The sequence below is a fragment of the Ambystoma mexicanum genome, chromosome 9 (assembly GCF_040938575.1).
Source record: "Ambystoma mexicanum isolate Mex_15411 chromosome 9, UKY_AmexF1_1, whole genome shotgun sequence".
Classification (NCBI taxonomy): Eukaryota; Metazoa; Chordata; class Amphibia; order Caudata; family Ambystomatidae; genus Ambystoma; species Ambystoma mexicanum.
This window is the reverse complement of record NC_090931.1, coordinates 1,505,994,019-1,506,138,197: the sequence shown is the minus strand read 5'-3', so window position 1 is coordinate 1,506,138,197 and position 144,179 is coordinate 1,505,994,019. Positions and strand designations below refer to the sequence as shown.

Here is a 144,179-nt window from a genome sequence, read left to right as displayed (position 1 = left end):
AGCCTAATCAAAATGAATCCCAAATGTTTAATTCACAAATCTGAAATTACACAGAATTACAAGGCTGGTTAATTGCCCAAATATTGCTTATTAATCACTATCAATAATGTATTCTAAAGCACTATTGATGTGATATTAGCAGATTCCTGTGTAGATTAACATCATGTCATTATTATGAACTTCAGACCAATATACAGGGTAATTCATAGAATTTCGCACAAAAGTGGCGCACGCGGCTGGCTCACAGTGTGCACGTGTGAATGTTTGCGCCAGCCACGTGCGCTAAAATCAATATCTGCGCACAGCGTATTCATGGATTTTAGCCTTCAAAACCAGCCGTGGCGCAGCAACCCTGCAGCAGCGCCGGTTACGCCACCAAGAACGCCCTCGCGCAAGGAAAAGCCATCAAAATTCCCAATTCAGCGCAAAGGGCTGCGCTAACCCTGGACCAGTATACAGGGCTGCCAAACAGCAAACACTGAGCGGGGAACATGTATTACTGGGGTGCGCGGGAAGTTCCACACGCGATTTCAGCAGGGTACGTGTATTACTAGGGGTGCGCGTGAAGTTCTACACGCGATTTCAGCAGGGTACGTGTATTTCTGGGGTGCGGGGAAGTTCCACACGCGATTTCAGCAGGGTACGTGTATTACTGGGGTGCGCGGGAAGTTCCACACGCGATTTCAGCAGGGTACGTGTATTACTGGGGTGCGCGAGAAGTTCCACACGCGATTTCAGCAGGGTACGTGCATTTCTGGGGTGTGGGGAAGTTTAACACGCGATTTAAGCAGGGTACGTGTATTACTGGGGTGCACGGGAAGTTCCACACGCGATTTCAGCAGGGTACGTGTATTTCTGGGATGCGGGGAAGTTTAACACGCAATTTCAGCAGGGTACATGTATTACTGGGGTGCGCGGGAAGTTCCACACGCGATTTCAGCAGGGTACGTGTATTTCTGGGGTGCGCTGGAAGTTTCACACGCGATTTCAGCAGGGTATGTGTATTTCTGGGATGCGGGGAAGTTTAACACGCGATTTCAGCAGGGTACATGTATTACTGGGGTGCGCGGGGAAGTTTAACACGCAATTTCAGCAGGGTACGTGTATTACTGGGGTGCGCGGGAAGTTTCACACGCGATTTCAGCAGGGTACGGGTATTTCTGGGGTGCGGGGAAGTTTAACACACGATTTCAGCAGGGCACGTGTATTACTGGGGTGCGCGGGAAGTTCCACACGCGATTTCAGCAGGGTACGTGTATTTCTGGGGTGCGCGGGAAGTTCCACACGCGATTTCGGCAGGGTACGTGTATTACTGGGGTGCACGGGAAGTTCCACATGCGATTTCAGCAGGGTACGTGTATTTCTGGGGAGCGGGGAAGTTCCACACGCGATTTCAGCAGGGTACGTGTATTACTGGGGTGCGCGTGAAGTTTCACATGCGATAGGCCCTGTGCGAGTGGGGTACGTGTATTTCGGGGGTGCAGGGGAGTCCTACACGTGAATGGCCAGTGTGGGTCCTCCCAGGTGTTCCCTCTACACCCTCCACGGACCCTGCAGGCAGTCACCACCACAGGGGACTACCCTGCACCCCTGGTCATGTCCCGCAGGCAGCCCATCCACCATGGGCATGCACCCCCAGCCAAGCCACATGTCACCTTGCAATAGTGATCACCAACGCATTACCCCCTTGCACCCCCACCCCCCAGCAGTGCAGGGCACCTGCCAGCAGTCCCCCACTCATGTCCCACTCATGTCCCCTTGAACCCCCACCCCCAGCACTGAGGGGCACCTGCCAGCAGGCCCCCACTCATGTCCCCTTGCACCCAACCCCCCAGCAGTGCAGGGCACCTGCCAGCAGGCCCCCACTCATGTCCCCTTGCACCCCCACCCCCCAAGCAGTGCTGGGCACCTGCCAGCAGGCCCCCACTCATGTCCCCCAGCACCCCCACCCCCAGCAGTGCAGGGCACCTGCCAGCATGCCCCCACTCATGTGCCCTTGCACCCCTACCCCCCAAGCAGTTCAGGGCACCTGCCAGCAGGCCCCCACTCATGTCCCCCAGCACCCACACCCCCCAGCAATGCAGGGGCACCTGCCAGCAGGCCCCCACTCATGTCCAACTCATGTCCCCTTGCACCCCCACCCCCCAGCAGTGAGGGGCACCGGCCAGCAGGCCCCACTCATGTCCCCTTGCACCCCCACCCCCCAGCAGTGCAGGGCACCTGCCAGCAGGCCCCCACTCATGTCCCCTTGCACCCCCACCCCCCAGCAGTGCAGGGCACCTGCCAGCAGGCCCCCACTCATGTCCCCTTGCACCCCCACCCCCCAGCAGTGCAAGGCACCTGCCAGCAGGCCCCCACTCATGTACCCTTGCACCCCCACCCCCCAAGCAGTGCAGGGCACCTGCCAGCAGGCCCCCACTCATGTCCCACAGCACCCCCAGCAGTCAGGGGCACCTGCCAGCAGGCCCTCACTCATGTCCCACTCATGTCCCCTTGCACCCCCACCCCCAGCACTGAGGGGCACCTGCCAGCAGGCCCCCACAAATGTCCCCTTGCACCCCCACCCCTCAGCAGTGCAGGGCACCTGCCAGCAGGCCCCCACTCATGTCCCCTTGCACCCCCAGCCACCAGCAGTGCATGGCACCTGCCAGCAGGCCCCCACTCATGTCCCACTCATGTCCCCTTGCACCCCCACCCCCCAGCAGTGCAGGGCACCTGCCAGCAGGCCCCCACTCATGTCCCCTTGCATCCCCGACCCACCAAGGAGTGCAGGGCACCTGCCAGCAGGCCCCCACTCATGTCCTACTCATGTCCCCTTGCACCCCCACCCCCAGCAGTGCAGGGCACCTACCAGCAGGCCCCCACTCATGTCCCCTTTCCCTCCCACCCCAAGCAGTGCAGGGCACCTGCCAGCAGGCCCCCACTCATGTCCCCTTGCACCCCCACCCCCCAGCACTGAGGGGCACCTGCCAGCAGGCCCCCACACATGTTCCCTTGCACCCCCACCCCCCGGCAGTGCAGGGCACCTACCAGCAGGCCCCCACTCATGTCCCCTTGCATCCCCCACCCACCAAGGAGTGCAGGGCACCTGCCAGCAGGCCCCCACTCATTTCCTACTCATGTCCCCTTACACCCCCACCCCAGCAGTGCAGGGCACCTACCAGCAGGCCCCCACTCATGTCCCCTTGCACTCCTACCCCAAGCAGTGCAGGGCACCTGCCAGCAGGCCCCCACTCATGTCCCACTCATGTCCCCTTGCACCCCCACCACCCAGCAGCGCGGGGCACCTGCCAGCAGGCCCCCACTCATGCCCCCTTGCACACCCACCCCCCAAGCAGTGCAGGGCACCTGCCAGCAGGCCCCCACTCATGTCCCCCAGCAGTGCAGGGCACCTGCCAGCATGCCCCCACTCATGTCCCCTTGCACCCCCAACCCCCAGCAGTGCAGGGCACCTGCCAGCAGGCCCCCACTCATGTCCCCCAGCACCCCCACACCCCAGCAGCAGTGCAGGTCACCTGCCAGCAGGCCCCCACTCATGTCCCACTCATGTCCCCTTGCACCCCCACCCCAAGCCATGCAGGGCACCTGCCAGCTGGCCCCCACCCATGTCCCCCAGCACACCCACCCCCCAGCAGTGCAGGGCACCTGCCAGCATGCCCCCACTCATGCCCCCTTGTACCCCCACCCCCCAAGCAGTGCAGGGCACCTGCCAGCAGGCCCCACGCATATCCTATTGCACCCCCACCCCCCAAGCAGTGCAGGGCACCTGCCAGCAGGCCCCCACTCATGTCCCACTCATGTCCCCTTGCACCCCCACCCCCCAGCAGTGGAGGGCACCTGCCAGCAGGCCCCCACTCATGTCCCCCAGCACCCCCACCCCCCAGCAGTGCAGGGCACCTGCCAGCATACCCCCACTCATGTCCCCTTGCACCCCCAACCCCCAAGTAGTGCTGGGCACCTGCCAGCAGGCCCCCACTCATGTCCCCTTGCACCCCCTTCCCCCAGCAGTGCAGGGCACCTGCCAGCAGGCCCCCACACATGTCCCCCAGCCAAAGCGTCATCACAATCTAGATCCCTGGCCCTTGTGACCAGCCTCCACATGCCAAAGACCCACCCAAGTATTGCATCCACCCACATAGAAATGTCAATTACATAATACAACCCCAATGGCAAGTATGTAAATGAACACATGTCCGTCACACACACACAATGGGTGCAAGTGAATGTCAATACCCATATCATGACATGCATGAAACCAATGAGATAATACCACAAATGGAAGTATAAAAAAATATATATTAAAGATAACATGAACGTAAATCAAATTAAACACACAACAATGGGAATAACAAAAGAAATGGTCCATGTCTGATAAATAATGAAAATCAAGAAAACATAAGCAAAAGAAATCAAAAAGAAATGTTGTCCAAAGTCACAGTTCAAAAAATCAAATCCAAGGGAAAATAAAAAGTAAAAACCATTGCTCCATGGTGAACACAAAAAAAATATTAAAAAAGATTAATCCAATGTAGAACTATGTACAATTGAAGAATCCAGGGTTCATGAGCCCAACTTAAGAAATTAAACCTACCAAAAATTACTACCTAATAAAAAAACTATATACAAAAATGTGGTCCCTTGTCCAAGTGGTCCAAAATAAAGAAAAAACGAAAGGAAACCTAATACTAACTATTTACAAGGGCAGTGGGCAAGTCCAACGGCTCACTTGTTGATGTCCCGGGCCAGGGCATCATCGAACTCCTGCTCGATGTCCCGGAGGCGGTCCTCTTCCATGGCCCCGAGGGTTCGCAGGGACGATGACATCTGGATCTCCAGGTCCCTGCGAATGGCCTCGAGGCAATCGGCCCGCCTCAGGGCCCTACGCATGGAGTTCCGCCCTGACCATTGTGAGCCGTGCCTCTTCCGCCCGCTGCCGCTCCGCATCTATCTGCTGGGCCAACCGCAGCCACACGGAAGAGACTCCCATTCCTGGGTCCTCCTGCCCTATGGCTGATGCCTGCCTCTCCGATGTTGATGGCCCGCCCACCTACAGCCTGCTCCTGCTGCTGCTGCTATCCATGTGCCCTGTCCGATGGTGCCTGCACATCCCTCCATCTGCTGGTCTCCAGTTGTGGTGTCCACCCCTGCTGGACCGCCAACTCCCGACTGTGGCAGGGATGGGATCTCCACCAAGCTGGTTGTGTTGGTCAGGCCAGGTCCACAGTGGGCCCTGGTGGACACTGGGCCGGAAGACGATGTTGAGAATGACTGGCGCATAGCCTCCACAGAGGAGGAGAGGTCCGCCAGAGTGCGCGTCACATGTAGGAACCCACCGACCAAGGCCCGGATCCCATACGGTCGCGAGACCCCTGGCCCGCAGGTAGTGGAGAGGCAGGTGATATGGCACTCTCCCCTACCTGCGGACGGGCCTGGGACAGGGCCTCTCTGCTGGTGCATGATGGTGCAGTCACAGGGTCAAGGACAGCGACATGCACAGGCCCCTCCGCGGTGACCTGTGCTGCCTCCTGACCCTGGCCCTGGACTGCACCACTTGCACCAGTGGTACTACCCCCACCAGGCCCCATGTGCGGCTCAGTAGCGGGCTCCTCCTCTGTGGAGACCATCAACCTGGATATCTCCACACCGTCTTCCGCCATTGGAAGCCCCTGTGGGGCTCACCCGGCCCTTCCGTCACAGCCATTGTGGCAGACGCAGCACCAGCCCCCTTGCTCCCAGATGATTGTAATTCCTGGGAGGGTGGCTGGGCCATGCGTCGCCGCCCGGTGGAGGCATCCCCGCCGCTTGTCTCCACAGCGCCGTCTCCGCCCTCTTCTTCACTTGACGCTGCGTAGAGGGAGACATAGAACACAAGCATCAGGATACAGCACAAAATACCCTATACAAGAAGTAATAACACATGAGTGGCACTATCAAATGTCACTTTCATCCTGTCCTTCCACAACACATGGGTCAATGCATGCAACACACATGCAGAAATACTCCCGGCGCCTGCAATCAACATCAACACCCATGTACAAGGGCCCCTGTAAACCAAGATGTTGCCTTCAAAGTCACATGCATCCATGGAGTTTCAAAGTCAAACACACACTTCTATGGCGCACACACACACACACGTGCACCATACATGTATATGACATCAGCACCCATTCCTCACCCCCCCCTCCATGTCCAGGAACAGAGACTGGCATGCTTTCAGGTGTGCATTCTGCATAGAGGTCCCCATGTTGCATTAAAACACATGCACCTACCATGTGGTTCACACATAACTGGTCCCACATGCATGACCATGATGTCCCTGCACACACACATCCATACATGGCCTATGTCACAGATACAGGCAAGTATCAGACTACCAGCACACTGCAACATGCCCTATCTCACACAGCAATGCTTGGCCACTTACCGCTGAACTCCAGACAGTTCTGCCTCCGAAGGATCTGTGCGTGGAGCGCTGGGCCTACGCGTTCCAGGACCCTCATCTGGATGTTGCTCAGGCTGACCCGGCCCCCCTCCGCAAGGCGCCGGGCCTTGTTGAGGGTCCTGGACCTGAAGTCCTCCAAGCGCTTCTTGACATGATGGAATTCGCGGACTGCCACCCCCTCCGCGTTGATGGCAGTCACAATGTCCGTCCAGATCCTGGTCCGTCCTTCCTGGTTGGCACATCTTGTTCCGAAGAGGGCATCATAATGCCCCAGGACATGCTCCACCAGGACACCAACTTTGGTTGCAGTGAAGCTGGTGGCCCTCTGCCTCTCTGGCTGGGGATTGCCAGTGGTGCCAGATGGAGATGTGCCCGACATGGCAACCCCAGAGGCAGGAGTGGTTGGGCAACTGGGTCCTGGGGCTGGGCTGTGGAGCGATGGAATCCCAGTCGAGAGTCTTCTGTTCCAGCAGGGGTGGACACAGCAACTGGACCCCTGCAGTTGGCTGACATGCAGGCACCAAATAGCAGGGCACGTGGGCAGCAGGTAGACAGGCAGCAGCAGATGGCTGGTGGGAGCGTGCTCGGGGCTCTTGGGGGCAGGAAAATGGCCTTCAGGGCAGGAGCGTGGTCTTCCCTATATGTACGCGAGGCCAGCTTGATACGGAGTGATTTGGCACGTGAAAATCTTGCACGTCAGCGTGTAATTCGAGGAAAGGCCCTTAGTGCGTAAGCGTGTCAGCACACGTACGCGATATCATTGGACCAAAGGCCCTTAGCGCGTAAGCGCGTCTGTGACGTATTGTGCACAGGCATTGTCCTTTCGTGTGTAAAACCTCACGCGAACCCCATAATACATGTACCCTGATGAAATCGCGGGTGAAACTTCATGCAAACCCCAGGAATACACGTACCCTGCTGAAATCGCGGGTGAAACTTCATGCGAACCCCGTAATACACGTACCCTGCTGAAATCGTGGGTGAAACTTCACGCGAACCCCGTAATACACGTACCCTGCTGAAATCGCGGGTGAAACTTCACGCGAACCCCAGGAATACACGTACTCGGCTCAACAGGGCCCTTTCACGTGTAAAACTTCACGCTGTACCCCAGAACTACACGTACCCCGCTCGCTCGCACAGGGCCAATATTCCTGGGGTTCGTGTGAAGTTTCACATGTGATAGGCCCTGTGCGAGTGGGGTACGTGTATTACTGGGGTTCGCGGGAAGTTTTACACGCGATTGTGCCTGGGTGAGCGGGGTATGTGTACTTCAGGGGCTCGCGCGAAGTTTTACATGTGATTGGGCCTGGGCCAGCGGGGTACGTGTATTACTGGGGTGGGCGGGGAAGTACAGGAGGCAAATGCGCGGAACGGTCACACGCATGCGCCAAAAAAAAGATGCGCTAATCCGGAAACACGTACTCCAGCACGAAGCAGGCGTACGTGGACCCGCGCAGCATAAAAGTGTACGTAAACAACAAGCAAGCTCAGACACCAGGATGAACATACCATTCCTAGCAGCAGTGGTCGTGGGATACCGCAGGAGGAGGAGGATAGTCAGGCCCAGAATGTTCACACCCAGAACCAGCCTTTTTGGGATGCCTGATGACCAGGTGTATGGGAGGTACAGGTTTCCACCTCACATAATACTCAACCTGGTCAGTGAGTGGGAGGATGACCTCACATCACCCACCCTCTGCTCCCAAGCACTCAGTCCCCTGGAGAAGGTCCTCAATGTACTGCACTTTTTGGCCACCGGATCATTTCAGCAGACAAGTGCCATAGTGGGGGGGGGTGTCACAGGCCACGCAGTCACGCTGCCTACACCAGGTGTTGGCCATCATGACTGCATGCCCATCAGTCCGCAGGCACATATACCTGACCAGAACACCTGCACAATTCCCCTAAGTGCCATTGATTGCACCCATGTGGCTCTACGTCCCCCCAGGGCATCAGACCACATCTATAGAAACCACAAGCACTGGCATTCCATCAACATCCAGGTAGTATGTGATGCCAAGGAAATCATCACCTCAGTATATGCCAACTATCCAGAGTCCACCCATGACAGTTTCATTTACAGAATGTCAACCCTAAACCGGGACATAGAAGCTGGGCGGCATGGTGATACATGGCTGCTCGGTGAGTATAAATGCCACAGCACATGCATGCATGCCAGATACTAAGTAATGTCACAACCCTACTAATGATACCCATCACCACCTCCCTAGGGGACAGTGCCTACCCTCTTAGCACCCACATGATGACGCCAATTCGGAACCCCACCACGCCATCCGAGGTAAGATACAACACAGCCCATATTGCAACCTGGGGCATAGTGGAGCCCACATTCGGAGTGCTCAAGTCACGCTTTCGCTCCCTTGACCGTTCTGGCGGGCAGCTGTTATATGCTCCCCCAGGAGTGTGCAGGATCATAGTGGCAGCATGTGTCCTGCACAATGTTGCAACACACCGGGGCCTGCCGGTGGACATGGTGGTGCCCCCAAATCCCCAACCACATGCACGCTCACTGCGCATGGGAGGGGAAAGGGCACGGGGCGAGGCAGCCCAAACGCAGCTGGTGGCTAATTACTTCACTTAGAAATACACCCCTGTGGAGTGCACACAGCCCTGGCACATACCATCTGACAATCAATGATGATGACTCAAGGGACAGTCAACTGTCACTACCATACGAGCCTGAGATTGGTCACCTGGAAGTGTCACAATGTGTGCATACCTACCTACAGAAACACCACCAATGCTGTGTCACCAAACGACACATATGCTGCTAAATGCATTACCCCCTTGCAAAATACAACATGAGAACAGTGCCATGTCACCCAACCCCTCCCCAGCACCACCACCCAACACACCATGGCATGTCATGCTATGTGAGAGCAGACAAAGCAATCCCGAAAAGCTGACACAAGTGTCACAAAGTACAGTGTCCCTAATGGAAACTGGCCACAAACAATATGCTTAAAACAAAAAGTGTCTAAACTTAAAGACACTCCCGTCCCCTGCACACCTTACAAGCTGAAATAAATCAGTGAAATTTCATAACATTTGCACTTTTATATATAGAAAGAATCGTCAGTTTAGAACATAGGTAACAAAATATCTTCATAAAGGTACAGAAAAAAGATATCAACTGACTTCCAATCTGGCCAGCATGAAAAACAAATCAAACCAGACAAAGAAATAAGCTCCCAATTTTGAACTGCAGCTTCAAGCTCTACGCGTTTCGGGGACTATCCCCTTCTTCAGGAGCAAAAATATCTCACAGTGGGAATGTTGTCAAAGAAAATAGAGTCTCTGTCTGTGTATCTGTCTGTGCACGACGTACACAGAACCAGGATCCCTGCGAATACTCCTGCCGTCCTCAACAAGTGAAATGTGATTGCCGAACTCTAAGGCAAATCAATAGCCAATCCAATCCAAATTCAGGACTTCCAGTACCCCGCATCCAATGTAAAGCATCCTGCTGATTATAGAAATGTATAATGCAATTCCAGAAGCGCACCTCTTCACCTCAGATTCAACGGCTCCTCTCCAATTCACACGTAACAGATCCCCCGTAATGTTGAACTAACAACACACATGACCAAATACTTACCAACAATACAATGCAGCTACACAAGCTCAAACATAACTAAAACATGACAGTACTAAGTTAAAGTAGTCGTAGTCTTACAACCTGAATTTGCCACCACATCGCCCCCTTCCAACTGTAGTCTTGCAGGCTTCAAAACTTGTCTGTGTACTGCATACAACATGAACTCCATCTCCAAAGTAGACGGCCTTGTGAAGACATGAGGAATTAACCTGCAAATTCAGAGGGAGACATGGAAGCAGAAGCATACATAATTCAAACATGCAGTGTACAATACAACTACAATATACACAAGGAATGTCTACACAGTATTGACTACAGACTGCCCACACAGCTCATGGGAGCCCAACATCACTGTGTACATCACTGTCACTTGGTCACACCCTTTGCAATCCCATATAAACGGGAAGCAGGAGTGGTGTGTGTCTCACAAACCCAAGCATCGAACCCAAACTCAGGACAAGCCTGCATGTGCCCAGCCGGAATACAGTGGATGCCCACGGGAGCCACACAAGGCAACACACTGTCAAAAAATAATCAAAAATCAAAAAAGCAAAAATCAAAAACCAAAAATGGCCATGTGGGGTCCGGGGGGGGGGGGGGGGCACCCAGGAGGTCCGAGGACAGGGTGCGCACCAACAGCCGCCTGTGTGGATGGTGGGAAAAAAAACACCTCCATGGGCTCATGGCCTGCACGGCTATGCATATGTGGGAGAACTGCTGCTGTCGCTCTGAACACCCTCTGCTGCTGCCACAGGAGGTGGTGGTGCTATCGGAGGCAGCCCACGCAAAGCCCTGGTATGGTCCTCCATGGCAGCAAGCATGCGGGTGTGGAAGGTCTCGTTCTGGAGGATTATAGTGCGGAGATCCCCATGCAGCACCTGACGTGATGCCCTGATCTCCTCCAGAGTTGCCTGCATCTCAGCTGAGAGCGAACGTGTGAGCCGCTCCAGCTGCTGTTCTGTCCTCAAGTTAGTGGAAGTCTCAAGGTCAACAAGAGTCTCCCTGAGGTGATGGAGTTCTACCCTCAGGGCTTCCCTGTGGCCCTGGGACTCTATTGAAATCGATTGGCGTAGAGTCTCCAGTGCCGCCCGTCTTTCCCTGTTGGACGCCAACATGTCCTCCCTGTGTGATTGGCAAATGGAGTCTGTTGCCTGCTGTAGTAGCTCCATCTGCCTTTCAGGGGGGGACAAAGGAAGTGGCCACCAACTCCATTGCTTGAGCCATCATCTCAACTGATGCTGCCTGTTGGGTTGCCATACCGTAAATGGATTGTTCCATGCAGTATGTGGCGTACGGCCACCGCGTCGGCGGGCACCACACCTGTTTGGGGCAAGGCGATCTGTGCCTTGCTGTGCCGGCACTGCCTGAGGCTGCAGGACTGCATTCCCCCTCTGATCTGCTGGCCCAGGAACAGAATCAGATGTTGTGGAGTGTGACCCTGCACCCGTAACCGCCAAAGGCTGACTAACCAACACTGACATCCCCATAGAGGGTTCTACCCCTGGTGCAGGTGGGTTGGACAGAACAGAACCCCTTCCAGAAACACTTACCTGCGACGCCACATAGGTCTCATCATTCGAATCACCACCTGATTAGAGGTCTGGGGAGGTGCACCCAGAGACACCCCTTGACAGTTCTCACCCACCACACCACGTCCCCCACTGGTGGCCGGTTGTGCCTCAGGTTCCTCCTGGGTCTGCACCATCTCCTCAACCTCACCAGCATCAAGTGCGTCATCCCCTGCAAAAACATGAAAGACAAAAAATGGAAACAGGCATTAGCACCATAGCACAGAAATAGGCCTGACAACGTACAGAACCAGTACATGATTTACACATGTCCCACATGACTATAACCCTCCCATGCATGCACTGTCACAGAGTTGGAAGGGGAGGCAAATGGCAGACACTGATAACACCAAGATTGAAGAGCAACACATTTGCTGCATGCTGGGTAGCACTGCCATCACACATTGGCCTGTGAGTGGCATGTCCTATACACATAAATGACACATGCCATCACACAGATGGCATGTACCATAGCCATGGTATATTCCACAAGTACATCCATATGTCAGTGAATGAGTACTGTCACCCATCCATGTGAGATGGACATGACGAGATGAAAAATGCCACATAGTGTGAAAAGATACGCCATGTGCCACACACTGCAATACATCCAGTGTACAAAAATACAGTGATTGCAGGGCCATGTACACATCAATGGTTGTGCACTTCAATATGACAGGAAACAACTAGCATGTTCCACATTCAAACAGGCCCAAAAACATCATGTGATCAGGACAATACTCATTCAGCCTGAATGGTCAAATCTTTCAACTACCAAGGTGACACGTGTGGGCCTATGTGGGGTTCTCCACTGACAGAAGCATTTCACATATGTCACAATAGGGCTGAGGAATGTTTTGCAAAAGTGGGAGAATTGAAACAATCAGCTTGAAAGAACACTGAAAAATACAAACAATGTTGTTGCATGATGCCACCTCAAGGGCAACTGCCGTAATGTTTCGCTAAATTACTACTGTGGGCAGAAGGGATAGTGTCACACCCAAATTCAAGGCCGCTGAATTTTTGGATGAAGCACATGGGTGACCCATACTACTCAGTCACACACACCCTCACCTGCCACTCAATCAGAACCCGTCACCCAAACAACATACACATGCATTACACACACACACGCATGGGCACTCACCGGACAATGTTTCATAATCGGGTAGTTCTCCCACACCTTGGATCTGTTCCTCTGTGATGAAGGTCCCAGCAACAGACTCATGTTCAGTGAGTTTGTTGTCCTCTTGTGGAGACCCACCGCCAGTCACCAGAGTAGCGGCATGACTTGAGGCCAGCTTGTCCTTTGCTCTGCGTTTCAGGTCGTTCCACCGCTTGTAGCAATCATCAGCTGAGCGCCTCACAAATCCAAGGGCACTTATATCGTTGGCGATGGTCTTCCAGTGTGCCTTACGTTGACCAGGTGTGGTCTTGGACCCTGCAGTCACCACCATTTCGTGGCTATGTTGCAACACATAGCTCACAAGTGCATTAAGCTCCGCGTCATTAAAGCAAGGCTTCCTTGACGTGCCGGAGTGTGTAGCCATGCCTGGGGTCTCAGCTTGTCGTGCCAGAGCACCTTTCTTCCTCTTTTTAGAAGGTGGAGCGGAGCCAGAGTGGCTAACGCCGCTCTGGTCAGCAGGGGCAGAATCACCGGTGGACTGGGTTGTGGAGTGTGCGAATGCACATTGACCATAGGACTTGGTGCAGGCATTGTCTGAAGTGTGATGTTGGCAGGGGGAACATCAGTATGATGGACCAGGACTGACACTGTCCTGGCTGGGAGAGTCAGAGCTGGGGCGGATGGAGCTGCAGCTGCCCCTGCATCCTCACCACCCTGCATACTTGGGGCAGCAGATGACATAGCTGCCCCAGATCCACGTGCGTTGGTGACAACTTGCACCGCCACATGTGGCCTAGACTTGCTGACCTGGAAGTCAGCCAGGGAGTCATCCTGTGCCAGGTCAGGTGCCACAATGGGCTGGTCCAACAGGGGCTGAGCTGGGATGGTCTCAGCCATGTTTCCCTCAACCATGGGGGGGCATGGGTGTCCCTGATTGGTCCTCCACACATGGGGGTCTACGGGCACCCTGCAAATCCTGGCCACGTCCCCTACCGCGCCCACCACGTCCACCTTTTGAAGGTCGGCCCCCTTTGCCTCCCTTACCGCTGGGTCGCCTCCCAACCATGGCACTGATGTTGTTGTGCGTATGGGAGGAGCAGTAAACTATTGTCCTGGGCAATTGGGGGTCAAAGGGGTAGGGTCCTAGATGGAATTCGTACCCTAGTGCTCTAACAAGGATGTCTGTGAACCCTGGGGGAAGATGACGGGTCACGCAACGCACAGGCAGCCCAAAAACAAAAATAAACGTGCACGCAACCCCTCGTAGACCACGTGCGTGGAAAAATTAACCCACACTACGCTGTGGAACCCAGAAACAAAAATAAGCATACACGTAATACACGCAGCCTGCAATGACCTCTGAAGGGGTACGCGACCCACGGGGCAAGCACAGTTGCTAAGTACGTGCGGAACTCACCGTCTGCCTGGAAAAAGAACGTGAAAAATATGCGCGTGTGCGCGTTGGCAACACCCCCGCCAAAAGAAGAATTGTACGCTGTCTGAGGAGACAGGACAAAAGGAGAAGTGAACACTCTTTGAGGAAACAGGCCCAAAAAAAGTAGAAAAATGAAAGCTGTCAGAGGTAACAGGGAGTACGAACTTGAAACGCTGTGAAGTAATCACGTGTGAACTGACAAGAAGTACAGAATCCACAAACTCGCTCTCCACAAAAAGCACGTACAAGGAAATGGCGTCCTACACGTACCTTTTAAACCGGCCCACACATACACGTCACTTACGCGTGTACGCGCCCTTTCCTCCAATTACACGCGCTGACACTCAGACGTGCAGCTTTTCCACGTGTGCTCTGTCATCGTGTGCTCTGTCATCACGTGCTATGAGGGAAACACCCACGCGTGTCACATCACAGATGCGCTTTCACGCTAAGGGCCTCTGGTCCAATGAAATTGCGTACGTGCGCTGACGCGCTTACGCGCTAAGGGCCTTTCCTCGAATTACACGCTGACGTGCAAGATTTTCATGTGCCAAATCACTCCGTATCAAGCTGGCCACGTGTTCACACACGGAAGACCACGCTCCTGCCCAGAAGGCCAAATTACTGCCCCCCAGAGCTCCGAGCACGCTCCCACCTGCCATCTGCTGCTGCCTGATTGCCTGCTGCCACGTGCCCTGCCATTTTCTGCCTGCACGTCAGCCAGGGGTGCTGTTGCTGTGACCACCCCTGCAGGAACCGAAGACTCCCGAATGGGATTCCATCGCTCCACAGCCCATCCCCAGGACCCAGTTACCCACCCACTCCTGCCTCTGGGGTTGCCATGTTGGGCACACCACCATCTGAGAGCACTGGCAAGCCCCAACCAGAGAGGCAGAGGGCCACCAGCTTCACTGCCACCGAAGTTGGTGTCCTGGTGGAGCAAGTCCTGGGCAGTATGATGCCCTCTTCGGAAGATTGCGTGCCGACAAGGAAGGATGGACCAGGATCTGGACGGATATCGTGACTGCCATCTGCGCGGAGGAGGTGGCAGTCCGCGAATTCCATCATGTCAAGAAGCGCTGGGAGGACTTCAGGTCCAGGACCCTCAACAAGGCCCGGCGCCTCGCGGAGGGGGGCCGGGTCAGCCTGAGCAACATCCAGATGAGGTTCTGTTAGAATACGGTTTTGGTAACTAAAAATAACCAACAATAGTACAGAATATCAGCATAAAAGGATACATGTAGGGTAGATTTTATCAAAAGGATACACGTCGAGTCTTCCGGAGATGACTCGATGTCCCTCGTATCTGGTGAATAGCGACCTTCCAACTGACGGCACTCTTTGACTGTTAAGGACACAGCCCAAGGGAGGAATCAGCGGAAAGGGCGAGTAAGTATAAAGGAATCCACCAGCCTATTAGGAAAAAGATAAGGATGATTTTAGGAGCTGATGGAAACAAAATATGACAGTATGTATCGGTTCGAAAACCACTGACCTGTTTTCTTTGAAGATGAAGGGGTAAGTAGGAACAATCAACCTGTACTGTCGAGTCTTTAGTAATCCCAAATAGAAGAATCCTAAGCAACGACAGGGAAAGGAAGGTTAGTAGGGAAAACTAACCCGCACGAAACGAGGGCCACACTAGATTCGAGATGGTGCACGCAGGATAGCGTCCATAATGTCTCAGTGCACTTGATGAATGATGGAGAAGAACAGAGACACGGATTGGAGTGATTATGGAAGTTCGTGGGATGAGGAGAACCGGAAATCAAGCTGGTAAGTCCTTTACAGGAATTGCCCTCATGGAGCGCAGCCCCTCGGAGAGAACCGTAGGTACCACAATAGGCGGCTGCAAGGAGTTTGGAATAGTCAGGATGCAGTCACAGAGAAATGCGGCCAAGACAGCGGGGGCAGCCAGTACCGGAATATGGCCCCGCGGGGAAGACTGCAGGAGCCGCTTCAGGAGGTTGCAAAGTACGGAATATTCAGGTGGCCGCCACGATGTTATGCAGCCAGGTCGGCGACTCAATAGGAGGTCGAGCAGCCAGAGTAATCCGTGGAGGAGCAAGGAAAGAAGCAAGAGCAACGGCTCCGGAGCGTAGAACTAACGACGATCAGAAGCGCCGAACACCCGAACTTCCGGGTTTAAGTACGTGTCAGCTGAACAACGCGTAACACATGACCAACGCATTGTCAGCTGGCTATCACGTATGCCGGAAGGTCCTTAAAGAGGCACTACGCAAATGAAGGTGAAATATAAGGAGGGTATGAAACCAAAGTAAAAGTCATGACCAATCTTACGGAATATTGTCAATGTATTCTTTTGCCGGGTAGTTTATTAAACAGCCGCCAGCGAGTGTAGAACGGTCTAGCCGTTCGCTGGGCTGAATGACAAGAGGTCGAGGAGAAGCCATTGGCAGGCATGACAGTGCCATCCCCCAAAGAGCGCCCCACCCCCCTAGAAGCGTGAAACCGGTGCAGTAGAGCGGGGGCATGGATGTTGGAGAAGGGTTCCCAGGAACGATCCTCGGGGCCGTAACCCTTCCAATCAATGAGATAGTGTGGAACCCCAGCACGCAGCTTAACATCCAGAATAGCCTTCACCTCATACTCCTCCGAACCCCGTACCGAGACTGCCAGAGGCTTAACCGGCAATCGTGTTCCAGCGGTCAAAGGAGAGAGACGTGAAACACTGGATGAACCCTCCAACGAGAAGGCAGTTCCAAACGAACAGCCACAGGGTTAATTACTTTGGTAATCTTATAAGGACCTACAAAACGAGGTAACAGTTTCTTTTTTCCAGGTATTTTCAGATGTTTGGTGGATAGCCAGACTGACATACCAACTTTGTATTGAGGAGCGACAAGTCTGTGTTTGTCAGCATGCTGTTTTGAGCGAGCCTGGGCTTCTTCCAGATTCTTTTTGATCCTGGTCTGTAGGGAAATAATGTTCCGTACCTTGTTGACTGCCCCAGGGACCGAACCGGGCAAATTAGGATGAACAGGAATGGAACGAGGATGCTGACCATAGAGTGCGTAAAATGGCGATACGCCAGTAGAGGCATGCACCGAGTTATTATACGCAAATTCGGCCGCCGGCAGAACGGCAAGCCAGGAGGTCTGATGTTGTAGCAATAAACATTGTAGGTACTGTTCCATGACGCCATTTACCCGTTCTGTCTGCCCGTCAGTCTGAGGGTGATAAGAACTAGATAGACGCACGTCCATCAAAAGTGTAGATGTTAAAGCCTTCCAGAAACGCGAAGCAAACTGTGATCCCCTGTCTGTGATCACTACTGCAGGAAGACCAAAAAATCGGAAGACGTGTTTCAAAAAGAGATCCGCCAAGACAATGGCCGTAGGAATACCTTGACATGGGATGAACAGGGCTATTTTAGTGAAATAATGAACGACAACCCACACCGTGTTAAATCCCTGTACGGGAGGTAATTCCACAACAAAGTCCATAGAAACCATGTACCAAGGTTTGTGTGGCACCGGTAAAGGCTGCAGCAATCCCATGGGTTTTCTCGATGTGATTTTACACTGAGCGCATACAGCACAGGAAGAAACGTAGTCTATGACGTCGCGTGACATACCTGGCCACCAAGACCATCGCTGAACCAATTCCAAAGTCTTCTTTTGACCGGGATGAGCCGCGACTAAGGAGTCATGACTCCATTCCATTGCCTTGAGACGGGTCTGATCCGTGGGTAAATACAAAAGACCGTTGTAGTACGGGAGACCATCGTTGACATCCAGATTCAATTCCAAAACCCTTTGTGGGTTTTGCGAGACCCATTTGGTTATTTCCTGTTTGAGGGAAGGTTGAACAGAACAACTGCAAATAACGTTTTCTGCCAATAAAGTGGGTTTTGGGTCAACACCATCGACCAGAATGGAGACGTGACAATGCGTCTGCTTTGGTGTGGTCTTTGGCTGGACGATATGAGATATGGATGTCGAACTGGGCAAAGAACGAGTGCCAACGAGCTTGTCTAGCAGTTAGGCATTTCATCGATTTTATTTCTTGGAGATTGCGATGGTCTGAATACACAAGTACCGAATGTTTTGCCCCAAGGAGATGGTGTCTCCATGTTAAGAACGCGTCTTTTATCGCCAGTAGCTCTTTCTCTGTGACAGTGTAGTTCTTTTCATAAGGGGCTAATTTACGTGAGAAAAACGCCACTGGGTGTTCCTCTCTAGTGTACGTACATTCCTGTGAGAGGATAGCCCCTATAGCCAAACTGGAAGCGTCAGCCTCTACTATAAAGGGTGTCTCAGGATCTGGATGCTGTAGTACAGGGGCTGATGTAAAGGCCTCTTTCAACATATCGAAAGCCTTTTGTGCCTCTGTTGACCAGTGAAATGGAGCTTTGGGACTGGTCAGGGCTGTGAGTGGTGCTACTGTCTTAGAAAAAGAGTGGATGAATCTCCGATAAAAATTTGCGAAGCCCAGGAAGGATTGTAAGGATTTGACTGAGTTGGGAACGGGCCAATCCAGGATTGCTTTGACCTTGGAACGACTCATTCTCACCCCCTTATTGGTGATATCATACCCTAGGAATTCAACTTCCTGAGTGTGGAATACACATTTTTCGACTTTAACGAAAAGGTGGTTTTCTCTCAATCTTTGAAGTACTTTGGTAACATGTGTGAGGTGATCCTCCATGGAGGTCGAATAGATCAGGATGTCATCTAGGTAGACGACCATGAATTGGTCAATGTAGTCGCTGAAGATATCATTCATAAAATACTGGAACGTTGCGGGGGCGTTGCACAATCCGAAAGGCATGACTAAATACTCATAGAGACCGTACCGGGTCTTAAATGCGGTCTTCCATTCGTCGCCTTGGCGAATACGTACGAGATTGTACGCCCCTCGCAAGTCCAGTTTAGTGAAGATGATAGAAGCACCCAATTGGTCTAGGAGTACATTAATTAACGGTAACGGGTACTGATTCTTTACGGTGATAGCATTGAGGGCCCTATAGTCAATGCACGGGCGTAGGTCCCCTTCTTTTTTAGGAACGAAGAACAGGGGCGAAGCAGCTGGTGACCGAGAAGAGCGAATAAAACCGTTTTCCAGGGCTTTATCGATATACTCTTTCAGTACTTCATCCTCCCGTTGGGTAAGTGAATAGACACGCCCTGTAGGAGTCTTGGCGCCAGCCACCAACTCTATAGGGCAATCATAAGGCCTGTGAGGTGGTAACACCTCTGCTTTACCTTTATCAAACACATCGGCGTATGCCGCATACTCTCTAGGTACCAGGATGGGCTTGTTAGTAAGCAAGCCGATGCTAGGAGCTCCCACTAGGAATGCCAACACTGGAGAATGGCTCCCTTTAGATCCCGGAAGGCACTCATTGTTGCAATAATCCGAGGGGTATTGGATGAGGCCTGTGGTCCAGTCAATGATAGGATTATGCAGTTTGAGCCATGACAATCCCAATATCAATGGGTATTGAGGTGCAGCTATCACATCAAAGACCAAGAGTTCTGTGTGACCACCAGGTAAGGACAGCTTAATTGGGATGGTCTCTTCTGTTACCAACCCGGAAGACAAAGAAGAACCATCGATGTTATGAACTGCTTCTGGAACCAATTTAGGAACCGTGGTTATTGCTGACCGGGCCACAAACGATAGATCCATGTAGCAATTAGAGGCGCCTGAATCAAGCATAGCTAGGGATCGTGAAGTTGTCCCGTTAAATTCTAAGGACACTGGTACTGATATGGAGGAAGCCATGTAGACAGAGGAGTCCTGTTTGGTACTCGGCACAGGGACCCCTGCTATTGCCGAGCTTTGATGTTTCCCGGCTTTCTAGGCGGTTTCTTGGGGCAGGACGCTAATAAGTGTTCAGGAGAGCCACAGTACATACATAAGTTGTTCTTGCGGCGGTTTTCACGTTCAGAACTAGACAGACGGCCGCGTACTGCGCCTATTTGCATAGGTTCAGGTTCGCAGGTGGCGGGATGAGAAGCTTCAGAACGCCCAGGTGTTGCCATGAAGGGTTTCTTTTCTCCCTTCCTGGCGGATCGTCGGGCGTCTATTTGGAGGACCAGATCTAGGAGATCCGAAAATGCTGACGGAACCACAGGGACCGCTGACAAGGCATCTTTCAATTCTTCAGATAAGCCTTTGTAGAAGACTGCTGACTTCTTGTCCTCAGGCCATTGGGTTTCTGCTGTGAGTTGATTGAACCGAGCCAGGTAGGCCAATAAGCTTTGATTGTCTTGCTGTAAGTTCAATAGTTCAAGATCCGTAGCCTGGGTAGCGTGTCGCATATCGAAAATCTTGCCCATGGCCAACAATAGAGCGTCACAGTCATACAACAAAGGACTGTTTGATTCGAGCAAAGGATTAGCCCATGCGGCAGCTGTTCCCCCTAGATAGGACAGCACGAATGCTGCTTTAGTGGTCAAATCTGGGAAAGAGCTGGGTCGACATAAGAAGTGAAGCCGACACTGGTTTATAAAAAAAGGTGCGAAAGTTCCTAGGTTCCCCCATAAATCTCTCCGGAGGGGCTAAAGGAAACTGGGTTGGCATGAGCACCTGTACGGGGTCCCTTTGAGTGGCCTGGAGACCCGAACCCGAAGCCACGGGATTCAAGCCTGCCACCCCCTGTGGATATGCGTGCATGGAATCTTGCAGCATGTCCATACGGTGGCGCAATGTATCCTGAGCTGATATCATTTCCTGTCTCAGGTCAGCAACCATCTGAGTGAGTACAGTTAAGGGATCTGAACCCTCCATTTTAGGCTTCTGATTCTGTTAGAATACGGTTTTGGTAACTAAAAATAACCAACAATAGTACAGAATATCAGCATAAAAGGATACATGTAGGGTAGATTTTATCAAAAGGATACACGTCGAGTCTTCCGGAGATGACTCGATGTCCCTCGTATCTGGTGAATAGCGACCTTCCAACTGACGGCACTCTTTGACTGTTAAGGACACAGCCCAAGGGAGGAATCAGCGGAAAGGGCGAGTAAGTATAAAGGAATCCACCAGCCTATTAGGAAAAAGATAAGGATGATTTTAGGAGCTGATGGAAACAAAATATGACAGTATGTATCGGTTCGAAAACCACTGACCTGTTTTCTTTGAAGATGAAGGGGTAAGTAGGAACAATCAACCTGTACTGTCGAGTCTTTAGTAATCCCAAATAGAAGAATCCTAAGCAACGACAGGGAAAGGAAGGTTAGTAGGGAAAACTAACCCGCACGAAACAAGGGCCACACTAGATTCGAGATGGTGCACGCAGGATAGCGTCCATAATGTCTCAGTGCACTTGATGAATGATGGAGAAGAACAGAGACACGGATTGGAGTGATTATGGAAGTTCGTGGGATGAGGAGAACCGAAAATCAAGCTGGTAAGTCCTTTACAGGAATTGCCCTCATGGAGCGCAGCCCCTCGGAGAGAACCGTAGGTACCACAATAGGCGGCTGCAAGGAGTTTGGAATAGTCAGGATGCAGTCACAGAGAAATGCGGCCAAGACAGCGGGGGCAGCCAGTACCGGAATATGGCCCCGCGGGGAAGACTGCAGGAGCCGCTTCAGGAGGTTGCAAAGTACGGAATATTCAGGTGGCCGCCACGATGTTATGCAGCCAGGTCGGCGACTCAATAGGAGGTCGAGCAGCCAGAGTAATCCGTGGAGGAGCAAGGAAAGAAGCAAGAGCAACGGCTCCGGAGCGTAGAACTAACGACGATCAGAAGCGCCGAACACCCGAACTTCCGGGTTTAAGTACGTGTCAGCTGAACAACGCGTAACACATGACCAACGCATTGTCAGCTGGCTATCACGTATGCCGGAAGGTCCTTAAAGAGGCACTACGCAAATGAAGGTGAAATATAAGGAGGGTATGAAACCAAAGTAAAAGTCATGACCAATCTTACGGAATATTGTCAATGTATTCTTTTGCCGGGTAGTTTATTAAACAGCCGCCAGCGAGTGTAGAACGGTCTAGCCGTTCGCTGGGCTGAATGACAAGAGGTCGAGGAGAAGCCATTGGCAGGCATGACAGGGTCCTGGAACGCGTAGGCTCAGCGCTCCACGCCCAGATCCTTCGGAGGCCGACCAGTCTGGAGTTGAGCGGTAAGTGGCCAAGCATTGCTGTGTGAGACAGGGCATGTTGCAGTGTGCTGGTAGTCTGATACTTGCCTGTATGTGTGACATAGGCCATGTATGGATGTGTGTATGCAGGGACATCATGGTCATACATGTGAGACCAGTTATGTGTGAACCACATGGTAGGTGCATGTGTTTTAATGCAACATGGGGACCTCTATGCAGAATGCACACCTGAAAGCATGCCAGTCTCTGTTCCTGGACATGGAGGGGGCGTGGGGAATGGGTGCTGATCTCATATACGGCGCCTCTGGAAGGCAGCGGATGCTAAGGGGCGCCGGGGCCACCTGTCGGAAGACCAAATGAGGGTCCTGGAACGCGTAAGCCCAGCACTCCACATCCAGGTCGTTGAGAGGCAGACCCATCTGGAGTCGAGCGGTAAGTGTATATGCATACTGATTGGAAGCTGTGCGTGTGGTGGTGTGCCAGTAGTGTGCAGGTTGCACATGTGGTTTTGTAGGGCCATGTATGGATGTGTATGTACAGGGCCATGAGGCTGACACATGCGAGTCCTTTCATGTGTGAGACACATGGATGGTGTATTTGTGGGTAAGCATGCAGGCCAAATGCAGATGTGTGAGCACGCATGTTTGAATTACTGTGTATGTCAGTTGTCAAGGTTGTGGTGTCACACATGGATGTTGGTTCCAGCTGCATGTATCTGCACTGTGTACATGTATGTGTATCTGACAAGTGTGCAACTGTCATGCAACATGGATGCGTTTGAGACTGATATGTAGAAGACTGATTGCCAGATGTGACATGGATGCCGATCTCATCACTGCGACACTTGGTGGAGGTGTACACATGCATATAAGTGTGGTGGCGTGTGTGCATGTCTAGTGTACTCCCTGTGTCTCATGTGATGTCTGGCTAACCTTTGCCTGCTCATGCTGTTGCATGTGTATGAATGGTGCTGGCTGTTGCGATATGGCTGTGGAATAGCTCATGTGTGTGATTTGAAATGACATTTGTGTTGGGGATTGTGATGCCATGTCTGAAGTTTGACAATGAAACTCGTGTGCAACTGTCATGTGTGTATGAGTCCATTGTATAGTGCCCTGATGCCTGTGTCCTATCTCTCCCTGTCTGCAGCGTCGACTGATGAAGAGGGCAGAGAGGGTGCTGTGGAGCACAGCGGCAGGGATCGCACCGCCAGCCAGAGATGCAAGGCCCGGCGCCCCTCCGAGGTTGTCATCTTGTCGGGGAGTGAGGAGTCTGGTGCCGCATCCCAGGTCGCAGCTGCCGAGGGGAGGTCCAAGAGGCGGAGGATGAAGTTGGACTCCTCGGCAGCCGAAGGGGCAGCTGAGACCCCAGGGGGCATGACGGAGGAAGATGGCACAGAGTCATCCAGGTTGGTGGGGGTTTGGTGGAGGAGGAGGCCGTACAAGGGACAAAGACGAGGTGGGGATTCCACTGGTGCTAGTGGTGCAGTGCAGGGGCAGGGGCAGGAGGCAGCACAGGCGGCCGCAGAGGTGCCTGTGTGTAATCCTGTCCCCGATCCTGTGACTGCATCATCTTGCACCAGCAGGGATACCTACGTCCAGACCCGTACTCAGGGAGGGGATCGGCTTATACCAACTGGACTTCCTCTCCCTGCGGATGTGGCTATCCGGCACCGGGTTGAGCCTGTCCTGCGTGGGGTGGCATTGCGTTAACGTGCCATGCGAGCTGACCTGCATTCTTTTCATGAGGAGACTGCACGTCTTCTCGCATGGCTCGTTGACCGCGTTGACCCACTGGGGCAGCTCACCAGGGCCGGATTCCTCCATTTTCTGGACCTTGTTCCGACCCCCTCCTCAACTGAACCCCCTATGCGCCAGTCGTCCTCCGTGCCATCTTCCCACCCATGTGTCACCTGGGTGCCCTGTGGAGCTGCCTCTGACCCTGCGGCCAGGCTGGTGGAGGACACATCCCTGCCACAGTCGGGAGTCGGAGGTCCAGCAGGGGTGGCCACCTCAACAACTCCACCCAAGCTGGAGGAGGATGTGCAGGCAGCATGAGCCAGGGCATAGGCAGCAACACAGCAGCAGCAGCAACAAGGTGGGAGCCATGATCGCTCAGGGCCTTCATCTTCGGAGGGGCAGGCATCGGCCGGAGGGCAGGAGGACCCTGGACGGGAAGTGTCTTCCGTGTGGCAGCGGTTGGGCCATGCGATAGATTCGGAGCGGCAGTGGGTGGAAGAGGCACGGCTCACGATGGTCAGGGCAGAGAACTCCATGCGTAGGGCCCTGAGGTGGGCAGAGTGCCTCGAGGCCATTCGCAGGGACCTGGAGATCCAGATGTCATCGTCCCTTTGAACCCTCGGGGCCATGGAAGAGGACCGCCTCCGGGACATCGAGCAGGAGTTCGATGATGCCCTGGCCCGGGACATCAACAAGTGAGCTGTTGGACTTGCCTGCTGCCCTTGTAAATAGTTAGTTAGTTAGTATTAGGTTTCCTTTAGTTTTTTCTTTATTTTGGACCGCTTGGACAATGCACCACATTTTTGTATATAGTTTTTTTTATTAGGTAGTAGTTTTTGGTAGGTTTCATTGCTTAAGTTGGGCTCATGGACCCTGGATTCTTCAATTGTACATAGTTCTACATTGGATTCATCTTTTTTAATATTTTTTTTGTGTTCACCATGGAGCAATGGTTTTTACTTTTTATTTTCCCTTGGATTTTGACATTCACTTGCACCCATTGTGTGTGTGTGTGACGGACATGTGTTCATTTACATACTTGCCATTGGGGTTGTATCATGTAATTGGCATTTCTATGTGGGTGGATGCAATACTTGGGTGGGTCTTTGGCATGTGGAGGCTGGCCATAAGGGCCAGGGATCTAGATTGTGATGACGTGTTGGCTGGGGGACATGTGTCGGGGCCTGCTGGCAGATGCCCTGCACTGCTGGGGGGTGGGGGTACAAGGGGACATGAGTGGGACATGAGTGGGACATGAGTGGGGGCCTGCTGGCAGGTGCCCCTGACTGCTGGGGGTGGGGTGCTGGGGGACATGAGTGAAGGCCTGCTGGCAGGTGCCCTACACTGCTGGGGGGGTGGGGGTGCAAGGGGACATGAGTGGGGGCATGCTGGCAGGTTCCCCTCAGTGCTGGGGGGTGGGGGTGCAAGGGGACATGAGTGGGACATGAGTGGGGGCCTGCTGGCAGGTGCCCTGCACTGCTGGGGGTGGGGGTGCAAGGGGACATGAGTGGGGGCTGCTGGCAGGTGCCCCTCAGTGCTGGGGGGTGGGGGTGCAAGGGGACATGAGTGGGGGCCTGCTGGCAGGTGCCCTTCAGTGCTGGGGGGTGGGGATGCAAGGGGACATGAGTGGGGGCCTGTTGGCAGGTGCCCTGCACTGCTGGGGGGTGTGCGTGCAAGGGGACATGAGTGGGGGCCTGCTGGCAGGTGCACTGCACTGCTGGGGGGTGGGGATCGAGGGGGTCATGCGTTGGTGATCAGTAGTGCAAGGTGACATGTGGCTTGGCTGGGGGGCCTGCCCATGGTGGATGGGCTGCCTGCGGGACATGACCAGGGGTGCAGGGTAGTCCCCTGTGGTGTGGGCTGCCTGCAGGGGCTGTGAAGGGTGTAGAGGGAACACCTGGGAGGACCCACATTGCAAATGCACGTGTAGGACTCCCCTGCACCCCAGATATACACGTACCCCACTCGCACAGGGCCTGTCGCCTGTGAAACTTCCCGCGCACCCCCAAAATACACGTACATGCTATTTCTAACACAGCGGGTGTTCATGTTTGTCGCGTACCCCTTTGCACGTCATTTGTCCTAAAGGGCCACAGTATGGGACAATCATCAGAGCTGTATATACGTGCTTTTTGTTAGTGCACATTTTGGCACGCATTTTTTTCATGCGCAGGGACGCTACCGCCTGCCTTCGTGTGGCGTACGTGTTTGGGCCTGTGCGCGTCTTCGCTGGTGCGTTGGTTTGCCCTATTCGATTCCATGAATACGTGTTGTAGGCAAGCGTGGGGGCGTACCGCGCACTTGCCTCCTGTACTTCCCCCTTGACACCCACATTTTCACATGTTGTTCCCCATTCTGCGTGTCACGGCCCGTGTTACGCCTACTTTAGTTATGTGCGCCGCGCTATGTGCGCTTTTGCTGTGGCTGTAGCGCACGACTGAGATGACCTGTGCGCCGGCGTGCGCCACGCAGATTTTCCACGCACATCCCACATTTTACTCGCGCGTGGACTTCCATGAATCGATGTGCGCAGGTTTTGCTGCGATTTTCGCACTTGCACTGCGATTCGCACAGTTTCGCACGCTTGCGCGGGAATTTTCAGCACACATTAATTCCATGAATCGGCATAATAGTGTCACCATCACACATATTATGACATGACAAGAATATCATATCCCTGTCAGGAGTGCCAACATGTCATTGTTGACCGTTAAAATTATTGAAATATTACGGTTTCACTTTAGGTGCCTAGTGTAAGGTTATGGGCAGTGACAGTGTTAATTACTAATGGACAGGGCTAGCCCATTATGAACAATATAGAATACTTCTTCGTGGTTTAGATTAGTAGAAATTACAAGAACAAATGCGTCCTACTTGGTGATTTGAAATGAATTGGCCTTGTGGGAACATTTGGGCTCTCTGAGAACAAAAAATGTCCCTAAATATATTCTACCAATGTCCTTGGTTCTTAGTGGTCCATGGGGATGTCTAGTATTGGGTTACCGGAGTATGATGTGACATGATTTCACAAAGGTTGATGTATCCAACCGTAGTTCTTGACACCCATCATAGGAACACATGATTTCATGATCACAATTCAAACCCACTTGGGTGCATCTCAAAAAACATTAATTTGCATTCCTGTTGCCTCAGTTTGAGCTTAACATTGCCTCCTCTTTTCCCTAACTTAGCCTTCATCAGCCCAATAAAAGGAATATCATTACTGTTGCTCATTTGATGACATTCACGCCATGATGGCTCAGGGCCTTCATCATCGGAGGGGCAGGCATCGGCCGGAGGGCAGGAGGACCTTGGACGGGAAGTGCCTTGCGTGTGGCAGCAGTTGGGCCATGCGATAGATGCGGAGCGGCAGCGGGTGGAAGAGGCACGGCTCACGATGGTCAGGGCAGAGAACTCCATGCGTAGGGCCCTGAGGTGGGCCGAGTGCCTCGAGGCCATTCGCAGGGACCTGGAGATCCAGATGTCATCGTCACTTTGAACCCTCGGGGCCATGGAAGAGGACCGCCTCCGGGACATCGAGCAGGAGTTCGATGATGCCTTGGCCCGGGACATCAACAAGTGAGCCGTTGGACTTGCCTGCTGCCGTTGTAAATAGTTTGTTAGTTAGTATTAGGTTTCCTTTCATTTTTTCTTTATTTTGGACCGCTTGGACAATGCACCACATTGTTGTATATAGTTTTTTTATTAGGTAGTAGTTTTTGGTAGGTTTCATTTCTTAAGTTGGGCTCATGGACCCTGGATTCTTCAATTGTACATAGTTCTACATTGGATTCATCTTTTTTAATATTTTTTTTGTGTTCACCATGGAGCAATGGTTTTTATTTTTTATTTTCCCTTGGATTTTGGCATTCACTTGCACCCATTGTGTGTGTATGACGGACATGTGTTCATTTACATACTTGCCATTGGGGTTGTATCATGTAATTGGCATTTCTATGTGGGTGGATGCAATACTTGGGTGGGTCTTTGGCATATGGAGGCTGGCCATAAGGGCCAGGGATCTAGATTGTGATGACGTGTTGGCTGGGGGACATGTGTGGGGGCCTGCTGGCAGGTGCCCTGCACTGCTGGGGGATGGGGGTGCAAGGGGGCATGAGTGGGGGCCTGCTGGCAGGTGCCCAGCACTGCTTGGGGGTTGGGGGTTCAAGGGGACATGAGTGGGGGCATGCTGGCAGGTGCCCTGCACTGCACTGCTGGGGGGTGGGGGTGCTGGGGGACATGAGTGGGGGCCTGCTGGCAGGTGCCCTCCACTGCTGGGGGGTGGGGGTGCAAGGGGACATGAGTGGGACATGAGCGGGGGCCTGCTGGCAGGTGCCCTGCACTGCTTGGGGGTGCAATAGGACATGAGTGGGGGCCTGCTGGCAGGTGCCCTGAACTGCTTGGGGGGTGGGGGTGCAAGGGGGCATGAGTGGGGGCATGCTGGCAGGTGCCCTGCACTGCTGGGGGGTGGGTGTGCTGGGGGACATGGGTGGGGGCCTGCTGGCAGGTGCCCTGCACTGCTGGGGGGTGGGGGTGTAAGGGGACATGAGTGGGGGCCAGCTGGCAGGTGCCCTGCATGGCTTGGGGTGGGGGTGCAAGGGGACATGAGTGGGGGCCTGTTGGCAGGCGCCCTGCACTGCTTGGGGGGTGGGTGTGCAAGGGGACATGAGTGGGGGCTTGCTGGCAGGTGACCTGCACTGCTGCTGGGGTGTGGGGGTGCTGGGGGACATGAGTGGGGGCCTGCTGGCAGGTGCCCTGCACTGCTGGGGGTTGGGGGTGCAAGGGGACATGAGTGGGGGCATGCTGGCAGGTGCCCTGCACTGCTGGGGGACAGGAGTGGGGGCCTGCTGGCAGGTGCCCTGCACGGCTGGGGGTGCAAGGGGACATGAGTGGGACATGAGTGGGGGCCTGCTGGCAGGTGCCCATGACTGCTGGGGGGGGGGGTGCTGGGGGACATGAGTGGGGGCCTGCTGGCAGGTGCCCTGCACTGCTGGGGGGTGGGGGTTCAAGGGGACATGAGTGGGGGCCTGCTGGCAGGTGCCCTGCACTGCTGGGGGTGGGGGTGCAAGGGGGCATGAGTGGGGGCCTGCTGGCAGGTGCCCCTCAGTGATGGGGGGTGGGGGTGCAAGGGGACATGAGTGGGGGCCTGCTGGCAGGTGCCCCTCAGTGCTGGGCGGTGGGGGTGCATGGGGGATGAGTGGGACATGAGTGGGGGCCTGCTGGCAGGTGCCCCTGACTGCGGGGGGGTGGGGTCCTGGAGGACATAAGTGGGGGCCTGCTGGCAGGTGCCATGCACTGCTGGGGGGTGGGGGTCCAAGGGGACATGAGTGTGGGCCTGCTGGCAGGTGCCCCTCAGTGCTGGCAAGTGGGGGTGCAAGGGGACATGACTGGGGGCCTGCTGGCAGGTGCCCCTCAGTGCTGGGGGGCGGGGGTGCAAGGGGACATGAGTGGAGGCCTGTTGGCAGGTGCCCTGCACTGCTGGGGGGTGTGGGTGCAAGGGGACATGAGTGGGGGCCTGCTGACAGGTGCCCCTCAGTGCTGGGCGGTGGGGGTGCAAGGGGACATGAGTGGGGGACTGCTGGCAGGTGCCCCTCAGTGCTGGGGGGTGGGGGTACAAGGGGACATGAGTGGGGGCATGCTGGCAGGTGCCCTGCACTGCTGGGGGGGTGTGGGTGCAAGGGGACATGGGTGGGGGCCTGCTGGCAGGTGCCCCTCAGTACTGGGGGGTGGGGGTGGAGGGGGACATGAGTGGGGGCCTGCTGGCAGGTGCCCTGCAATGCTTGGGGGGTGGGGGTGCAAGGGGACATGGGTGGGACATGAGTGGGGGCCTGTTGGCAGGTGCCCTGCACTGCTGGGGGGTGGGGTGCAAGGGGACATGAGTGGGGCCTGCTGGCAGGTGCCCCTCAGTGCTGGGGGGTGGGGGTGCAAGGGGACATGAGTGGGGGCATGCTGGCAGGTTCCCCTCAGTGCTGGGGGGTGGGGGTGGAAGGGGACATGAGTGGGACATGAGTGGGGGCCTGTTGGCAGGTGCACTGCACTGCTAGGGGGTGGGGATGCAAGGGGACATGAGTGGGGGCCTGCTGGCAGGTGCCCCTCAGTGCTGGGGGGTGGGGGTGCAAGGGGACATGAGTGGGGGCCTGCTGGCAGGTGCACTGTACTGCTGGGGGGTGGGGGTGGAGGGGTCATGCGTTGGTGATCAGTAGTGCAAGGTGACATGTGGCTTGGCTGGGGGAAATGCCCATGGTGGATGGGCTGCCTGCGGGACATGACCAGGGGTGCAGGGTAGTCCCCTGTGGTGTGGGCTGCCTGCAGGGGCTGTGGAGGGTGTAGAGGGAACACCTGGGGGGACCCACACTGCCAATTCACGTGTAGGACTCCCCTGCACCCCAGATATACACGTACCCCACTCGCACAGGGCCTGTCGCGTGTGAAACTTCCCGCGCACCCCCGAAATACAGGTACCCCGCTCGCCCAAGGCCAATCGCGTGTGAAACTTTCCGCGCACCCCCAAAATACACGCACACACTATTTTTGACACAGCGGGTGTTCGTGTTTGTCGCGTACCCCTTTGCACGTCATTTGTCCTAAAGGGCCACAGTATGGGACAATCATCAGAGCTGTATATACATGCTTTTTGTTAGCGCACATTTTGGCGCACATTTTTTTCATGCGCAGGGACGCTACCGCCTGCCTTCGTATGGCGTACGTGTTTAGGCCTGTGCGCGTCTTCGCCGGTGCGCTGGTTTGCCCTATTCGATTCCATGAATACGTGTTGTAGGCAAGCGTGTGGGCGTACCGCGCACTTGCCTCCTGTACTTCCCCGTGACACCCACATTTTCACACGTTGTTCCCCATTCCGCGTGTCATGCCCCGTGTTACGCATACTTTAGTTATGTGCGCCGCGCTATGTGCACTTTCGCTGTGGCCGTGCGCCACGCAGATTTTCAGCGCACATCCCACATTTTACTCGCGCGTGGACTTCCATGAATCGATGTGCGCGGGTTTTGCTGCGATTTTCGCACTTGCACTGCGATTCGCGCGCTTGCGCGGGAATTTTCAGCGCACATTAATTCCATGAATCGGCATGATAGTGTCAGCATCACACATATTATGACATGACAAGAATATCATATCCCTGTCAGGAGTGCCAACATGTCATTGTTGACCGTTAAAATTATTGAAATATTACGGTTTCACTTTAGGTGCCTATTGTAAGGTTATGGGCAGTGACAGTGTTAATTACTAATGGACAGGGCTAGCCCATTATGAACAATATCGAATACTTCTTCGTGGTTTAGATTAGTAGAAATTACAAGAACAAATGCGTCCTACATGGTGATTTGAAATGAATTGGCCTTGCGGGAACAATTGGGCTCTCTGAGAACAAAAAATGTCCCTAAATATATTCTACCAATGTCCTTGGTTCTTAGTGGTCCATGGGGATGTCTAATATCAGGTTACCGGAGTATGATGTGACATGATTTCACAAAGGTTGATGTATCCAACCGTAGTTCTTGACACCCATCATAGGAACACATGCATTTCATGATCACAATTCAAACCCACTTGGGTGCATCTCAAAAAACATTAATTTGCATTCCTGTTGCCTCAGTTTGAGCTTAACATTGCCTCCTATTTTCCCCAACTTAGCCTTCATCAACCCAATAAAGGGAATATTATTACTGTTGCTCATTTGATGACATTCACGCCATGATGGCTCAGGGCCTTCATCATCGGAGGGGCAGGCATCGGCCGCAGGGCAGGAGGACCCTGGACGGGAAGTGTCTTCCGTGTGGCAGCGGTTGGGCCATGCGATAGATGCGGAGCGGCAGCGGGTGGAAGAGGCATGGCTCACGATGGTCAGGGCAGCGAACTCCATGCGTAGGGCCCTGAGGTGGGCCAAGTGCCTCGAGGCCATTCGCAGGGACCTGGAGATCCAGATGTCATCGTCCCTTTGAACCCTCGGGCCATGGAAGAGGACCGCCTCCGGGACATCGAGCAGGAGTTCGATGATGCCCTGGCCCGGGACATCAACAAGTGAGCCGTTGGACTTGCCTGCTGCCCTTGTAAATAGTTAGTTAGTTAGTATTATGTTTCCTTTCGTTTTTTCTTTATTTTGGACCGCTTGGACAATGCACCACATTTTTGTATATAGTTTTTTTATTAGGTAGTCGTTTTTGGTAGGTTTCATTTCTTAAGTTGGGCTCATGGACCCTGGATTCTTCAATTGTACATAGTTCTACATTGGATTCATCTTTTTTAATATTTTTTTTTGTGTTCACCATGGAGCAATGGTTTTTACTTTTTATTTTCCCTTGGATTTTGACATTCACTTGCACCTATTGTGTGTGTGTGATGGACTTGTGTTCATTTACATACTTGCCATTGGGGTTGTATCATGTAATTGGCATTTCTATGTGGGTGGATGCAATACTTGGGTGGGTCTTTGGCATGTGGAGGCTGGCCATAAGGGCCAGGGATCTAGATTGTGATGACATGTTGGCTGGGGGACATGTGTCCGGGCCTGCTGGCACGTGCCCTGCACTGCTGGGGGGTGGGGGTGCAAGGGGACATGAGTGGGACATGAGAGGGGGCCTGCTGGCAGGTGCCCCTGACTGCTGGGAGGTGGGGGTGCTGGGGGACATGAGTGGCCTGCTGGCAGGTGCCCTGCACTGCTGGGGGCTGGGGATGCAAGGGGACATGAGTGGGGGCATGCTGGCAGGTTCCCCTCAGTGCTGGGCGGTGGGGGTTCAAGGGGACATGAGTGGGACATGAGTGGGGGCCTGCTGGCAGGTGCCCTGCACTGCTGGGGGTGGGGGTGCAAGGGGACATGAGTGGGGGCCTGCTGGCAGGTGCCCCTCAGTGCTGGGGGGTGGGGTGCAAGGGGACATGAGTGGGGGCCTGTTGGCAGGTGCCCTGCACTGCTGGGGGATGTGGGTGCAAGGGGACATGAGTGGGGGCCTGCTGGCAGGTGCCCTGCACTGCTGGGGGTGGGGGTGCAAGGGGACATGAGTGGGGGCCTGTTGGCAGGTGCCCCTCAGTGCTGGGGGGTGGGGGTGCAAGGGGACATGAGTGGGACATGAGTGGGGTCCTGCTGGCAGGTGCCCCTCAGTGCTAGGGGGTGGGGGTGCAATGGGACATGAGTGGGGGCCTGCTGGCAGGTGCCCTGCACTGCTGGGGGGTGGGGGTGCAAAGGGACATGAGTGGGGGCATGCTGGCAGGTTCCCCTCAGTGCTGGGCGGTGGGGGTGCAAGGGGACATGAGTGGGACATGAGTGGGGGCCTGCTGGCAGGTGCCCTGCACTGCTGGGGGTGGGGGTGCAAGGGGACATGAGTGGGGGCCTGCTGGCAGGTGCCCCTCAGTGCTGGGGGGTGGGGTGCAAGGGGACATGAGTGGGGGCCTGTTGGCAGGTGCCCTGCACTGCTGGGGGGTGTGGGTGCAAGGGGACATGAGTGGGGGCCTGCTGGCAGGTGCCCTGCACTGCTGGGGGTGGGGGTGCAAGGGGACATGAGTGGGGGCCTGTTGGCAGGTGCCCCTCAGTGCTGGGGGTGGGGGTGCAAGGGGACATGAGTGGGACATGAGTGGGGTCCTGCTGGCAGGTGCCCCTCAGTGCTAGGGGGTGGGGGTGCAATGGGACATGAGTGGGGGCCTGCTGGCAGGTGCCCTGCACTGCTGGGGGGTGGGGGTGCAAGCGGACATGAGTGGGACATCAGTGGGGGCCTGCTGGCAGGTGCCCTGCACTGCTTGGGGGGTGGGGGTGCAAGGGGACATGAGTGGGACATGAGTGGGGGCCTGTTGGAAGGTGCCCTGCACTGCTGGGGGGTGGGGTGCAAGGGGACATGAGTGGGGGCCTGCTGGCAGGTGCCCCTCAGTGCTGGGGGGTGGGGGTGCAAGGGGACATGAGTGGGGGCCTGCTGGCAGGTGCACTGCACTGCTGGGGGTGGGGGTGGAGGGGGTCATGCGTTGGTGATCAGTAGTGCAAGGTGACATGTGGCTTGGCTGGGGGGCATGCCCATGGTGGATGGGCTGCCTGCGTGACATGACCAGGGGTAGAGGGAACTGCCAATTCACGTGTAGGACTCCCCTGCACCCCAGATATACACGTACCCCACTCGCACAGGGCCTGTCACGTGTGAAACTTCCCGCGCACCCCCGAAATACACGTACCCCGCTCGCCCAAGGCCAATCGTGTGTGAAACTTCCCGCGCACCCCCAAAATACACGCACACGCTATTTTTGACACAGCGGGTGTTCGTGTTTGTCGCATACCCCTTTGCACGTCATTTGTCCTAAAGGGCCACAGTATGGGACAATCATCAGAGCTGTATATACGTGCTTTTTGTTAGCGCACATTTTGGCGCACATTTTTTTTCATGCGCAGGGACGCTACCGCCTGCCTTCGTGTGGCGTACGTGTTTAGGCCTGTGCACGTCTTCGCCGGTGCGCTGGTTTGCCCTATTCGATTCCATGAATACGTGTTGTAGGCAAGCGTGTGGGCGTACCGCGCACTTGCCTCCTGTACTTCCCCCCGTGACACCCACATTTTCACACGTTGTTCCCCATTCCGCATGTCACGCCCCATGTTACGCCTACTTTAGTTATGTGCGCCGTGCTATGTGCACTTTCGCTGTGGCTGTAGCGCACGACTTAGATGACCTGTGCGCCGGCGTGCGCCACGCAGATTTTCAGCGCACATCCCACATTTTACTCGCGCATGGACTTCCATGAATCGATGTGCGCGGGTTTTGCTGCGATTTTTGCACTTGCACTGCGATTCGCACGATTTCGCCCGCTTGCGCGGGAATTTTCAGCGCACATTAATTCCATGAATCGGCATGATAGTGTCAGCATCACACATATTATGACATGACAAGAATATCATATCCCTGTCAGGAGTGCCAACATGTCATTGTTGACCGTTAAAATTATTGAAATATTACGGTTTCACTTTAGGTGCTTATTGTAAGGTTATGGGCAGTGAGTGTGTTAATTACTAATGGACAGGGCTAGCCCATTATGAACAATATTGAATACTTCTTCGTGGTTTAGATTAGTAGAAATTACAAGAACAAATGCGTCCTACTTGGGAATTTGAAATTAATTGGCCTTGTGGGAACAATTGGGCTCTCTGAGAACAAAAAATGTCCCTAAATATATTCTACCAATGTCCTTGGTTCTTAGTGGTCCATGGGGATGTCTATTATCGGGTTACCGGAGTATGATGTGAAATGATTTCACAAAGGTTGATGTATCCAACCGTAGTTCTTGACACCCACCATAGGAACACATGCATTTCATGATCACAATTCAAACCCACTTGGGTGCATCTCAAAAAACATTAATTTGCATTCCTGTTGCCTCAGTTTGAGCTTAACATTGCCTCCTCTTTTCCCTAACTTAGCCTTCATCAACCCAATAAAAGGAATATCATTACTGTTGCTCATTTGATGACATTCACGCCAGTGTATGGCCAATGGAGATTTGGGATCATTATTTCTCAAGCGTGATAGATTTTCTCTAATGCGGACTCTTAATTGTCTAAAAGTACTCCATGCGTACAGTTTGCCACAAACACATATGATGGCATATACTACACTACACCTTTTACAATTGATGAATTGATTAATGTTGATAACCACGCTATTCATGTCTGTGCAGGATTGACAATTGCCATATGCATATTTACAATAATTGCAGTTGCCACATTTATAAAAACCAGGACTCTTCTTAAGCCAATTCCCGTCTGAGTTGTCCACTTTAGTTTCCAAAAAGGATGGGCTAAGCTTCTGTTTAATTGTTTGGACTCGTGTACAGGTAAACTTTGGTTTGTCAGACAGATATGGTAGCAGATCATTATCCAATTTCAAACTAATCCAATGTTTTTCTACCAAACGATAAAGTGTGGATGATTCTTTTGAGAACTGAGTGATGATTGCGATGTGGTTCGATTCAGGTTTCAAACTAAGGTGATCATCAAGTAGATCTGATTGTTTATATATCTGGGATTTGCTCTCCGCTTTGTTGATACTTTCCGCTTTATACCCTCTGTTCAGAAATCTCATTCTCAAAATCCTTTTTTCCGCTTTATAGTCTGTGTCCTTACCACAATTTCTTCTAGCCCTATAAAATGGTGTTGCCCTGGTTCTCCCTGATTTTGATATCATCGCCCAGGAAAGTAATCCTGCTATTTGTTCATGGTGTTCCCCTGGCTCTCCTTTGCGTTCATTACATCCTCCCAGGAGAGGAATCAGAAGTTTAAATGTCATCAGCACACATAAAGATCTACCCCCCCCCATCCCAACTAGGTTATTTCCCATTGTATCGAAACAGGCCAGGACAATATATGCATAAGGTGCCCAAATTGCAAACCAAACAACATGAATCCCTCCCAGGAGGTTACAGTATGTAACGGGATGTATCTCTGCGATTAGGGTGTGTCCTGTTATATTTCATCAGAATTACAGATAATGGGCCTCATTACACGGATGGCGGTAAGGGTTAACGGTCACCGTTAATGGTAACGGTGACCGTTAACCCTTACCGCCGTACTACGAGGTGCCTTTGCGGGTTGGGGAATTTAACGCCTGCTTTTTGCAGGCGTTAAAACCCAACCCGCAAAGGGACCTTGGTGCTAATTACGGCACCGCAAATTTGCGGTACCGTAATTAGCACCTTCCCCATTATGCCCTATGGGGCAAAAATGGGAATGGGGAAGGGCAATGGTAGAAGGGGGAATTACCGCCCCACCAACCTTGGAGTAGGGCGGTAATTCCCCTTTCCGCCAAGGCGGTGCCGGTAATTTACCGGCATGGACCAAGTTGCTAACAGCACCTTGGTCCACCGCCTACCGTGTAATGAGGCCCAATCTCTCTATTGCTAGAGATTATATTATGATAGAACTGACTGGTCGCTTCTTAGCCCAAGGATTACTGTTGTTGGAGTTAAGAACCTTGCTGCCTCTCAATTGCAATATGGAGCTGCAAGAATTTCGGTATTGTCTAAGATATAGAAGCAATGCTCATTTCCATCTCACTGTATGATGGTCAGCAATTAGATGAACAGAGCACCAGAACCCGAATACAACTCCCGAATGAGCCCTCCCCCAAGCCATATCGCAGATTCAGCATCTGGTCTCAGTTTAAATGATTTGCTGGAATCACAGGCCATGAATACCTCTGCTAAAAGGGGCGCACATATGTATGTAAAAGTTGAGACTACAAAGAAAGTGACCCTAGTTCATATCATATTTCAAAAGTTGTTATACAACTAAACAAATAAAAATATTTTTTTTAAAAAGGGGCGCACAGGGCTTGGTCTCATGGAACATAGCGAGAGGTGAGAAAAACCTGGTGAATAGGGACTGTTGTGACTACATCAGATCTCACCAGATTATCTCCAGGGGACCTGGGCATGCACAGATAGGCAATTGCAAGGGTTCACTGCAGAGTAGCCTGGCCTGTGAGAGGGCCAAAGGAAGACCAGCGGGTGGATTAGTTATCTGGATTGATCCAGTGCTTAACAGCGAGGTGAGATCATCCTTTGTAAATACCACTGAGGTTCAAGAAGTCCACATTAAAAAAGGGGATCTCACAATTTTTTATTGTTTTATTTTTACATGGTTAAATAAACAAAGATTCAACCTTTAACAATTTGAAATATAAAACAATTCAAGAAAAAAAGATTACATAATCATTAAAAATGAACATAAACATCCATAGATATTTCTTGAGCTAGAAAGAAAACGAATCAAAATTACAGTACAATCAATTGCACATCAACACATTCAAGCTTGAGCGATTTTAATAATCCAGTTACCGCCACTACGGTAGAGGTAGTTCTGCCCGCCCAAGAACAATTCCATACCCCTTCCTCATCCCCCGATGAAAACAGTACAGAGAATTATTTCAAAAAATTCCACCTCACGTCCTGAACAGCCGGGCAGAAGAGTAACACATGTTTTAAGGTTTAATTTTCTTCCTTTTCTCACAAAATCTGCTATTGACTGATTACATGGGCAAAAGAGAATATCTAACCTGAACCTCCTCGGTCTACACAAGATTCCACCGAAAGTAGAGGAATAACCTACGGGTAACATGCCCAGTTTTTTGTGGTCACCGGACAGGTGGTTCAAAGAGGCATAATTATGGATACTGTGAAAAACCTAGGGGTATTCTCCCATCCAGACCCCGAGAGTCCTCTATTCCGTTGGCCAGGGGAGGGACATTGCTCTTGGATCCTAATCCTGGAGGTGGATGAGCGAGGGAGGATACTCCGGGTAGGGGAGTCCGGGGTTGTCTTCATGGGAAACTCAGGCGAGATGCAGTATTCTGACAGGGCAATAGGGGAGGGGGAGGAAATCCCGGACACCTTCAAGGGGTACGCTGATTCCCAAAACCTAAATCCAGGTCTTATTGTCCCCAATTCCAATCCCAGCATCCATGACCCAAGAGGGAGGAAGACAAGAGTCAATTTCCCAAAAGGAGGGAGGAAGGGAAACCAAATAAAACAAAGACAAAATGTTGATGTTAATATCCAGTCACACCTGACTCCACTTGACTGTTCAACTATAAAAGATGTGGTTTTGCACAGAGAAATGAGCGAGCTGGGGATGTTGTCCAGACCAGAGAGGCCAAGGAGCAGAGAGCGGCAGGATCTGAAGCCTGGAGGAGAGCAGCATGCCGAGACGCTGGCCTGGTGTTTCACTGGGGCTGCTGTGTGGATAGGGAGTCCTGTCTCTAAGGAGCCGGACTCCTGCTGTTGGCATTCAGAGAAGTGCTTATTACCTTGGGACTTGTGCCTGTCCCTAGGGTGCCTGAGGGGTAGGTGGTGAGACCCTGCCCTCAACTCCATGTAAGGGCTGCTCTCAACACAACGCTACTCGGTGAGTTTTGTGTCAGTGAGAGAGAAACTCAGGAGCGTGTGGTTGACTGGAGCAGAGCAGGAGAAAGGCAGTTTTAAAGTGGCACAGAGCATAAAAGCGAGAGAAAGCTTGTAAAGCAGAAAGGAGCCAAAAAGTGAAAGGAAATATGTGAAAGACAGAAAGCGCAAGATATAGCTAAGGGAAGCAACAAGAAGAAGATGCTAGTGGCGCAGAAGGAAAGTTAAGACATTAGGAAGGTGCACAAGTGCACGAGAAATTAAGGAAAGTGCCAAGTGTGCACGAGGAACCAAGAAAGTTGCAAGTGTGCAGGAGAAAGAAGCAAAGGAAACCAAGGAGAGCAAAAAAGGGTGCAGGAGGCACCTGAAACTGAAAGGTTAAAAAGGAAAAGCAAGGAATACAGAGAGGGGCTAACGATCAGGGTGGTCGCACTTAGGAGGAGCAAAGAACCCTGCGTTTTTTCGAAAGTCTCTGATGCTACCCTCTGAATGAATTATATGTGAAAGAACTGTATATGAGAGAAAGATACATCCTAAGAACTGTATATGAGAGGAAAGCTACATCCTGACAAGTTGTACTAGTGTTTGAAACTAAAAGGGGCCTCAGCTTGAGGAAGGGAACCCTGAGAGGCCTAAGCTAAACTTGACTTGTGTTTGAAATCAAAAGGGGCCTTAGTTTGAGGAAGGGAACCCTGAGAGGCCTAAGCTAAACTTGACTTGTGCTTGAAATCAAAAGGGGCCCAAGCTCGTGGAAGGGAACCCTGCAAAGTTTAAAGAGGAACTGTGTTATATTTCTTTTGTTGTGTTTGAACTTGGAAGTGTTGAAGCTTGGGGAAGGGAAACCCTAGGAACCAATGACATTGAACGTGTTTGAGAATATTGCAAGAGCCTTGTGGAGAATGTCTTACAAACAGCCCTTTTTGATTAAATTCATTTTTGGGACATTGACCAAACTACACTTGGTGAGAAGACCATCTGAAACCAACCTTAGTTTTCTATTTCCTGTTGAACTGCTATTTTTCTCATTAACAAACTGAGAAATGTTATATGGCCACCGCCAGCTCACATATTCCAGAATGCCAGTATACATTCAAAATAAGCATTGTTTCTTGTTAATTTTCACATGCGTGCCTAAGATGCCAAAGCATAGATTCATGTGCCCCACCACTTCGAGATTCCTTGCAAGATCTAATAAGCGTTAGCAGACACCCATAGGGACATCCCTGTGTCTTGCTGCTTGAAAGCAAGGCACATAACCGTCCAGGTATGGGCACATCCTCAACCAAGTCTCCTGTAAAGAAATAATGGTGTTATTAAATTTGTTCCCAATCCATTCGTTGTTAAACATTTGTATATGTCTAAGGGTATTCCAAGATAATAATGAGAAAAAGTGACCCCCAGCAACATAAAGACCACACTGAATGCATATTAAACTTGGTTCATCGTATTCATTGAGGTCAAAAGGCAGCACCAGTCACTGTTCTGTTCCGAGATCAGCATGTTTTTCATGAGGTTTTGCATTTCCTCAGCCATCAGCTGTGTGGAATGCGCTCAGTGTGAGATGTGGGTGCCATTGCCTAGTAGTTCCAGTCGACTGTGAACCTGAAGCGATTTGTTCGAAGTAAGTCCTGAGATCAAAGCCATACCTCCCAAGATGCTCTAGGATAGTATCAAAGACTATTTTGGATTTGATGTAATAATTAAGGAGCGATCAGTTCGATAGAGGTCAATAAAATCGATCCTTTTAAGCTCCCCAGAAGAGACTCTGGACAGATTTGGAATGTCCCATGGGAGATGCAGAATATTAGTATGATTTAGGCAAAGGAATCTATTATCAGATAATACGCTCTCAATCAGTAGCACAAGAGGGTACTCTTCCTTAGCCTCTACTGCTCTCCTATCCATCAGGAAGTTGTGAGGGGTCAGGAGAGCTCTTGGACCGAGGGGAATATGCTAATGGATCTCTTAGGCATGATTTATTGGAGGTTCTCCAGGGTAGGGTTATCCCGCTATTCGGTGCCATCGGTGGTGGCTTAAAGATCTGCCCAATACCTTGTTTGGGGTCTGTGTTTATGATATGATGATATGATATGACATTTATAACACGCTTATAGCGCCAGGTTTAGCCCAGAAGAAGATTCCACAGGGAGTGTAAGGCACAAGTTGTAAATGCACATTAGCCAGCGATGGGCCATGAGTAAATACCAAACCACCAGATTTGAACCTTCACAATGTTCTTGGAGGTAGTCGGGTTGGATTTGCCCACAGGGGGCATTCCACAGCCGAGGAGCAGTGCCAATTTATTTTGGTGGAAAGTCTGACCAGGGACTGTCAAAGGCACTTCTAAAGCATCCCTGTCCTGAGGGGAGTCCATCACCTCGGTTGAGACTTCCTGACGAGTCAAAGCACCCTTGACGGAGGACTTGGTGAGGCGGCAGCAAAGAAAGCTCCAAGAAGCCTCTTTATTCCAATGCTGGAGTGGGCGATTCTTTGCTTTCTTGATCTGAAGAGCGCGATTTATTCTACTGAGTGGGACTTTCAAGATCTGTAAATCATCTTTGCTTTGGGTTTTCTTCACCTCCCACTCTGAGGAGACTTGAGGCCTCCACACATATGATTTCCAGAAAGCCCCTGGGGCCCACCTGAAGCACCTGATCCCCTCAACTCCTGATGTCTGTGAAGGTAATTGAGTCACCGCTTTTCATGTTAAGATTTCACAAATGTCCAAATTATCCATCTGTTAAAGGACAGGTTGGCCAGAGTTTGAGATAACAGTGGTGGTTTGGGGTTCGGTATTGCCTGAAAGAGTCGCCCCACAACTTCAACCAATGATTCAATCTTGGTCGAACCCTGAGCCTTGTGGTGTTGAACTCTTTGCATGCACCCTACATTGATCCCTTAATTAAATAGAAGTTCCTGCACTGTAGTGTGCAAGTGAATGTCGTCAAAAACTTGAGCAGTAGGGATTCCAACATCGCAGAGTGGGTCTTAGTTTCTGCCTTGATGTTCTCAGAGTGACACCAAAATACACAGGACTTGGTGGATTTCTACCAAGAGTTCATCTTGAGTGTCCCCATTTTTCTCGTTCAATCGGTCCATCACTGAGGAGAGCCTCCTCGGAGGAAGAGAGTGCGGCATTGACTCCAGTGATGAGGCAGATGAATCAAAAGCCAGTCAATTTCTACCACTCAGATCAATGGGGGTGTCCATGAGGCTGATGTTGTTCATAAGGTCTGGTGACTGCGGTCGAGGGACTGAACAATTTGAGCACGTATTGCAAGTGCTTTGCAAGCTATCCTGATGAATCTGAGCAACCACATGTATGGCTGGTATATTAGTGAGTTCCTGGGTTTCTTGGACCCCCGAAGGCAAATTACCCATAGGGGTAATTATCTATGCGGAGGATCCTCTGACCTCCCTGGGGCGTGTCCAGGCCCAGGTCCTACTCTCACCTGGGGGAAGAATGAGGTAAGCTTTGTTGCCCGGTCAGCGCATGGGCCTCTTGACCGGTCCTTTCGCAGACGAAAATGAAGGTGATAAAGGGGGACCCCTTTGTGTGCCACTTACTGTTGTCAAAAGAGGAAGTAGACTGCTGTTTAGCTATAGTCGCTGAGCCCGCCCCAGGAGAAACCGGGAGGGTGAGGTAATGGCCGCAAGCATGTCGACATCCAAGTTATGGCTGTTGGACATAGTGGATACTTTGTGCCCACTCCTTAGATCATACATGAAGTGTGTGTAACACTACGTCCAATCACCAGTGAGCCAATTCACACAAGCAGAACATACCAAGTTGAGGGAGACAAAAGCCCTGCAGTCTAAGGCAGTTAGTTTTAGAGAACGGGAGACTGGTCACCTAGATTTCCTCTACAGCGTTCATCTTGTAGCACGGGTCCGCGGAGCTGTAAAACGTACAGGGGGCAAGTACTCAATATACCTCCTAAATCAGTCACATATTTCAAACCAAGGAAAGGCGGGCTCCAAGGCCGGCCTTCAATGGCAAGCAGTCAGAAATGATTGTCTTTATCCTCTTATTGTGTTCTTCAATGCGCAGGTACAGCAGCGTAGGATCTCTGCAACTTAAGGGCTCCGATTGGAGTCTGCTCTCTAGCTAGAAGTAACAGCATCTTCAAGCAAATAACTGCTTCTGCACCAGACAGGAGACAAGAGGCTAGGAAGTTAGCCAGAGGAGGATTGACAGGCCGGTTGACACCACATCAACACACAAAAACACTCTGCAACACTCTGCAGTGCTCCAGTTGCGGGTGGAGTGTTTATAGGAGGTAGGAACTTCTATTGGTAGAGATGGTGGAAAGACTCGCCGGATCACCAGTAATTTTCAAGCAGCAGGAAACATTGTTGCAGTGGGAACCAAAAACACTCTGCCACACGTTTTATACTTTATACTATTTAACATCTACAACACACCTAACATTACGAATACAGAGAATGCATTAAGAGTTGGCCAGACTATGTTGAGGCTTCTTCCCAGATAATACGCAGAGCAGCCATCTTGGTCGTTGGTGACTTTAATGCACAGTTTAAACCATTGAAAGATGTGACTGGTGTCTGAGGACGAGGACTCAGCCTGGGATATGCAAGACCTAAAAGCAGAATATCCAGTAATAGATCACAAATCTGCCTTAGAGATCACACGCTTCCTCACCAACCTCCAGCTAAGAGCCTGCAATGGAAGGTTTGTTGGAGATCAGCCAGCTAGACCCACATATGCTTAAGTCAAGAGAAGCTCCCACATCGATTATATTCTGATCAGTGCTAAAACTCACCCTTAGAGGAGATGTATGTGGATGATCGGGAAGATAGTGGCCATCGGCCGCTGCACGCTAAAATAAGAATAGGATTAACCATTCATACCATTCAATGGGAGATGCTATAGTAAATAACATTGAACCCCAAATATACTCCGCCATAGAACCAGCATTGGAATTACTATTGTTAAATAGTCTATGTAGCAATGAGATTGTTAAGACGTATAACAACATGATTTCTCACATCACACCTCATGTTGGCTGTGTGCTGAAAGAAGAGTTGGAGGACCCCAAAGGGCAAAATGACAACAGAGTCTCCTCCACCTGGAGCCACACTCTGATAGCATGCCGTGGCGGGGAGAGAATCAGAGTGCACACTTATGTAGCTGTATATAAGGTCATCTACATTTGTTTTATACTATAAAAAAATACAGTGATTTATTAGGATTTTAGCTACATGCCAAGCACACAAAAATCACAGGTAAGCACCGTCACATTAAACCCCACAAACACATGTTCACATTCACCACCAGGAAAACAGAACTGACATGAATCAACCGCCAGTGCAACACAGGCGAGCAGCCAGATGCAGGGAAATACAGAATCAACACAAGGACAGCCTCCCTCAATCCTAACAGATGGCCAGGGAGCCCCTTGCCCAACACAGGGACAGCCTCCCTCAATCCTAACAAGCCCAACCCCAAGATGGCCAGGGAGCCCCTTGCCCAAAGGCCACTAGTGCAACACAGGTGAGCAGCCAGAAGCAAGGAGATACATAATCACCACACGGACAACCTCCCTCAATCCTAACAAACCCAACCCCAAGATGGCCAGGGAGCCCCTTGCCCAAAAGCCACTAGCTCCAAAGCACAACCTTCCCAGGTAGGTTTATACAGAAAGGAATGCAGTGGGTTGTGGTGGGGCTTATAGACCGTTTATTTAAGTTAGATACAAGCTCTGCAAAGTCCAACACTCAACTGAATCCGACACACTAGGACAGGCCGCCCAGGAAAGGTTCTCCAACCCAGGCTCCACCCCCAAAGGTCAGGCCAGAGTGAGCCAGGGCCAGTACTCTATGCCCAATGTCACCCCACGGAGGATGATGGAGGGATGGATCCCAAACTCAGGCTCCACCACCAAAGGTCAGGCCAGAGTGCGCCAGGGCCAGGACTCTATGCCCAATGTCACCCCACGGAGGATGACGGAGGGAAGGATCCCAAACCCAGGCTCCACCACAAAAGTCAGGCCAGAGTGAGCCAGGGTCAGGACTACACACCTAATGGCACCCCACAGAGGATGAAGGGGGGACAGAAAGAGATATGCTAATCTATCCCCTGGACTCCAATGCCTCCAGATCCCACTGCAAATCTTCTGGAATTCATTTGGCACACAATCATCTGCGCTTAGTTTGCGTGAGGAAGGCCCAGGGGTCGTGGGTTCGGAGGTCACACTCCTGGTCGGGAGTCTATTTCGTTGCACAGAAAATGGTTCCAGACAGCTTCCAGAAGAACCATATACAGTTACAAATGGGGAGCCAATCACCCAGGGAATCTTTGAGCAAGCCTGGAAACCGTTGATACGAAAGGTAGAAGATCTCCCCAATATAGCTGGGGGCACCCTAGGCTTTGGACAAGCTGATATGAATTGGACCCATGAAGTAGGGACAGAGTCTGTCCAACTGACCCCAGGACCAAACGCTTTTCCACCCTTCAGTGCCCAACCAACAGTCCTTGTTGAGAAAGATTTTCTTTTTGCGCCTTTCCCTCCATAGATTTCTATGGAACACCCTTCCTTTCTGCTTATTTTGAAGGCTGTCCTGACTTTTTGGAGGTAAGTAAAACCTTCTGCTTTACATCCCTTGCCTGTTTTGCTCGTTCTTATGGAGAAACTCAGTAGTCCCTAAGACTGTCAATAATGAATCTCTGTATGAATTCTTGTATTGTTACAATTGCACACCTCACCTTACAATGAAGTGCAGTTAGCATACTTGTAACCTTACATCTTTTTATATAATGGCGTTTTGGTTACTTTCCATATGTGCCTAGGACAAGCTAGTGGCAGCTGCGATATTTTAACAGGTTTTTGTGTTATTTTACCCGTGCTCTTTTGCATTCAGCACAAATGGCTAGTACAGGTGGCTAGTACCCTAAGATGGCCATGCCACGATGTGTTTCGATTGTTCTTTGGCTTCCTTCCTGCATCTCACGAAACGCCTTGTATGGAAATTCCTTTTCCAGTGAAAGCTGTGATTTCCCTGAGAAAGTCCTGTGCTAAGGGAACGTGCTGCACCTTGAGGTCCCAGGGAATACCCCATATACCGCCTCCATGACCAACATCCAGGGGCACGCAGCGGCTCCTAGACCCCAAGACTCTGGGGGAACATGCTGCACCACGAGGTCCCAGGGAATACCCCATATACCGCCTCCATGACCAACATCCAGGAGCATAGGGTGGCTTCCTAGCCCCCAAGACTCAGGGGGAACATGCTGCACCGCGAAGTCCCAGGGAATACCCCATATACCGCCTCCATTACCAGCATCCAGGAGCATAGGGTGGCTCCTAGCCCCCAAGACTCTGGCATTGCTGGCACTTATAGCCAACCAGTGGACCTTATCACAGGCAGTGTAAAGAGGTGGTTAGTAAAATAGTATGTGTAAGTGGGTGAGAGAGGAAAAGGGAAGGACACAAAAAGGAGGTAGAGGGGGCCCGGAATCAGTGTGCCAAACATGCTTGGCTATCAGTGGAAAATAAAATGACTATTGTGTGGAAGTGGGAGTGGCCAGAGAAAGCAAGCAGTGGATGAGTGAGTAAATAATCCACGTCTGGCTGGACTGTTAAGAGAAGAGTAAGTAAACCTACCTTAGACAGTATAACTGGACATGGCACAGATTACATGATATACAGACAAGCAGAGTTTAGGGGACTCAAGTAATGCAAGTAACACTTTGCACAACTAAAGTGTGTGCACTGCGGTCCAGAGCCAGGCGCTAATGAACGCCCTCTTCTATGAGAAGAGGGTACTTTGAGTCAGGCTGGCGTTACTTTTAAGTGAGGGACAGCTAATGTGTGTATGTAGGTTCCCGGCTAAGTAGTGGCCTGCCTGCAAGCTTGGCAACCCATACGTCATATAAGCTACATTTATGAGAATCTAGTGATTCTCAAAAGGCTAAACTGTTTGTTCACTGGTGCCAGGCTCCTCTGGGAAACCCCTGCATTTGCAACACATTTCCCATTTCTCTTCCTAAGAAGATTATGGGCCTCATTACGAGTCCGCCGACCCGGACTTAACGCCACCGATATAACCATACCGGCACAGTTTCTGTGACCGTCAAATCACAACCCACGATTCCGGAAAAACTACCACCACAAACCGCCTCCGCAGAGTTAGGGGACCCGTAAAATGCATCGGTGGGGAAACCCCTCAGTTACCGGCAACACCAAACACCATGGGCATTAACAGTACCACGGACATGGAAACACTGCCATTAAAATGGCGGAAAAACCGTGGCTACAGAGGCGGCATCAGGGCCACTGCGAACATGACATTAAACAGTGCCTGGTGAGCTGAATCAGGCCACAGGTGCAGCAAATAAGCCCAGCTGGACCCAGCAGGCCACTGGGAGCCTAAAAAAGAGCCACACCCACACCCAAGCCAAATCCAAACACAACTATGCAGACAGCCGCTGCAGCATCATCATTGGGACTGGGGCTATTGAACCTACAGGCAGCAGTGCACATGGTGGCAGTAATGGTGCAGAGGAGGATGAGGCGGAGGCGTAGGAGGCACAGGCAGCAGTTAGAAAACCCTGCACCCATGCCAAACCCAATTGTGCAGCTGGCACAACCCCGCAGGCAGCCTGCGATACCCCGCAGCAGGGCCTCATCCTGGAACCTGACCCCAGGACAGATCCACATATTATACCGGCTGGACCGTCCAACAATAATGTACATCACCACCATGATTGAGGATGACATCAGCAGCCACATTGCCATTTCGACCGCAATCCCCCCTCCTGAAGGGGGTGTCAGTACTGCATTTTCTAGGCACCGGAACTTATCAGCACACAGTTGGTGAGCTGCACGGGCTCTCACAACCCCGTTTCTCTAAAATATTGGGACAGGTACTGGATGCCCTGCTGCGCCATGTGTCGGAACACATCGCCCTACCCCGTACCGTTGCACAGGTCATTTCCACCAAGTTGGCCTTCCATGCCAATGCAGCCATGCCAAATTGCATTTGTAGGTGCAGTAGACTGCACCCACAAAGAGCTGACAGTACAATGTGCAATGGAGATGGTGTACCGCAATAGGAAACTGTACCACTCACTGAATGTACAGATGGAATGTGATTACACATTGCTGCGCACGTTTCCCAGTGTCAACACATGACTCAATGGTCCTACGGAATTCGACATTGCCATGCTACATGGAACGCTACGCTGGACAAAGGACATGGCTATTGGGTGAGTACAACTGCCAATGCACAGGCCCTGTGGAATGGGGGTGGTGTGTCCAGGGCAATGACCTGTGTCAGTGGGCTGCTACAACTGCACATGCATCACCCCCTGGCCCATGTAATGGACGGTCAGCATAACCCACACATCACAAAGCTACGCATGACAGGTTGGCACAGTGTGCCCGTACACAACCTGCCAAATGAGACATACAACCAATACTACCACAAGGCCATACAACTTGAGCCACTCAATGCAGCCACCCACACTATGCACCACAGCCCCCCAATACACATGATGACTGCACATGAGACATCCTGCAACAACCACATCATCACAGTCTATAGATTGACTCCTCCATGTGTGTACGTCATTGTACAATGCCATACTTACCAACCACTATTGTCAGCAAGGGCAACTACATATGCACGGCAAGTCGTTGGGCAATATCCAAATGCCACCGTCTACAACAATTACCCATGAATGGTAATCACCCACCTGTCTGACCACTGCTTGGCCCATATGGATGAATGAATGATGACACAAGATTGAACTGCATCTGATCAAGAGATGATACCACAAACGTTGACATGTCCCACACATTTCCATCCCATAAAGGTGATGCTGGATATGCACTCACGCCATGGCTGATGACGCCTGTACGGAGGCCAAGGAACAGGCATGAGGAGGCACACAACAGGGCACACGTCCGCACACGTGGCATGATTGCAAGGACATTTGGCCTACTGAAGGCCAGAATCCGCTGCTTGAGCAGATCTGGAGGATCGCTGCTCTACAACCCAGTAAGGACTGGTAAAATTGTGCTTGTGTGTGCCATGCTGCACAATCTGTACATGCACAGCAACATTCCTCTGCCCCCAGACACAGAGGATGATTATGGAGGTGAAGATGAAGATGGGGAGAGTGATGGGGTGGCTCCACACCCTCCCGGGGGTGCACAAGATGGCCAACTAGCACAGAATACACTCATTCGCATTTACTTTTGAGAGACTGCACATTGACAGCATTGCATGGATATGACGATGCCGGTGAATAAATGGATTGTCTGCAAATGAAATGACGGATGTCCATTCATTATGGTTTTTTTCAAAGGTGTTGTATTATTAACAAACCAGGAAAGAAGGTGCATTGGGTAGGGAAGCTGTACACCCGTGCCCACCCACCACCCAAACGTACCCATCCCCAACCAGGCCCCAAACAACTAAGCCCCTAATGGACCTCCCCCACCACCCAAACATACCCACCCCCAACCAGGCCCCAAACAACTAACCCCCTAATGGACCTCCTCCACCACCCACACGTACCCACCCCCAACCAAGCCCCAAACAACTAACCCCCTAATTGACCTCCCCCACCACCCAAACGTACCCATCCCCAACCAGGCCCCAAACAACTAACCCCCTAATGGACCTCCCCCACCACCCAAACGTACCCACCCCCCTACACCCATCGTGTCCCCAAATGTCATGTCTATTGCCATACCCACATGGCACTATTTGCGGGGCGCTTATGCGCAGGTGTGTCCTTGCTGGCGGGTCCAGTCAGCCGACTAGAGCGCCTCAGTGGGCTGCCAGTGGCAGAGCTGGATGGGGTGGTGCTGACTGAGGTGACTGTTGGTGTGACTATGGGCACACGTCCTTGAAACGCCTGCTGTGCAACCAACATTGACTCAGCTATGCTGGATTGCACACTGTTCCCTTCCCTGACATGGCGTGCCAGGGTGACAATGGTGGTCGCAAATCGTCCAATGGACCTGGAGAGCCAACGCACTGACATCTCATTGCTCTCACGCTGCAGCCTGGCTTCCTCCCACTGATGCATGGCCTCCTCCCGCTGCAGCCTGGCCTCTTCATGCTGCAGCCTGGCCTCCTCCAGCTGTCTTTCCACGAGCTGCGTCCGGGTGGCCTGTTGTTGCTCAATGTGCTCCAAGCGAGTAATGAGCTCAGCCCTAGAGGGTGTTGGGGAGCGCATGGGGCTGTGCAGTTCTTGGAGGCTGAACTGTAGGCCATTGATGGGTGGCAGCGCATCCATGTTGTCCCCCTCACCCTGTTGTACTACTTCGGCCTACATGGCCGGGGCACTTTCAACACTCGATGCAGCCTCCTTAGCAGTGCAGATGGGCTGCAAGATGGCATCCGGGCCATGGTGGGTGCCTGCTTGGGGATGGTGGCGTCCACTGGTGTGCCCGATGCAGCTGGTGTGCCCGATGTAGCTGGTACTTGTGTACCGGAGCAGCTAGCATCGTCCTCCTGGGCCGGAGTGCTGCATTGGGCGCGTTCAGGTGGCCGCTGCGTCGCCTCTTGGCCGTCGTCGCTGTCACTTGACACGGCTGTGGGAATACAAAGAGCATGTTGTTAGTTGTGTGATGTTACTTCATGTGTCCGTCACATGCATCAAACTGAACGATCCATGACCACTTGCATGTACACACTTGTGACTATTGATGCACTCAGGTGTGTGTGTCTCTGCTTCCACTCAGGCACGCACTGTGTGAATTTCCACGGGGTCATGCATTGGGGATGTATTACTGTCATCTGGGTGGTCAGTGGGTCCATTGGGTCACTACTGCCCTGGCTGGGGTCAGTGTGGGTGGGTCCATTGGGTCACTCCTTCCCTGGTTGGGTGGGGGCAGTGTGAGTGGGTCCATTGGGTCACTCCTGGGGTGCATTCACACTTGTGGCTTTGTACTCTGCGCACTTACCGGCATCAGCAGGTGGGCTCACTCCTGCCTCTGCGTCTCCAATGCTGTGGATGCCCTTGAAGTGCAGATCACTGCTGCAGCGCTCCTCCCACGATTGTAACTTGAGAGGGGATGCAGGGCCTCCACCAGTGCCAGTGCTGTGTTGGCGGTGTGCAGCGATGAGGTTGCACACCCGGAGCCTGAGGTCATCCCACCTCTTATGGCAGTCCTTCACAGTGCGTGTGGTCACACCAACCGCTGTGCACTTGCGTGCTGCCTACGCCCACACCTCCTTGCGGCGTTGCTGGGTATCGCGCCGCTGGTCTGCGCTAAAGAGCATTTCTGCATGCTCGACAATGTGCTCCACCAGTACTGTGAGCTCAGTATCACTGAAGCGCTGCTTTCGCTGTCTGCATGCTGGGATCCCGGATGCCATTTTTTTTGTTTTTGTTTATTTATTTAGTATGGCGCGCAAAACCCAGAGGTAACAGGGCGCAACAGAGGGCAGGAAGATAGGATTACATAAAAACCTAGTTGCAGGATAAGGCACACATGAGAGAAAAACAAAAAGGAGGCATAGCATTACATTGCGTGGAATGTGCATATATACATATAGTTAGACAAATGCATACATATTTACATATTTAGTGCTGCGCATAGTGGCAGTTTGGTTGCACTTACATATTTACATATTTAAAGCTGTGCATGGCAGTCAGGTTAGAACAACGGCATGGGCAGATGAGATGGCAGGGTTAGTCGTGAGGATCATTGGCCCGCAACCAGGTGCGGGTGTTTTGCCTGAAGCTATAGTAGGATTGGTCTGTCCAAATGTTGAGTGGGAGGGCGTTCCAGTGTTGGGCTGTCAAGACAGGGAAGCTACTGCCGCCGGTTTTCTTTTGTCTGAAATTGGGTACTTGCAGGCAGTAAGAGTTAATCGATCTGGTGGGGCGGGTGGAGGTTTTTTTCTTTATTCTGGTTGCGAGGTGGGGGGGCTGCGTTGTTTAAGCATTTGTAAGTGAGGATGCCGTTTTGAGAGAGATGCGGTCAGAGATTTTGAGCCATTTGTGTTCTCTCCTTTTGTTGGAGATGTGTTCCTTAGAGGGTAGGTTGAGGGCTGTTCTGACAGCGTTATTTTGTAGTGTCTGTAGTTTGTTGGTTATGTATTTGTTGGCTCCTAGATACATGGCGTTACAATAGTCCAGTCTGGATAGTATTAGGGCGTTGGCTATGATGATGCAGCTAGCTTGGGTGAGGAAGGCTCTACTTGCCCTGATTAGCTTGCATGTGTAGGCGGTGGAGGAGTGATGGTGTTAGATGTGCTGTCAGTCTCAGGGAGGTGTTCTGACCTGTGGTGTCTGAGGATGGCAGTGGATTGTGCTTTATATAATGGCCGCCTGTCTGTTTCTGTTTTTTTTCCGCGGTTATGGTATTTCCACTTCCGGTGATTCCGTGTCCGTGAGGCGGGGGCAGACACAGGTTTTGCACCGTTTTTTGTGGCGTTATGACCATGTGCGTGGGTGTTTACACCGTTTCCGCCTTGGTGTGTTGCGCGCGACCCATGTGCCGTAATCGGCCGTTCATTCCGCAACCTTGCGGTCGTGGAAACTGAGTCACCGTTGTCAGGGATTTACTGGATTCCGGCACGGCGGACTCGTAATGAGGCCCTATGTCTCCTGGTGTTTAAAGGGGGCAGTAGGATGCAGCCCGAATTTGCACAAAGGAAGAACTCCTGGTGCATTTAGATAACGCAAAATCATTGGAGTGCTAAAGACGATGGAGGTCAGCTTGGGCATGGCACAGGCAGAACTAATAAAGAACCAAGGTAGTGGGGGTGAGTGATAGCCAGGGAAGAAGGTATGAGGAGGCAACATGAAGCCGTTTGTTTTTTACGTTGGCTATGATATGTTATTTTGCTTGGAGTCTTCAAAATGCTAGACTGTCAACAGTGATGCCGCACTTCCTTCCTGCAGTTTCTGTCTCTCGCTCTTTCCTCCCTAACCCTGTTAGACCAGGGTCTTCCCCTCTATCCTCTTTTTTGATTCCCTCTATCCTCTTTTTCCTTTTCCTAATCCCACAAAGGTCCTGCTGGACACTTTGTGTCTTTTGCTTGTGGGCTCTAGCGTGTACGTACCTGAGGCTTTGTGGACCCCGTCATCCACATGCCCACAGGACTGTAGACTCTGATCTAGGTGATGTGGAGAGGCCGCACCATGTGGACAACGTCATCACTTGATGGAAGGTAAGGATACCAAGAAATATTCCAAGGCTTTTATTTATTCAAGTACTCAACAAACAAAGTTTCACAATGCTTGCGAAAAGAAATACTACCAGTTTCAGGATGATTTGCCAAATGTGACAATAAGGATGTCAGGATACTAAGGATGGCTAAAAATAAAAGGTCAGTGTTTCTGAAGTGGTCTTTCTCACATCCCACCCCGATGCCTGCGGGCTGCCGGTGCACTATAAGTGCAAACAATAATAATTTCACCTACAATTATTCCCCTCTCATTGGTATCTCTTTATACATGTCTCTCTGCATTGGCGTACCTTCAGTGCTCCTTCCTCTCAAACGTCTTTCTCTCAATCTCCTTAAGTCTTCTCAGTGATCCCTCTCTCTCTTTCGCATCTCCTCCTTCAACTTGACACTTCTCTCACCTTCCCACTACTATTTCCCTAGAGGGTAATCTCCCTCCCTGGTATGTTGTTGTTTTATCTTGCTCCCCTAAAGTTAATGTTAAAGGATATTTGTACCGCACTCTATCACCACCAGAGTGATCCCCTGGCACTCTGCAGGATCTGAAAAGGAAAGGGGGTGGTGTGAGTTAGTGTGGCCGAGCGGAATAAGTGCAAGAGAGCAGTGATGTGCTGTTGGCAGCTTCAGTTTGGTTAACACTGTTCGCTGAGCTTGGGGGTGCTTTCCAGTCGTTAGTCGTTGTGTGCTGTTGTGCAAGGCTATGTTTGGTTTGTTTTGTTGTTGCGGTGTAGTGAAGTTTGTGCAGTCTGTTGTACTTTAGGGTTGTGGTTGTGTTTAGTTAGAGTTTGAGAGGTGTATGCAGAGGGGTGAAATTGTTAGTGGATTGATTATTGGCCTCGCTATCTAGATGTGATATGTGCTAATTTCCACATTCTTTCTAGAAGTGGCGCGGGAGTATCTTTGCATTTTTATCTAGATCCAGCACTGGCTGATATTCACAATCCTGTCTATATGTGACGCACGCCAATATTCGCAATTATATCCAAATGGGGCACTGGGCCATATTCACAATCCTGTCTAGATGCGATGCAAGCTAGCATTCAGAAATTGTATCTAAATGTGGCCTTGGCAATATTCCCAATGGAGTCTAGATAGGGTAATGGCTAATATTCGATATTTTTCTTAATTGTTGCATTTGCCAACATTTACAATCCTGTCTAGATGTGATGCAGGCTAGTGTTCACAATTCTAAGTGTGGCACTAGCTACCATTCACAATCCTGTCTAGATGTGATGCAGGCTAGTGTTCACAATTCTAAGTGTGGCACTAGCTAACATTCACAATCCTATCTGGATGCAATGCAGGTTAATGTTCTCAATTCTATCTAGGTGTTGGCCATAGTTATCATTCACTGTTCTATCTGGGGCAGGCACAGGCTAATGTTCACAATTCCATCTAAGTGTGGCATTTGCTTACATTCACAATTCTACCTCAGTATTTGCTATCATTCACAATCCTATCTAGATGCGACGCAGGCTAATGTTCATATTTCTATCTATGGGCCTCATCACGACCTCGGCGGTAACCCTTAAATCTGGCGGTAGCGCCAATACCGCCGGATTTAAGGGTCCGCCGAATCAGGACTTCAGCGGATTTCGCCCCACCTCTTGGCTCGGGGGAAATCCGCCGAAAATTCACGCTATTACCGCCGGCGGTAAGAGTCCTGATTCGGCGGACCCTTAAATCTATATGTAAAATCATTAGATTATTAGAATTGTGCTGGAAAAAAAATGTTTGATTGCTATAATGTGTTCAACCATCATATGATCTTTGATTGCAACATGCATAGCAAAACAACTGCAATTCATAAACAATAGGTGTATCCTACCCTTATTTAACACAATCTAAGTTGAAATAAATTCTGGGGGAGCAAACACTCGACAATTTCTTTTCGGGAATGCTGTAAATTGTATCAATCCACTAATGCTGGCATTTATCGACGTTATAGTGAGATTGAGCTAGTTGGAGGGAGAAAAGAACAATCCTATCCTATAGTCACCTATAATATTTGGCAGATTAGAGATAATAAATGGAGTACTGAATTGGAAAAATAATTTAGCCCAAAACATTTGTACATCTTCTTAAAATCTGTATTGATTTCCTCAAGGTGCATTACATCAATTCAAAAAACACAATCATTCAACTTCATGATTCATTGTACAAAGAAATGGGGAAATCATAGAAATGTTTCAAAACATGTAAACAACATGACAAACCAGAATTAAAATTTCAACAAATGTTCTTCTAAATACAGTAAAGGAAAAATTAGGGGGGAGGGGAAACTCAAGAAGTAGTTGCCCCTAAGTGTACGGGAAGTCTTTTCAAGTTGATTCCCTTCAAGACAGTTCATTTGTCCATAAGATTGGCTTGATTTTTACTTTGGGCTTCAATGTTGCCCAATATGTGGGTCTTTATGAGGTAAAAGAATTCTTTGCCAACGTGATGCTTGGCGAGCTTCTCAAGCTGTTCACGTTTCGGCGGTCTTGCAGCTTTCACATACATCCGCCTTCATCAGGGCATATTAGTTCAAGACCCTGTGTAGGTGTAAAAAAACAAAAAATAGAGATTGAAATTCTCCCTCGCATAACCTGTCAGAATAATTCTGACACCATAATCTAACTTATGTACCTCTGTTCAAGCGGCTGTGATTTTACCTGCCGTTGCGCTTATCCCAAGGTCTGGGTTTGAATGTGGTCTGGAAAGTCGAGACACCCCTTGTCCTCCTGTGGGACTGCTACTGTGCCTTGTTAGGGTGCTAGTTGGCTGGACTGGGATGTATGTGGTCCCTTCCTTGGTCCTGATATAAACTTGTGGATCTGTGAGGAACCAAGAAGGTAACAGTAGATGAGAAAGAAAAAGAAGAGAAGGGGAATACTGATTAGTGCCTCGTGTTGCGCTGGTCCCTGTGTACGGGTATCTGGAAGTCACCATAAGAGGCATGCCTCAGGTCCTACCTGGTCCGAGGTAAAGAGTGGTGCCCGAATTCGGAGGTGGGCCGGGAGGACTGGGCGAGTATATCTGTGGTCAAGTCCGCAGGGTGGCATTGGTGCTTTGTCGGAATCTTGTCATTGGTAATCTGGTTATTGCCAGAGTGGAATCTCACATATGCATCGGCCTGAAAAATATGTAAGCCAGTGGTTCTTGTCACAAGCAAATAATTTGGTGGCTGGGTAAAACATATGTATCTAGGATGATGGCTGTCCTATGAAGCATGTCCTAGTGGGGAGTTTTTAACTTTTGCTGCGTGGTGGCCGGGAATGGTGGAAAGGGTAATATATCCGAGTATAAGTGCGCGGACCCCGTGGAAGTCTCCCGTATCTAAAGTATATAAAATGGTAGTTGGCATGATCTGGGCCGCGTGAAATATAGTCGTCATGGACACGATTTACTACACCACTAAATGCCTCGAACAACTCAACGACCAGACAACTTACAGTAGATTGAATGGCGACCCCTCTCAGGGTATAAAGACTACTATCGAGACCTTAATTGACAATGCCCTCGACAATGATTGGATAAGTGTTAAAACCAGTCAATTCCTTATTAATAAACATCCGATAACACCAGTATTCTATGGACTTCCAAAAATTCATAAGGACAATCAGAAACCTCCATTAAGACCTATAGTTGCAGGAACGGAGAGCATCTTTGATCCTCTAGCCATCTATGTTGACCGCCTTCTACAGCCTTTAATTCAGGAAATTCCTACCTACCTCAAAGACACCACAGATTTCCTCAACTGTCTAGCAGAAATCTCAGCTATCAGTAGCGACTGCATCATATTCAGTATGGATGTATGCAGTCTATATACCTCTATACCACACGATGAAGGCATTAACGCTGTGGAATGGTTACTCTCCAACTCTGAACAAATACGAGGTAACTCAGAGTTCATCATTGAACTACTTAAACTCATCTTACATAATAGCTACTTTCGGTTCCAAAAGACCTTCTACAATCAAATATCCGGCACATCCATGGGCTCTGCTATGGCACCTGTCTATGCAAACTCATTTATGTATAGATTTGAAACAGAACACGTCTTAGATAATCAAATATGGTCATGTAAGATCATACTGTGGAAACGATTCATAGACGATATATTTGGAATCTGGTGCGGCACAAGAACTGAATTGGACGAGTTTTTACTCTACATGAACACAGTACACCCAAAAATTAAATTCACGATGGACGTTGGAGAACCAGACCTCCACTTTCTAGATGTCAGCTTGAAGATCTATGAAGGAAAGGTAGTGACCACCATTTATCACAAACCCACAGATACCAATAATCTCCTACACTTTACCAGCTTTCACCCAAAACCCATGCTAAAAAGTCTCCCTTACAGTCAGATATTGAGACTAAAAAGAATCATATCAGACCCAGCTGGCCTTGACATTGAATGCACTCAACTAATTGAGCGATTTGAGAAACGAGGATATCCTCAGGACATTCTACAAGAAGCCAACGATAGATCAAACCATCTAACACAGAAAGACCTGTTAGCACCTAAGTCCAGAACTAATTCTACTCCATTGATGTATATTTCCAAATATTCACGTCAAAGTTTTCAGATTGGCAAATCTATAAGAAAGCACTGGTCTTTACTACAAAGTGATGAACACCTGAAAGAACTCTTCCCAAGAGTACCAATGATGGCATTTAGAAGGGGCCGCAACCTTAGGGACAGACTCGTGAAAGCTGAAAGACCAAATAAGGATAAACAGATGCTCTTACAGACTAAAAAAATGGGCACTTTTCCATGCCTTAATTGTACCAACTGCAACAATGTAATCAAGGGTAATACCATCTCTCACCCATCAACAGGCAAAAAGATAAAGATCAGAAGCTTCGCCACCTGTATAACAGCAGGCGTCATATACGCTCTGAAATGCCCTTGTGGCAAATTATACATTGGGCAGACTACGAGGTCTTTGAAAGAACGAATATCAGAGCACAAGTCCACCATCCGGTGTCAAAACCAGAAATCACCAGTAGCCAGACATTTTATGGAAGCAAAACATAACATCAGTCAATTAAGATTCCAGGTCGTCGAAGTTGTAAGCAAACCACAGCGAGGTGGCAACTACATAAGACTATTGGCACAAAGAGAAAAATATTGGATATACCTCTTAGACACCAAATACCCAAGGGGTCTCAACGAGGAGACATCCTTGAACTGCTTCATTTAGATACTTTTTAACTTTCAGATATTTCTGTCCTGTAGACCCTGCACTCTCTACCATACACCAAGAATTCACTATGCTTTTGGATATGGGAAGGCAGTAACGTCCTCATAACTGACTGTCTAGTGAATGGGATAATTAATTTCACCCTGCACTCTATTGAAATAACTAGACATTTGATAGATCAGCAGCACTAATCAGGAGGTCATAGTTATTGAAGAACAGGCTTCACGCCACGGTACATATTATACATATTTTAATGCATTGTTACATGCTAGGACTTAGTATTGTTAGTCCTAATACATGATGGAATTTACAGCAATGTACATTTGCCACTTGTAATATTGAACATGTAAACAGTGTGCATAACTAAGAATGTGAGGACATCTGGTACCTTGTATCAGATTGTCCAGCAAATCAGATAAAGGGATGTAAATGTTCATATTGTGATGTTTGGATACACTCGAACGATACAGAAGTGCCATACGCATAAGTAGCACCACGTGCAGAATATGTTTGGTAAAATAACTCTGTTTTTCCGACCGCTGCTGTTATCATCATATTGTTTAAACTTAGGCTACTCTTAATAGAATTTTGATTATGTTGTCAGAAGAGGACTTGCAGAACTGTACACACGTTATCACTTTTACCAACAGGGTCCTTTTACATAGCTAAAGATGGCCGCCACATTTCTCGAACATCGTAATCACTTTTACTAACAGGGTCCTTTTACATAGCTAAAGATGGCCGCCACATTTGACAACATTTCTCGAACATCGGGTTAGTCCGTTGTTGATCTCAACCCCCAGAATCTAGCCCGCCAAATACTAGGCTATTTGAACACGGTCCCTCGTTTCCATGGGCACCGTGCAAACAACGAACAGAGAGAAGCACAACTGGATGTACATAGAGGCAGTGCAGGTACGCACTTTCTATAGAACACTGTACACGCTGTTTGACCGTGTGATCAATGATCCATATGATCTTGAATACTCACTAGCACTACACTGTCATCCACAGAAAGCATTCGCACTAACGAGTTCCCAGATCTATCTGCACCTGTCCTTCCTGCAACGTTAGATACAACACAGAGGAATCCTGCACGTCCACTGGACATTGAATCCTGCCGCAACATACCCGCGTGCTTTACCGCACGAATTATAGCAGGTATATGGTCATTTTCTCACTAACGAACACATTATTGTACTTGTGAATAGATATTTAGCCACACACAGTAACCCGTACATTTACATTGCTATCCACAGAGATTACCGGAAGTATCGAAGTACCTTTTTGCACCAAGGAAACACCTAAATCGAGGTCTTGGCACTGCAAGCATGTCCACATGGACTTATTTTTTCGCCATAGATGGCTTTTTTGTTACAACATTTAACCCTCAATAGGTTAGTACTTTTTTATGTAGAATATCCTTTTTGTGAAAAAAACCTTCTTTGGTGTGTAGTTTGTATTTACCATGCTTAACAGTAAACCTACACTGGTTGATTATGCCCTCAAAATCGAATATGTTTCATCTGTTGAATTGAATTTTAGAAGCCTTCATTATAGCCTCCATTTTTAAATTACTAATGACATTCTATTTGGTTGGATTCCCATTAGAGGTGCACGGGACTACACTAGACAGTGTTCTGGATTTTTTTTAAAAACATGGCCAGATAGTTACTCTGGTCAAACTAAATTGAATGTTTGCACTGTTTAGCACACCACATGTAGATATTTAATTTGAATGAAGTAATGCTGCTTGTTGTTTATTTGGTTGACAAACTTACAAGTATACCTTTTGTTTATTTTTTTCCCCTAAATGCATTTTTGACTAGACAGTAGATCCACAGAGGCTTCTGAAGAAGAGGTATTACCTCGAAACGCGTCAAGCCATTGAGAGTGGAATTTCCATCAACTTTTGATTATGTTGACATTATAATGTTGTTACGCAATTTCTCCTGTCTTCACTACATTTTTATGTATAAATAAATAGGTGTTTACTTCATCCCAGTACACCTAAAATACAGAAACCTTTGTTCCTCTGTTTGATGTTATAAATTTTGTTGAATCAATTCTCTAAAGAATATTGCTAACTATATCCTTAAGAATCTACGCCCTTGTTGCGTAGTCCAAGAGTGTGCAGGGGACGGGAGGACTCGAACTTTGGGTCCTCTTCCCTTGCTCTTATTTGCTATAGGGTTTTTGTGCCAAAACCCTCTTTTCCTCCTCTGCACCTCACAAAAGTATCGACACCACTCCTTGTGGCTTTCAAAATAACATTTTCAAACATCTCCTCTATTTGGGTGTGCACTCACTCCACCACTATACCGCGTGAAATCACTTACTTGTGGGCCTTCTGCAGCGACTCGCTAAGTCGGAGCCGGCGAACTCGTCCGTGTCTCTTGCTGCCGGTTTCGCTCTGTGCCGAGCGGCGTTCGTTGTCATGAAAACGAAAGTCGCGTGCCTGATTGGAGCACGTGATCTCGGAGGCACTGGTAACGGAAGGACTACTACCGTTGCTGGGAATTGTAGTCCAAGGCAAGAAGCTCTTGCTATTGGTCGCAGCGGGTTCACGTTCCTCGCTGATTGGTGCTGGGAGAGCCGGTAGTGCCGTGGTGTCTTGTTGGGCGCTTGGTATTCTATACGGTTGTCATGGTTTTTGGTGATTAGTGATCCTCCCGCTTATCCCGCTTACTGATGTGGCTAGTAGCCATCGGGAAACATACAGAAGCAAGTTGAAATCATCCTGTAAGTGTGAAATGCTAATGTTGCTTGCTGCGTAGGGTCTGAACGCTGCATCTTTATATCTAGAGTTGAACCTGGGGCTGTACGCTTGTCCTGTACTGTTATGTATAGGCGTGTGCCTCCTTCGACTATGTGCAATGGGTGGTGTTGTTGGGGGATCTGAGTCCCCCTGTGTCGTTTTCAGCCTTTAATGTGTGACCGGATGAAAGGCTTCATTGAGTCCTTGGTGGTAGGTATCTAAACGATGTATCCACCGTGATTCCTTGTACAGTAAACTGATTAGAAGATCCGGTCCTCCTTTGACTTTTTCTAAAACCCACCATTTAATATCGTTAGGGGTATGTCTAGCCTCCAGGAAGTGTGGGACCAGTGGTGCTGTCAATGTTTTGCACCTAATCTTCGATCTGTGCTCCGAAATTCTCAAATGCACAGATCTCATTGTTTGTCCGACATACTTCATAACGCATAGACATTGAATGCAATAGATAACTTGGGCACTTTTGCAGTTCGTGAAATCCTTCAGGATCCAGGTTCTTTGTCCAATCTTGAAAGATTTCATTTTCATGGTGAAACGACAGGCCACACAGTTACTGCATGGATGATGTCCATGTATAGGGCGTAGTGTTCTCTTTCCTATGCGGGAAGGTTCAACTTGAAATAGTGAGTGTATTAGGTGTTCTTTCAAATGTTTTGCCCTCTTATAGGCAAATCTGGGAGGTTCATCCTCTGGAAGGTTTAGTTTGGCAATATGCCAATGTTTCTGGACAATTCTCTTTATTGCTGCTGTGTGTTTGCCACGTGTAATGGCACAAGTGAGCCGATCCTCTCCTTTGTTGGGTTCTTCTTCTCCCGTTTGTAGGAGCTGCAAAACAACTGCAGCTAAAGTTTAAGATTGAAGTTCATACCCCGTCTGGAGCATTAAGGCATTTGCACAAAGCACAAAGGGGTGCTCCACCTGAATTGAGAGGTCAAATTCCTTTTACATGAGACCACAAGTAATCACATACATGTTTCACCTCATTGGGTGTCATCAGTGAGGTGCAGCTTCAGTGTATATAATAGTGTCAGGACCCACATCTTACCACACCCGTCCCACCTCAACAATATGCCAAGTAAAAAGCCTAAAAGAAGGGGTTTGCGGGAAAAATGGCTACATGGACCGATGCTTAACCCTATGGGTCCCCCCAGGGGGTCCAGACAGCATCATCCAAAAAGAACGTTTTGCTTGCGGGTGCTATGTATTTGGGGGCCACAAATATCCCCTACCGCCTCCCATTTCTGATTTATATAAACGTCCTGGTGCAACCCAGCAACTTCCTTTCCCCACTACCTATCAATATAAATAACCAATGAAACATCCAGACATCCTGAAGCGTATGCTAAATGGAACAATATATGTCTACATGCGCACTGAATGTGCGCATTATCATTCAACTGATAATAAATAATTCTGTGCACTACACAGTAACCCCACGCTTGCAACTCCCTGTGGACCTCATGCCATTCAGTAACTATGTGTTCTGGTGTTACACATCCTCAACACACCCCTGTATGGCTCTTCCGATGCAGATTCAGAGTTGAGCTCCGAGTGAAGCTTTTCTCACACTCCGTACACCGATATGGCCGCTCCCCAGTATGTATTGTCTGATGGTGGTGCAGACTTGCCCTCTGAGTGAAGCTTTTCTCACACTTTGTACACCGATATGGTCGCTCCCCAGTATGTATCGTCTGATGGTGCTGCAGACTTGCCCTCTGAGAGAAGCTTTTCTCACACTCTGTACACTGATATGGTCGTTCCCCAGTATGGCTTTTCTGATGTCTGTTTAGATTTGCCCTCACAGTGAACCTTTTCTCACACTCCGTACACTGGTATGGTCGCTCTCCAGTATGGCTCTTCTGATGCTGGTACAGATTTGAGCTGTAACTGAAGCTTTTCTCACACTCCGTACATCGGTATGGTTTCTCTCCGGTGTGGAATCTATGGTGATTCTTCAGGTCTGTTGCGCAATTAAAGTGCTTACCACATTCCGTGCACCCATAGGGCTTTTCCCCAGTATGGATCCTAAGATGCCTTTGCAGGGATGAACAGTCCTTGAAGCATTTCTTGCACTCTGTGCATTCATAGGGCTTCTCCCTCATATGGCTCTTCTGATGTCTGCACAGATCTGAGCTCTGAGTGAAGCTTTTCTCACACTCTGTACACTGGTATGGTCGTTCCCCAGTATGGCGCTTCTGATGCTTGTACATGTTTGAGCAGTTACTGAAGCTTTTCTCACATTCCGTACACTGGTATGGTTTCTCGCCGGTGTGGGATCTATGGTGATTCTCCAGGGTCGATGCGAAATTGAAGTGCTTACCACATTCCGTGCACCCATAGGGCTTTTCCCCAGTATGGATCCTAAGATGTCTGATCAGAGTTAAGCAGTCCTTGAAGCGTTTCTTGCACTCTGGGCATTCATAGGGCTTCTCCCTCATATGGCTTTTCTGATGCTGGTACATATATGAACTCTGATCAAAGCTTTTCTGACACTCCAAACACTCTAATAGACTTTCTCTTGTGTGGGATGTCTGATGTATTTCCAGGTGTGATGCCGGATTAAAGTGCTCATCACATTCCGTACTCTCGTGGACCTTGTCCAGAACGTGTACCTCATGGCTGCTCACTCTCTGTTGAAAGAAGCAGAGGTTCATTATTATTTTATATCATCGTACAGCCCAAATATCAATAGACTCAGGGCAGAGCCATTCATTGTGACTTTACTCCCCACTCACAAACTCACTGGGTGATCCTGAGTGAAGCCATTAGTGTCTTGCCTCAGATCAATTTTAGGAGTGAAAAGCAGAGTCCTGAAATCTCAGGATGGTCCAATCCATGATATATAAATATAGTCCCTCCAGAGCCCTCACCAATCACGAGAGAGAAATTGATAAAATATACTTGCTGGGAGAATACTGCCCTGATTTACATGTACAATATAGAACACAAGTCTAGTCAACATTGCTCGCCAGCAACATGCATGGCTAGTACATTCATGGGAAGAATGTAGAATTACAGAGGGGAACCATCAACTGCAGGGATTTACTCTACCTGAGGGTTCAGAGAGAAATCTGACAGACAGTGAGAGGGAAACTCGAGCTGTCACGGAACCCCAACATAGAATGTGCCCTGCAGTTGATGGCTGCCCATACAGAATGCTATGGTGCCTACATCCCTCATTCATCCCTTACACAACCCTGCAGTGTCCACCTGAAGCTCATGGTGGAGTGGAAAGGCATGAAAGAACTGCATACAACATACAAAATAAAGCAAGCCACCCCATGAAGAATAGTAGGTGTACCTCCTTCTCTCTCAGCATCAACACCACCTCCCTACTGGTGCGGCTCCCTGACAGTGCGGGGGCCGCAAGTCAGATAGATGGGAAGATCTGTGGCTGCTGCGCTATCTCCGGCAGTGTTGCCTTTGACCTCGCAGGAGCCACAGCTCTCACAAGCAGTCAGTGATGTGTGGGGTCCTGCTTTTCATGAGTCTTAAGACATCCCTGGAAGGTTGTGTAAATGTTGTATCCCCCTGCCTTGACATTACTGAGGCGGATTATGAATTGCATAATCCTCTGCCGTGAGGCCAAAGATGGTGGATATTGCATTTGGAAAAAAATGAGTGTGGATAGCTTTAATTGGAAGCCATAGAGCACAAAATTATTAGTGATCATGTCGTGGCACGATGGTATACTGGATGTGTGCTCTCCCCTCATCCATCACTCATGTTAAACAGTACGCCATCATGCAAACACAAATTCCTTTAATAAAACATAAGTAAATATTTCAAAACTGCTGGTCTGGTGTTTATTCAGGTGTCAAATATAGGTCACCAGTGACTGGGGAATGAAAGGAAATGTGGAATGTGACAAGTGCAGTGAGGAGGGTGCAGTGTGCATCGGATGGGAAGTGCCAGCAACATGTGGAGGCTAATTCATTATTTTATACAATGTTTGGGTTTTTATCACTGAAGGGGCTTGGCTGGCTCTGCATCACAGATCAGTTGACTAGCACCACTGCCCCTCTCTGATATCACTCCTCAAGAGATCTGGCGCTCTCTAGACAGACCTAAAACTAGGACTGAACAGCATCGCCAGAATGGAATGGGACATTAATGATTTAGGAAGACAACTTCACTCACAGCTCTAAAGCGTTCCTATAACATTCCTAAGTAGGTCGCCTAGTCCTGTATTTTCCATAGATTCTGGTATATGAACTCTAAAATTTAAATATGGAGAAATTAAAACTACAAATCTAAGAATGCAAAGAAAACAACCAAGCCTGACCCTCTCACAGGTGGAAGAGGAAAGACTGAGAAAAGGGATTCCATTTCAAATCCTCCACATTCTCATGGAAATCCCAAGTGATTCCTGTTTGGAAGATCTGTCCCTTGTTTTTATATCAAAACCTAAATCTTTCAACACTGAACTAACAGCAGAATTATTCATGCATTACTTGCAGTAGAATCATCTTGTTTTCTTCGGTGATCCTTATAAGTATGAATCAGGTTCAATACATTTTAATAATGGTTCAAGTTGACCCAGCATTTCAATCCCATGAGACCCTCACTGCAACTGCCAAAGATTAGAGCAATGTTTCCACTCAAATGGTGGCTTCCTCAGGCACAACTGAAAGTACAGTCTTAAACATAATAGAAAATACACACATGGAGAATCATTTAAAAGGCTGGTGGAAAATAGGGGACACTGCAAAAGCTTGTGAAGGGTTATTTCACTGACATGTTCACTTTTCTGCTACAAATGTTACTAAGGTTAATGGCACAGCTTCTTATCGTATTATTCTCTAGGATCATATATGTTGCCACCATTTACTTCAGCTGCCCCTACCACTCCTCCTTGCAATCCCCTTCCAAGTCCTACCATGCTCAACCGCCCCTCCCACTTATCCTGATAGTGCCCTTTCTGCAACCTTTCATGATCAGCTGATCCGCCTTCTCTTCCTGGCAGTACCCTTTTTGCTCCATCCATACTCATTTGACCCTCCCACACCTGTCAGTCCCCTTTCTCCCTTCCCTTTTAAATGATAGCACTGCCTTGTAAATCTCTGGGTGTGTCTGAAATGCAATCCCCGTCCCACCAGAATGGAATGGACTTTTTAGGGGCGATTTCAGTTCTATTGGGACCATACACTCCCTTTGATACTCGCCAAGGCAAGTGCCTAGGGTGCCCGGAAGGGACATACAGCAGGGCCATAGACAGCATTGGGAAACGTGTCCTATGCAACGATTAGCACAATAGCACCCGCGTCTCCTCAGTCCTGCCTCCAGGATTGGCTGAGAAAGTGGCCCCCAGCAATCCTCAGCCCTGCCTTTAAAAATGGCTGAGGGAGTGGATGCTGGGAAACCTCAGTCCTGCCTCTAAGAATGCTTGAGAGAGTGGACACCAGGAATCCTCATTCCTACCTCTGAGAATAGCTGAGAGAGAAGACACCAAGAGCCCTCAGTCATGCCTCCAAGAATGGCTGAGAGTTTGGACACCAGGAATCCCCACTCCTGCCTCTATGAATGGGCGAGAAAGTGGACACCAGAAATCCTCAGTCCCGCCTCTTTGTATGCTTCAGAAAATGGATACTAGGAATCCTCATTCCTGCCTCTGATAATGGTTGAGAGAGTCTACAACAAGAGTCCTCAGTCCTACCTCAAAGAATGGCTGAGAAACACCAATGAGAGCAATCGAGCACTATCTTTGGTTAGCTGCACATACACTGTCAGAAGCACTGCACGGCCATCACGTTTCTGGGTTTCTTCCTCTAACCTGGAAGGGTTCGATCGGCATGGCTCACTGCTCAGTGTGTTCTTCTGTTTTCTTCCGTGCCGTGTCCAGCACCACTGTGCCTTCAGGACCTTTTTGGGATCTGTGACTTCACGTCCCACGCCTCATGAGACATTCTCAGAGAGGCAGCCAAGGAGCCTGGTAAAAGCAGTAAGGGACATTGTGGAGAGGGTGGGGCCACAGCTTACTAATATAGAGTCTGCTGTGGGATACCAGTCTTGTTTGACTTTGTTTGCCTAGATTTATGGCAGCTGTTCCCTGCCTTCATGATGGTAAATTACCTAGTGTTTGCGCTATGTCCATTACCGGAGCGCTTGCCCTCCAAATGAAGCCCTGCTCGTCAAGTGAAATGGGCTCTCATGCCAATATGGGTGAAAGGCTTAACCCTCCTACATGTATAGCCGTGGCCAATAATCAAGTGAGGGAGGTCATGGCTAGGAGTGCCCTGAGAAGACAGTGCCTCTGCAAAAAGGGCTGGGACTCAGGGATGATCTCACATGCCCCCTTGAATAAGAGTGATAAAGGTCAATAGGAAGGATACAGCATGTCAAACCACTCTGTCTATGAGTGCCAATGAGGAACATCCAATAAATGAGATCAAAGTATCTCAGCTTAATAGCAAGTCCCATAACATGGGCCTACATTGGTGCATGGAGTGAAAGGATTGTCTGTTCCCCCAAATAAAACTAAAAAGCGACATCATACTGAGCTTTTTATTTCCATGTTTCCAACCAACCAGTCCTTTGACCTACATGTGCTCACACTCACGTTTTAAAATTAAAAATCGTTTATCCTTTGAAACTTACTACTTGTGTCAACATTTAATTTTGAGAAGCGCGACAGGAGGGCCTTTTTCCCTTTAAAAAGCGGATAAATCCTTCGCCAAGAATGATCATGGCTTCTCACCTGAGAGATCTTCGAGTCAGGAAATCCGGAATGCCTGTCGGAATATCGGCTGGTTCGCATAGAGATCTGGCTCTGGACTTCAGGAACATTACCATCACCAATGTTGAAAAGCCAGAGAGAGTGGAATCCAGAGAGGCGCTCAAGAACAAGGTTTTATTTTGGCTTAGTTTCTAAAGTGGACCCTGGTTGTGTAAGAGGTCGAGACTTTAGACCTCTGCAAAGGATACATATTTAAAAATGGTGCATTGGGACCAACAGTGACTGTATTGTTATTGGCTGTAGCCAGAGTAGACTTCCTTCGTTTCAGAGCCTAAGGGCCTCATTCCGATGTTGGTGGTAGTCATGGCGCTATTTGCGCCATGACTGCCACCAATAACGGGTCCGGCACCGGTATGGTTCAATGGGGACTTACCGGTGTAGTCCGACCTTTGCGGGACTGGTAAGTCCCCATTGAAAAAGCCATTCCCCATTCCCATTTGAGCCCCCACAGGGCTCAATGGGAATGGGGAGGGCGCAAATAACGGGCTCGCGTATGTCAAGCCTGTTATTTGCGCCCTGGTCCCTTAACGGGTCCCGTCCATAACGCCAGGTCAGACCTGGCGTTAAAGGAGGGACCCGCTAAGGGACCTCGTAGTAGGGCGGTAAGGGATTACCGGCACCGGTCTCCTTACCGGTGCCCGGCATCCCTTACCGCCCTACTCGGAATTAGGCCCTATGTAATAATTTGACCAATGTACCAATTATTTTGAATGTAAGAATTGTGCTACATTAATTTTAGTCAATAGTTATTTGGTGTTTCTTGAATTGTTTCTCGCACATAGCTTACTCCTGATGGTCAGACCTTTTTCTGTTATCTGTTGTAGGATTTTGTCTGCGCTTCTATGCCTAAGGGCTCTGTTCCAGCACTTTATATATAACATAAATAATAATTTGACGATGGCTGAGAGAGTGGACACCAGGAATGTTAAGTCCTGCCTTTAAGAATAGCTGTGAGAGTGAACACCAATGGTCCTCAGTCCTGCCTGAAAGAGTGGCCAAGAGAGTAGACACCTGAAATCGTCAGTTCGTTTATTTCATTTAAAATGTCTGGTTTATTTCAAACCTTCACAAATAAATACAAACCCATACATTCCATTACATTAGACATTGAAAACAAAAAAAAACAAAATACAATTATTTACATTAGCCCTCAATGTTCACCTCAAATATATGCATTCATATCAGTTATACATTTGCCAATTTCAGCACCTCCTCCATAAACTTGATTGCAGCTAGTACCATCAAATTATTTTCCCCTAGTATAAACATGTCCCACCACTATGGCACCATAGAGATTTATAGCATTTTGCTATTTCAGTCATGTATTTCCCTCTCGTTAGATCCAATGCATGGCATTCAGTGAACAGATGTTGGGAAGTTTCCATTATGACTTTATTCCTGCGAAATCTACAGAAATGTTCACTGCTAGGAACTTCCCTAGTTTGAAGGATGTTGAGTCTTAGTCTCATGAATAAGTCCCTGCATCGATAACTCAGATATTTTTTTAGATGCTTAGCGAGTTGATTCAATGATCTCCTTTCATTCTGTTTATCTGCAGCTTAATTTTATCCGGGTTAGTTTTAAGGACCTCCTCCATTAGATCCAGCTGCTCAAGCCAGTTTCTACAGGAGGATTTCCAGGTGTCCAACAGCGTATCACTCTCCCTTGCTTCCCCATTTCCAAGAATTTAAAAAGGGGAAGAGTTCACATCAACCATGCATTTTAGAAACAGGTTCAAGGAGCACCATCTAATCGTGGAGCAGAGAGATACGAGACCCAATTCAAATCTGATAAGGGTAATGGGAAGAGATTTCAGTAGGCCCAGTACCTTCCTCCAAAAAAGCCCCTCCAATTTGTCCCAAACTTCCACCAGTATGTTGGGGGCCGATTCCGCTCCATATATCAGAATAGGGGCAACCTTGAGTCTGTACAAAAAAATTATCGGGTCGATGGTGAACTTGCCAAATTTCTTGTTGATCTTTCTTGTCTGGGTAGCTAGCCTAAGACATTTCAGTCTGAGACCCTCCACCCAGGGCTTTTCAATTGACTACAGTTTACCAGAACACATAGGTACACCATGGAGTCCACAGTCTCAATTTCCACCGAGTTCAATACCCAGGTGAATTTGGACTTTGTCTTCGTACCAAGCTTTGGAAGAACCATTATTTTGTTTTTTTTTCATGCCTACCCTCCGATCATTTGCTTTTAGGTACATCTCTAGCTGATTTATTCTTCTTTGGAGTCGTATTGGGGTGTAGTCAATCAGAAACAAGTCATCTTTGTATAGGACCCACCGAATAGGACAATGGTATATCTTTGGGGGAAAGGCATTAACTCCATCTTGACTATGCTCCATATCTGATAAATATAGATTAAATAGTTCTGGGCCCAGAGGACAACCCTGTTTCAGGCCTCTAAATGTTCCAATAAGTTTTGTTAAATGTCCTGTGCTCGACAACCCACTTTGAACTATCGTTGACGTGTATAGGTTCTTAATTGCCTCTAACAATCTTGGGGGCAGTTCCATGTTGATCATTTCTCCCACAGCTTTTCTCTACTGATGCAGTCGAAGGCTTGCTCAAGATCTATGAATGATAGGTAAACCTTCTGTTTAGACCTAATAGCCCTCAACTTCAAGATGTTTAACAAAAATAGATGGAGGCTAGTCCCAACCCCAGAGACAAATCCAGTTTGTCTTTTATCAAAATGGCCAGAGCCTATCAATCATTATTTTAGATGCTTTAATAGAATGGACGCAAAGATCTTCCCAAGGGTGTCCAATAAAGCGATAGCCCTGTAGTTTTCCGGGTTAGCTCTGTCCCACTTCTTAAAAATTGGGACAATTAAAGCCGCTTTCCACAAAGCAGGGACCTCTCTTGCTTTTAACAATTGATTTAATAGGACCCAACCAAAGTCCGCTCAATGCTCAGGGTTCCGTTTGAGCATTACATTATTTAGGCCGTCAGGGCCCGCCTCTCTCTCGAGGCGTTTACATTTTCAATGAGCATGACTATGTCCTCTCGTGAAAACTCAATTGACCATGGTAAGCTGGAAGATTCAGAGGGATCTGTGCTAGACTCAGTGGAAGACGCAAAAAGGTCAGATAAAAACTTAATTCAGACCCTTTCTGGAACTGCAGGAACCATTGTGACCAATTGGAATGTGACATTATTAAGCAGGGCCCAAAGGTCTCGCGTATTCTTATTGGAGATGATGTTCATAATTACTTCCGCATACGCTTGGAAGCTTTGTACTTTAGTGACCAACAGCCACTTTCTATTTTGCTGTCTCTGCTCTCTTTTTAGAAGCTTTGTCGCCCATTTGAAGGCAATTGATGCTGCGCAGACCAGCTCCGAAGGTTTCTTTAGCCTCTTTCAGATCTTTGTTCGGGTAGTGAAGCCTCTTGAAGTTGGGTTTGCTTTCAATCTTTGATTTAATTTGGAAGCTCATCAAGACGCTAATGTAGTCGATGCCCAAAGAACTTGATTGGAGGGCGTGTTTATACAAAGCTGTGACCTTTTGGACCTCCATAGAGAGTATTCACAAAAAATGTATTTGTAGAGCTTCCCACAATTGCTCGTCAGTACCCCTTTCCTGCCTTTTAAAGCGAAGACATAGGAGGTAATGATCACTGTTTGCCATACGCGTGACATTCAGGGAGTGTAGACATTCAAAAAGACCATTGGATACAAAATAGTAAACCAAGTGGGCTTTCTCGGGGCCACAGGCCCATGTCACTCTACCTGGGATATCACCTCTTAGGAGGCCATTCACCATGCAGACATCTCGGGATGCTTTTTTCACTAGAGAATCCTTTGGCAATTTTGCCCCCAATTTGTCCAAGCATCCTATATTAAAATCCCCACAGATTAAAAACATGGGGGTCTTCCACTCCACCCAACAGTTATCCATACATTGTGTGACAAGCTCCACAAACTCTTCATCTCATATCCCTGCTGGGTTCCAATATACATTGTACACGACTAGCAGCCATGGAATGCTGCCAGTGGTTCTCTCCCATTCTAAGAGAACTGTCTGTACATAAAGGCTTGGGTTACTTGTTTCCAATATCTTAAGGCTCTGTCCCAGTTTTACCACGATCAGTAAATATCGCTACGGTCTTCCCACTGTTCTTGTTTGGCCTGGGTTAAAACATACTTCAAATCCCTCACAAATCGGCTTGAAGGATAAGATAACCAGGTTTCCTGTAAACACAGATGTCAAAGGTTAACAGTCTAGGCCATCCCTCTCAAACAGGTGCCTAAAACCTCTAGTGTTCCATGAGACCATACATAAGAAGGAAATAGGTTGCGACTCTGGAAGTTAGAGGTTCTGGCCTTGCACCAAAGAGCACCAAAGAGCATGCCAACCAGGACCAGTTTGCTGGAAGTCTTGTTGCTCCACTTCTATTTTCAATCATCCTCACCCTTCTTTCAGTTGGATTCATTCGCTCAAAACACACTTGTATAGATGTAGCCCTTTCCGCATTCCTGCAAGGGGAGCCCAATTCCTACCTTGCCATTAAAAATGGAATTTTGGACCTTGAGCTAGGCAGGAAATGGAGTTATTTGTAGTTGGAGCTTTCATCCCACCATCTCTTGGTCTCGAAAACGCTTTTCCAAGAGTTTAGGTTCAAGCAGATCACCATTAGTTAGCTCGAAACACAGGTGAAGAAAGTCAGGGGAGGCATTGATGATTGCATTCTTCACCAGAATTGAATGGAACCACCCAATCCAAACGTTTTTCACTCACGAAGGCCATAATCTTAACATCGTCTTAACCAATAAATTGGATTTTGAGCGGAAGCGTAAGAGTTTTAATACATTCCACCTGTTCATGATTAGACCATATTTCTCCGATATAAGCCTCTCGATCGATACAAGCAATTTGGGCGGAGCCTGTGGACTTGCGCGCCCTCTCGTATAACCCTCTTCCCTCCACCCAGTTGAGCCAGAAGGAGGTATGCTCGTTTGCTCTTTTTTCCTTGACAAAAGATCTCTTTTTTGCATCAATGTATGGAAAAGTGGGCTCCCACCGTCCCGACTCTGTTTCAGCCCAGTAGCTAGAGGGGACGGACCATACGAGTGGCTACAGTCTAGCCGGTGTTCTTCCTTAGAAGGCACAGTTTTCACAAACACAAAAGTAAGGTTGCTTCTATCTATCAGTTCTTCATTCATTCCATCAGAATAGGTAGATAGGTTCATTAACAGGAGCATGTTTTTGTCTTCTGTATCCGGCACATCAATAACCTTTGGAGCTGTACCCCGAGACACAACCATTCCAGAAGGAACTTCAAAAGGTACACGTCTGCGGGATTGTGGGATTTGTTAGTGTTAGCTTTCGCAAAAAAGCTCTGGAGCCATTTGATTGAGCCCTTTTAGGCATTGGGAGAGGGTTAGATGTTCTTTTTTTTGTTGGCTGGGCGTCTGTTTGCGACAATCCTCGATCCTGTTCGAGTGTCCGAATGAGGAATATCATTTCCTAGAGTCTGATTTTAGGACTTCAGTGGGCAGTCTTAAATCTGTTGCATTTGACTTCTAAGGCCCCTTTGGCAGTACCAATTGATCCTGGTGGGGCAGTATGGATTGAGTGTTGAGAAGGCCCACTGGCCCTGGGATTTGACTCATTCTCTCCCCAGTCCCTTGCGTTAGATCCTGCAACCTATGCTCAGATGTTGCACTATGCAGGTTCATCGAGGCTTCTTCTCCCAAAGCCATTGCCGGTGAGATAGACTTGCCAGGGGCCCTTTGCACACATTCCTATCCGTTCCAAATACTTAGAGCACTTTTGATTCCTGAACCACTTCAATAAATCCAGGATTCCAGTCATTAACATTGTTTTCTCTAATTCCTCACCTGTGCCAAATCGAAAAGCCTAGACTGCCATTGTGCAGAAAGTTCAGCTTCCCTGTCAAGTCTTGACTGGACTTATGAGACGAAAGATTTCAGATAAATGAGTTTGGTGTGCACCATTGCTAGTAGTGTAGCCTGATCTTTTATAGCCTCGTTAAGGGATTAATATATCTCTGTGAATGGATTGATGGTGATATTCAGGGCCGCCATAATTAAGTTCTGCAGCTGAACGTGAGCTAACCATCCAGTATTTTTTTTAATATGTTTTACTGGTTATACGTCGATCATACAGTTAAAAAACACACATGTCAACTAAAATAAACCTTTAACATTAAAATCGTTAAATTAAATTTTCCTTATAAAATCTCACATTATCCAAATTATTTATGATACGCCACCTTCAAGCATCTTCATGTATAGACAATACTGAAGCCAACATTTTCATAACAGCAATGATCAACCTGGTCTGATTGCCCATCAACACCCATTCCCACCATTCACTTTTAGTCAAGGTTTCCCCCATATGACTAAATTCATCTAAAAAGAAGGATCTAATCTCTGATACAGCATCACAATGTATTATTAAATACTCAGCGTCTCAATCGAGAGAGTCAATCTGCAGTACCGACAAGCTGCAGTATCCACCCCAGGCATTTTCCTTCTACATTGTACTTCTCTGGTCTTTAAAATATTTAGGCGACATCTAAACAGGATGGGCCTCATTACGAGGTAGGAGGTAACCATGGTGCTATTAGCACCATGGCCACCGCCTTACCGCATTCCGGGTCCGGATTCCCGAAATAGGGACTTACCAAGTCATTCCAACCTTGGAAGACCCGGTAAATCCCCATTCCGGGAACCATTCCCCATTGCCATTCGAGCCCCGATAGGGCTCAATGGGAATGGGGATGGAGCTAATAACGGTACCGCAATTTGTGGTACCGTTATTAGCTCTGAAGTCCCTTAACGGGTCCCTTCCATAACGCCTGGTAAAACCAGGCGTTAAGGAAGGGACCCGCTAAGGGACCTCGGAATAGGGTGGTAAGGGATTACCGGCACCGCTGTCCTTAGCGGTGCCGTTAATCCCCTACCACCTACCTCGTAATGAGGCCCGATGTCCCGATATTTTGGCGAGGGAAATTTCTTCAGATACATTGGCAACTCATTACCCATCCCCATATCAACCCGCACACATTTTCTCGATAGCTCTGTGAATGGATTGATGGTGATATTCAAGGCCACCATCATTAAGTTCTGCAGCTGAACATGAACTAACCCTCCAGTAACTAAAGGAGGCAGCAGATAATCCTCTCTGTTCCGCCTCAGAGAGGAACTCACTCCAGAGCCAAGGGAGGAAGCCGAAGATGCATTTGAGTCCTCGGGCGAGTTACAAGTTGAAAGTAGGGGTGCATGAGGCATTATGGGCACTAGTTCCTGGGTAGTAACCATAGGTATACTGTAGTTACAGATTGAAAGGCGTGGGACTTCAGGCGTTGTAGGAGCCTGGTTCTGAGTGAATGCTGTGTGTGTACTGGAGGTCACCACCTCCATTTTGCCACTCAACAATACCATCAACGGTTTATTCCTCCGCATCAAAAGATTAGTTGCCTGAAGTAGGTTGTAGGGGACAGCCAGACTTTTAGGAGTGGAGCAGTTTGAATTAGCCAGATCACTCACCCTGCGTTGCGTTTGCCTAGTAAAACTCAGGTCGGCAATATCGCCCACTAGGTTCGCCAGCAGAGCCCCGTGCTGGCGCTCCAAGGTCTCCACTGGGGGAAATCGAAAACCCAGGAACGGAAAATTTGATGCTGGCCCAGATCCAGCTTATTCGGGCGAGTCTGGACGGTTGAAAACCACCTCGAGATACTCTGCATCTTCTTCATGCTCCCAGTCTTCATTGGCCCCCTTTGCCACTGGCGAGCCCAGGGGCCTAAGCAAGGGGTAGGGGAGAGGGATCAGCTGAGGGGCGGCCATAATCTCCAGAGCAAGAGGAGCAGGAGCAATTTGCGGAACCTGTGCGGAGACAGGCAAATGATTCATCATAGGGTTCCTCTCCCTCATACTCGCACTCTTGCTTTCATAGTCCCTCAAAATTATGTCACTGCATCCTCTTTTTGGGTCGTTGAAGTGGAAGGCTGGGAGCCCGACGGAGGGCTTTTCTCCTGGTCGCCCTTCCCCTCATATCTTAGGAAATAAAACCAGATCTTTTAGGCATGGGGATTATGGCCGCTGCATGTTTGATGGGAGGAGTAGATGTTGAATCCTCATGCAGCTTTCCCTTATGTGTTGTACAGGGGCCATTCAACAGCATGGTTATAAACCACTTCTCAAGCACTATTACCCGCAGAGGAAGGGGCGTGTGAGGTATACAAGGTCACTCTTTGAATTTTCCCTGCTAGAGCATCCAGTCACTTAGGCGCTTGTGCCCTCGGGCGCCGCAGTCCTACCTTTGACCACAAATCTAATCCGGAGGCTGTCCTTGCCTCGCTTTCCAGCCTGTACAAACGACAGTGACTGTCCACCTCTGCTGCCCAGCTCCCCTGCACGCTCTGCACCGGTAGTTGTAGGGAAGGCACACCTCCAACAACAAAGGAAAGGAAAAGCAGACTCTCTCCAGTAGCAGTGACTGGCCACCTCTGCGGCCCCAGGACACCAGCCAAGAGTCCTCAGTCCTGACTGTAAGAACGTCTGAGAGAGTAGACACCAGCAATCCTCAGTCCTGCCTGTAAGAATGGCTGAGAGAGTGGACATGAGGAATCTACATAATTTAGTGTACTTCGGCTGATGGGTCCACACTAAACGCTACAGTAGATGGACAAACTCAAAACATAATTTTTTTACTTGGGTAGCTAGAGGCTACAGTAGAGGCACCGATCTAAAAACATTATTTAGTGTGCTTGGGTATGTGAGATACCAGAAGGTGTCTCACTTGCTAGTCTCCGCGGGTCTCTGTCATCCAGGTGGCCAGGACCTGGCCATCGCTTTTGGATCCAGTTCCTGGGGGTGGACCAGTGCGAGGGGGATCACTTGGGTGAGGGTTCTTCGGGGAGTGTGAGACCTAATGGCGAGACACGGTATCCCCTTCCCTGTAACACCTTTACCCCATCCTACACGGTGGGGTACTTGGGATCTTTTCCCTACCTTTCCCTTCACGAACACTTTCACATGGACAACCTGCGCCGGGAGAAAACAGACTCACACCCGAGCAGTGTACCTGACATGTCCCGCTACTATAGTCAGTCAAGGTCAGGCAATTACTGGTAAACACACACACCTACCTTCCATTAAACTTCCCCACACTGATAAAAGGTGGCGCATTAGAGCACACTCTGAGTGAGGCAAAGCACACGAAGGCAGTGCTCCAGATAAGATTTTGGAGGTGGGAGTATTTTACACATGATGTTTTAAATTAGAGTTAATGCAATTTCAAAAGAGTAAAAGTTAGTTTTCTCCTCTGCAACAGAGTAAAACGTATCCAACATATACACACAATGCATACGTAAAATCGGACCCATAGACAAAAAGAGTTGTAGCTCAAAGTTGTCTGGCTTGCCTTTAACCATTTTATTGGTACGACGTCCTTTCGTCGCGGGATGTTTTTTCGCTGGGTTTTTTTAATGCATATTTTTTTTTTCTAAATAATTCGATGGGTTTTTCGAAAAATAAATTCTGGTAAAAAACCCAGCGAAAAAACATCCCGCAATGAAATGACATGGAACCATTTTATTACACTTGCAGAAAATAATCTGCCATAAAATAACTTGTAAGTACAAGTGCACACATCCAGGGGTGCACAGAGGCTACAATTTAGACAGGGCTAACCCTTCAAATGTTGGGAGAAGCACTAACTTCAGAGACGGTGGAGGGGTGGCAAACTTACTTGTGTAGGGGCATTTAACTTCATTACTTGTAATGAGGCTATTCTAGTGCAGCTTCAATGTTCAGTTAACTCTCTCCTTTAAGTCTGAAACACCCACTTCTTGCAGATCCTGAAGGTCCTACAAAGTGTCCAAATGGCAGATGGTGTGCAATGAAAGACTCAATATCATAGCATAACAGGACATTGCAGAGTGTGGGGCAGTACTCTGGACGGCCCAAGCAACTTCAGTGGCTGGGAGCAACTGGGAAGAAAATGTAATGTTGGTTCTATCACAGTCTGCTATGCTAGAATTTCTGGTGCACTAACTGGCTGGTGAGACTGTCTGCCTAACGAATCCAGTGTTACAAGATTGGAGGAGGGCCAGTGCAGCAATAATGCATTTCCATACGGCAGTATTGGAGCTACTAGCAGAGGAGCACCAGCGTACACCAACGTGGCTGTACACTTATTAAAACTGTCCTATTGTAAGGGTGTACTGATATTCATTCATAAGCACTCCAAATTTTGTAATTTAAGTTAGGGTAAGATATTTGCCCAGGATCACACACTTACGCTAAACATCGAAACAGGGATTTTAACCCACACTATCAATTTGGGCATGGCCAATTTCTTCCACGCTTTACTTGGAACAAATATTTAAGTTTTGGGTGTCAAGACCTACAAAAATACTGTCCTATAGAGTTTACTTGCAAAATACCCAAATTGCACAGTAAGGCGATCATGACAACATGTAAATTCTTATCGCAGCAAGTTGGGGCAAAATAATATCACTGTACCTTTATTTTCCACATCCTGAATGGAAAACGATAAGATGCAAAAGAAAAATATCCTGATTTAGCCACTTTATTTTCAGCGCTATAAAAACACACACAAAAATAAGTTGTGCGCATGACACACAGTAACAGGGGGCATGGGAGCAGAGAGACAGTCACGGGGGGCGGGGGGAGGGAGGAGAGGCATGACATGGTAACGGGGGCAATGGGGGCACAGAGAGTCACGGGGGAGGGAAGGGATGCATGACACAACGGTAACGGGGGGCAAGGGGGCACAGAGAGTCACGGGGAGGGAGGGGAGGCATGACACAGTAACGGGATGCATGGGTGTAACAGAGCTGTCACGGGGGCGGGGGGAGAGAGGGGAGGCATGACACGGTAACGGGGGTATGGGGGAAAGAGACAGTCACAGGGGGCAGGGGATGGAGGGGGAGGCTTGACACCACAACGGGGTGCATGGGGGCACAGAGACAGTCACGGAGGGAAGGCATGCCAACGGTAATGGGGAGCAAGGGGGCACAGAGACAGTCATGGGGCGGGGGGAGGGAGGAGAGGCATGACACGGTAACGGGGGGCATGGGGGCACAGACAGTCACAGGGGAGGGAGGGGAGGCATGACAACGGTAACAGGGGAATGGGGGCAACAGACAGTCGTGGGGGGAGGGAGGGGAGGCATGGCATGGTAACGGGGGTATGGGGGCAACAGAGACAGTCACGGGGCGGAGGGAGGGAGGGGAAGCATGACATGGTAGCAGGGGGCATGGGGGCACAGAGACAGTCACGGGGTGGGGGAGGGAGGAGACGTATGACACAGTAACGAGGGGCAACAGAGTCACGGGGGCGGGGGGAGGGAGGGGAGGCATGACATGGTAATGGGGGTCTGGGGGCACAGACAGTCAGAGGGGAGGGAGGGGAGGCATGAAAACGGTAACAGGGGCAACAGACAGTCGTGGGGGGGAGGGGAGGCATGGCATGGTAACTGCGGGTATGGGGGCAACAGAGACAGTCACGGGGGCGGAGGGAGGGAGGGGGAAGCATGACATGGTAGCAGGGGGCATGGGGGCACAGAGTCACGGGGGCGCAGGGAGGGGACACATGGTAACAGTGGCATGGGGGCACAGACAGTCACAGGGGCGCAGGGAGGGAGGGGACACATGACATGGTAACAGTAGCATGGGGCAAGGGGGCACAGAGTCACGGGGAGGGAGGGGAGGCATGACACAGTAACGGGATGCATGGGGCAACAGAGAGACACGGGGTGAGGGAGGGGAGGCATGACAACAGTAACAGGGGACATGGGCAACAGAGACAGTCACAGGGGTGGGGGGATGGAGGGGAGGCATGACACGGTAACGGGGGGAATGGGGACACAGACAGTCCCGGGGGAGAGGGAGGGGAGGCATGACACAAAGGTAACAGGGGGCAAGGAGGTACAGAGAGTCACAGGGGGATGGAGGGGAGGCATGACAACGGTAACGGGGAGCAAGGGGGCACAGACAGTCACGGGGTGAGGGAGGGAAGGCATGACACAACAGTAACATGGGACATGGGGCAACAGAGACAGTCACGGGGGCAGGGGGGGAGGGGAGGCATGACACGGTAACGGCGGGCATGGGGGCTACAGAGACAGTCAAAGGGCGGGGGGGCGGACTATGCTGCTGATGACAAAAGAAACGTGTTTCCCAGAGTCACAGCCCCCCTGAGACACACAGGCCACGTCGACAACACTGTGTTGTGGAGTTCATCAGGGACGCAGCCTGTGTGTCTCATTGTCACAAACCTGCAGCCTGTTATGTATGGTTTACAACATTCAACTAAGGACATCTAAGCAAACTTAACTTTTTAGCATATCAAGCTATTAAACCTTCAAAGGGTGCTTTATTGTGTTGCTTGTAGCACCACAATAAAGCACCCTTTGAAGGTTTAATAGCTTGATATCCAACGTGCTCCCTAACTGTCAGATTTCTAAGGGGAACCTGTATTTTCTAGGCGGCAGCTGAACAAGGGAAGAAAGATGGCAAACCAAGAAGGGTGCGCAAGGAGGGAGATACCCTTGACCTTTCTGTCGAGAAACCGTTACTTTGCAGAATCCTTCAGAATTAAGAGCATAAGGCCAGGAAAGCAGACTGACGAATCCTGCATTGTGTGTCAGAGATACCCAGGGACGTCCTGCATGGCTGACCGAGTCGGGGAGGAGCAGCAGCCGCTGTGGTACCGTCCTTGGCTCCCATATAAAAGCTGCATCGGAAAGATCAACACAGTCGGTTAGTTGGGGAGACTGATGCAAGACCGGTCTGTGTTGAAAATAAGGTTGCACGCTGCAACATTGTAAGAAGAGCGCAAGAACGAAGATTGGTAACGCCTGTGATGAAAGACGCAAGGAAAGCTAAATAACTTATGGATGTTGAACTTTAACAGTGAAAAGATTCAATACCAGTGACAGAGTGTACTGGTACCGCGAGTGTGCTCAATCGAAGGTCTTTTTAAGGTATCCAGCCAAGAAGTGGCAGAAGTGAAAGCAAATAGTATAATGGGAAATGAAATGAATCGGTGGTCCTGTGACGGTTTAAGCAAAACCCATCGCACAATCGAAAGTCTTCGATTCTGGATACAAAGGGGTCTGAAACCGAACAAGGGAGACCCATTGTGAACATTGTGCTAAAGGGGTCCAAGCCCGAACGAGGGAGATCAATTATGAAACTTGTGAATGTGAAAATCTTTATAAGAAAGGAACTTTGGTGCTTGTTTGTTATGTCTGGACCTCTGGAATAAGAGACTATTCGAAGGGGAGAGACTTTGGGCAGAAGGCCCTGATAGCTATGCTTTGAACTTTATTCTCGTGGCAAAGAAGCCAAAGTGTGTGCGAAGCTTGCGCATGCTGCTTTGTCCTGTGCTGAAAATGTGGGGAAGGGAAGCCAATTGCTCCACTATCCTGACATATAATTTCTTGAACGTTTTTCTTTTTGCATACATTATTGTCCCACACCATTTGTATACAGAAGGATTGGCAATCGGTTTATTGATATAGTCCCTTTTATATTGACAGAGACTCCACTAGGGCTGTGTTATTATTATTTGATGGTCGTAGCTTTCTCCCATCCTTAGATGGGCGTTTAGCCAACCTATTGAAGTTTAATAAACACCCTTGAACTGTGATCAATTGTATCTGTCTTCACTGTTTAATACCATGCCTTCATTACAGGTAGCAGGGGGAAAGGCTAGACCCTACAGTAGAGGGACTGATCCCATAACAATATTTAGAATACTTGCGTAGCTGGGGGCAACGATAGACGCTACAGTAGAGGGACCGATTCCATAACATTATTTAGGTGTCCAGATAACTGCTGCCCCATCTCCATCACTCCCTTCCTTGGGAAACCTTTAGAGAAGCCTGTCTTCCCCCAACTGACCCAGCACACAGAGCTTACACCACCATGGGTTCCGTGCATCCTGCGGCACAAACTGCTCTCCTGAACACCAGTGAAGAACTGCTTGCATCTCTTGATTCCAATTCTCCAGCTGTTCTCGTTCTACTTGATGTCTCCTCCGCATTTGATACAGTCAACCATCCCATCCTCATAAAACAGCTCCACAATACCCTTGGTATCTCAGAGTGGGCACTGGACTGGCTGACCTCCTTCTCCTCTCCCACTTCTATCTCCAACTGTGGCATTCCCCATGGCTCCACCTACCCATTGGGACTCCCACTCCCTCTTTCTTCCCTTCACTCTGGCCACCCTCTATGGGCTCTCCCCCTTCTCCTTCATCTGAAGCCAGAAACCTTGGTGTCATCTTCGAATCCTCTCTTTCCTTCCTCCCTCACATCCAGGACCTTGCCAAGAAGGCCCACTTTCAACTCCACCTCCTCAAAGGAATCCTGCCTTTCCTAGCATTCCCCCAGAAGCGAAATGTCTCTAGAGCTCTAGTACTCTCTTGGCTGGACTACTGCAACAGCCTCTTCTTTAATCTCCCCGCTTACTCTCTACGTCCCCTCCAGCTTATCCAGAATAGGGCTGCAAGACTTATCCTGGCCTCAAGCCCAGGGACTGCATCTCTCTAGCCCTAAAGCCTCTCCACTGGTTCCCGGTTGCTGCAAGGATCAAATTAAAATCCCTCTGCATCATCCATACGGGTGTCTGGGGCTAGGAACCATACTATCTACAACTGGCTCTCACCAAATACTCTCCCTTCGGAGCTTTACGCTCCTCCGGCGCCAACTTGCTACGTGCAATCGCTTTGTATTTGTATTTTATTTATTTATAAAGCGCACCAGGCCCGAGGGCATCCGGGCGCATCCCTTGGTTACAACATGGTAAAAAGCAGACAGAACATTACATTTAAGTTACAGTTATATACATACAAGAAAGTACAGGATAAGCAGATACCTATTTACATGAGGTGAGGCTGGTGGCTATTGAATAGATGGAGGTTGACGAGAGGACAAGGGCGAGTCTTGGACGGAGAGCCATATTTTGGTCATGTTTTTGAATCTTTGGAAGAAAGGTTCCACTCTTAGCGAGTTAGGAAGCGAGTTCCAGAGTTTAGAGGCCATTACTGGGAAGCTGATCCCGCCAGATCTCTGAAGGTTGAAGAGTGGTATGGATAGGCAGTTAGTCTGAGCAGTTCTACGGGGTCTGTTAGAGTTGTGGAGGGAGAATCGATTAGCCAGGTAGCTGGGTACTTGGTTGGAGAGGCATTTGTGAGTGAGAGCAAGTATTTTCAATGATATTCGTTGTGAAACTGAGAGCCAGCATATACTACGTCTGGTGTCAGACATATGTTGGTTCCTAGGGATGTTTAGTGCTGCTCTGATGGCATTGTTTTGGATAATTTGTAACATGTTTAGGTTACAAAGGTTGGTGCCCAGGTAGAGGGCATTGCAATAATCGATTTTTGACAGCACAAGGGTCCTGGCAAGTGTGATGCAGTTAGCTTGTGGTAAGAAAGGACGACTGGCTGTGATCAGCTTGCAGGTGTATGCAGCTGCGGAGGTGACTGCATTAGTTTGTCTAGCTAAGGATAGGGTGGAGTCAATGTAGATCCCTAATGTGTTTGTGTCATTGTAAACCTTTATGGTGTTACCATCAATGGTGAAAGGTTTAAACGCGGGGTCTAGTTTGAAGAGTCTTTGGTGAGAGCCGAGAATGAGGAGCTCTGTGTTTTCGTCATTCAGACAAAGTCCATGCTGCGCCATCCAGGCTTGAATGACTTGGTAGATGGCATTAACACAGAGAGAGTCAGTTGTGTAGTCTCCTGAGATCGGGATGAGTATCTGGGTGTCATCAGCATAATTGGTGTATGTGACACCCAGATAATCCAAAATATTAAATAGTGGCTTTGGAAACACATTGTACAAAGTAGGGGAGACACACGATCCTTGTGGTACCCCGCAGGTGACAGGTGAGGGTATGGCTGCTGCTAAGGGGGGAAAAGAACTGCATCGATCTGTTGTCCAGGAATGAACTGATCCAGGCTGTGGCTTTATCCGAGAAATGGACAGCTAGTTAAGGTGTCGACACAGTATTTGGTGATTTACAAGATCGAATGCCACAGAGAGGTCATGTAGAAGTAGTAGTGTAAGTTTACCCTTATCTTTTAGATCTTCAATCTGAGTTTTAAGATTGTTAAGGGCAGTTTCAATGCCGTGCCGCGGTCGAAACCCAGATTGCCTCAGTCCCAGGAGTTTGTTAGATTCGGGGTATTCTTGAATCTGTAAGTAGGCAGCTCGATCGAGGAATTTTAGTAGAAAAGGCACAGTAGTGATGGGCCTGTAATTAGTTGGTATGTTAGCGTCCAAAGTTGTTGTTTTTTTTATTTTTATTTTTATTTTTTAGGAGCGGGATAACCCAAGCGTCCTTCAAATTGTCAGGTACGATCCTAGTGCTGAAGGAAGAGTTCATGAAAGTGGTAATGAACGGAGCTAGCTCATGGGAGGCCTCCTTAACGATAGGTGCAGGGCAAAGGTCTCCATGGCAGTTGGAGGGTTTTAGGCTGTTGATAATATTTTCCACTTCAGTAACGGATAGGGATGAGAAGCTATAAGGAATCAACGAGTCAAGGCTAGGGTTGTTTTTAGTCGGTTGAATGTTAGGTTGCGAGTTGAATTGTAAACTAGTTTGTTTGTCATTCATTTTGGCTTGGAGGGGGGCTATCTTGCCAAGGAGTCCGTTTTGAATATTAGAGCACCAGGTGCTATCTTTGGTGCAAGTGTCAGGTACAGTGACAGGGGTTTCCAGTTCTTTTAGTATTCTAGACAGCTCTTTAGTATTGGATTTGGCTTGTTCAATGCGTTTGTTGCAAGTGTCTTTTTTCGCCTGTAGTATGGCTTCCTTATAGTTTAGCGTTGCTAGAGTAATGCTATCTTTATTGGATTCAGTAGGGTTACTTTTCCAGTGCACTTCGGAATTACGTTTTGCTTTGCGTAGAGTTCTAAGCTGGGGTGTAAACCAGGAGTTGAGGTGAGCTTGAGGTTTATGTTTTCTCAGTTTAGAAGGGGCAATGTAGTCAAGGGCTTTTAGCATGGTCTGGTTGAAGGTGTCAACCAGGACAGCCGGGTCGGTGCATGAAAGTGCCTGTTCAGTGAGAACTGGTAGGATGAGAGGGGGGGGGGGGGGGGGAGTTTTTCACAGGTTATGTCGCGCTTATTTCTAGTGGGAATAGCAGGTGCGATGTCTGAGGTTGAGCTAATGGTTTTGGCTGGGATGTTAAAGGTGATTAGATGGTGGTCAGTCCAAGCACAAGGTTGGTTAGATTCCACATTAATTTCACAGTTAAGGTCAGCTATCCAGTCACGTGTGTAGGTTTATTGATATGCTGAGCAAAGCCTAAGTTGCTTCTCTAAACACTGAGCTTGTGGGAAATCTCGTTCCTGTGTCGCTCCCTCCGCACAGCCTCCCCCGTCCTCTCAGTCTTAAACCGGATCTCCTCAAATTCCAGAAGCTCCTCAAGACTTTCCTTTTCACATCCTCCTTCCCCTTCTCCCTCCCTTGCTAAATCCCTCTGTCGCTGATATTGGTTATCTGGGCCCTTATGTGTCCTTCTGGGTCCTGATCTTCCCCCCGCCCCCCAATAGCCTTCAGCCTTCACCCACTCCCAGCACTTGCCGTTGGGCTCCCACTGTCCTGTGCTTTCTCACAGGCCTACACTTATTGTTTTCTGTCAATTGACCACTCTTACCAAGTGATCTCTGCCAGGCACTTAACTCCCTAGCACTTCCTCTGCATCACTCCTAGCACTTACTCCCCACTCCACCTTCCTTCTCTCTCCATGCACTTGCAGGTTCTGAATGCTCACAAGGCCTAGTAGGACCGCTTGTCTTTCTTCATTGGTATTATATTGACTTTCTTTCCCATGTTCCCTCCCCGCTGCCCTGTGGGTGCTTTGAAACACAATTTACTTTTTGTATAAGCACCTTACAAATGCACAATAAATAAAAATAGTGTACTTGCGAACCTGGGGAGAACACTAAATGCTACAGTAGAGGGACCGATTCCATGACATTAGTATGCTTGGGTAGCTTGGGGCAACTATAGACGCTACAGTAGAGGGACCAATCCCATGACATTCCTGTGCTTGGGTAGCTGGAGGGCAATTATAGACGCTACAGTAGACAGACCAATCTCAAAACATCTATTGTGCTTGGGTAGCTGGGGGGCAACATTAGACGCTACAGTAGAGGGACCGATCCCAAGACATTAGTGTGCTTGGGTAGCTGGGGGCAACATTAGACGCTACAGTAGCGGGACCGATCCCAAGACATTAGTGTGCTTGGGTAGCTGGGGGCAACATTAGACGCTACAGTAGCGGGACCGATCCATAACATTATTTATCATACTTGGGTAGCTGGGGTCAACGATAGACGCTACAGTAGAGGGACCGATCCCATGACATAAGTGTGCTTGGATAACTGGGAGCAACGATAGACGCTAGAGTGACCGATCCATAACTGTATTTATCATACTTGGGTAGCTGGGGGCGCCTACATATGTATGTGTACTTAACAGCAATTAATGCAGGAGTGTTAACACACAAACATGTGCTCAATACTAAAAAAAAGCAACATGAAGAAATTCCTCCTTATGTTTCCTGCATTTATTTGTGATTCAATCCTAATCACACTGGTCTAGTCCCGGCCATCATCTGTTTGGAACCCCCCCAGGCTCTTTCTCACGGCTACAAAAATAGTGATTCACATGAAATTAGAATCTGGGAACATGAAGTGAATTCATACATTTCTTTTTATAAAATAGCTTAAGTATGTTATGACTAGTGAAAGTTAACTTTGTTAAAACATTAATAGTAGAACATCATTGTCTGATCGGGATAAACGGAAACAAGTGGTACAGACTAAGGCCACCTTTAGAGATCACAACAGTTATTTTATAATCAAGTAAGTCTTTGTATTGGTTGCTAAACAATCCAAATCAACCATACAATAGACTCCATATCCGATATAGTAAGTAAAGACATCAGAAGTTAGGGAAAAATAAAAACTGTCCTAGAAAAAAAGGCTGAAATAGTTTTAAAACTAAACCTTACATTGACCAAAAAAACTTGAAACTACAGGAAAAAAGAAAGATGCTCGAGACTTCAATACCGCAACTCAAAGCCTAAGAGGTATTCACCACAAAGACCCTCGAGACCCCGACTTCCACACATCTGATTGTTGTATCTTCCAGGAACAGACTCAACGAGAAAACCCTGGATGCTGCTGGATCTATTGCCTGTAGTGCTGCACCCCCAGGGTAGGAAATTCACACGTTTCAGAAGATCTTAAGCCCTTCCATTCCAAAATGCCCCTCCTAGTTTCATGGCCTGATTCCTCTACCCCCCCACCCCTCCAACCCCCGCCCCTTGTACTGAATGTCACAAGCAAGGGTTGTGTCCTCATGTTGCTCTGGAACACTGGCCTTTCACTGCTTGTTTGCACTTCTTCATTATTGCCCTGTAGCACTTACTTGCCTGGTGAGTTCTGTTGCCAAATCTGAAGGATGACCTGACCGCTCTCCCCTGATATGACCCTCCCCTGAGCTGCCATGGATCAGATGTCCTATCCCCTTAACTCTGGGGGTGCTGCAAAGTGACAGTGTTGGAGACCATGATTCATAGATCACCAATAATTAGATAACCACTCCCTAGACACAGTGGGAAATTACACAACGTAGAGCAAGGAGGGGTGACGGTTACCAGGGAACAGTGGGTAAATTACACACCACAGAGCACAGCGGGGGTGATGATTCCTAGGGGAAAGTGAGTAAATTACACAAGACTGTTCCTGGCTACCTCACATTTGGTAAAAAAGGATGAATTTCAGCACATTATTGTGGTGTATACAGTGTTATTTATTCAAGCGGAGACATTTAGTATTTGCAGTGGTCAGCCGACACATGTTTTGACCTGTAGGGTCTTTATCAAGGCTGATATTTAACATGAACATATCAAACATGGTGGTGATACAAGTGACATGTGTGTCAAGTGTGTGGTTTTACGTGCGAGTAGGTGAATTGGAGTATGCATCCATTTCAATTGTAAATGGTTTACATATTTAATATAGATGTCAACATTCATTATTGTTCAAAAACCACAACAGGTGGGAAACGCCTACTTCAAGCATCTAGTGTAAGTTATATATTAAACAGGTGTGATGTCCAGAGAAAGAGAAACAACCTTAATCTAGTGTTCCTTACAAAAAGGTTGGGTATGGAGGAGAGAGACTACAACTGCATACTTTAGTCATTATTCCATTTTATTATTTAGTACATAAAACATTTTTTAGAAAAATATTCCATAAAATACAATACAATATCATTCATCATAATACAGTGGACTCCTCAACTATGCCCATAACAAGCATTCGTCGAGGAATTTGGCCCCCCAGTAAGACCGCACTCAGACATTAGTTCCAACCCCTTAGATAGCAGATGTCCCAATAGGGTATGATATGATATGGCATTTATAACGTGCCTATACACAAGTGTTTCAAGGCGCGACGAGGCAGGGGGGGGAGCAAAGGGAGGACAGACAACGATCCTGCTAGGCCAAGTGTCATTCAGATCGCGCAAGTGCATGGGAAGGGGGAAAAGAAAAAGTGCGTGGGGGAAGGGAAAGGGGAAAGTGCAGTAAATGGGAAGAAGCGGAATAAGTAAGAAAATAAATAAACGGCCAGATGGTGGCAAGTGCAAGGAAGTGCAGTTAAAAGTGCTGGTAGGGGGACTGTAGGGATACAGAACAACGGTCCCCAGGTGCAGGGGTTGCCAGAGAGGCAGTGCAAGTGGACAATTGACGGGGCCTGGGCCAGAGATCAGAAAGGGTGGCCAGGTCACCGAGCAGTTTCAGTCAGGATATCAGCAGGGGAGAGGGGGAGAGAAAGCAGAGGCAAAGAGGAAGGTTTTGAGGTGCTTCCGGAACCAGAGATGGTTCTCCTCGAGTTTCAGGGAGGCAGGAAGGCTGTTCCAGAGAGAGGCCCCAGCCGAAGAGAATAATCTGCCACCAACTCGTTGCTTGGACACTGAGGGAGTTGGAGGCGGATGAGCGAAGAGCTCGAGAAGGAAGATATTTAGATAGATAAGGAAGATATTTAGATAGATGCCTGACCATGGGATACGCATGCGTATTAGGTCTCCAACACAGATACCAGACCAGCACACATGCAGGGATAAACTACTGACTCAATGGACATGTGCATATAGAGATACCTTAACATGGTATCTCACTCCAGCTCTAACCAGGACAACATACCAGGAGGGACACAGCTCCAAGAGGTAAGCGGACTGACACGCATTATGCACTAAAAACGAATCTGGCCGCCTCGACTCTCTTCCCCACGTGGGCTAATGCCACTCATGCACTGCATTCCAAACTAGCCACCGGAATCTCTTCCCTTCTTCCCAGTGCAACACTGTGGCACTCTGCTTCGCAGTAGACCCACGGATCACTGGGGGCTTTTCGTTTGGCACTCCGTGCCATGGTCCCAACAGGGACACAGGGCTTAGGTAATCACACTGTTTAAGCCTCCACTGCTTGTCCATCCACTCAGTTTTCTTGGGAAGATGCAAACATGCTTCTCACTGAAACGCACAAATTTTTCTTTCATTGTACTTGCACCTCCTGGTCAGCACACACGTCTCCCTTCTTATTGTGCTGCATGAGCAGGATAATATCATGGCCAGTCCTCTGCCAAGGGACCGCGATCACAACACCGGACCCCCTTTCACAATTGCCAGAACACACCCAGCACTCCCTGCACTCTGACCTGCACCCAGTTTTTAATTACAAATCAATTGCTATGTGCAACATACTCAACCCAACTGGCGACTGCAGAGATCACACCAGCACGTCAAGCACCCCCACTCGCCCCACCCACGCTTTTTGCAATGTGCATCGAACCTAGCCAAACAGGCACTCACTGAGACCACACCAGCACCTATAGCACCCACACCGGACGCCCGCCGCCTCAGTGGCATGTCTCCCAAATATCACTCAATGTGCACGCAACACAGCTAAGCACTGGACTAAACTGGATGAGCAAACGCGGGAACTAGGATAGCACCGCTCCCGCTTCCACGCGCCGAGGGAATCCCTATATAATCTTACAACTAGCCCTTATTCCCCCAGCCAACAGGCCCACCGAGGAACCAAGACTGGGAGCAAACGACCTCGCCTCAGCCTAGAGAGGACCTTCAACCCTGGACCTCTCAACATTGGACATCACAGCACCCTTACCTAATAAATACGTGAACAACTGGCTAATACGTAGAATCATTGCCACTCATGACACCATTCAAGTGATTATCCTTCTAGTCCGTCCCTGCTTTTCTCTTCTCTCCCACCTCTTCTTCCTTCCCGTTGACAACTGACGATAATCATTGGAAACCACTTTTAAACAATGTAAACAATAATGAATGTCGACATCTATATTAAATATGTAAACCATGTACAATTGAAATGGATGTATACTCCCAATTCACCTACTCCTACGTAAACACACACACTTGTCACACGTCACCAAATGTCACTTGTATCACCACCATGTTTGATATGTTCATGTTAAATATCAGCCTTGATAAAGACCCTAGAGGTTGAAACATTCGTCGTCTGACCACTGCAAAAATAACACTGTACACACCACAAAACTGTATGGATATTCATCCTTTTTCTATATACCAAGTGCGAGGTAGCCAGGAAGCGTCTTTTACTCTACCAAGGAGATGCGGGCACCACCCCAACCACCTGTGACCTTGCAACATTCAATCTGATCACCATAACTTAGAGAAAAGAGCAAGAGTGTTCAAATCCTAAGGCCCATCCCTCTCCCATGGGTACATTACACACCGCAGAGGGTTGACGGTTCCCAAGGGACAGAGAGTAAATTACCCACCGCAGAGCATGGAAGAGTGATGGTTCCCAGGGAACAGTGGGTAAATTGCACACCACAGAGCACAAAGGGGTGACAGTTCGTGGGAATAGTGGGTAAATTACACACAGCAGAGCACAGAGGGGATGGTTACTGGGAACAGTGAGTAAATTACACACCGATTCATGGCGGAAAGTGGAACAATAACACACCTCAGAGCACGGAGGGGTGATGATTCCAGGGGACAGAGGAACAATTACACACCTCACAGCAGTGAGGAGTGATGGTTTCTGGGGACAGTGGGCACAATACAGACCACCACCAGACCCACAAGAACAGCTTACAAGCATTGCCTTGTCACCCCCAAATTGGTCTGGTGGATTGAGGCTTGGAAATGTTGTCTGCCAGGTAGGCCAGGCTACCCAGTGAAGACATTTGAGAGTCAGCGTGGGCGTTTTAAACCACATACGTTCTTGGATGGGTAGCCAGTGAAGATTCTGCGTAGTGTCATAGATGTGTGCTGACCTAGGGATGTTCAGCGCTGCTCTGATGGCGTTGTTTTGAAGGATCTGGAGTTTGTGTATGTTGTAAGTCGAGGTGCCGATGTAGAGGGCGTTGCAGTAGTCTAAGTGGGATAGAACTAGGGCTCTGGCTAGCGTGGTGCAGCTGTCTGGAGAAAGAAAGGGTCTGCAGGAATTGATGAGTTTACATGAGTAGGAGGTGCCTGAGTCGGTGGCGTTCACTTGTTTCACTAAGGTGAGAGAGGAGTCCAAGTAAAATCCCAATGTTTTAACCTGGTTGGAGACAGTGATAGTGTTGCCATCGATGTTAAAAGATAGAAATGTGGTGCTGAGTTTGGTAAGCCTAAGTTGAGATCCTAAGATGAGCAACTCAGTCTTGTCGCCCAGGTCATCGAGACGGTCAAACAGGGGCTTTGTAAATAAATTATACAGGGTGGGAGACACGCAAGAGCCTTGCGGTACTCCACAGGTGACAAAAGTGTGTGGTGCCTCTGCCTTGGATGAGAAAACCCTCATGGTTCTGTCAGAGAGGAAGGATGTTATCCATATGGTGGCGTTGGGTTAGAATTGTGCGGCTGTGCTGAGGTGGTTGCATAGGATACTGTCGTCCACCAAGTCGAAGTCAGCCGAAAGATCCAGTAGGAGGAGCAGGGCGAGCGTCCCTTTGTCTTTTAGATCGTCCATTTGGACTTTTAAGGCTAAAAGGGCTGTTTCGGTCCCGTGCCTCGGGCGGAAGCCGGATTGCCCGAGTCCCAGAATGTTGTTTTCTTCCAGGTACTTCTGAATTTGGAGGTAGGAATCTCTGATATTTTTGGAAGAAATGGGATGGTAGTGATGGGGCGGTAATTGGTGGGAATGTTGGGGTAAAGGGAGTTTTTTTTTTTAAATAATGGTAGAACCCAGGCACTTTTTAGGTTTGTTGGAACACAGTTTTTTTGGAACGAGGCATTCATCAGATTGGTGATGAACGGGGCAAGTTGGGGTGCGCAGTCCTTGATGACTGAAGGGGGGCATGCATCCCCTTGGCATTTGGAAGGTTTTAGACTAGAGATGATTTGGAGAACCTCTATGTAAGTAAATTGTGAGAACTCGAAGGGAGGTGTTTCTGCAATTGTTGGTGGGTTTGGGGGGTTGGTGATTGACTGTTGCAGAGGGATTTGCTAGCATTTTCTTCTTAGCAGATATTGAAGGCTGTAGTTGCGTGATTTTGCCCAAGAGAGCGTTCTGGATGTCCAGGCACGAGTTAGCATTTTTATTGCAGTTTTCTAAAGGGGGATGGGGTTTTCTAATTTTCAAAGGATAGAGAATAATTCTTGAGATTCAGAGTTAGCTTTAGCGATTCTGTCGTTGTAAAGTGTCGCTTTTGGTTTGGAGAACTTGTAGTTTATAATCTTGAGCTTCTTTGAGGATGGCCATTTTATTTAGTTGTGTGGGTGATTTCTTCCATGAGGTTTCAACCTTTCTTTTAGTTTTTCTTAAGGTATTTAGTGTGGGGGTGAACCATCCGTTGACATGCGTGGGTTGTTTGGCTTTTGCGAAGAGCAAGGGGGGCCAGTTGGTCTATGGCTGCCAGTATTGTCTCATTGTATTGTTGGGTCATAGTGGTTGGGTCTTGGTTGTTCTGGATTTGGGTAGATAAAAAGGGTTGGAGTAACGGCAGTAGGTTGTCAGTTGTTATGTTTAGTTTATTTCTGGTTGTTGCTTCTGAAGCAAGTTTCGAGTTGAGATTCCTATTGGTAAGTGTTTCGATTTTGAAGGTAATGAGGCGGTGATCTGACCAAGGACAGGGTGAGTTGGAAGAGATGGTGAATATGCAGTTGATGTCTGCAAGCCAATTAGGAGTGCAGCCTTTCACTTGCGTTGGATCGTGGATCCAATGTGATAGTCCGAGGGCAGACATGGTGTTGGGTAAGGCCATGGCGTTTTTGTCCAATGTGGCACGGTAGAAAATTAGTATTGTATAGAGCACTGAGTATTGTGAGCTGGCAAACGTGGGGACAGTGGGTACTTTATCAAGTATGTGTACTAAAGGGTTACAGTGCCTGGAAACAGTGTGCCTCATTACGAGTTTAGAGGTAGCCATGCCCTTAATAAGGGCATGGCTACCCCCAAACTCGGGTCCGGGTCCCACAAAAGGGGACTTACCGGGCCATTGGACCTTAAAGGGCCCAGTAATTCCCATTCGCGGGACCCGGACCTGCTACGTCCCCATTCCCATTTGAGCCTGCATAGGGCTCAATGGGAATGGGGAGGATGGTAGCACTGGTACTGTTAATAACGGTACCGCTGCTACCATCCTAGTCTGCTCGCGGGTGCCTGGTCTGACCAGGCGTCCAGAGCAGCACCCGCGAGCAAACTCGGAATGTTGCGGCGAGGTAACAATGGCGCCGGTAGCACTACCGGCACCGTTGTTGCCTTACTGCAACACTCCTAATGAGGCCCAGTGGGTACTAATAGACACTGCATAGTTACAGTGCCTGAGGATGGCAGGTAGCTTACAGTCTACAGAGTACTGAGGTGTGACAGTACTTGGGGACAGTTAGTAGGTTACCGGTGACAAAATATTCTGAGGGGTGACAGACCCTGATAACAATTTACAGACTGCAGAGTACCGAGGGGTGGCCAGGGACACCCACCTCTTCAGTGCTGCTACACAGCACAGAATATAATAAGATCATGCTCTCTACCCTGGACAAAGTCGCCCCTCTCAAACTGAGAGCTAGTAAAGCCAAATCACACCTTAATAAGTGGTTCACTTCACAATTAAAAGGACCTGCAACTTTTAAAAAGAAAATGTGAAACTGACTGGCGGCTCTGCCCTTCCAATGATAACAAAAAGAAGCTAACGTCCACTGCATCACACTATAAAAAAAGAAATCTGTCAGGCAAAAAGAGATTCCCATAATGAACGCATAGCCAACTCCAACTCTAGTATGAAATAATTATTCACAATCCTAAGAGAACTAGAGTCCCCCATCTCCATACCTGAAATCTGCATCAAAAACAAGAACTGGTGTTCAGAGATACAACATGCACTAACTAATAAAAAAAATATTCTTCAAACCAAAATAAAAAATAAGAAAGATTCCCTGAACTTACCTCAACCAACTCACTATCCCCCACCGAATACAAATAGCTCTGATCCAAATTGTGATGCTGGAAATGATTCGGAGGGACAGGGCCTCCGTATCCTTGTCCTTTACTGTCTTTTTATCGTGTGTTCTGTCGTATTTTCCGCACAGGATTTCATGTGGGACTCCTGGCGGTGCAGCTCTCTCTCTTTTGGTTTGGTGAACAACCCATGGGATACCCTTACGGCACCCATGGGTGGGGGGTACAACCCTGTGCCCCTAGTGTATGTTTTTGGGCACCTGTGGGTGGCCCGCAGAGCAGGGTATGGGCTGGTGGCAGCTCCATGCTGAATTTGACAGGTGCGCTGAGTTTCCTCCATTTTGGGATCCCCAGGCCCTGCCATTGGAATCAGTTGATTCCTGATGGAAAACAAGATGGCCCCTGTGGCCTCTTGCTTTATATTACCCATTACCTTGTTTTCCCAAAGTCCTGGGAAGCCCTGACTCTGTCCCTTCCCCCTGACTGGCTGTTGGGTGGAAGTTCCATATATGGTGTTGTTGTGAAGTCCAGTCCAGACTGACTGGAGCCTTCCCAGTGACTGTATGTTGTGGGTACCCCCTGTGGGTGGGACCTGGGTGAATGGAGTGTGTGACCAATATGCACTTCTTGTTGTGGCTGTCTGGTTTCTGGTATGAGAGACAAAGACTGAGACAGCCTTGTCCGAAACTGGCCTGGATGCAGTGTGTAGTGGTGAATGGCTGGGTACTCGTCCCAATCCACATTCCTTGTTGTGAGTGTCTGAGAGGGGGGAGGAGGATGGCCTGAATGCACAGTGTGCCAGATTGGCTGACTGACTGCATGAATGCCCTTCTGTATGATTGGCTGCTGAGAGTGACCCAGCAGTGTGGATGAGAGACAAGATAGTATATCTGGGGACCTCTCACCACTGGAAATTGTTCAGAAGCTGTGTCTACACTTTAAGAGTAACTGGAACTGCTGATCCTCGACACCCAGCTAGAAGACGAAGACTTGCTGTTGCATTTGCTTCGACCTGATCTGAAAGCTGCCGAACTCGTCAAGGACTGATCCAAGAGAGGACCTGGTAAGGCGCCCTCTTCCCGTGCTCTGAGGGACCATCGAGCACCGCTAACCTTCGCCGAAGCTCCCTGGAAGTCAGACCCTCAAAAGGCTGCCGACCCAAGATGGGACCGCTGAGGAGAACGAACCAAAGCAAACGGACTTCGCCGCTGTCGAAGTCTTTTGCCGTCGACCAGGGTTCGCAGGTTTGGGTAACCGCTGGAGGCCCGTCGAAGTTATGTTGCCCAGCCGTGGGGACCACTCGACGCAGTGCCGCCGACGACCGGACCCGCCCACTCCTTTGCCTAAGAACATTTGAATCCAAGGACTCCCTTACCCGCAACGTCTACCGCTTTGTCCCGCCGGAGAAAGTCGAGGACGACCAACGCGCCGAGGAGAATCCTCCGGTGGGTTTCCCGCCACCTGAAGGCCACAAAGACTTTCACGACTCGACGCCCTTATTGGGCCACAGTTCTTCTGAAACTCTTTGCGGTCCTGAACAATTCGTCGCCGAGGTGCTCCACACACCTCATCCTCGCAGGACGTCGCTGACGAGCACCGCCTGGATCGACATCGGGGTCTTGGCACCCTTGAACTCCTCATCGCCGCCTTCGACGACAAGTTCACCATCTTCGACGCCTCCCGACGATCCGTGGCTCCTGCTTTAAAGGGAGTCACTCAAGAAGGATCCTTCGACGCGTCTTCGAAGAACTCTACTCCACCAGGTACATTGGGGGGGTAAAACCTTAATAGGAGGAAACAAGGCTATTGAACAATATATGGACTGGGCTTGTGCTAAAAATCTTTATTTTACAGGTTGCCCAGGTGGGGGGGGGATCTCCACACAGAACTGTGTCTAGGTAACGGGGCCAGTATTCTGCCAATTGTGTCAACCATCTTGCTTTCCTTCCTATCTCTATTGCTGGTTTCCTCGTTATTGATCTGTGTGACATTTTAACCGTACAGTTGATGCACTCTAATGAGATTCGATAACATTAGTGGTACCACTTTAGAATTGTATATATTTATCATTGTTGATTTCCGAGTACAAAGTGCGTTATTGTGATTGTGTACATACCTTTGAATATTAATTATATAAAAACTGTGTTTTCAGTAATACAGTGTGTGGACATTCCTTTGTGGGGGCTTGGGGACTACACTGTACTTAAGAACCAGCCTGCATCACCTCCTGAGAAGCTACGCCTTGATTGCTCGTCCATTGCTACCGTAATAAAGAATCTTGGCTGGGGTCTTCTGTGCCTCTCCTCTACCATATAGAGAGCAGAAGTACCGACACCCCCCCTCCAGTCTTCACACTGGTGGCAGCGGTGGGATGCTTATGGTTTTAAGAATCAGTGTATAACCGTGCCACTTACAAAATATCTGCACTTTATTAAATTAAGGTTTGGTTGTGTACAAAATAACTGCATTACAAGCAATGGAGTCTATTGCAAATGGTAAATTGACTAGGATGAGCTTAGAAGCTCTCCAGAGTGCTTGTGAAGCCAGGGAGTTAGACTTTGTGGATAAGTCTAGGGCTGAGCTGATAGCTGCCCTGGTGGACTACCAGACTGATGGTGAAACTCTTGATGAGGGGGGGAATGCAACCAATGAGGACTCTGCCCCTGGGGTTTCTGCTGAATCTGTTTCCGGGAATGCCACCATTCCTGCTGCATCTGATCCGAACCCCAGCAATTCTATAGAACTTGAGCTATTAAATTGGCCTTTGAAGACCGTAAATTGGAGATAGAAGCTGAGCTTAAGAAAGAGGAGCTGGCACAGCAAGTGGAACTCAAGAATAGGGATCTTGAACTCAAAGACAAGGACACTGAATGTCAGAGAATCCAGCTAGAGAAAGCTAGAGTGAAGACTTCTGTCACGGATGGCACTCTGTTAAGAGTGGCACAGGACACCCAGGAAGGGTTTGGGTGGTTGTGCCGAAGTAAGGTGGACAGATAAGTACACACACAGCTGAAAATAAAGAGAACAAAGAGTAGGCAAGTGTAGCAAGGAAATAAGGTACAACAGAATGGATTCCCTCTTGGGGTGTATGCAGATATAGGAAAAGAGTAGTCCACGGACCTTAGGAAAAACTCTAGCCTTCTGCACAGTTTGCTATAACAGAGGCCCACGCTGTTTGCTTATGGCTTGGAACAACAGCTATGGGTGTCTGTAACGCAGAAACGAGACAAAGGATGGGGCAGAGGTTGCCTGACGGAAACCAACAGACAAGCTCTGTACAAAGGGGTCACAAACAGTACAAGAGAAGACACTAACAGACAAATCCAGGATAAAGGAAGCGGATAAGCAAACTAGCAGAAGGAAATGAAGGGAAAGTGGTATAACAGGATTGGATAGGGATAAAGAACAGAGGGTTGAAAACAAGGAAGTAAGCAAGGGAGCAGCAGTCAGGAAACAGGGGACTGCAATAACAAAGTAAATAATGTAGGTGAACTGTTGTGGATAGCAGAGGACGGTAGGGTACCAGGTTGAGAGCTCAGAGGAGCAGGAAAGCAATGAGCAAGCCCCAAAGGAGCAGGGCTGTAAGGAAGGGAGCCCAGAGGGAAAGGGCTTAGGGCAGCGGAGTGAAGCAGGCTGCACGGCAAGGAGCCCAGAAGGGCCGGGCAGCAAGGAATGAGCCCAGAGGAGCAGGGCCGCTGACTGTAGAAGGCTGCAGAGTACTGTAGAGGGCTGCTAGGCTGAGTACCCAGCAGACAAAGACTGTAGGTAGCAAGCAGCGGAGCGTGATCGGCTGCAAGGTAGGAAGCCCTGAGTACAAGGGCTGTTGGCAGCGGAGAGAAGCAAGCTGCGCGGCAAGAAGCCAGAAGGACCCGGCAGCAAGGAGTAAGTCCAGAGGAGCAGGGCCGATGACTGTAGCAGGCTGCAGAGGACTGACGTCCAGCGGACGAAGGCTGTAGGTTGAAGGCAGCGGAGCGTGATCGGCTGCAAGGCAGGAGCCTGGAAGACAAGAGCGGAAGGTAGCAGCTGAGCGTGATCGGCTGCAAGACAGAAGCCCGGAAGGGCAAAGGCAGAGGCTGGGAAGCAGCAGAGCATGATCGGCTGCAAGCCAGAGAGCCCGGCAGGGCACTGGATCCAAAGCAGGAGTAAGGAGGAACCGCATACAAAGATCCGTAGCTCGAAGCAAAAAGGTACAGGAAGGACTTTTAATGCAAGAGACTGAGCCCCTGCAGGCAGCAGCTTTTATACCGCCCTGCCCAGCACAGAGGTAGACTAATTGGTCGCACCTGGATCAGAACACCTGCATACAATCTGCCTCCTCCCTCTCTGTTCCTGAGCTGGTGGAAGCAGAGCTGATCCCTAGGGCTTCTGGGGATTGTAGTTCCGATGATGACAAATAGGAATAGCCAGGAATAGATAGTTATAGCCAAGTGCATTGTGGTAAGTGTAGTTTGTTGGGAAAAATAGAAAAGCACCAAAGTCTCGCAAATGGGAAATAAGGTCCAATAAGTGAATAGCAGTTGATCGAAGAGTTTTCTGTAGATAAATGAATAACCATAAATGAATGGCGCAGGCATGACAACTTCAGCTAAACCAGTTGAGAGTGGCAGGTCTCCAGCCACCAAGTTTATGAAGGATTTGGTTGTGTGTTTGTGGAGGGTTCAGATTTCCTCCAATGGATTGAAGCGTTTGAAATGGCTTGTGCAATTCATGATGTTGACAAAAGAGATTGGGCTAAGTGTTTGTTAAGCAGAGTGCCTCAGACTGGGTATGACTGTATTCTGAAGCTGAGTGTGGAAGACAGGAGTCAGTATGAGTGTATGAAGTCTGCTTTAATTGCCAAGTTTGGCAAGACACCTACCCAATACCTTAGAAGGTTCAGGGATTTTAAGAAAAGAGAGAATGTGTCTTGGGTTGACTGGGTGAGTGGTGCGCACAGGAACATGATGGGGTGGATTGATGGTTACAAGGTGAAAACTTTTGTTGAATTGTCCCACCTGTTGTTTTTTGAGCATTGTTCTGAAGCCTGTTCACCGGAGCTGCGTCAGTATGTTGCTGACCAGAACATTTTGGATCCCTTTACGCTGGCTAGGCTGCCTGACAAGTGGATCTCCCACCGGGTGTCCCCTAAGGACTCCAGTGGGAAGGACAAGGACAAAGAAAAGGGGGCCTCTCAGAAAGCTGAGGAGTCCCAAAAGCAGTCACCGTCGGGTAAACCTAAACCCTCCTCTCCGAAGACCCAAAAATCTAGTGGGGATAAGTCATCTGTGGGTGGGAATAAGAGTAGTGGTCCACCTGCTGCAAAGCAGGCTCCCAGTGGTTCCAGTACCGTACCCCGCACTCCCGGCACTTGTTGGGATTGTGGGGCTCTGGATCACAAGAGGGGTGACTCCAAGTGTAAAGGTAAGGCACTTGGAGTACAGGCCCCTTACCCCATGTCTGAGGTGGAGGCCACTGTCCTCCCCTCCTCTACAGGGATCACATTTGGTGCCCCTGTAGAGATTTCCTTAGTGTCCCTTGGGGCCTGGGACCAGTACGCAGAAGTACTGGCGACTATCCCACCATAGATTTTTGAGAAGTGTCCTCCTGAATAGCCAGCCTTCTACTGGTTTGAGAGACACTGGGGAAAGCATGACAATGGTGGACAGGACCCTGCTCAAGCCAGAGGACTATGCAGGTGCTCCTCTGAGAACCACCAGGTTAGCTGGTGGGCCTCCCAAATTATCGCCTGTAGCCTTAGTCACACTCGTAATTGGAGACAAGACAGCAAAGCTTCCTGTCCTGGTTCAGGACAATGTCCCTGCTAACATTCTGTTAGGTAATGATCTAGTCGAGTTGGGATTGATCTCGGATGGTCTTCCCATGACTGCTGCTGCGGTCACTAGGTCACAGGTGACCCCGGGTCTGGCTGTGAGTCAGGTACCCGAGCCAAAGGCGCGGCCTAAGGCAAGACGAAGGAAGAACAAGAAGGCCACCTCTGTGGAGGGAGCTTCTTCTCTTCCTGCTGTTCCTACAGCACCCATTGGGACCATGCTCCGGACGGGCTGGGTCCAGTGGTAAACCCCGCCTCAACTCCTGTGGGAGAAGAGCCAGAAGACTCTCCTGTGGGAGAGGTTCTCAACACGGAGGATCATCCCGATCTTCAATGCTTGTTAGCTGAAGGGGGACCCTCCCGGGCAGACTTCTGTAAAGGACAGAGAGAGTGTCCCTCTCTCGAGGGTCTGAGGAAACAGGCCCTGTCCCAGGCACAAGGAGAAGTGCCTAGGACATTCTGGATTTATTGGGAGGGTGAGCTCCTTGTTAGTGAGCCCACTAACCCTGAACCTGGTGCCCTCAAGAGGTTGGTGGTACCCCCGGTTTACAGGCCCTTCGTACTGCAGTTGGCACATGAGGCTGGTCATCTTGGTACCAAGAAGACTAAGCAGAGGCTCACTGCCCATTTCTACTGGCCTCAGATGGGAGTAGAAGTGGAGTCCCACTGCAGGACCTGGCCAACTTATCAGTTCTCTGGCAAGACTGGAGGCAGTGTCATTGCCCCACTGCAGCCATTGCCAGTGGTTGGTAGGGATGTAACGGTATTAAGGTATACCGTTAAAGATACCGTGAACCACTCAATTAAACAATAATAACCATCACATTGTTTATACCGGTATACCGTTTATACCGTTAAGTGTGCTTTTCAATCTGATTTGGAAAGGCTGCAGTAAGCAAGTTCTGCGCAGTCTTGGTCTCGCACTGTTGGATGTGCCATCTGCAAAGTAGTTTCAGTTGGAGCAGTTTTTAATGCCCTTCCATAAACCACACGTGCCTGACACAAAATCAATATGTTAGCAATAGGAAGAATAAATACAGTGCCAAGAAGGAAAAGGGTTTACTTTGGGTTGGCGGCTTTGGGGTTTATATATTTATAATGGATAATGTTTGCTAAACATATGACAATGGAGGATTTCCCTGGTTCTATCATTGAATTTACATATAATAAGTCACACTGTGAAATTCACTAATCTCTGTGGGTATTCCCTACTGTCATACCAAAGGGTAACATGTTGGCCCGCAAGTAAACTAAAGGCTGTAACGGAGAGAGAGAGAGAGAGAGAGAGAGAGAGAGAGAGAGAGAGAGAGAGAGAGAGAGAGAGAGAGAGAAAGAGAGAGAGAGAAAGAGAGTGTGTGTGTGTAAGCTTATACTACCATCATCCTCAGGTTATAAAGATGGCAACATTTTCATCTTCCCCAGTAGCCAGTGGGGGAGCTAAAAGCCTAAATGGCCACTTAAGAAAAGCTATCAGTTTACTTTCCCAGTTGCAGCAGGCCCCCCCTCCCCCTCCTCCTCTCCACATGTGTGTTTCTGTTTGGTGGAAGCAAGGGGTGGCATTTCAGTGGAAAGTATGTTGAAAACCCCAATTCTGGCTCTGTGTGCCTGGTTTTGTTTGTGATGATAAATCTGACAATTTGTGACCTTTTAGAAAATATTTGTTAAGATTAGTTAACTCCGCCTGCTATACCGCCATAACCATGATATACCGTCATTTGGCAAGAAGTTTATCGTACCGTTATAAAACTAATACCGTGACACCCCTAGTGGTTGGCATCCCATTTGAGAGGGTGGGCATCGACATTGTCGGTCCCCTGGACCCTCCCACTTCAGGGGGACATCGGTTCATCCTGGTTTTGGTAGATCATGCCACCAGGTACCCTGAGGCTATACCCCTTCGGACTGTAATTGCCGAAGTGGTTGCCAGGACCCTCCTGGTCATTTTCACCCGTGTTGGATTCCCCAAGGAGGTTGTCTCTGACAGAGGATCCAACTTCATGTCTAGTTACATGAAGACCGTGTGGAAAGAGTGCAGAGTAATCTATAAATTCTCCACCTCTTACCATCTCCAGACCAATGGTCTGGTTGAGAGATCTAATAAAACTCTCAAGGGCATGATAGGTGCTTTAGAAGAGCCCTTAAGGAGGAAATGGGATCTCCTGCCATGCTTGCTGTTTGCTTACAGAGAGGTACCTTAACAGGGTGTTGGTTTCAGCCCCTTTGAGTTACTCATTGGACATCCCGTGAGGGTGGCCCTTGCCTTGATAAGAGAAGGTTTGGAAGCCACCCTTCCAGGTCCCGCCAAGCAAGTGGGGGACTATGTGTTAGGCCTCAGACGGAGGATGACACAGATGATGGGTCAGGTAACAGCGAATCTCAAGGCCAGCCAGGAAGTGAACAAATACTGGCATGACCTTAAAGCATCGCAACTCGATTGGACTCCGGAACAGGAGGTCCTCGTGATGGAGCCTACCAAGCCTCCGGCATTGGCAGACAAATGGACTGGACCCTTCAGGATAATCTCCAAGATGGGCGAAGTCAACTATCTGGTTGACATGGGAGTCCCAGGGGTAGCCCCTCAGGTATTCCATGTTAATAGGATCAAGCCTTTCCACAGGCGAGCCGAAGTCTCATGTCTCTTGCTGGCTTCAGAGCAAGAAGAGGATGAGAGTGAGCCCCTTCCTGATTTGCTGTATAGCAACCCTCAGGATGGCTCAGTGGAGGGAGTGCATCTCTCTCCAGATTTGACAACAGAGCAGCAGAGGGCCTGCAGGACTTTGCTCCAGCAGTATGCCTCCCTGTTTTAGCTGACGCCAGGCCTTACCCCGTGGTGTAAGCACGAGATTGACACTGGTGACAGCATGCCTGTCAAGAGCAGGAGCTACCGTATGTCAGATACTGTTAAGAACCACATCCAGGCTGAGGTCGCCAAGATGTTGGATCTGGGCTTATTGAACCCTCAACCAGTCCCTGGTCCAGTCCCATGGTCCTTGTCCCCAAGGCAAGTTCCCAGGCAGGTACCAAGGATTGGAGGTTCTGTGTGGACTACCGAGGAGTCAATGCCGTCACCAAAACTGATGCGCACCCATTGCCCAGGGCTGATGAGCTTGTGGACACCATAGGTGCTGCCAAATTTGTGAGCACCTTTGACCTCACCTCAAGCTATTGGCAAATAGCTCTGACGGACCATGGCAAGGAAAAGACGGCATTCTCAACACCAGAAGAACTTTACCAGTTTAGGGTCATGCCTTTTGGGTTGAAGAATGCCCCTGCCACCTTCCAGAGATTGGTCAATCATGCTCTCAGTGGGCTGGAAGCCTTTTGTGTGGCTTATTTAGACAACATTGCCGTCTACAGTTCCACTTGGGAAGAGCATTTGACACATCTGGGTAAGGTGTGGCAGGCCCTGAAAAGGGCTAACCTCACTATCAAGGCCACCAAGTGCGAGACAGCTCAGGGGAAAGTCACATATCTTGGTCATGAGGTAGGAGCGGGTCAAATCCAACCTCTCCCCAGTAAGGTACAGGATGTACAGGACTGGGAGACTCCCACTACTCAAACCCAGGTGAGAGCCTTTTTGGGCCTCACTGGGTATTAACGCAATTTCATGGCGGACTATGGAACCATAGCTGCACCACTGACATGTCTGACTTCCCCCAAAACAACCTAGGAAGGTTAATTGGACGGAAGACGGTCAGAGGGCCTTTGATGGCTTGAAAGAAAGTCTGTGTAGGGCACCTTTGTTGTGTGCGCCCGACTACAGCCGACCCTTTATCGTCCAGACAGATGCCTGCGACACCGGAATTGGAGCTGTCTTGTCCCAGTTAGATGATAAAGGGAGGGAACATCCTATCATCTTCATCAGTAGACAACTTAAGGGTAGAGAATTTAGGTGGGCTACTGTGGAGAACGAGTTTCAGTATAGTTTGGAGCCATAGGCGTTTTAGGCCCTACCTTACAGGGTCTACCTTCAAGGTCCAAACAGATCATAAGCCCCTGAAGTGGCTTATGCAGAAGGAGGGTGAAAATCTGAAACTGCTAAGGTGGTCCATTAGCCTGCAAGGGCTAGACTTGACCATAGAGCACAGACCAGGGAAGAGTCACAATAATGCAGATGGCCTTTCCAGAAGGTATGTTGACCGTCTGGATGAGGGTGTCTATCCCGTGGGAGATTAGGCACCCTCCACCTCAGTCTGGGGGGGCGATTGTGATGCTGGCAATGCATCGGAGGGACAGGGCCTCCGTATCCTTGTCCTTTACTGCCTTTTTATCGTGTGTTCTGTCGTATTTTCCTCGCAGGAGTTCATGTGGACTCCTGGCGGTGCAGCTCTCTTTCTTTTTGTTTGGTGAACAACCCATGGGATACCCTTACGGCACCCATGGGTGGGGGGTACAACCCTGTGCCCCTAGTGTATGTTTTTGGGCACCTGTGGGTGGCCCGCAGAGCAGGGTATGGGCTGGTGGCAGCTCCATGCTGAATTTGACAGGTGCGCTGAGTTTCCTCCATTTTGGGATCCCCAGGCCCTGCCATTGGAATCAGTTGATTCCTGATGGAAAACAAGATGGCCCCTGTGGCCTCTTGCTTTATATTACCCATTACCTTGTTTTCCCAAAGTCCTGGGAAGCCCTGACTCTGTCCCTTCCCCCTGACTGGCTGTTGGGTGGAAGTTCCATATATGGTGTTGTTGTGAAGTCCAGTCCAGACTGACTGAAGCCTTCCCAGTGACTGTATGTTGTGGGTACCTCTGGGTGAATGGAGTGTGTGACCAATATGCACTTCTTGTTGTGGCGGTCTGGTTTCTGGTATGAGAGACAAAGACTGAGACAGCCCTGCCCGAAACTGGCCTGGATGCAGTGTGTAGTGTTGAATGGCTGGGTACTCGTCCCAATCCACATTCCTTGTTGCGATTGTCTGAGAGGGAGGAGGATGGCCTGAATGCACTGTGTGCCTGATTGGCTGACTGACTGCATGAATGCCCTTCTGTATGATTGGCTGCTGAATGTGACCCAGCAGTGTGGATGAGAGACATAATAGTATATCTGGGGACCTCTCACCACTGGAGATTGTTCAGAAGCTGTGTCTACACTTTAAGAGTAACTGGAACTGCTGATCCTCGACGCCTAGCTGGAAGACGAAGACTTGCTGTTGCATTTGCTTCGACCTGATCTGAAAGCTGCCGAACTCATCAAGGACTGATCCGAGAGAGGACCTGGTAGGGCGCCCTCTTCCCGTGTTCCGAGGGACCATCGAGCACCGCTAACCTTCGCCGAAGCTCCCTGGAAGTCAGACCCTCGAAAGGCTGCCGACCCGAGACGAGACCGCTGAGGAGAACGAAGCAAAGCACCTGGACTTCGCCGCTGTCGAAGTCTATTGCCGTCGACCAGGATTCGCAGGTTTGAGTAACCGCTGGATGCCCGTCGAAGTTGTGATGCCCAGCCGTGGGGACCACATGACACTGGGCCGCCGACAACCGGAGCCGCCCGCTCCTTTGCCTAAGAACATTTGAATCCAAGGACTCCCTTGCCCGCAACGTCGACCGCTTTGTCCCGCCGGAGAAAGTCGAGGACGACCAACGCGGCGAGGAGAATCCTCCGGTGGGTTTCCCGCCACCTGAAGGCCACAAAGACTTCGAGGACTCAACGCCCTTGTTGGGCCACAGTTCTTCTGAAACTCTTTGCGGTCCTGAACAATCCGTTGCCGAGGTGCCCCACACACCTCATCCTCGCAGGACGTCGCTGACGAGCACCGCCTGGACCGACATCGGGGTCTCGGCACCCTTGAACTCCTCATCGCCGCTGTCGACAAGTTCACCATCTTTGACGTCGCTCGACGATCCGTGGCTCCTGCTTTAAAGGGAGTCACTCAAGAAGGATCCTTCGACGCGTCTTCGAAGAACTCTACTCCACCAGGTACATTGGGGGGGTAAAACCTTAATAGGAGGAAACAAGGCTATTGAACAATATGTGGACTGGGCTTGTGCTGTATATCTTTATTTTACAGGTTGCCCAGGTGGGGGGGGATCTCCACACAGAACTCCGTCTAGGTAACAGGGCCAGTTTTCTGCCAATTGTGTCAACCATCTTGCTTTCCTTCCTATCTCTATTGCTGGTTTCCTCGTTATTGATCTGTGTGACATTTTAACCGTACAGTTGATGCACTCTAATGAGATTCGATAACATTAGTGGTACCACTTTAGAAATGTATATATTTATCATTGTTGATTTCCGAGTACAAAGTGTGTTATTGTGATCGTGTACATACCGTTGAATATTAAATTATATAAAAACTGTGTTTTCAGTAATACAGTGTGTGGACATTCCTTCGTGGGGGCTTGGGGACTACACTGTACTTAAGAACCAGCCTGCATCACCTCCTGAGAAGCTAGGCTTTGATTGCTCGTCCATTGCTACCGTAATAAAGAATCTTGACTGGGGTCTTCAGTGCCTCTCCTCTACCATATAGAGAGCAGAAGTACAGACACCCCCCTCCAGTCTTCACACAAATAATACATTCTGATCCACTAAAACGACGATCCTTGAAGTGGAAAAAACTATCCTTTCACTCAAACCGTCCAATTGTAAAGGAGATGTCTGCCCAGCACACATCATAAAAGAGGCCGTGAGAGACCTCTCCCCCTTAATTTCCAAACCGATTAACACCTCTTTTGCCTCTGGCACCGTCCCAGTCAATCTCAAACAATCCTGGGTTCTCCCTCTTCTGAAGAAGCAAACCTTAGACCCACTTATCACCACCAACTACCGCTCCATTACAACGGTAGCATTTTTACTCAAAATTCTGGATAAAGTTGCATACCTGCAGATCCAAAAACACCTCGAACAGCACAAACTCCTAGGGGTCAGACAATCAGAATTCTGACCATTACACGGGACGGAAACTGCACTGATGGATCTGAAGACTCAGATCGATGAGCTGAGAGATAAAGGGAAGACTTGATCTCTTAGCTGCATTCGATCTGGTGGACCATAAGGTTCTCTGTAAGCAGCCCATTTCTCTATAGGCACTGTTAAGTGGATAGAATCATTCCTGAACGACAGAACCATCAGAGTATTCTCACCTTCAGCAGCTGCTGATCCTACCCCAATCATGTGCGGGGTCCCTCAGGGCTCCTGTGTGTCTCCCACTCTGTATAACATATTCACCAAGCCATTGTTCGATGATCTGGACCTTCTGGGTGTTACCTACACTAACTACGCAGATGACACTCAGATTCTCCTCCCACTTTCTGGGGATCATGGCAGGAACTTGGCGTTGGTCAATAGAATCTACCTCATCATTCAGGCATGGATGGCCACTCACCGTCTATGCCTGAATGATGACAAGACAGAGTTGATAATCCTCGGTTCCCCCTCCAATATTTGCAAACTAGGTCATCAATATGCTTCCTTCATCATTGATGCTAACAACACCACAGTCCCCAAGTGTGTTTCTACTTGGACGCAACAATGTCCTTCAATAAACAACTGAATTCTCTGGCATCCACCATAGCCTACATGTGCAAGCTTATTAGAGCAGGTAGGGCTTTCCTCTCCAACGACAGCTGCATCATACTGGCCAGAGCATTAATTCTCTCAAGATTAGACTACTGTAATGCTCTCTGCAACAGTGCTAATAAAACTATTATCCAAAAACTCCAAATACTACAAAACAACGCCATGAGAGCTGCACTAGGCATCAACAAAAGAGTGCACATAACCACAATCAGACGCCATTACAAATGGTTATCTACCCACAACAAAATACAAATAAAAATTGCCTCCCTGACATATAAAGCACTGCACAATGCTGCACCTAGCTACCTAATTGACAGAATATCTAGAAGAACTTCCAGTAGATCTACCAGAACTGTCAATACCAACTGCCTGCTAGTACCCAGATTCAAATCCTCCAAGATCAGCGGCAATAGTTTCCCTGTGAAGGCCGCTAGTACCCAGATTCAAATCCTCCAAGATCAGCGGCAATAGTATCCCTGTGAAGGCCGCTAAACTCTGGAACTCCCTGCCACATGATCTGAGAGCTGACCTTCCCTACTCTCTCTTCAGAAAGAACCTCATTACCCACCTCAATCTGACTGAGAACTAGTCTCCACTGAAACTATTGTACTCCAGTACTGCCTGCTTCCTAGATTGTACATTTTTGCACATGCCTGTACACTAAGATGTAAATACCTCTGTCCTTCTGGGAAACATGACTATTTGTATATTGTACTATCTTTTGTGTAATGTGACTACTTGTATATTGCTTGTACACTATGTAACCTTGTAAGCCTTGCATAACCTTGCTGCGCCCTGCTACCCCCGGGTCTGGTGTGCTTTATAAATTCAATAAACAAACAAAGAAACAGCATGTCTGAGGGAGGGGATGCCAGGAATACCCCTGCTGATGTGGGGATTTGAATTATATTTCTCTCCTAATCTCCAACGTTGCCCTCCATTGCACCTCAATGCAAATAAGTCTAAATAAGGTATATGGTGTACTATCAATGTGTAATGCCGCCTGTCCAGCTTTCCACTTATACCTGACTCCCAGCCCCACCTCAATCATTCCCTGCTCACTATTCACAATCTACCACGGTAAAGCACTCTGGTAAGTTACTATGGCGCTCACTGGTCTTATTGCTTTGTTTCTGGTAGAAGCACAAAGCCATCTCTTGAATAAATACAAAGGACACCTATAAGTGCTGCACAGCTGGCAACTAGCCCCGCATCATAAAGGTCCCCTTCCGCCAGTCCTGCTTATTAATCTAACTGCACAAGGCAGGCCGGGAATGAGTCCATTAAAGGCACACATTTAAAAGGACAAATGAAAATACAGTTCCCAGAATTCAAAGCAATGTTAGTTAAAAGGCCCGGGGTGGCAAGACTCCTCTGCATGCAAAACAAAAACAGCACCAGGAGCCACTCACCTCATCTAAACCCTGTCCGGGCATTACTCTTTGTGGATCACTCCTCAGGGATCCTAGGTGGATTTCTCGGTGATCTTGAGTAGATTTCTCAGTGATCCTGATTCCTCAGTGGATTTCTTTCAATTGATCCCTTACAGGAAACAGAACAACACCGCCAAGAGATAGAAAAGGAGCCCAGAGACAGCAAACCCTTCGCCCTTTGGCGTTCAAGCGGTACTGCGCCTGCGCAGAACCCGAAACATTAACCAGGAAACGAGAGACTAATCACCGGGGCAGCCCCAGTGCATGAGACGCCCTCCTTCACACATGCGCAGAGAGGTGGTGCTGCCGCCACAGCTTCCCAGAGTCAGATTAATGTGCTTTACAGGAAAGCCCGCCCCCTGTGGTCTCGCAGGGGGGGGGGTTCAGGACATGCGCAGAGAGGTAGTGCTGCCAGAGTCAGATTAATGTGCTTTAGAGGAAAGCCCGCCCCCTGTGGCCCACTGTGGTCTCGCAGGGGGGCGGGTGGTTCTGGACATGCGCAGAGAGGTGCTGGTGCCCAAGCTTCCCAAAGTCTGATTAATGTACTGTAGAGGAAAGGCCGCCCCCTGTGGCCTCGTTGGCGAGGGGTGAGGGGGGGTTCCTTGAAACTCTATGCAATCTCACCCGCTCGCTGGAGATCTGTTAAAGCCCCTTTCCCAGAGCTCGAAAGTAGCTCCTTGCTAAGAAAGCCATACAGGCCCGTATTTTTTCTTGAACTTCAAGGATTTGTTTGCCAAAATTTAAAGCAGCAAACACAAAATTGTTATTCTCAGAGTTAAAAGAAAATGCGGTACTGGACTAGTCCTTTCTCAGGCATAGAACTAGGGAACATGACAGCTGCTTTCACAGGTCAGTCACCGGTCAGCTCCCCCGCAGAGGTGTCTGCTTTCTCTCCCTTAATGCAGTGTTTAATGTCCTTACATGCCACCGTTATCCATTCCATTCGGAAGTCTTTAGTCCAGTGCTGGGAAGCGTAGGAAAAGAAGTAGTGGAACTATGGGACTCATTAAGAGTTTGGCAGTAATGGAAAAAAGTGGCAGTAATGGAGTAACCTGGTAGATGGTAGAGTTGCCACCACTGAAGGCCCGATTCATATGTTGGCGCATTTCGTGTGCTAAAGAGCACGCTTCACTCCGCCAAATTTGGCCACCCAGGCTCCACCACTATTCTTAATTCAATAAATGTAATATTAACAGTATGTGGTCCTAACAAAAAAAACGTTGCATTAGGGGTAAACAACACAAATCAGCACAACCTGAAAAACCTTGTCATGAGCGGGGGACCCCCTATCGAAAACCCATAAAAAAGATATTGGGCCTCATTAAACGGATGGCGCTAAGGGATTACCGGCACCGGTAAGGGCACCGGTGCCGGTAATCCCTTAGCACCATACTACGAGGTCCCTCAACGGATCCTGTCCTTAACGTGTGGTCGACCACACGTTAAGGATGGGACCCGCTGAGGGACTTCAGGGCAAATAACGGTACCGCCAATAGCGGTACCGTTATTTGCTCCTTCCCCATTCCCATGGAGCCCTATGGGGGCTCAACTGGGAATGGGAAGGGCCTTGGTGAATGGGGAATTACCACCCCGCCAACCTTGGAATGGGGCAGTAATTCCCACACTCACCAAGGCGGAATCGGTAAAATACCAGTGGCAGCCATGGCGCTAATGGCGCCATGGTTACTGCCGTCCGTGTAATGAGGCCCATTATTTGGTTAATAAGCCTCCATAATATTTTTCAATGGCTCATGATATGCTCAATTGCAAAGACAACTACATCCAAGAACACCTTTATGCAGAACAAGCAAAGATGCTGATCGAAATCAATGCATTTTCAGACTATTGTCCATCCTCAGGAAAAAACATTTCAATTATATTTCTGCTTAAATCTGTCCTCATAATTTACCTGTAAAAACCCTATCCTTTCCACCTTCCTGGATTTAATCTGGATATGAGAAGCTTATAAGCAAACAATTCTACAAAATAAATTGGAAATTGGTCATCGTGCCACTCATTTGCTCAAGTACAAAAATGGTGCACACATTATTGGTGGTTCATTTAAAAAGCAACTTGACACGCTTACAATGTTCATGATTTTTATAACCAAAAAATTCCAATTAAAACAAATATTTATCAATTACAAATAAAGTTTAATTCCACATTCATCCCTGCTGGGAACAAAATGTTCAACATGTCAATGAAGATTCCCCCTGCTAATAGCACAGGGAGCTCTTGGCGAGCATTATGCTTCATCTTCCATTTATTCTACTCTCCAGGAGTTTCAACCAATAACAACATTTTCAATCTTTCCATTGAAATAACTTTTTTATTTTTATTTTTTATTTTTTAAACTTCATATCCCATCAGTCTTAGGTCCCTGTAACCCCAGTGTACTGGTCATGTGACCTAGTCCTTCCTCTTCCTGTAATACTCCTCTTCTTGACTGCTTCCAACTGCAATCTAAATTAACTGAAGCGTCAACTTGATCAACATATTCTCTGAACTCTGCTGAGTCGATCTCTCGCATTCCAACTTGTAGTTTCGGTCAACTTGTCTCGTTCACTTCCTGTCCAGCCTCAGCCGTTCTTCTGCTCGTCTCCTAGTGGCAGAAACAACAGTACATGTTAGGGTGGCGGATACACACCCTATTCTGGGAGGAATTCATGTAAATTATTCTGATATACATCACAGCACAATTATCCATCCGTACTTTAGCTCTCCCATGTATCTAGGGCGGGAAAGTAATGCTTGCCTCCTTGTCTTTAATAGAATCAAGAGCTCTCTGCGCTATTAGCAGGGGAATCTTCACTCTATGTCAAGACGGAGGCGAGCATTATGCTTGTTCAAAGCTTCTTACAATAGCATCTGCTATTGTGCTGATTGGTCTAAAATAAAACGTTCTAAATGTAGTATCACTAGCCCAATCAGCTGCTTTCATAATATTTTACAAAGTCGCGCCTTGCTTCAGTGCCTTTGACGCCATTGCACCCCGAAGTGAGTGTGCTCCAAATTTTGACATATCTATTGCTGCTAGACTCATAATCTCTATAACCCACCTCGCTATGGTGGCTGTCGCTATGCCATCATGCGGTTTCCTGCGCGCTATCAGCAATTTTGTCGTCGCCGTCGAGCTCAGCTGTCTGATTCACATATTCTTTTATGCATGCTGCCACGCACCACTTCGGATGCTCTTGCATATATGGATACGTTATCGTAGAGGAATCTGTCCTCGTTCTCCTGACAAGGTGGAAACTCACTCCGTCTGGTCCATATACCAACCTCTCCACTTCTAGAGCTCTGACATCTGCTACTCTCCTACATGACACCATACATAACAGCATCGCCAATTTTCCAGAAAGTCTGTCTAAGGGCAGGTATCTATTGCTGGGCCAGTCTACTAGTAACTGTAATACGGCTGCCACGTCCCATAAGGACTCATATCTTGGTTGTGGTGGCTTCCTAAATCTTATTCCTTTTAGAAGTCGGATTACTGCTATATTCTCCCCTACTGGGACTCCTTCGATGGGCATCTGACCTGCTGATATCGTGGATCTATACACTCCTATTGTTCTATAGGCTTTCTCATCTTGTAGGAGCTCTGCTAAGAAATTCAGTATCTCTAATAAAGGGGCAGAAACTTCTCCTTTTGTACCATCTCGTCCATCTGTTCCACGCTGCGTCGTAGCTCCTTCTAGTCAAAGGGGCCCATGACTCAGCGAGGAGGCTTGCAGCCTGCGCCGAAATTCCTGGGAGATTCCAGCGTCTCCTGCTATCCTGCATGACTTCAGTGTCAGTGTCCCCTTCACGCTCAGAAGGTGAGATGACCCAACTGGGTCTGTGAGAAGATTCTCTCTTTGAGGTAGCATTCTCGGATAATCGGATACTAGCTCCATGAGGGCTAGGACCCATACCTGTGACTTCCATATCGGCACTACTACTATCAGACTCGCTGCTTCTCTGCGTACTTTCGTTAACACTCTGCTTATCATTACAAAAGGGGGGAAACGCGTAGAGCATCTCTTCTCTCCAATCCTGCAGGAACGCATCTACTCCCGCTGCCACTGGGTCCAGCCTCCAGCTGAAAAATCTGTTCTCCTGCACTTTCAGTCTGGACGCAAACAGATCTGTGTGAAATGGTCCCCAGAGCCCTTCTATCTGTGGAAAAATCTCCCTGTCTAACATCCAGTCGCTGGAGTCTGCCAGATGTCTGGAATTCCAGTCTGCTACTACATTCAGCGAGCTTGGTAAATATTCTGCTACTACTGTGGTTCCTGACTCTAGGCAGGAATGCCAGAAGTCCTTGGCTATCTCCGCTAATAATCTGGACTTCACCCCTCCTAAATGATTGATGTACCTAACTGCTGAAATGTTGTCAATTTTCAGCAGAATACATTCATTCACTTTGTCTTTCGTGAAAGCCTTGATCGCAAATGAACCGGCTAACAGCTCCAGACAGTTTATGTGCAGTCTGAGTTTCTCCGAACTCCATCTGCCTCCTGTTTGGAGCTCTCCGCAACGGGCTCCCCAGCCCGCTCTGCTGGCGTCTGACTCTATTACGATGTTGGGTCGGTCGCCAAAAATGGCTCTCCCGTTCCATGCCTCCGTGTTCTGTAACCACCACTCCAGCTCTGTTCTGGACTCTTGATCTAGAGGCACTAGCTGGTGATAGCGAAGGCCCTGCTGAAGGTGTCTTATCTTCAGCCGCTGAAGCGCTCGGTAATGCAGGGGCCCTGGAAATATTGCTTGTATTGATGCTGCCAACAAGCCTATTACTCGTGCAATCATGCGCAGGATATAACTGTTCTGCCGAGGCAGTTCCTTATCTCTCTTTTTATGTCTCGGATCTTTCTGTTCGGTAGCTCTAGGGTTGCTGTCCTGGTGTCTATGATGAACCCTAGGAACTCTATCCTCCCCGCTGGCTTCATCTCCGTCTCTCGATTCACTTGAAAACCTAGGGAGGTCAGGAGATTCGCTACACAGCTGGTCTGATAGCAGAGTATATCTCCGCTGCTTGCCATCAGCAGGATGTCGTCTAGGTAGACAATGATCCGTATCCCTTTCACCCTGATCGCTGCTGCTACTGGCTTCATAAGTTTCGTAAATGCCCAGGGCGCTAATTCCAGTCCAAATGGCATTGTCGCAAATTGCCAAAATTGCCCGTCCCAGTCGAACGCTAGAAAGGGACGGTAATCTATTTTCACTGGTACCGTCAGGTAGGCATCTTTCAGATCTATCCTTGCGAGCCAGTCGCCTTGTCTGAGCGTGTCTCTTAGCTGGTGGGTACCTTCCATCTTGTAATGGTTGTAGACTACCCAACTGTTCATGTCTTTTAAATTTATAACTGGTCTCACTTTGTCTTTTCTGTGAACCAGAAACATATTGCTTATGAATCTCGGTGCTTCACATGGTTCGATTGCTTGCTTTTCCACTGGGCTCTGCAGCTCTGCGTGTAGCAAGTCTTTCTCTGCTAGCGCTGACACTATTGGAGGGGGGGCTTGGAGTCCGAGTAAACTCTATGCGCAAGCCTTTGGCTGTCTGCAGAACCCATACGTTGTTGGAAAGTGCTCCCAGAACTTCGCTGTCCTCCCCGGTACCAGCAGATATGCAGACACTCACCTGCGGGGAACTTTTGTCCTCTTTGGCCTCTGCTTCGCCTTACTCTAGGGAAACGACCTCTTGGTGAAAAGAAGGTGTCCGGCTGCTTGTTCTCGCAGTACTGGGCTCTGTTCGATTGAGGCCTTCTGGACGTCTGGTAGCGACCGGTCGCTCGGCCTCTGCACTGACCGGACCCGCCAAAAACTCTTCTGGGGAAGATCTTTTTTATGGAGGCTTGCGCCTTTTTCAGGGAAGTATAGGTTCCAACGAATCTCCCATTTACTTCCCAAAGGTCTCTCCGAACAACAGCCCTTGTGCTGCTTTGCCCGCTTCGTATGAGGACAAATCTCCTAACTTGGAGTCTATTTTGAGCAGTAGCCCTCATCTGCGCCCGGACGATAGGGCGCAATTGGCATTCCCTAATAAGCATACCAATCTCTGAGCCCAGTTCGCTAGCGCTTCTGGGTCCACTTCTTCACCGTAGTCTTTCACTCGCTCTGCCAGGTCCATGATTTTAGCCAGTGGACCGGCTAGATCCAGTACTTTTTCCTGACAACTCAGCGATGAGTGATCAATCCCTTTCCTGGGGTCCCTGTTAGACTTGGCGACGAAGGCCAACATCTTAGCGTCCAGTTCTGGTGCTTCTACCACTTTGCCTGGTAGTTCTTGCTTTGGGCACTCCGCCCTCATTCTTTGCCTCACCTCCTTCTCCAGCGCAGTCTTTGAGTCATGTATTTTGCGACTCTCTGTGAGGGGACCCATTCCGAAGATTTTGGGTTCCGGATGTCTTCTGAATAAAACATATCTGAAGTCTCCTCATCCTCTAGATTATTAAGCTTTCTCAGCCTTTTCTTTGGTGGATGCAGGCTTCCTTCATCCCCTTCTTTATCTTACTCTTGCGAGGAGGTCAGGGATTCTGCAGGTTCCTCTTCAGGGAGACCCTCTTCTGTGTTGCCCATATTCTCTTCACCTGGGTAGGGGGTTGTGAGGCTCTGCACATCCTACTTACTCATGAAGGCTTCTCGGCCTATTAAAAGTGCCGGTAGCCTCTGGGGCTCTTGAATCCACCCCTTCTGGTTGGCCCGGGGCTCAGAAGAGTTCTTGCTCTTCCGGCCCTTATTGCACCCCTGCGGGTCCTCCGGTGCGACCCTCGTGGACGTGCTTGCCTGTGTTATTGTGCTTTTGTCTTTTTGGCTCAGAATTCAATTCAATTGTTTCCAGTCTGTCCTGAAGGGGTCTGACCCCTTGAGCCACTGCCTCCATGAGCGAGTCCCCCAGCACCTCTTTGAAACTATGAGCCAGGTCCTCTGGGTAGATGGCCTCTTGCTCCTCTTCACTCCATTCAAACTCAGCCATATTCTGTGCTGGCAGGTGCCTAATAGTACCTTCTCAGGTGTAGTGGCACGTCCACTGGCTCACTCTGTGTACTTGAGGCTGCACCTGAACTGCTAAAGCAGCTTCTTGTCAGTCAGTACAGGGCACTGGTTTCCTGTATGAGCTAATGTAGGTTGTGAACAGCTCTGGTGGTTATTTTTTTATATTAATTTGCTCCGGAGTGCCTGGAGCTCTCATACGCGTAATTATTTAGAGCTGTCACAAACGGGGGACTGGAGCGCAATGCCCACAAAGCGCCTCGTCTCATCCTCTCCAAAGGAGGGGGCTCTGTGCCCACCCAATCCTCTTGCCGGCTCTCCGGCGTTAAACCCCACCCCCACGAGGGAGGGGGTTGCTCATACGGCTCTCTGCGAGCCGATCTCTCGCGCTCGGCGAATCTGCTCCGCCCCCACAAACGTGGGGGCTCTTTGCTCGCTTGCGGCGCACGCGAGCGAGGACAAATGCCACCGACAAACCCCTGATGTGCTGAGAGTGCATCACGGGGCCGCCGGGTGTTCTTTGCTAATCTCCGCTCAACTCGCTGCGCGGTCTCTGCGCTATGTTAGAGATTCAATCCCTGAAGTGTATTGATGGGCTAATGTCAGTAAACCACATTAAATCACTAATAAAACCCTTCAAACGCTGACTGGTTACGCAGCTAATTCAAAAGAGCACTTATCTCTGGAGAGCAGGAAAAGAAGAGGAAGTTTTCACAGGAAGAGGAAGGACTAGGTCACCTGACCAGGACACCAAGGTTACAGGGACCTAAAACTGTTGGGATATGAAGTTAAAAAAAAAGTTCTTTCAATGGAAAGATTGAAAATGTTGTTATTGGTTGAAACTGCTGGAGAGTAGAATAAATTGAAGATGAAGCATAATGCTCGCCTCCGTCTTGACATAGAATCCAAAAAGTTTCTCTTTGGCTGAGTATACGTGATAGAATGATATAACAGGAACCATTTTGCAGAACTTCTAAAATATGAAACTTTATTTGCGACATTTGATGACCTTTCGTTATAAATTTCGATCACACAGGTTCGATCCGTGAGTCCGCGCTTAAAAACTTCTGGGTATTAAGCGCGTTATAAATACGAAACTAAAACATATTCCTGTAACAACGCCTTGATGCCCCCGGACTGTGTGAGTGCTTTAAAAATGCAAATAAACAAATAAATAAAATGCCTGACTACTGTTGATTTCAAGTTCTTGTGTGCATGTCATAGAGCTGCTCATTCCATCATAATTTTGCTTTTCTAGATGATTGGCCCAGGTAATATCGCTGTGTCACAGGTTGCGCAATCATGTGAACCAATCTTTTCCCCAGTGTTGTGATGAGAAACTATGTTAAAGTTACATTCCGCAGTTGACACCCTTCACTGTGTGATATTTTCAATGGATTGTAATCTTGTGATAGCTGCCTAGTGGTGTGCTATTTTCAAAATGACCGTCACTTCCGTTTCTGGTATCATTATTTCCGCATGTAACCCAGCACTTCCAGAAGATCAACTGCGGTTCAGTATTTGTTCGCATCGGCTAATTACTGTTACCACATGCTTGCCGGTGAATGCGTAATAGTGCAAAACACCTAAAATGTCTGCATGCAGTAACAGTAATGACTGAAATGTGGATTACTGTGCAACTCATATTTAGGCTGAAAGGAGGGAAACCTAGAATTTATGACAGGAGGGTAGACCTGGTATATTACGCTGTAGACAAAATAAACCCTCGATGTCAATGAAATACAACCCATAGGAATAATGTAAGTGACAGCAAGACTAAAGGCTATAAATGCTTAGGTAGCATGTTAATTCCAAAAATATTCCTGTACACAAACTGGGCCTCAATACAAGTTTGGAGGTACATGGCATTCTTAGCGGCATGGCTGCCTCCAAACTCGTGTCCGGGTCTAGAAAAAAAGGAATTACCGGGCCAATCTGACGTTTGCGGGCCCGGTAATTCCCTTTTCTCGGGACCCAGACCCGGTACATCACCATTCCCATTCGAGCCCCCATAGGGCTCAAGGGGAAGGGGAGGATGCTAACAACGGGCCCGTTAATGACGGGTTCGTTGTTAGCATCCTGGTCTGCTCGCAGGTGGCGGTATGCACGTCTTTTCTGGCCCAGACGTGCATATCGCCACCCGCGAGCAAACTCGTAATGTGGCGGCCCGGAATTAACGGTGCCGGTACCTTACCGGCACTGTTCATTCCGTGGCCGCCAGCCTCGTAATGAGGCCCAGGAGTAAGTACATTATTTTATATTAGTGGCACCATATGATGTGTCACCTACTCTGAACACACATAAGTAAACATGAAAATATGACAACTAACATCACTAGCCTAACTAAATACTTAGGGCCTCATTACACGGACGGCGGTAAGGGTTAATGGTCACCATTAATGGTACCGGTGACCGTTAACCCTTACCGCCTTACTACGAGGTCCCTTTGCGGGTTGGAGACTTTAAGGCCTGCTTTTTGCAGGCGTTAAAAACCAACCCGCAAAGGGAACAGGGAGCTAATTACGGTACCGCAATTTGCGGTGCCGTAATTAGCACATTCCCCATTCCCATTATGCCCTATGGGGCAAAAATGGGAATGGGGAAGGGCAATGGGGGAAGGGGGAATTACCGCCCCACCAACCTTGGAATAGGGCGGTAATTCCCCTTTCCTCCAAGGTGGTGCCGGTAATTTACCAGCATAGACCAAGGTGCTGATAGCTTGTGGACTGATAGGTGCTGATAGCACCTTGGTCCACCGCTGTCTGTGTAATGAGGCCCTTAGGCTCAACAATATACAGCTAGCACAAGCTACACATTATACAGCATTAACAAATTGAAGGTTCTAAGAATGCAATGTGGAATGTCATACCTCAGCATGTTCTGGTTCTCTTGAGGGGAAAGGACCTTCTTCAGTAGTACAAGTCATTGTAGTCAGTCTTCTTCATCTGTCCTGCAAAGAAATGTATTGCATAAGCGCAAGTTCTCTTGGACCTAACTGTAGGGGTTCATGGTGCTATCCAAATGTCTTGGCAGGGGTCATCCTGTCTGCACAAAAGCTTTTGCCTTCTACAGTTTTAAGTCTTCACTGTCTATCAAAAACCAGTCTTCCATGCTAATGCATTCAACTGTACACACATCTAATACACTTAATAATATGAAGGATGCTCATCACAGATACGTTCACAAGTGCCACACTGCCCAAACACATGGCAAGGCTTCTCTTTCAATGACCAAATAGTTGATTTCTATAGCAACTCAAATGCTATAGTGCGTTCTCTGCCATCCTTAACTCGGCATATAACAGCCCCTATTCCCTTAGTGCTTGTGTCTAGCGTAGGAATTGACTTATCTTGAGTGGTGAATGGCTACACTGTGGGAGCTCTGGTTATGAACTCTTTAGCTTGTTCGAAGGCACGCTGTTGTTCTCTCCCCAGAGGAAGTGATATGATATGATATGATATGATACAGCATTTATAACGCGCCTATACACAAGTGTTTCAAGGCGCGACAAGGCAAGAGAGGAGAACAAAGGGAGGACAGACAATGATCCTACTAGACCATGTGTCATTCAGATCGCGCAAGTGCGTGGGAGGGGGTCAGGGACAGTGCAGTACATGGCAATAGATAATAACAATAAGTAAGTAACAGCCATCATGTGGAAAGTGCAAGGGTAAGTGCAGACATCAGGTGTCAAAGGCTGGTAGGGGGACTGTAGGGATACAGAAACAGTCCCCAAGTGCGGGGGTTGCCAGGAGGGCAGTGCAGGTGTTTGACGTGGGCGGGGGATGAACCTGGGTCCGAGATCAGAGGGTGTCCAGGTAGCCGGTGCAGTTCCAGTAGCAACCAGGAGGTCAACAGAGGAGAGGAAGAGAAGTAGCAGAAGCAACGAGAAAGGTTTTGAGGTGCTTCCGGAACCAGAGATGGTTCTCCTCAAGTTTAAGGGAGGCTATTCCAGAGGGAGGCCCCAGCTTAAGAAAGAGTTCTACCACCAACTCGTTGCTTAGAGAAGCGACTGACTCTGAGGGATTTGGAGGTGGATGAGCGGAGAGCTCGAGAAGGAAGATATTTAGGGAGAGAGAGTTGAAGGTATTGAGGCCCCAGGCCCCAGAAGGCCTTGTGGACAATGCACAGGGGTTTGAACTTAATCTTTTTTTTTTTTTTTAATTTGTTTTTGGTTTATGAGAAAACCTTTACAAAAGAAGAGTATTAAAAATTAATTCAGATTTCGTACAAGAAGCAGTTTTTCCTGCATATTTAAGAATACAGAAAGTGAAAGAATAAAGCAAAAGGGTGAAATAACACGGTAAAATAAAGGCTCAGAAACCAGGGATTTAACTAAGCATACTGATCCCCTTGACTGGAGCGTTCAATAACTTGGCTAGTCTGTTGATGGTTCCTTAAGATAGTTAGCTTCTCCAAGATTTTTACAATTTCAGCAGTTAGCAGGACTTCTTGGCCAGAGATCAGTCTGTCCCAAAATGCACCCTGAACTAGGCTCTCCTCTCTGGTTACAAATCTCCCCAGTGATGATACCCTGATCGCCCATGTGCCTTCGCACTCCAGCAGCAGGTGTTTGAGGGATTGTAATTTCGGAGAGGCACAGATCTTGCAAAAGCTTATTGCCTTCTCGCCCTGGTTTCTTTGGTCCAGTATTTCACCCGTGTGGGCTATATTCCGTCTGAGCCTGAGAAAGTTGTTTCTGATTCTTTGGTCCGGGCATTTTTCCAGGTAGTGCGGGATGGTGCCAAGCTTTCTGTCTGCTGTCAGGAATAGGTTTGGAGGGTTAAGCCTTCTGATTCCCTCAATCGTTTTGATCCAGTCCTCCGTTTCTAATGTTTTTTTAACTTTCTTAGGATTTTGTATGAGAGTTTCTCTTGTTAATTCCAGCCTATATAAAATGCAGCCAATCTTTTCTTCCAAGCCGAGGAGTTTTTTTGATTCAGACTTTTTTAGATGTTGGTTTACATCGAAGAAAAGAGTGGATACACTGGATGTAATTATGTTACGATAGAGGGACAGTAACTTCCACTCCGCGCGGCAGCTCAAAGAGGTCAGACCCAACTCAAATCTCAGACTAGCAAGAGGAGTGCACAAAGGGAGATGAAGAGATTTCCACAAAGAGCCCTCAATTTTACTCCAGTCGTAGTTCCACAAAAGAGGCTTTGCCTCAAGGCCATAAAGAAGGACCGGGACAACTTTACCTATGTAGAACTTCTTGAGTGGAATTATAGAGAATTTGCAGAATCTTCCGTTCAGATTTTTCATTTGTGCAATAATTTTTGATTTCTTCCCAAGAATGGAGTGTATCACCTTGTTTGAGGTTGGGTGAGCAAGGATTTCATATCCCAGGTATTTTAACTCGTCCACCCGTGGAATTGCTTTACTGTCCAAAACCCAGTTTCTTGAGGTCACCTTTTTTTTTGCATGTTTGAAAATGAGGACCTTAGATTTAGATGGGTTAATTATGAGGCCGTTCAGTTTAGCATAATCATTAAGTTTGGATAGGAGTTGTTGCAACCCTATCGCTGAGCCATCCAGTAGCACCAGGTCATCCGCATAGGCTAACCAATGGAGTTTTCTTCCATTGATTCTCGGGCAGATTAATGATGCAGAGGCTAAGAAATCTCCAATGTCTGAAAGAAACAGATTAAAGAATAATGGTGCACCCAAGCAACCTTGTCATACTCCCTTCAGGACTTGGATTGTTTCAGATAGATTGCCTGGTTCGTCCAATCTCACTCTGATGGTAATGTTCTTGTGGAGTTCTATGAGCATTGCAAGAAGGGGTGCCGGAATCCCCCAATTATTTAGTTTCTGCCAAAGGAGGGATCTGTCTATGAGGTCAAACGCTTTTGATAAATCGACCCATGCCCCGTATAGTGGAGAACCTTCTTTCTCATTTGCACTTTCGCTCAACAGGTTCAGGACAAGTCCATTAAGACTGGTAGAAAGGCCTTTCCTGAAACCTGTCTGCTGAGGGGGAAGGATGTGTCTAGAGTCCACCCATAAAGTAAGTTCTTTCAATATTAATCTCATAAAGATTTAGCTATCTATGTCCAAAAGGGCAATGGGTCGATAACACGCTGGGTTTCGCCTATCACCCCCCTTGAAAAATTGAATAATAAGTGCGCTCTTCCATGATGGTGGGAAGAGTTTATTCTTTAAAATTTCTTGAAATAAATGGAAGAGTAATTTAGCCCATAACTTTGGTTGGTTTTTAAGCACCTGATAAGTGAGGCCATTCGGACCTGCTGCCTTAGAGACAGAGGGAGATGTAATAAGGTCCTCAATTTCTTCCTCAGAGAATGTCAGCAACCAGGTTACGTTTGGGTGAGGATGATCTCTGAATTCAGTTGCTTCAAAGTTTTTGGACAAATATTCCACCCACTTGTGCTCAGGGACTAAATTGCAGAGAGAGCTATTGTGGCCGGTTTCCAGTCGGTTTAATGCCGCCCAAAAGTTCCTGCAATTATTTGCATTGAGGAGGAAAAGCATTCTCTCCCCGTCTTCTTGGCGTTTTTGATGCTTGTGATTCTTTGTCCAATTCTGATATGTTTGTTTAGCCTTTTTGAGCTTTTGTATACAGCTAGGCGGATCTTCTGCTTCATTTTGTTTTATGTGGCGTAATGTGGTTATAGGTCAATTGGTCGAAAACAATTGGTCGACTGGACAACTGGTCGAATCAATTTGGTCGAAAACCAAATGGTCAGATTTGTTTTATTTTTTATTTTTACCCCTTTTTTGTTTTTTTTTGGGGGGGTTCCCCCCCCCCAACCCCCTTTTTTTCTTTTTTTTTCCCACACGAAAACCCACAAAACACATATATAAATAAAAAAAAAATTTCGACCCTTTGGTTTTAGACCAAATGGTGTCGACCAAATTGCAGTCGACCAGTTTGCAGTCGACCAAATGACTGGACACCGCGTAATGTTTGGCGCAGGATTCTCTTCTTGTTGAATGTTTCCTCATCGAAATTGTGAATGTGCGTCTGTTTCCCTGCAATCTTTCCTTCACTTGGCTGGCAGGTGGACCACACAAATTTCCCAAATTGTTCTGAGTGCATTTCATTTACCCATATAGCAGGAGGAACTGCCTCCAGAAGTTTGTTTAACTTATTCCCCCCATTTCTATATTTGGCCACTTTTAGTTTACCTTTGTGACCCTCCAATTCCTGTGTGGTATATAGGTTGGAGGCTCTCTGAATTTTGGGGAAGAGGAGTTCCAGCCTGGTGTGATCACTCCCCCCTTCCCAATCCAGAGTAAGACTGGGACAAAGTAGGGTAAGAGAAGATGACATGAAGATGTAGTCTAAAGTTGATTGCAGAGCCCCTTGACGCCAGGTTGGTCCAGCCACTTCCACAGACCTATTTATTTCATTTATCATGTCCAGGTCCCATGACTGGAAAAAATCCCACCATTGCTTGCCTTTCCGTATAGTACTTTGTTTGGTTTGGCCAGACCTCACATTCCCTGAATTAATACAATCAGTATTCAGGTCCCCTGCAATGATGATCTGTGCTCCCTCATATTTGCTCTTAGCCGTTGACAGTAGGGAGTGTAGGGATTCTATGAAATCTTGGAGTTTTGACCTAGCGGGGTTCCAGTAGACGTTAACCAGGATTAGGGTAAGCCGAGAATCATTCAGTCCTATCTCTGCTTTGCAGGCTTGAATGCCCACCATGTTGTTGCATAGCGGAACAATTTCTTTGACAGTAGAGTTTTTGGTTGCTATTAAAAGGCCTCCTGCTGGTCTCCCTTTAAGTTTTTGTGAGGCCTTGAGATTTTGTATTGTAAAGCCTTCTATTTCAATGGGATTAACCAGCCATGTTTCCTGAAGCAGCATGATGTCATTCTGTTGTAAAAGATTATTTTTCAGCTGCTTTTTCCTCAAGAAACTCGTCCCTCTGGTGTTCCAGGAAGTTAATCCGAGACCCCTTTGTCTAAAGGCTGTTCTGCTCTTCATCTAGTTTCAGGAAGATTTGTGTGAAAATTTCTGGGATTTTTGCTAACAGGTTCTCATTTAATTTGGGCCTGGGTGAGACTTTGCTTTGGGGCTCTCTTATGACTCTTGTGGTGCCCATAGAAGTGGATGTATCCTCTACTCCTATCTGTTTAGGGCCCGGGCGATTGCCATACCTTCCTTCCTCCTCTGATTCAAATACCCGAAGACCTTCTTTAGCCAGATCATGTTTGTTAGTGATGAGGGCCTGTTGCGCCTTTCTTGAAGTGAGGGCTATTTCCACGAAGAATTTATCTTCTCTAATCGGAAATGAAAGGCACTCGATGTCTTCTGAGGCAAAGAGAAACAAATTGTAGTTCTTTTTAATCTCTGAAAGTAGAACTGATCTGCTAAGTGAACTTAATCCTCACAGCCACTGGGAGCCAGTGTAGAGATTTCAGTCTTGGAGAGATACGATCCCAGGGCTTGAGGCCAAGGACAAGTCTCGCAGTCCTGTTCTGGATAAGTTGCAGAGGGCAGAGAGTAGAAGCAGGCAGATTTAGAAAGAGGCTGTTCCAATAGTCCAGCCTAGAGAGAACCAGAGTTCTGGAGACAGTGAGCATCTGGGGGTAGGAGAGGAAAGAAAGAATACCTCTGAGGAGGTGCAGCTGGTAGTGTGACTTCTTAGAGACATTAGAGATGTGAGGGGAGAAGGAGCATGTGGAATCGAAGATGACCCCAAGGTTTTTAGCCTTGCAGGTTGGAGCAGGAAGAGGGCCAAGAGAGGCCGGCCAGAGAGCTACAGGAAAGGAGAGAGCGGGTGTGCCGATGAGGAGAATCTCAGTCTTACTGACATTAAGGCAGAGGTCATTGGCGGCACACCACTCCTGGTTAGCAGACAGACAGAGATGAGGGAAGGAGAGGAGGAGGCTGAGGGTAGCCTGAAAATTAGCTGGGTATCATCTGCATAGCACTGAAATTGGGGCAGAGAGCGGCAATGCGGTGGGCAAAGAGTGCCAGGTATTGGTTGAACAGCCAGTGAGAGAGGTTAGACCCCTGGGGGACACCACAAGTAGAGAAAAAGATAGCGGAGAGGAAGGACCCAAGTTGGACCTGGAAGGGTCGGTCAGAGAGGAAGGAAGTCAGCCATGCCAGAGCCTGACCAGTGGATACCCAGGTTATCACGGATACGGTTGAGCAGGATGGCATGGTTGACAGTGTCAAAGGCAGAAGAGAGATCAAGCAGGATGAGGACACAGGAGCTGTTAGCGTCAAGGTTGGAGAGCAGGTCTTCGCAGATATTCAGGAGAGCAGTTTCTGTGCTTCTGGCAGCTCTGCAGCCAGACAGATGGTCATTAAGACAACCAACAGATTCAGAGTGGAGATTAAGCTGGGAGATGGCCAGCTTCTCCAGGAGCTTGCCCAGGAAGGGAGTGATGGAGATTGGGAGATAGTTAGCCGGGCACAAGTGGTTGGCAGAGGGTTTCTTAAGAAGAGGGTGCGCAAGGGAGTGCTTCAGGGGGGATGGGAGGACTCCAGTGGCGAAGGAGTGATTGCAGAAATCAGCCAGGGTTGGAGCCAGAGGGTCGATGTGGTCCTTGATAGTTTTGGAGGAACAGGGGTGAACCTGTTTCGACGAGAATTTCAGAGATCGGACTTGTCTAGAAACCTCGTCTGCGGAGAACAGGGGAAAGGCAGAGAAGGAGGAAGGAGAGGTGGCTGCAGAAGGGCCAGAGGAAGAGCAGGGAGTAGAGAGAGGGGGGATAGGAGGAGAGTGAGGACAGGATGTCCTGAGTTTTAGAGATGAAGTGAGAAGCCAGTGCAGTGCAGAGAGCCTGGGAAGGGACAGGAGAGGTAGAGACTGCGGCAGGATTGGCCAGTTCCTTGCAGATTTTAAAGAGTTCAGCTGAGTTGTTAGATGCCACAGAGACACGGGCTTGGATATGAGCTCTCTTCTTGGTTAGGACAGAGAGCCGGTATTGCCTTTGGGGCAGGCGCAGGCCAGTTTGTCAGAGGGTGTACATGAAGCAAGCCATTTCCTCTCGGCCACCCTGCACTTGCGTTTCAGGGTGATGAGGTCTGAGTCATACCAGGAGTTGCACTTGGCTTTGGGCTTCAGGCGGATTCTCATGAGAGGGGCAAGGATATCAAGAGTATCAGATATAGCAGAGTGGAGCATGGAGAGGGCTGAGTCAGGGTGAGAGTCAGCCAAAGGGGGAGGAGGGGGAGAGAAAGTGGTGGTGAAAGCCTCAACTGACACGAGCTTCATGGGTCGGATGACCGCAAAGGTGGGTGGCAGTGATGGAGGTGGCTTGGCCTGAGGGGTAGAGAGGGTGAGGTGGGAGGAGAGGAGACAGTGATCATTACAGGAGAGAAGAGTGGAGAGAGGGACAGAGAGGGGAAGGTCTGAGGAGATCAGAAAATCCAGAGTGTGTCCTGCAGAGTGAGTTGGGTCAGAGGGGAGAATAGTGAGTGAGAGAGAGTCGTAGAGGTCACGAAAGAGTCCAGAGGGAGGACAGGAGGCATCCAGGTGGATGTTGAAGTCTCCAAGAAGGAGCAGTTGAGTGGTTGAGGCCAGGAGTGAAGAGGAGAGGTCCGCCCACTCAGAGAGGAAGGAGGAGATTTGACCAGGTGGCCGTTAGATAGTAGCCACAGTAAAGGAATGGCTAGGGGAGAGAGAGAGCCTGCAGACGAGGCAGTAGGACTGCTTAGGAGTGACAGAGGTGGGAATCCACTCGGGGAAGATCAGGGCTACACCCCCTCCAGAGCGGTTGGGCCTGGGCGCGGAGAGTATCTTGTAGCCGTCAGGTAGGAGCGTGTCAAAGCTAGTGACAGAGCTGGCCGTGAACCATGACCGAGGTCATCGAGGTCAAGTTCTTCCAGAAGGCGGCAGATATCAGAGGAGTGTTTTACAGCAGAGCGAGAGTTTAGAGTGGCAATATGGAGATGGTTGCCATCCTTGAAGGACTTCCGGGGAGGGGTACAAGTCAGAGGTATGCCCTTCGGAGGTGTAGAAGGAGCGCATGAGGGGGCAGAGAGGGAAAGAGAAGGCAAGGTAGCAAAGGAGGAGGCAGAAGGGGGAGGCAAGGTCGCCACGGAGAGGGGAGAGGGGACAGCAGGAGAAGAAAGGAAATTGATGAGGCACGGGAAGCGTCTATCAAAGAGGTGAAGGTTGGCCTGAGGGCCTTGGACCAAGTTTATCCCTTTCTTGACTAGTCGTCTGAATGGTTCAACTACACTTGCAAAGTTGGGTGCAAATTTAGCATACGATTCACAGAGCCCCAGAAATGACATCAGTTCTTCATTTGAAAATAGAAAGGGAGCTGCTACAATGACCATGGGCAGGTGTGCTTGGACCATACTATGTCATATGAAAGGATATGTACCAGGTATTCCACTTCTGGGAGTAGTAGTCAGCACTTTCAGTGTGAGCCTTTATGTGTCCAGGTGCACCGGCCACGCTGTGAGTTCCCGTAGCACCACTGACCTTGCGCACCAGCAGGCTTGAACTATCTTATAGGGCAATAGTTCCATGGTCGAACCAAAAACGCAAAATGCTTGCGTGGGCAGGTTTTTGGGTCAACGTGGGCCATCTTTTAGGTCAATGTGGGCCAGTTTGATGAGTTACTTCACTATGCGGCTAATAGTTTTGACCAGATTTGCTCAATAAATATTCTTTAAAATGTACAATTTGTATCACATTTGATCAAAAACCTCCTCCTTGGGTACTATTCAAACAGCGTCAAAAATAAATGAATTCCCATTTGCAACTGTGGCCCACTTTTTTGTTGGTACCCGAGACATTTTTATGCCCCAGTCCGACCCTGCACACCTGAATGGAGACTCCTGAGGAGGCTTGGAGCTCGCCGGTTTGGCGGGGACAACAATACACAAGAACCCAAGCGGTGGTGCCAAGAAACGCATGCCCCAGGGGGCATCCAATCATGGAGTGCAGCTCTGTGAGATGGCAGTAAAGGGCGAGTGGATCCTCTGCCAGCGCATCTCAGCTGGCTTCTGCTCTGCTGCCACCGCCACTTTTTTTGTACTACGTTGTTTTCTTTCTCTCCTGCATCCAGATTTGGGCTTGACCTCGGCTTTTCCGCAAACATGCTTCTGCTGCTTCCCTTGTAGGTTTTGTTTATCATGTTGTTTTGACCTAGAACTCTTACACAGATTGCCTAGTGGATTTTGACTTGGTACTGTTTGCTTTGGTCAAGACCTGTAATTCTTACACATATTGCCTTTTGGATTGTCCTAGTGGATTTTGACATGGTACTGTTTGCTTTGGTCTAGACCTGGAACTCTTACACAGATTTCCTTCTGGATTGTCCTAGTGGATTTTGACTTGGTACTGTCTGCTTTGGTCTAGGCTTGGAACTCTTACACGGATTGCCTTATGGATTGTATTTTGACTTGGTACTGTTTGCTTTGGTCTAGACCCAGAGCTCGTACACAGATTGCCTTCTGCATTGTCCTAGTGGATTTTGACTTGGTACTGTCTTCTTTGGTCTAGACTTGTAACTCTTACACGGATTGCCTTCTGGATTGTCCTAGTGGATTTTATCTTGGTACTGTCTGCTTTGGTCTAGACATGGAACTCTTACGCGGATTGCCTTCGAGATTGTCCTAGTGGATTTTGACTTGGTACTGTCTGCTTTGGTCTAGACCTGGAACTCTTACACATATTGCCTTCTGTATTGTCCTAGTGGATTTTGACTTGGTACTGTCTGCTTTGGTCTAGACTTGGAACTCTTACACGGATTGCCTTCTGGATTGTCCTAGTGGATTTTGACTTGGTACTGTTTGCTTTGGTCTAGACCTGGAATTCTTGCACATATTGCCTTCTGGATTGCCCTAGTGGATTTTGACTTGGTACTGTTTGCTTTGGTCTAGACCTGGAACTCTTACACATATTGCCTTCTATATTGTCCTAGTGGATTTTGACTTGGTACTGTCTGCTTTGGTCTAGACTTGGAACTCTTACACGGATTGCCTTCTGGATTGTCCTAGTGGATTTTGACTTGGTACTGTTTGCTTTGGTCTAGACCTGGAATTCTTACACATATTGCCTTCTGGATTGTCCTAGTGAATTTTGACTTGGTACTGTTTGCTTTGGTCTAGACTTGGAACTCTTACACGGATTGCCTTCTGGATTGTCCTAGTGGATTTTGACTTGGCACTGTTTGCTTTGGTCTAGACCCAGAGCTCTTACACAGATTGCCTTCTGCATTGTCCTAGTGGATTTTGACTTGGTACTGTCTTCTTTGGTCTAGACTTGTAACTCTTACACGGATTGCCTTCTGGATTGTCCTAGTGGATTTTGTCTTGGTACTGTTTGATTTAGTCTAGACCTGTAATTCTTACACATATTGCCTTTTGGATTGCCCTAGTGGATTTTGACTTGGTACTGTTTGCTTTGGTCTAGACCTGGAACTCTTACACATATTGCCTTCTGGATTGTCCTAGTGGATTTTGACTTGATACTGTCTGCTTTGGTCTAGACTTGGAACTCTTACATGGATTGCCTTCTGGATTGTCCTAGTGGATTTTGACTTGGTACTGTTTGCTTTGGTCTAGACCTGGAACTCTTACACATATTGCCTTCTGGATTGTCATAGTGGAGTTTGACTTGGTACTGTCTGCTTTGGTCTAGACTTGGAACTCTTACACAGATTGCCTTCTGGATTGTCCTAGTGGATTTTGACTTGGTACTGTTTGCTTTGGTCTAGACCTGGAACTCTTACACATATTGCCTTCTGGATTGTCCTAGTGGAGTTTGACTTGGTACTGTTTGCTTTGGTCTAGACCTGTAATTCTTACACATATTGCCTTTTGGATTGCCCTAGTGGATTTTGACCTTGTACTGTTTGCTTTAGTCTAGACCTGTAATTCTTACACATATTGCCTTCTGGATTGTCCTAGTGGATTTTGACTTGGTACTGTCTGCTTTGGTTTTTTACCTGGACCTTGATCCTTGTGGATTTAGAACCTCCAATGTTTTCTTGGACCTCACCCTGGAACTTCCCTCACCTTGGTATCCTGGATTTACCCTGCTTCTATGTGCCCCTAGGATCTCATCCATCTCCTCCTTGAACATCCCCTGGTGCCTATACCTTTCCGGCCTATAGACTAGATCATCAGGTATAATATGATATGGTATGATAAGTCATTTATAACGCGCCTGTCCACAAGTGTTTTTAGGCGCAACAAGACAAGAGATGGAAGACAAAGACAAACAATCTTACTAGGCCTTGTGTCATTCAGATTGTGCAAGTGCAAGAACAAGAAGTGCAAGTGGAAAGGGAGGGGGAAGTGCAAGGGATAGGGGAGGGGAAAACAGGACACGACGAAGGTCAAAGAACAAATTAACTGCACTCCTAACACAATGCTACTTTGTCATTATACTTTGCACCTGACAGATTTTAAGGCTGGCCCAAAGGAGGTTCTGGGGCACTCTGACCTCCACACACACATTTCACTCACTCCCTCTTGCGCCATCCGGCTCCAAGGTCTCTACCCTCATTTTGAACTATAATTTATCCCTCCCAGCAACTCCCAATACAAATAATACGATTGTGGTTGAAAGACATGCAACACGGTAGTCTTTGAACATTCAGGACTTGTTACTTTAGGGTTGGTGGTCGAAGGTCACCTGGTGCCATGAAATTCAGGGGTCTTAGGGTTCAGTCAGTTATATGGGCTATAACTCGTGGTTGCCTGGGCAAGGTCCGGGTCATGCTTTGGCCAGTGTGAGATAACATGCACACCAGGCACCGGTCTCTGTTCGCGGCCTTGTAGGGCACATTCCTCTTCAGTGAAAAACACATCTTTTCAACACAGTTAGAAAAATGAATGTGCGTTGTGGCGGTTGGAGGTGTGGGCTGTCCTCATGGGAGCTTGGGCATGGCTGGAGATTTCCCTCGTCTCACAATCTGGGCCTAAAGCATGCAATGTCGCATTCGGCGAGCAAGCCTTGTCTCTTAACTTTGAATGCTAACATCTACGCAAAATAGCAATGTTGCTTGTGCCCTGCGCTACACTATATGTGTTGATTATATTCAATTATATTGAAGTGGGGTCCTTTATGTTAGGAGGTGGTCCTTTTACAGTCCCCTCTGCCCCTGGCCCATCTTAGTGCTTCAAACGCATCCCGTCTCATTCTTAAGCGCTTAGGGGGCTGGGACAGGGATGTCCCGTTGCCAACAGAACTCAGCAGGGAAGGGAAAGGGGGAGAGTTAGAGTAGCCAGTGAGGGAAGGCTGGCCTGAGAAGAGGCCCCTCCATGTTGGTTTCAGTCAGGCCTCTCTTCCTTCCTGTCCCCTCCACTTCCTGCAGAACAAGGCCCTTGTGACTTGTTACCCCTCAGTATTTAAATTCTTACAGCAGGTTTGCCATTGACCGATCCCCTGCGGCATTTAGGTTTTTTTCAAGGAAGGGGTCTCCCACTCCTTCTATGATTTATCTTTGGACACGAGGAAGAAGAAGAATACACATTTGGGCCTCTGTTGGGAAGGCAGTTCACTCCAGAGGCCTCTGCCATAGAGGGGGGTGACAAAAGGCATCCAAGGGAGAGGAGCGCCCTGCTCCCTAACCATCCTCCGGGCACACTGGTGGGAAACTGCTGCTGGGCAATGGCCTTGACTGCTGGCTGCACTGAAACCATGACCCTGTCACTTCAGTTTCAGGCAAGCTCCCGGAGTGGGAGTTCATCAGAAGGACCCACATTCACAACAGCCTAAAATTTCAAGAGTAGCTTGAATCCTGTTTTTTCACTTTGAGCCATCTTTGAACTGCTTTGAATGTGCACAGTGCCTTTGAGCAGACCCAGGACCCACAGTGCTGCTTTTGGTACTCCAAGCAACTTTGAACCACTTGCAGCATTTTGAGCCATGCAGACGCCAGCTGAACCCATTGCTGCAGTCTGTCTTGTGCAACCTGAACCACTGCCTTGCCCTTCGAGAAAGCAACCGATTCGAGTGACGACTTGACCTGCTGGGGGCCAATCGAAATCACCATCGCGAATGCCAACTCGACCTAGCAGAAACCATTGTCTCAACACCGACTTGATGGCTTCTTGAACCATTGGAAGACTTTGTGTTGCTCTCTTGATCCCTGACTCAACCCTTAGTAGTCGGCACCATCAAGCTGAGTCAATGCCAACCGCCAGTGGGATCGCCCTGGCTCAAACAGTCTCAACATCGGCACGACCACAGCTAAAGCTCCAAGAGGTACTGTTAAGACGCTTTGTCCTCCTAGTCCACTTTCTACGATGTTAGTAACTTCAGCCCATTTTCGTGAAGAGATATCCTTTTGACTACTGACATTGCTGCAATTCCTTTCCTCAACGCCCCTGCTCAAGTACCTAAAATGCCATACTAGACCAGTCAGCATTTACCTTGTGTTTTAGTTAGATGATTGCATTATTGTTTAACGTATATATATTTTTGCAGAACCTTGTTTGGACATTCTTTTATTTTGATGTCTTTGTACTATAGCTGTTTGGGTTACTATTGTTATCAGCTCACCCCCCTCCTGAAGATATAGACTGCCTTCAGCCCACATTACCACAGGTAATAAAGGTTTTACTTTTATAATTGGGATTACTGCTTGTCTAGAAGTAGTGCAGGGTTGAGGAGGTGGTTTAGTCACTACTCATACCTGTATTCCTGCAGAGCAGTAGTCATTTCATCACACACCTTCAGTATAGTTATCCTTATTATGTTTTAGTTCAAAAACCCTACGCCATATGGGAGTTTATCCACACTCATCCTATTATTTATGAATAAAGATGTTGGACTGTACTTGTGGCTCTTGTGTGTTAGGTTGGACCTTCATCACAGCGCTGTTAAAAGTAATGTCCTCATAGATCTGTGAGAAACTAGGGTAACAGCTGTATATAGAGGTATGAAGTGGAGGATGGTGGGAGTCGAGGAGACTGGGGAAAGTGCTCTTAGTTTCTTTATGACACAAAGCACACAAATATGGTAGTGATGTTGCGTAGAGAGTATGGGGTGACATCCCATTATTTGCAGGTGATGATTGGGTTAGATGGTGCTAAAGTTACTTGTATGTCTTGGAATGTGAATGGCCTTTGCAATACGTCAAAAGACGGCAGGAGTTTAATTGATTACGTGGCATAAACTAGAAGTAGTATCATTTAGGGGACCCGTCTATGAGCAACCAAATGCAGGTTTCTGGCCAGTACACAATACTCCATGCTGGCACATGAAGGATTCCCAAAGGATCTATTGTAGTGATAACATGTGAAATAGTCCTTCCTTTGGGTGATAACGAGAAGAAGTCCAGATCTGGAGCAAATGGGTAATATGACTCTTGTGACGAATCTGAGGATGTCGTCCCTTCTCCCCTAGGCGGAGACCTTTCCCATGGGTCCATGGTGGTGCGTCCACCGTACAATAGTCGCCCTGGAGGGGGTGCACCGGGGAGGATAACAAGGGAGAGGAAGCTCCCTATGGGATTACGGGTGAACATTCCCAGAGAATACGGTATTCCTCTGCTTTATTAGACCCCTCCTCCATCCCCAAGCCAAACTTTCCATCCCTATGCCCAATCAGTGACAAAATATTTATTTGTGAAGTCAACCAACCTGCCAGGTTAGTCCTGACTGGTGGCTCTGAAAATACCAACTGTTTCCCATATAACTCCAATTCAAGTGCCCAATCTGAGTTTATCACAGCCCTACTTGAATGCCTTTCCTCTGTTAGTTCTCCTACTCTTATTACAATTGAGAATGTCTTTCTGGAAGTGGCCGATCATATGGCCCACTTAAATTGTCGCTTAAATTGTCCAAAAGCATCAAGCATAGGTCAGAATCCTGGTTCTCTGACAAACTCAAATTAAAAAGCTGGCCTGTAGACAAGCAGAAAGGAACTGGAGGCTATGCTACTCCCCTATAGCTAAGCTCACCTTTCGCAACCTGCTGACTAATTATTACCAGACTATTATCCTGGCTAAAAAGACCTTCTTTTGGAGCCAAGATTGAAGCAGCCATAAATAAACCTAAGGCTCTATTTGAATTGGTTAACTCCCTTTCTGCCCCTACTAAAATGGACTCCATCGTTCCGTCTTAAGTCTTGTGTGACTCTCTCGCGACCTTTTCTCTCCTAAAATCGAATGTATATATGCAGATATTGCTAAAGCCGCTTCTGCTAATACTGTTTGTCGGAGCCCTCCTTGGCTCATGACCCCTACGGCATCATGGTCGTCCTTTCCTGTGTTCTCTAACTTTGAGATACTCAAAGCCATTCATGGCCTCAAATCTGCCTCTCCAGCAGATGCCATCCCTCTTACACTGATTAAAGATACTGCAACGAGCTACTTCCCTACATTTCGGCCACCATAAATAATTCATTTCAAACTGGTGTAATACCTAGCCAACTTAAACACGCGCTGGTGCTTCCTCTGCTGTTGTAACCCACTCTTGATCCTAAGGTAATGGCTAATTTTTGGCCTATCTCTCTGCTTCTGTTTAATATGAAGCTGCTTGAGACTTCTCTCCTCTTTCCTGGAATCATCTGTATTCTTTGACCCCTTTCAGTCAGGCTTTCGCCCTGGTAGGGGTACAGAGTCTGGACTTAACTCTGTCACGGACGACCTTGCCCGGTTAGTCGACAAGGGCGGCGTAGGGGCGGTATTATTATTCTATTTATCCGCCGCGTTTGACACAGTAGACCACCCCACTCTTCTGGCCCGGCTGTCTGATGCAGGCATCTCAGGTCAGGTCTTTGACTGGTTCCAAGCTTTTCTGACTGATCGGACCCAGTCAGTGGGCCTCATTCCGAGTACGGCGCTAACCAATGGCGCTATTAACGCCTTGGTTGACGCCGTACCCGGACCGGCAGCGCCTTGGTGGTTGGCGGAATTACCGCCCCATTCCAAGGTTGGCGGGGCGGTAATTCCCCAATCCCCATTTACCCTTCCCCATTCCCATTCTTGCCCCATAGGGCATAATGGGAGTGGGGAAGGCGTCAATTACGCCACCGTAAATTACGGTGGCGTAATTAACATCAAGGTCCCTTAGCGCCATGGTATTTAACGCCTGCTAAAAGCAGGTGTTAGAAGCACCATGGCGCTAAGGGAACTCGGAGTATGGCGGTAAGGGATTACCGCCACCGCTCTCGTTAGCGGTGGCCGCTATCCCTTACCGCCATACTCGGAATGAGGCCCAGTGTCTCTGCCTCCTTTTTGCTCCCTTCCGCGACTGCTTTTTTGTGGCGTCCCTCAGGGATCCACACTCTCCCCTATCCTTTTTGACATGTACATTCACCCTCTCTTACTACTTATACTAGCACATGGGTTCAGATATTACCCATATGCCGATGATACGTAGATCCTGGTTCGGCCTGACCTCACCAGGGCTGATACTGTGTCCCGGCTACGAAGCTGCCTGGAAGATCTTGGTGCCTGGATGGTGACAAATTGGCTGAAGCTCAATGGTTCTGAAACTGATGTTCTGGTGGTGGGCACCTCTAACACCCATTCTTTTTGGACCTCTGAGTTCTGGCCTACTTCACTATGCACGTGCACTACACCAGCGACCTCAGTTAAAAACCTGGGTGTTCTGTTTTCATCTTCTCTCTCCATGGCACCCCAGGTGGCGTCTGTCTGTAAATATGGGCACTTCAAACTACGGATTTTACGTAAGGTGCTCCCCTTCATTCCAGCTAAACATGGGGCTCCTGTGGTGGCTGCCCTGGTTCTGAGCACCACAGATTACTGCAACTCTCTTTACCGGGGTCAGCGAAGCTACCTCACTAAGCGTCTTCAACTGCTTCAAAACTCTGCAGCTCGGACAGTGATTCACCCTCCCGTGCTCACATGACTCCGCTGCTCAAGCAACTTCATTGGTGCCCGATTGAGAAGTGCATTCTTTTTAAATCCTTGTGCCTGGTACACCGCGCTTTCTACAATCAAGGCACTGAATACATACAGGAAAATATTTCCCGCTTTGTGCCAATACGACCTCTGTGCTCTTAGGTCGGGCTGCCCCTGATTGGCGGTCGCGCCTTTTCTATATTGTCCGCCATGTCCTGGATCAGACTTCCCTTCCTTCTCTGTGCCAGCGAAAACCCTCTGGTCTTCCGCCATGACCTTAAGACTCTTTTGTTCTAGTACTTTGCTCCTGCACCTTACTGCCTACCTTAGCGCCAAGATACCTCTGGGTGAACGTGCGCTTTAGAAATTCATTTAACATAAAATAACAAGTACTGTGAAGAAGAAGAGGACCAGGAGTATGATGTTCACTCCAGAGAACCAGAGAGAACAGTCTGGTCTATTACCATATTTGATTGGTCAAGGAGAATACAAATCTGTAGAGGGACAGGGGACGGCAGCAGGAGACGCTGTGCACTGATGCGAATGGGTGCGCAGAAATAGTCCAAGCAACTGGAGCTACTTCACACGCTGTCCAAGCAAACCTATGGGCGCCCTACAATCTGGCAAGCCGCCAGCAAGTAAAGCCCCACCCCGAGAAGGGAGACAAGACCGGTGGAGCGACCGCCACCAAGAAGAGAAACCTGAATGCTTGGCTGGCCAGGACGCCGATGACTGCAGAGAATGCCCGAATGCTGCCGGAGCCTCAGAGGGAAGCACTGCTGCTCGGAGTTCGTGAACCACAGTAACAGGTACACGGGCAGACCGAGAGGAATTGGGGAACGGTTGCAGAATGCAGTATAAGAGGGTCTGGGGCACAAACCTATTTGAAAGCGAGAGAAGAAGAGGGCCTGGGGCCCTAAGAGAAGCAGGGCCAGTAAGGAAGGGATCATATGCTTGGCAGGAGAGTAAACCAAGCTATTGCAACCACACATTGCAAGTTTGGGAACCACATGCCCATATGAGAATTTGAGAATAAGACGGTCTGGGACCCTGAGACTAATAGAGACAGATCAGAAGAAAGCCTATGCTTGGCCGAAGAGTTCACCAAGGTGCTATAATAAAGAACTGCAAGTCTGGGACTCGCACTGACAGGAAAATATAAGAGCACACTGAAGTGCTTCCAAGAAGATACAGGGTCTGGGACCCAAGGAGATAAAGAGGAAAAAGTAGAACCATAAGCAATCTAGGGGAAAGGAGCAACCCCTTGACCCTTGGAGTTCAACACTGTGGAACATTTCTTTTGTTGTTTTGATCACCAGAGATACTGGGAACCTTTCTGTGGGCAAGAGCTGTCATTACCACTTTACTATTGGAAGAGAACACCCTTGCACATTTAGTTTAGGTTATAAGTGTTGGGGTCAGAAGTAGGTGTTTGGGACACGACAGTGACAGATATTCTTTGTTTGACATCCTGACATTTTCATTAGATTTCTTTGAGGCAGGGAATCCCCTCTTAGCTTTAGGGACAGAGAGGCTGTTTTTCAAACCATTTTTGATGAATACATGTTTATAGCCAAAACAATACTGCCTTTGTGTTCGAGCCTTTCTTCTGCACCCTTACACTCTGTAGGTAGAGATTGTCTACGCTCTCCTGCCCCGCAGTTTCGATGATTTCATGTCTATTTGAATAACTTTATTCGGTGAAAAGTTATCAAAGTGCAAAGTGCAATAATGTAAATTCTTGCATTCAAACAGCCCATCTAAAATGATCCATTTTATATACAATACAGAAAACAGTAAGATCAGTGCATTAATGGTATCATTGCTACCATCCTTCCAATGTCCCTTCCGTATTCTTGGCATAGGTAGCCCCTCTATCTGGGTCTGCTGAAATCCCACTACTGACACGACGAGTCACAGATCGCTTGAATAAAATCCCTCACTCTGAGACGGTTCAAGGTTTTTTATTGAATTCTTGAAAGGACCAGTGGCCGTCCCTCTTTCTATTATCTATAAAGCACTGTCCTCCCTATCCCAGGTGCCCCTACACCCCAGGCTAGTATATACGGCAGATTCCACCCTATGGTCTAGGTTCTTACTTATGCTGGCATGCATGCCAAAAGGCAGTTGCCTTCTTTAGTTGAACTCTCTCAGAGACTTCCTAACTCTCCCTTCACTATCCAGGCACTAGTCTTCTAAAGGGGTTATCGCGATGTGCTGGGGAGACACTATGCTCAACTTGATCTCTGTCCTTTTGAGCTCACCTTCTCCTCTCCCTCCAACTTCCTGATGGTTTTTTGCTTCCTACTCTCCCCCTCCCTACCCTCCAGCTTACTCTGTCTATTGACGTTTCTCATTCTCCTCCGTCCCTCTGCTTCAGGTTATTTGTCAAGCATTTACATGCTCACCCTCCTCATCATGGTCTTCCTATCAGAATTGCATTCATCTGATAGTCTCATGCTCTGACAAGGCCACCCTCCTGGGATAATGGTGCAGGGTCTTATGGGAATATTATCAGGTCTTAATCAAAGTCATTGGCTTTAGTGTCCACAGGTAATGGTCTGGGCTTTCCCATCAGCAAGAATGCTGCTCTGAAGCTGGTGGTCCTTTCCTCTCTGGTCAGTGTTTCCTCATCCTTGCTCTTGTTTTCCAGTAGGTGGACCATCCCTCTGTAGGTAGAGTATTCCCCCCTTGTTCCTGCTCTCTAGATGCTGTTCCTTCCCTTTATCAACAGGATTTCCTCCTCTTTGCTCTTTCTCTCCAGCTTATGCTCCTTCCCCCTCTGTTCAGTGTTTCCTCCTACCTGCACTTGCTCTTCGGCACGTGGTTCTTCCCTCTCTGGTCAGTCTTTCCTCTTACTCTCGATTTGGTGGCACTTCCCTTTATGGTCAGAATGTCCTCCTACTTCCTCCCCAGCTGTTGGGCCTTCACTCTTTGGACAATATTTCTTCCAGCATGTTCATGTTTTACAAATGGTGGTCTTTCCCTCTCTGTCCAGTGTTGTTTTCTTGCTTCTGCTCTCCAGATGGTGGTCAAACCCTGTATGACCCAGGTTTCCTCTTCCTTGCTCCTGCTCTCCGGATAGTGGACCTTCCCTCTCTGATCTGTGTTTCCTCCTTCTTTCTCCTGCTCTCCAGCTAATAGTCCTTATGTCTCGGGTCAGTGGTTCCTCCTCCTCCCAGCTCCTGCTCTCCAACTGATAGTCCTTCCATCTCTGGTCAGTGTTTCTTACTCCTTGCTCCAGCTCTCCAGCTAATAGCCCTTCTGTCACTGGTCAATGTTTCCTCCTCCTTGATCCAGCTGTCATGACCCCAGGAGAACACAGTACACATCCTCACATGATAGTAGAGGAGAGTGTAACAACACAGGCAAGGTGTGGACACTGAGGTTTGCTGGCTGGCGCAGACACCTAATGGCAAGCACTGGCAACCTCCACCAAGATGGCCACCAGGTTGGGACTCAGTATGTAATCCAAGATGGCCCCCTGGCAGCCCACGCCTCAGTGTCTCTGGTGGTCTAGTGTTACAGGGTGCAGCCCAGGACTATATAACCATGCCCTGGGCCACACCCTGGGCTTAGCATTTTTCCTGCTGACTTTGGAAGTGGTGCAACACTTACCACTCCGCCTGATTTCCACACTCAAGTTAGATTCCTGCATTCAAGCTACTCGTCGGACATCCAGCCAACACGGCATCCTTACCGGGCTTGACTTTAGAACGGAGTGTTCATCCGTTACTGCATCGCAGCGCCGCCGCACTCCTGGAACACAAAACACACAGTAAGGAAGGCGTTTACTATGGAAACCATGCGCGCTCCGAGTTCCCCTAAGAAACCTGCTTACCTGTTACCGCAGCTTCACGATCCTCTGCAATCCTCCTGCTAGCCCTCCAGAGACTCTCAGCTGGAATCCTGCATCAGCTGCCATCAGGACATAGCACCTGCAGAGAAAAGCAAAGAGACAAGAAAATTATCGCGCAACCTACACACTGTGCAGCAACATCCATAGGACTTGGAGCACGCTTGCACAGAAAATTGACACTTGCAGCACAGCATAGACACTTACCTTGCAAGAAGCATCACGGACTGGACCACAACTCGCCAGAGGATGCATGCCTTTGAGGCATATGTTAATTGTGGAGCAGTAAGAAACTACATGGACTTCACTGTGGCCCAGCAGATAGGCGTTCCCATGCAGCAGAGAGAGAAGTTTGATAATATTATTTTGATTGATGGGACGCAACTGTCATCTGGACCAGTGTACAGGGGAGGTTATGTTGTATCATGATAGCCACCGGGAACACATTGTATTTGATTTGATCAACGCACCCCAGTTCCAGCTCATATTAGGTATTCCCTGGTTGGAGTGCCACAATCCATTCATAAACTTGCGGACACACACAATGGCCTTCTCTGTCGAATACTTGCAGATCTGTTATCCAACCACGCACATTGCTATCCACTCACCAGTTGCAGTCACACAAAACAAGAACCACAGTGTAGTAATAGGCATCACAGGAAAGTTACCCCCTGAATATGAAGCATATCAAGATGTTTTTATAGAAGGATCAGGCCAGCTCCTTGCCACCGCACAGACCATATGACTGTCAAATAGACTTGATTCCTGGGTCCCAGGTGCCATGCAGTTGTATATTTACACGCTAACAGAGAAGGAAAACCAACACCTCTGCAGTTACCTTGACCAATACCTGGCAAACGGGTTTATGCGACCTTCCAAGTCGCCTTCATCCTCACTCCTCTTCTTCGTCCCAAGAAGGAGGGAGACCTCAGGACCTGTATAGACTACAAAAGGGCTCAACAAGATCAGAAATTAAGAACTGGTACTCCTAGACCAAGTGAAAAGAACCAACATCTATACCAAGGTGGACCTTAGGGGAGTGTACCACCTAGAGCGTGTATAAGCCGGTGATGAGTGGAAGACAGCTTTACATATGAAGTTTGGGCTGTTTGAGTATTACGTCATCCCATCTGGCCTATGTAGTGCACCAGCAGCTTTTCAATTCTTCATGAACGACGTCCAGCAAGAGCTACTGGACTTTTGTGCCACGGTTTACATAGACAATATTTATATTTACTCTAGGACCCTGGAAGAACATGTGCAACACGTGAAGGCAGTCCTGGAAAAGCTGCGGAAATATTGGCTGTATGCTAAACTGGAAAAGTGCACCTTTCATGTAAATGATGTAGAATTTTTGGGCTTCATCCTAACTCCGCAAGGAATCCGAATGGACAACCGTAAGGTGGAAGCAATTATCCAATGCCCTTCACCCACCTCTGTTAAAGCTTCCTGGGTATCGCCAATTTGTATCAACGATTTATTTCTGGTTTTTCAGACATAGTACATCCAATCACTTCACTGCTTCACAAAAACCAGACCACAGATGCCAAACAAGCCTTTACTCGGGTCAAAAATCAGTTTACCACAGAACTGGTACTTGGGCATCCGGACCCTGAACTCCCGTTCCTGGTGGAAACCGATGGGTCTAGTGTCGCGATGGGCGCAGTATTGTATCAATGAGATCCTAAAACCAACCAAGTGCAACCCATGGCATTCTGGTCCAAGACGTTTGAGCCGGGTGAACTGAGTTATGCTATGATAGACAAGGAGTTACTCACCATTGTTGGGAAGGAAGTGGTCCTATCCCACCTCCCTCACCTCTCCCGTGGTTCATAGATGACGTGTAGGCCAAGGGGGGAGAGACACTCACCCCCCTGGCATGATTGTCTTATGAGATAACATAGAGATTTATCCCAATAATGCAGTTTTCAGCCTCAGCAATGGATGCCATTTTGTACTACCACAGACGTCATCTTTTGAGTAGGCCCAAAAATCATCCCTCTGCAAACTCAGCTCTCTCTTCCACAGCACCTTGCACAGAGAGCCCAAGACACTGTCACCCCCTATCAGCTCCGCGTGTGCCTTGTTCTCACGGAAGTCTAGCCATTTACTGTTGCAATTGTTTAGTATCAATTCCACAGAATGTGCTCTCTGCAGAGCGTGAGACCAGAACAGGCCCCAGCTCATGTGCCCATCCATCTCCACTAATCTGCTCACAGTCTCTCACTCCCACCCCACCAGGCCACAGTCCACCGGTCCCAAGCCCTCCACTCTCTTTCATGTAGATACACATCTGACCCCCTCACACTGACCATTCCAGAACACTCACCATAGACTTAAGCCTGTGCAACAATATATTCTCTCCAATACTAACATATGTCTGTTCATATCATGAGGCCTCAGGTAACAAATAGTAGATCAAACCCCAAGGGGGAGACACCTGGGAGCGGGGCCCGGTATCAATAAAGCCCTGAATCCAGAGGTCAGAATGCCAATATATTAGCCTATGATCTCTAAGTACCGCATTCATGCAAAGATTTTAATGTTCGCAATTATTCTCTCTTTATCAATTCCTGTTGTTTAGCTTAGTTAGTTAGCAATGTTTCATATTTGTCCTGACCTTCACTGCGGAGATGAGCCCAGCTGACACGCGTGCCACCTTATCGACTGGGAAGCAGCGGCCAATTGCAGCCTGGCATCCCCTATAGAGCAGGCTGCGCCGTACTTGCCGACCAATCCACATGTTTATTTTGTACTAGATAGTATGACCTCACTGATGACGACAATGTCTCTTATAATATGCTGCCTGTGTATTGTTTGGCAGAGTGCTCTCTGTCAGCAGAGTTCTTTGCTTGCATACTTTTATTTGATATAAAAGTTAATTCTCCTTGCAACTCATCTCTTGGTCTCATTCCCTAACGGGCGTGTTATCATTATTTTTGCATATTGTGAGGACACGTGTTTGGGTGCCCACCTTCACCATCAAAGCAGCCTTTAAGGAGTGGCGGCATCACCTTCTTGGAGCACGCCATCCCATCACAGTGCTTACTGACCACTGCAACCTAGAATACCTACGAACAGCCAAAGCTCAATCTCCTCGCCAGCTAAGGTGGGATTCGTGTTTTAAAGAATACAATTTTACAGCAATGGCTGTGAACTCTCAATGTGGTTAATAACCACTGAACAGGTTATCATGCCTTGTTCTTTCGAAAGAGGGGTGCCTGCTACCTTTTTTGTATTTTTGAAAGGAACTTGGGGTTGGTCACCCTAGGTTACCTGGGGGCAACCAGACGTGGACTCCCTGCTCACTGTGCTTAGAGAGGCTCAGTTTCACCTCACTGATGATGCCCAACAAGGCTGAAACACGTGTATGGGGTTGCTGATGGTACTCTTGTTCAGAGAGGAATTGCCATAGCATTTCGGTGCTGGACTGCCCTTGTGGGTGGGACAAAGACTGATATGCAAATGGATATTTCCCATCTGTGAAGGTAAAGTGAGCTAAAAGCAATGGCTGCGAACTCTCAATGTGGTTAATAACCACTGAACAGGTTATCATGCCTTGTTCTTTCGAGAGAGGGGCGCCTGCTACCTTTTTTGAATTTTACAGTGACATTCAGCCACGGAATACGAAACGGGAAGGCCAAGGCTCTCTCTCATAGAGGCTCGGATGCTGAAGGGGAAGATGTCTACGCTGCCCCCGCACCATTCGCAATAATTCCAGAGGACAAATTGTTGGGAACTACAAACACTAACCCATCTCCTTTGGAATCATTACAGGATGAGATCAGACAGTCAATGAAACCTGACCAACTACGGACCTGGGTCTCTCAGGCTCCCCAGCGGGCAGAAGACAATGGACTTCCAGAAACGGTTGTATTTAGCAAGTTTTACCATGAAAACCAAGGTCCTCCACGTACATCACGGCACTCTGACAGTGGGCTACCCAGGTATCACAAAAACCGTTGCAAAGATCCAACAGTATTTTCGGTGGCCTACATGGCAAAAAGATGTCACACAGTATGACAAAACCTGTGATGTCTGCGCAAGAAACAAAACATCAAAAATTAAGCCGCAAGTCCATTACCCATACCACCTGCCCACACAGTAAGGAAGCTGTTTACTCTGGAAACCACGCGCGCTCTGAGTTCCCCTAAGAAACCAGCTTACCTGTTACCAAGGCTTCACGATCCTCTGCAATCCTCCTTCTAGCGCTCCAAAGACTCTCAGCTGGAATCCCACATCAGCTGCCATCAGGACACAGCACCTGCAGAGAAAAGCAAAGAGACAAGAACATTATTATTGCACAAACTGCACGCTGTGCAGTGTTAGGCAGAAACCTGTGCAGTTCCCTTAGGGACCACTGCAAAAGATTTAAGGCTACAGGTGTTTGGCAGTAAACCCACTTGGTAGCAGTCTGTACCACACAGATTCACTTAGTAGCTGTGGCTGAGCAGTCAGACTTCCCTCAAGAAGAGTTAGGCAGTATGCAGACTATACACAATAGGTACAGAGATACAGTAGCACAAGCAAACACTGACCAGAGCTTTGGTGTAAAAGTATATAA

General features: G+C 48.8%; 1 protein-coding gene and 1 long non-coding RNA gene across 6 annotated transcripts; both read right to left on the bottom strand.

Moving 5' to 3' along the window:
• Nucleotides 1-49,586: 49,586 nt before the first annotated feature.
• On the bottom strand, nucleotides 49,587-109,193 carry LOC138489352 (zinc finger protein 345-like). 5 transcript variants are annotated; one of them, XR_011274785.1, is made up of 3 exons: nucleotides 108,995-109,193; nucleotides 60,600-63,666; nucleotides 49,587-51,344 (listed from the first exon to the last, which is right to left on the bottom strand). XR_011274785.1 is itself a non-coding variant. In XM_069617070.1 (2 exons), exons 1-2 carry the CDS (start codon nucleotides 109,016-109,018, stop codon nucleotides 62,536-62,538), a joined length of 1,155 nt encoding a protein of 384 aa, XP_069473171.1. In that variant the 5' UTR covers nucleotides 109,019-109,193; the 3' UTR covers nucleotides 54,791-62,535. The 5 variants fall into 5 exon arrangements, 1 of the variants encoding a protein (XP_069473171.1); XR_011274783.1 differs by lacking the exon at nucleotides 49,587-51,344 and adding an exon at nucleotides 54,791-55,602 and having other exon boundaries at nucleotides 55,723-63,666; XR_011274784.1 differs by lacking the exon at nucleotides 49,587-51,344 and adding an exon at nucleotides 54,791-55,884 and having other exon boundaries at nucleotides 56,023-63,666.
• Nucleotides 109,194-111,399: 2,206 nt separating this feature from the next.
• On the bottom strand, nucleotides 111,400-143,879 carry LOC138489823 (uncharacterized). The gene is made up of 3 exons (XR_011274926.1): nucleotides 143,783-143,879; nucleotides 118,856-118,936; nucleotides 111,400-111,617 (listed from the first exon to the last, which is right to left on the bottom strand). It is a non-coding gene; the product is annotated as an uncharacterized lncRNA (long non-coding RNA).
• Nucleotides 143,880-144,179: the final 300 nt, after the last annotated feature.

Coding starts and splice junctions, on each gene's coding strand:
- LOC138489352 (XM_069617070.1), bottom strand. CDS start 109,018: ATGCCCGGACAGGGTTTAGATGAG. Junction 63,667..108,994: donor CCGGACAGGGTTTAGATGAG/GTGAGTGGCTCC, acceptor TTCTTTCAACAG/AGAGTGAGCAGCCATGAGGT.